General features: G+C 37.7%; 1 protein-coding gene and 1 long non-coding RNA gene across 2 annotated transcripts; one reads left to right on the top strand and one right to left on the bottom strand.

Moving 5' to 3' along the window:
• Window positions 1-38,615: 38,615 nt before the first annotated feature.
• LOC134472539 (cyclin-Y-like protein 1) lies at window positions 38,616-42,601 on the bottom strand. The gene is made up of 3 exons (XM_063234385.1): window positions 42,337-42,601; window positions 40,404-40,566; window positions 38,616-39,016 (listed from the first exon to the last, which is right to left on the bottom strand). Exons 1-3 carry the CDS (start codon window positions 42,483-42,485, stop codon window positions 38,906-38,908), a joined length of 423 nt encoding a protein of 140 aa, XP_063090455.1. The 5' UTR covers window positions 42,486-42,601; the 3' UTR covers window positions 38,616-38,905.
• A 12,597-nt stretch (window positions 42,602-55,198) lies between these two features.
• Window positions 55,199-126,248, top strand: LOC106026689 (uncharacterized). The gene is made up of 7 exons (XR_010042418.1): window positions 55,199-56,898; window positions 58,210-58,369; window positions 103,781-103,823; window positions 109,233-109,333; window positions 110,802-110,930; window positions 113,462-113,617; window positions 120,240-126,248. It is a non-coding gene; the product is annotated as an uncharacterized LOC106026689 (long non-coding RNA).
• The last annotated feature ends 8,971 nt before the right edge of the window (window positions 126,249-135,219 follow it).

Here is a 135,219-nt window from a genome sequence, read left to right as displayed (position 1 = left end):
ACACACCCGCCCAACTGTCACCCAGAACTTGAATCAAAACACACTGCCCCACCTGGGATGCTCAGTCTTTCACACACAGGGTTTAGGATGCCTGTTCCCATTTTTAGGACATGGCTTTTCTAACTTTACTGGTGCTCCAGTGTATAAGACTTTATAGAAGGCACCAGTTAGTAAGTGACTAGTTCCATAGGCAACTCAGCCTCCCTGAGTGGTACAGCTTTTATTTTCTCATGGAACTTAGTTGTATTCAAATTTTTGACTGTTTCTGCACAGAAATGCTTTTCTAACCTCTTTCAAGCAAATGTTCATTTTTGCCTGTAACTTGAAGCTTTGATATAACTCTCAATAAATATTTCTGGCTATGTATCTTGAATGACACTCAGGATTCCTCAAATCTACATTTCAAATAGGGAATGAACTGTCCCCTCCTCTCTGTCCAACTTTTTATTTCTTCCCTCTGTTTGTCCCTTTCACATCAGCAGTTCTTGGTATTTCTTTTCTTTTATAACTCATAAGGCATAAGTTTATCCTACAAAATTGAAGAATCATAAAATGGGGCTCCAAGGTCCTGGTTTGATAAGAAGGGTAGCAGTTAACATTTATCAAGTGCTATGTCCATGGTGCTGTTCTAATTAAGATTCTCACGTAAGCCTAAAGAGCAATTACATCTAACGTTTTATAAATTTTTTAGAAGAAAACTGAGATGCAGTATACTTTGCAGTGAAGTTCGCATGACTGTCTGGGTGGAGATAGAGTAGTCTGTGCCCTCAGGAGTATGGGTCAGCACAAGTGTATTAGCCATACTGTATGAAAGTAGGGTAGAAGTCAAAGTTATGTGGAGTGTCAGTGAGTATTAGGCTGTGCTTTACGGATGAGTACTTTTTTCACATAGATTTTAGACGTGTTCCCCTCATCAACATACAGTTCCTTCTCTATATGAGGCACTAGTGTATGAAATATTTCCAACTGTGAGTGAGTCTGGGCAGGAGAAAAAGCATAGTTTTTTAAAAAAATTTTATTTTAAAAAGGGTAAACTAATCATAACAAATCAGATCAGAGGAAAACAATGTATGTCACACTAATTTCAAAGCAAGACAACAGGATATTATCACTGTGTACCAAAAGGCCTCTTGTTTTCTTCTGAATAGTTGCCCATATTTTCACATATAATTAATTCATACACAAAAAAATAGTGGTTAGAACATAATGATGAAGGCATTGGCCTTGAAAACCAGACAATAGGGAAATCAACAATGGCTTCCATAATTTGTCTTGTTATCTCCAAAAGAGCTATGCATACCTTTTGTATTTTGAAATTAAACAGTACAAAACAGACTCAAGTCAGTCTGAATAAAGGATAATAGTACTGCTGGATTTCACATCATGATGCTATGGAATCAGCACTGGATACATAGTGTCTCTTTTGCTTCAAAGTAGCTGTTCATTCCATTATGCATTATAGAATCACTTCTCATAAACTATTTAGGAGAAGTTCTATTCATGTATGAGTGTCTACATGTATACCTATGTTTTCTATATCAAATAAAAAACAAAACAAAACAAAACAAAACAAATTTGTAGAAAAACCCAAAACAAAAAAAGACAAATAACAGTAGCAGAGTGCAAATAACTGATGATATAGGCCTTCCAAACAAGGTGGTAGGAGCATAACTAGGGCTGTTATTTTACACACTGATCTTCAAGAGTTTCTCAGATCACCATACAATAAGGTGCACAATTGTTCCAATCTAAAAATGCTAACTTTTTTCCAAGAACTTACAGAATTTGTAGTACAATCATTTTAGGTATCCTGTGTATTTATATAATTTTAGATACTTTTGATTTTTCCTTCCTTTTTCTTTTTCCTCACTTTCCCTGAGACATTATTTTTTCCCTGTATGCAGATTCTTATCCTTTCACTGTATTTTGTCTTATGTACTCTTACCATTTCTTACACTAGGGAGACTATACAGTATTTACACATGTGAGATTGATCCATTTCACTTATGAGTACGTTCTCAAGTTGTATCCAATTACTCATAATAAATATCTCCATGTGGTCATTCTTTATGGCTGAGTAGTACTCCATCATATAAAATACCACATTGTTTTATCCATTGCTCAGTTGATGGGCACTTGGGTTGTTTCCAAGACCTGGTGGTTAGAAATTGTGCTGCTATAAACAAGAGTGCACATATATCACAGTGGTATGATGTTTTCAGTTCTTCTGGGAATATGCCCAGAAGTGGAATAGATGGGTCAAATGGGATTTCCAATCCCAGATCTTTGAGGAACCCCCAGACTGACCTCCACAGTGGCTGCACCAGTCTGAACTCCCACCAACAGTGCAGGGATTTCCTCTCCCCTCCCCCAAGCCTCTATAGCATTTGTTCTTGGTAGTTTTCTTGATCCTGGCCATTCTTTCTACAGTGAGATGGATTCTCAGGGTGCTTTTAATTTGCATATTTCTCTAATGAGCAATGATGCTGAACATTTTTTCATGTATTTATTTTCCATTTGTTGCCTTTTTGTCATTTATTGCCATTTCTTCATCTGAGAACTGTGCATCCATCTCAGATGCCCATTTTTGGATTGGGCCTTTGAATTTTAGGAGTCTCATTTTTATAAAACTTTTTATATTTTCTAGACAAATGTTCTTTGTCTGAAGGAAAGTTCACTAAGATTTTCCCCCATTTCTGGCTTCTCTTATTTCTCTCTCAGTGAGTTTGTTGTCTGTGTATGGGAATGTATTGATTTTTGAGTGTTGGCATTGTATCCAGCTATGTTACTAAATTTATTTATTATACCTTGGAGTCTTTCAATGGAATTTTGGCGGCCTTCTATATAGTGTACCATGTCATCTACAAATAATGATTCTTTAACTTGTTCTTTTCCAATCCTTAGTCATTTTATTTCTCTCTCTTGTCTAACTCTCTGGCTAGTATTTCTAGCATTGTTTTGAATAGGAGAGGTGAGGATGTACATCCTTGTCTTTCACCTGATTTTAGAGTAAAGGCTTTCAATTTTTGGCCTTTTAGTATGACGCTGGATATTGGTTTGTCATAGATGGCTTTTATCATATTGAGGTAAGGACCATGTATTCCAATTTTGTGTAATATTGTTATCATGACTGAGTGTTGGATCTTATCAAAAGTTTCTGCAGCTATAGAAATGATCATATCATTTTTATTTTTGATTCTATTGATATGGTGGATTACATTTATTGATTTGTGTATGTTGAACCATCCCTGAATTCCTGGGATGAATCCCACTTTTTCGTGGTGTAAACTATTCTTGATGGTTTGCTGCATTCTGTTTGCCAATAATTGACTGAGAATTTTTGCATCTGTGTTCATTAGGGAGATTGGCATGTGGTTCTCTTTTTTGTTTGGTCTTTCTCTGATTTTGGTGTTAGTGTAATACTTCCTTCCAGGAATGAATTAGGAAGAATTGCTTCCCTTCAATTTTTTTTTTATTTAAGAGGAAAAAGAGAAAAACACAAAACAAACCAAAGCGGCGTAAGGGTACAGGCAATACAGAACTACAAACAAAACAAAACAAAACAAAACAAAACAAAACAAAACAAAAAAACATAACAGTAAGAAATCACCTGCTAGTAGATTACACACTATCTTCTTGAAAATAGTTCCTCAAATCACAGTATCAAAGAACACAAGGTGGACATTCAAACAGGGAGACTGCAAACAGCTGTGTTCAATGTTCCAAAAACATTGATAAAGTCAGGTATTTAACACCCCCAAACACACTTGTTGTTATATCCGTTAGAGCTATTTTTCTTTTTTTTTCCCTCTCTTTTTTACAACAAAATTTACACATCTTGGATTTTATTACTCCTTAGTGCTTATTACTTTCTTTGGGGGGGGAGAATACAGTCAAATATGGCAAAACAAAGCTGTCAGTCAATACCAAGGATAGACATAGCACATGGTGTAGAACAGAGTACAAGTTTATCAACAATGGTTATCAATGTTGTCCCTTGTTTCCTTAAAAAGAATTGTATATCTCATTAGATATTATAAAGTTGGACAAAACAGTAGAGAACAAGACCAATAAAACTTAGGCATTGTAAACATTACAGGACTTCCAAAGAAGACAGTAGTCAAACCAGAATGGGTATCTTAGTGAATCTTATTGTCTTCAAAGTAGTTGCCTATGTCTTCAAACTTGATACTATCATATAGAATGGAACAGAGTCTAATCAGTCAAAACAAGATCGTGGGAGTACTACAGGACTTCAAAACAAGTTAATAGGAAATCAAAAAGAGTTACTATTTATATATCCTAATTTTTTTGAATTTTTTCTTTAATTAAGACAAACATAAGAAATGACTAAATAATTTTTTTTGAAACAATAAGGGGGAGATTGAGATAAAACAGGACATAACAATATAACAATAGAGGTCACAGCATGACTGTTTCAGCAACCTAGTACTTCACCACCTTATAACCTGACTTAATAGTAGTTACCATAGTGTCTTTTTCCTTGAAATATTTGGATAAAACTTCATATACTCTAGCTTCAAATATTTTCATATCAAGAAGCCCAGAATAACTTTCTAATTAATGAGTGAAAACTTTATAAGGCTTCAAGGCCACCTAATGGGGAATCATGATTACCACATATTTTTATATACTTGAATCATTATTTACATTAGGGAAACTATTCGGTATTCACACATGCGAGATTGATTTATTTCACTAATGAGTATGGTCTCAAGCTGCGCCCATTTATTGATAAATATCTCAATGTGATCCTTCTTTATAGCTGAATAATGCTCCATTGTATAGAAATACCACAACTTTTTTATCCATTCCTCAGTTGATGGGCACTTGGGTTGTTTCCAAGATCTGGCGATTACAAATTGTGCTGCTATAAACATAGGTGCACATATATCACTGTGGTATGATGCTTTCAGTTCTTCTGGGAAGATGCCTAGAAGTGGAATAGCTGGAATAAATGGGATTTCCAGTCCCAACTTTTTGAGAAATCTCCAGACAGATCTCCACAAAGGCTGTACCAGTCTACACTCCCACCAGCAGTGCAGGAGAGTTCCTTTTTCCCCACAGCCTCTCCAGCATTTGTTGTCGGTTTTCTTGATCCTGGCCATTCTTTCAGGAGTGAGATGGTATCTCAGTGTGGTTTTAATTTGCATTTCTCTAATGACCAATGATGATGAGCATTTTTTCATGTATTTATTTGCCATTTGCATTTCTTCATCTGAGAATTGCATATTCATCTCAGATGCCCATTTTTGGATTGGATCTTTGAATTTCGGAGGTCTGAGTTTCTTTAATTCTTTATATGTTTTAGACAAGAGGCCCTTGTCTGAGAGAGAGTTCACTAAAATCTTTTCCCAGTTTGTGGGTTTTCTTTTCACTATGCTGGAGATTTCTTTTGACATGCAGAAACTTTTTAATAAGAAGTGGTCCCAGTTATTGATTCTGGGAAGTATTTCCCATGCGGTTTGAGTCCTGTTCATGAATTCTTTACCTATTCCTATGTCTCCAAGGTTTCTACCTATTTTGTCTTCCAATAGATTTAGTGTTTCTGTTTTAATATTCAGGTCTTTGACCCATTTAGATTTTAATTTAGTACATGGTGATAGACATGGGTCTAGCTTTAGTTTTCGGCAAATGGAGAGCCAGTTTTTCCAGCACCATTTATTAAAGAGACTGTCATTCTTCCAGTGAACCTGCTTGGCTCCTTTATCAAAAATAAGGTGGTTGAGTGTGTTCGTAGTTGTGGTTGTATCTTCTAATCTATTCCACTGATCTTCAGCTCTGTTTTGATTCCAATACCATGTTGATTTTACTACTGTTGCTTTGTAGTATAACTTCAAGTCAGGGATTGTGATGCCTCCTGCTTTGTCTTTGCTGCTTAGAATTGCCTTTGCGATTCTAGGTGTCTTCTGGTTCCAGATGAAATTTAGGAGTGATTTCTCTAGATCTATAAGGTATGTTGATGGTATTTCTATTGGGATTGCATTGAATCTGTATAACAGTTTTGGGAGAATGGCCATTTTCACAATGTTTGTTCTTCCTATCCATGAGCAAGGGATGTCTTTCCATTTTCTGAGATCATCTTCAGTTTCCTTTTTCAGTGTATTATAATTTTCACTGTATAAGTCTTTCACTTCTTTCGTAAGAGTAATTCCTAAATATTTCATTTTTTTGCTTGCTAATGTGAATAGTCCAGTTTCTCTTATTTCCCTCTCTGTAATTTTGTTGTTCGTGTATAGGAATGCTATTGATTTCTGAGTATTGATTTTGTATCCAGCCACATTACTGAATTTATTTATTGTATCTAAGAGTATTTCAATGGAGTTTAGGGGGTCTTCTATGTAGAATATCATGTCATCTGCAAACAATGATAATTTAACTTCTTCTTTTCCTATCTTTACCCCTTTTATTTCTATTTCTTGCCTAATTGCTCTGGCTAGTACTTCCAGTACTATATTAAATAGGAGTGGTGATAAAGGACATCCTTGTGTTGTACCCGATTTTAAAGTAAAGGCTTTCAATTTTTGGCCATTTAGTATGATGCTGGCTGTTGGTTTGTCATAAATGGCCTTTATTATATTGAGGTAAAGACCATTTATTCCAATTTTCTGTAAAGTTCTTATCATGAATAAGTGTTGGACCTTATCGAAGGCTTTTTCTGCATCTATAGAGATGATCATGTGATTCTTATTTTTGGCTTTATTGATATGTTGGATTACATTTATTGATTTGCGTATGTTGAACCATCCTTGCATTCCTGGGATGAATCCCACTTGGTCATGGTGTATAATCTTCTTGATGATTTGCTGGATCCTATTTGCCAATATTTTATTGAGGATTTTTGCATCTGTGTTCATTAGGGAGATCGGTCTATAGTTCTCTTTTATAGTTGGGTCTTTCTCAGGTTTTGGTACTAGAGTAATATTTGCTTCCAGGAATGACTTAGGAAGGATTGCTTCCCTTTCAATTTCATTGAATAGTTTGAGGAGTGTCGGCATTAGGTCTTCTTTATATTTCTTGTAGAATTCTCCAGTGAATCCATCTGGGCCTGGGCTCTTCTTGGTGGGCAAGGACCCAATTACATTTTCAATTTCATTAGCAGAGATTGGGTTATTCAACAGTTTTATATCCTCTTGATCTAGCTTTGGTACTTCATATGCTTCTAAGAATCTGTCTATTTCTTCTGTGTTATCAAACTTTTGAGAGTAGAGGTTTTCGAAATAGGTGTTGATGATCCTCTGTATTTCTATTGGGTCTGTAGTGATTTCTCCTTTTTCATTTCTTATTGCATGAATTTGAGCTTTTTCTTTCCTTTTTAAAATAAGGTTGGCTAGGGGCTTATCGATTTTATTTATTCTTTCAAAGAACCAACTCTTTGAGTCATTGATTCTTTGGATTGTTTTCTTAGTCTCTATTGCATTGATTTCTGCTCTGATTTTTATAATTTCCTCACTTCTTTTGGCTTTGGGCTTGACTTGCTCTTCTTTTTCTAGCTGTTTGAGGTGTAGCATCAAGTTATTTATTTGTATTCGTTCTGCTTTCCTGATGTGGGAACTCAGTGCAATAAATTTTCCTCTCAGAACGGCTTTCATTGCATCCCACAGATTCCGGTAAGTTGTATCTGCATTTTCATTTTCTTTTAGGTATTGTTTAATTTCTTCTTTAATTTCTTCTGTGACCCACTGATTACTCAAGAGTGTGTTATTTAGTTTCCATGTGTTTGCGGAATTTTTGCAGTATCCTTTGTCATTAATTTCTAATTTCAGAGCGCTATGATCCGATAATATGCAAGGGATGATTTCAACTCTTTTGCATTTGCTTAAATATGTTCTGTGAGGTAATATATGGTCTATTTTAGAAAATGATCCATGTACTGCTGAGAAGAATGTGTATTCTGATGTTGTTGGGTGGAACATTCTGTATATGTCTATCAAACCCATTTGTTCACAGGTGTGATTCAGTTCTGTTATTTCTTTGCTCATTTTCTGTCTGGTTGATCTGTCCCTTGGTGTCAGTGGTGTATTAAGGTCTCCTGTTACAATTGTGTTACTGATAATTTGAGTTTTCATTTCTGTTAATAATTGTTTTATATAACTGGGTGCTCTGGAGTTTGGTGCGTATATATTTAAGATAGTTATCTCTACCTCTTGGAGTTTTCCCCTTACGAGTATGTAGTGATCTTCTTTGTCCTTTATGGTCATTGTTGGTTTAAAGTTCACGTTGTCTGCAAACAGAATGGCTACTCCTGCCTTTTTTTGGATTCCTGCTGCATGAAGAATTGTTTTCCATCCTTTGACTTTCAGTCTGGGAGTATCCTTCTGGGTTAGATGGGTTTCCTGTAAACAGCATATGGTTGGATTTTGTTTCTTGATCCATTCTACTAGTCTGTTTCTTTTGATTGGTGCATTGAGACCATTTACATTAATGGTTATTACTGTTAAATGCTGGTTAATTGTAGGCATGTTATCTCTCTGCTGTTGCATCTTTATCTTTCTGTTCTGTTTAATTATTTGCTTTGCTTAGTGGTTTTTTCCTTTGTGTATCTAAACTGTCTTTCAATATTTTTTGCAGGGTTGGTTTGGTGTTCATGAAGTTCTTCAGCTGTTCTTTGTCATGGAAGTATCGTATTGCACCATCTATTTTGAATGATAGTTTTGCAGGATATATCAGTGTAGGTTGGAAATCATTTTGCTTTAGGATCTGGAATACTTCACTCCATGCTCTTCTTGACTTTATCGTTTGTGCTGAGAAGTCTGCTGTGATTCTGATAGGTTTTCCTTTATAAGTGATCTGTCTTTTCTCTCTGACAGCTTTTAATAATCTATTCTTGTGTTGGATTTCTGGGATGGTGATTATTGTATGTCTGGGTGTAGTTTTATTTTGGTTATGACTGTTTGGAGTTCTATATGCTTCACTGATCCTGATGTCAGTTTCTGATCTCATGCTTGGGAAATTTTCAGCTATTACTTCTCTAAATATCCTCCTGACATCCTTCATGTTGTCTCCCTCTCTTTCATTAATCCCTATCATTCTTATGTTATTCTTCTTTGCATCGTCTTGCAGTTGTTGAATTGTTGTTTCCTGGTTCCTTGTTATTTTCAAAAGATCTTTCCTTTCCTGTTCACTAGCTGCAATCCTGTCTTCAAGGTCTGAAATTCTATCTTCACTTTCATTAAGGCGGTTTTTACAACTTTCAGTGGAGTTTTTTTTTCCTGTATATCTCTGTGCATCTGCATTATGTATTCTGTTTGTTTCTTATATTGCTCGTCTAGGGATTCTATCTTTTTGTTTAGTTCCTCCAATTTTTTATCTGTGTTTTCTTTAGATATATTCAGAATCTCTTTTATTTCTTTTATCATTTCTTGTTTTATCTGGGAGATTATTTTGTGTTTGAATTTCTTTAAAGCTTCCTGGAGTTGCTTGTCAATTTCAGTGGCTATTGTGTCCGATATATGAGGTGGATGGGATATATTTTCTTTTTTTTTTTCTTTTTTTTTTTTTTATTTAAGAGGAAAAAGAGAAAAACACAAAACAGAACAAAGCAGTGTAAGGTTACACATAATACATAACTACAAAAAAAAAACATAACAGTAAGAAATCACCTGTTAATAGATTACATAATATCATCTTGGAAATAGTTGCTCAAATCACAGTATCAAAGAATACAAAGTAGACATTCAAACGGAGAGACTGCAAACAGCTGTGTTCAATGATCCAAAAACATTAATATAGTCAGCTATTTAACATCCCTAAACACACTTGTTGTTATATCCGTTAGAGCTCTTTTTTTTCCCCCTCCCTCTCTTTTTTATAACAAAATTTATACATTTTGGATTTTATTACTCCTCAGTTCTCATTACTCTCTTGGGGGGGAGAGAATAAAGTCAAATATGGCAAAACAAAGCTGTAAGTCCAAACCAAGGATAGACATAGCACATGATGTAGAACAGAGTACAAGGTCATCAACAATGGTTATCAACATTGTCTCTTGTTTCCTTAAAAGGAATTGTCCATCTCATTAGATATTATAAAGCCGGACAAAACAGTGGAGAACAAGACCAATAAAACTTAGGCATTGTGAACATTACAGGACTTCCAAAGGAGACAATAGTCAAACCAGAATGGGCATCTTTGTGAATCTTATTGCCTTCAAATTAGTTGCCTATACCTTCAAACTTGCTACTATCGCACAGAATGGAACAGAGTCTAATCAGTCAAAACAAGATCTTGGGAGTATTACAGGACTTCAAAACAAGTTAATAGGAGATCAAAAAGAGTTACTACTATATATCCTAATTTTTTAAGATTTTCCCTTAATTAAAATAAACATAAGAAATAGCTAAATAATTTTTTTTAAAGAATAGTAGTTACCATAGTGTCTGTCTTTTTCCTTAAAATATTTGGATAAAACTTCATATACTATAGCTTCAAATATTTCCATATCAAAAAGCCCAGAGTAAAGCCTTTCTAATTAATAAGTGAAAATTTTATAAGGCTTCAAGGCCACATAATGGGGAATCATGATTATCACATATTTTTATATATTTGAATCATTACTTACATTAGGGAAACTATTCGGTATTCATACATGCGAGATTGATTTATTTCACTTATGAGTATGGTCTCAAGCTGCGCCCATTTATTGATAAATATCTCAATGCGATCCTTCTTTATAGCTGAATAATACTCCATTGTATAGAAATACCACAACTTTTTTATCCATTCCTCAGTTGATGGACACTTGGGTTGTTTCCAAGATCTGGCAATTACAAATTGTGCTGCTATAAACATAGGTGCACATATATCCCTGTGGTATGATGCTTTCAGTTCTTCTGGGAATATGCCTAGAAGTGGAATAGCTGGAATAAATGGGATTTCCAATCCCAACTTTTTGAGAAACCTCCAGACAGATCTCCACAAAGGCTGTACCAGTCTACACTCCCACCAACAGTGCAGGAGAGTTCCTTTTTCCCCACAGCCTCTCCAGCATTTGTTGTTGTTGGTTTTCTTGATCCTGGCCATTCTTTCAGGAGTGAGATGGTATCTCAGTGTGGTTTTAATTTGCATTTCTCTAATGACCAATGATGATGAGCATTTTTTCATGTATTTATTTGCCATTTGCATTTCTTCATCTGAGAATTGCGTATTCATCTCAGATGCCCATTTTTGGATTGGATCTTTGAATTTTGAAGGTCTGAGTTTTTTTAATTCTTTATATGTTTTAGACAAGAGTCCCTTGTCTGAGAGAGAGTTCACTAAAATCTTTTCCCAGTTTGTGGGTTTTCTTTTCACTATGCTGGAGATTTCTTTTGACATGCAAAAACTTTTTAATAAGAAGTGGTCCCAGTTATTAATTCTGGGAAGTATTTCCCGTGCAGTTTGAGTCCTATTCATGAATTCTTTACCTACTCCTATGTCTCCAAGGTTTCTACCTATTTTGTCTTCCAATAGATTTAGTGTTTCTGTTTTAATATTCAGATCTTTGACCCATTTAGATTTTAATTTAGTACATGGTGATAGACATGGGTCTAGCTTTAGTTTTCGGCAAATGGAGAGCCAGTTTTTCCAGCACCATTTATTAAAGAGACTGTCGTTCTTCCAGTGAACCTGCTTGACTCCTTTATCAAAAATAAGGTGGTTGAGTGTGTTCGTAGTTGTGGTTGTATCTTCTAATCTATTCCACTGATCTTCAGCTCTGTTTTGATTCCAATACCATGTTGATTTTACTACTGTTGCTTTGTAGTATAACTTCAAGTCAGGGATTGTGATGCCTCCTGCTTTGTCTTTGCTGCTTAGAATTGCCTTTGCGATTCTAGGTGTCTTCTGGTTCCAGATGAAATTTAGGAGTGATTTCTCTAGATCTATAAGGTATGTTGATGGTATTTCTATTGGGATTGCATTGAATCTGTATAACAGTTTTGGGAGAATGGCCATTTTCACAATGTTTGTTCTTCCTATCCATGAGCAAGGGATGTCTTTCCATTTTCTGAGATCATCTTCAATTTCCTTTTTCAGTGTATTATAATTTTCACTGTATAAGTCTTTCACTTCTTTCATAAGAGTAATTCCTAAATATTTCATTTTTTTGCTTGCTAATGTGAATAGTCCAGTTTCTCTTATTTCCCTCTCTGTAATTTTGTTGTTCGTGTATAGGAATGCTATTGATTTCTGAGTATTGATTTTGTATCCAGCCACATTACTGAATTTATTTATTGTATCTAAGAGTATTTTAATGGAGTTTAGGGGGTCTTCTATGTAGAGTATCATGTCATCTGCAAACAATGATAATTTAACTTCTTCTTTTCCTATCTTTACCCCTTTTATTTCTATTTCTTGCCTAATTGCTCTGACTAGTACTTCCAGTACTATATTAAATAGGAGTGGTGATAAAGGACATCCTTGTCTTGTACCCGATTTTAAAGTAAAGGCTTTCAATTTTTGGCCATTTAGTATGATGCTGGCTGTTGGTTTGTCATAAATGGCCTTTATTATATTGAGGTAAAGACCATCTATTCCAATTTTCTGTAAAGTTCTTATCATGAATAAGTGTTGGACCTTATCGAAGGCTTTTTCTGCATCTATAGAGATGATCATGTGATTCTTATTTTTGGCTTTATTGATATGTTGGATTACATTTATTGATTTGCGTATGTTGAACCATCCTTGCATTCCTGGGATGAATCCCACTTGGTCATGGTGTATAATCTTCTTGATGATTTGCTGGATCCTATTTGCCAATATTTTATTGAGGATTTTTGCATCTGTGTTCATTAGGGAGATCGGTCTATAGTTCTCTTTTATAGTTGGGTCTTTCTCAGGTTTTGGTACTAGAGTAATATTTGCTTCCAGGAATGACTTAGGAAGGATTGCTTCCCTTTCAATTTCATTGAATAGTTTGAGGAGTGTCGGCATTAGGTCTTCTTTATATTTCTTGTAGAATTCTCCAGTGAATCCATCTGGGCCTGGGCTCTTCTTGGTGGGCAAGGATCCAATTACATTCTCAATTTCATTAGCAGAGATTGGGTTATTCAACAGTTTTATATCCTCTTGATCTAGCTTTGGTACTTCATATGCTTCTAAGAATCTGTCTATTTCTTCTGTGTTATCAAACTTTTGAGAGTAGAGGTTTTCGAAATAGGTGTTGATGATCCTCTGTATTTGTATTGGGTCTGTAGTGATTTCTCCTTTTTCATTTCTTATTGCATGAATTTGAGCTTTTTCTTTCCTTTTTTTAATAAGGTTGGCTAGGGGCTTATCGATTTTATTTATTCTTTCAAAGAACCAACTCTTTGATTCGTTGATTCTTTGGATTGTTTTCTTAGTCTCTATTGCATTGATTTCTGCTCTGATTTTTATAATTTCCTCTCTTCTTTTGGCTTTGGGCTTGACTTGCTCTTCTTTTTCTAGCTGTTTGAGGTGTAGCATCAAGTTAGTTATTTGTATTCGTTCTGTTTTCCTGATGTGGGATCTCAGTGCAATAAATTTTCCTCTCAGAGCGGCTTTCATTGCATCCCACAGATTCCGGTAAGTTTTATCTGCATTTTCATTTTCTTTTAGGTATTGTTTAATTTCTTCTTTAATTTCTTCTGTGACCCACTGATTACTCAAGAGTGTGTTATTTAGTTTCCATGTGTTTGCGGAATTTTTGCAGTATCCTTTGTCATTAATTTCTAATTTCAGAGCGCTATGATCCGATAATATGCAAGGGATGATTTCAACTCTTTTGCATTTGCTTAAATATGTTCTGTGAGGTAATATATGGTCTATTTTAGAAAATGATCCATGTACTGCTGAGAAGAATGTGTATTCTGATGTTGTTGGGTGGAACATTCTGTATATGTCTATCAAACCCATTTGTTCACAGGTGTGATTCAGTTCTGTTATTTCTTTGCTCATTTTCTGTCTGGTTGATCTGTCCCTTGGTGTCAGTGGTGTATTAAGGTCTCCTGTTACAATTGTGTTACTGATAATTTGAGTTTTCATTTCTGTTAATAATTGTTTTATATAACTGGGTGCTCTGGAGTTTGGTGCGTATATATTTAAGATAGTTATCTCTTCCTCTTGGAGTTTTCCCCTTACGAGTATGTAGTGACCTTCTTTGTCCTTTATGGTCATTGATGGTTTAAAGTTCACGTTGTCTGCAAACAGAATGGCTACTCCTGCCTTTTTTTGGATTCCTGCTGCATGAAGAATTGTTTTCCATCCTTTGACTTTCAGTCTGTGAGTATCTTTCTGGGTTAGATGGGTTTCCTGTAAACAGCATATGGTTGGATTTTGTTTCTTGATCCATTCTGCTAGTCTGTTTCTTTTGATTGGTGCATTGAGACCATTTACATTAATGGTTATTACTGTTAAATGCTGGTTAATTGTAGGCATGTTATCTCTCTGCTGTTGCATCTTTATCTTTCTGTTCTGTTTAATTATTTGCTTTGCTTAGTGGTTTTTTCCTTTGTGTATCTAAACTGTCTTTCAATATTTTTTGCAGGGTTGGTTTGGTGTTCATGAAGTTCTTCAGCTGTTCTTTGTCATGGAAGTATCGTATTGCACCATCTATTTTGAATGATAGTTTTGCAGGATATATCAGTGTAGGTTGGAAATCATTTTGCTTTAGGATCTGGAATACTTCACTCCATGCTCTTCTTGACTTTATCGTTTGTGCTGAGAAGTCTGCTGTGATTCTGATAGGTTTTCCTTTATAAGTGATCTGTCTTTTCTCTCTGACAGCTTTTAATAATCTATTCTTGTGTTGGATTTCTGGGATGGTGATTATTGTATGTCTGGGTGTAGTTTTATTTTGGTTATGACTGTTTGGAGTTCTATATGCTTCACTGATCCTGATGTCAGTTTCTGATCTCATGCTTGGGAAATTTTCAGCTATTACTTCTCTAAATATCCTCCTGACATCCTTCATGTTGTCTCCCTCTCTTTCATTAATCCCTATCATTCTTATATTATTCTTCTTTGCATCGTCTTGCAGTTGTTGAATTGTTGTTTCCTGGTTCCTTGTTATTTTCAAAAGATCTTTCCTTTCCTGTTCACTAGCTGCAATCCTGTCTTCAAGGTCTGAAATTCTATCTTCACTTTCATTAAGGCGGTTTTTACAACTTTCAGTGGAGTTTTTTATTTCCTGTATATCTCTGTGCATCTGCATTATGTATTCTGTTTGTTTCTTATATTGCTCATCTAGGGATTCTATCTTTTTGTTTAGTTCCTCCAATTTTTTATCTGTGTTTTCTTTAGATATATTTAGAATCTCTTTCATTTCTTTTATCATTTCTTCTTTTATCTGGGAGATTATTTTGTGTTTGAATTTCTTTAAAGCTTCCTGGAGTTGCTTGTCAATTTCAGTGGCTATTGTGTCCGATATATGAGGTGGATGGGATATATTTTCTTCTATATACATCGCTCCTAGGGTTTCTTGAGATGGGCTGGAGGTTTGAGGTTGTAATTTGGTCTTTTGTTTTGTCATTTTCCTATATTTCTGTGTTTCAAGTGTTATTTGAAAGCTTCCTCAGGATCTGTTGAAAATCCCCTTCTATGTTTGGAGCTACTGAGACTCTGGCGCCGCGCTACCCCAAGCCATTAGGTCTACAGAACCAGTGGCCCTCCTCTGCCTGCTCAGAACTCCGCAGTTCCAGACAAGCTGGGCCTCAGGGACACTGTGCGCCCACCTGCCCCTTGGAAGCTCCACAGTTCTTCAATCTCAGCCGGGTTAGGGTACTCACCACAGGCCGCAGTGCTTCAGGAACCTGTGGACCCTCCCTGGTTGCAGAGATATCCACAGTCCTCCAGAGACATGGAGAGGCCGATGCAGGCACCCCAAATCTGCCCAGCTCCTCCTCTGCAGACCAATGGCCAGGCGCGGCAGCTAAACAGGCTGGGCTAGGCTGGTAGTGTGGGCCAGCCCACCTATTGGGAGCTGAGCAGGTCTCCAAGTGAAGCCGGGAATGGGGAGGCTGATGTGGAAGCCTCAAACCCACCTCTCCCCTTCACTGCACCTGGAAGCCTGAGGGAACTCCAGCAGTCTGGGCGCAGATATCCAGAGTCCCTTCCCTTCAATTTCACTGACGTTGTGGAGTGTTGGCATTAATTCTTCTTCGAATGTGTGGTAAAATTCTGCAGTGAATCAATCTGGACACGGGCTTTTCTTTGTTGGTAAGGTTTTAATTACATTTTCAATTTCATTAAGTTATTTTGGCAGCTGTTTCAGAAGTTTTACATCTCCTTGTTCTAATTTGGTAATTTATATGTTTCCTAAAATCTGTCCATTTCTCCTGTGTCATCAAGCCTATGAGAGTAGAGAGAGAGAGAGTTCAAAATAGGTATCGGGGATCTTGTGTATTTCCACAGGGTTTGTGGTGATTTCACCCTTTTCATTCCTTATTGTATAAATTTGAATTTTTCCTTTCCTTGTTTTAATAAGGTTGGCCAGGGACTTACCAATTTTATTTCTTTTTTCAATGAACCAACTCTTTATTTCATTGCTTCTTTGTATCATTTTCTTACTCGCTATTGAATTGGTTTCTACTGTGATATTTATAATTTCCTCCCTTCTTTAGCTTTTGGCTTGACTAGTTTTTGTTTTTCAAGATGTTTGAGGTGTAGGATCAGGTTTTTTATTTGTGTTCATTCTGTTTTCCTTATGTGGGAATTCATCATAATAAATTTTCCTCTGAGGACTGCTTTCATTACATCCCACAAGTTCCAGTGAGATGAATTTGTATTTTTGTTTGCTTGTAGGTATTGTCTACTGTCTTTTAAAATTTCCTCTGTGATCCACTGATTGCTCAGGAATGTGTGATTCAATTTGCATGTGTTTGTGTGGTTTTTTGCAGTTTCTTTTGTGATTTTCTAATTTCTAATTTCATGGTGCCATGATCCAATAAAATGTGTGGAAGGATTTCAAGTCTTTTGCTTTACTCATCCATGTTATGTGGGTAGCATATGGCCTATTTTAGAGAATGTTCCATGTGTGCTGAAGAGAATGTATATTCTGGTGTTGCTGGGTGGGACAATGTATATGTCCACCAAGCGTATATATTCACAGGTGTGATTTAGTTCTGTTATTTTTTAGTGCTTTTCTGTCTAGTTGATCATATCAATGGCATGTGAATGTTTTCCTTTATAATTATGTTATTGGTTCTTATTTCTGTTAATATTTGTTTTTATTTGTGAGTTCACCCACATTTGTTTAATATACATTTAAGACTGTTATCTCTTCTTGAAATTTCCCCCAAGTAGTAGATAGTGACCTTCTTTATCTCTTTGGATCATTTTTGTTTTGAAGTTCACATTATCTGCTAACACAATAGCTAACCCTGCTTTTCTGGGGTATCCTGTTGCATGGAGAATTGTTTTTCATCCTTCAGTTTCAGTCTATGAGTTTCCTTGTGGCTTACATGGGGTTCTTATATACAGCATATGGTTGGATGTTGTTTCTTGATCTAGTGTGCCAGCATGTTTCTTTTAATTGGTGCCTTTATGCCATTTACATTAATGGTTATAGCTGTTATATATTGGTTTAGTTTTGACATGTTATCTTTCTGCTGTTGATTCTTTACCTTTCCCCTGTGTTTAATTGTTTGCCTTGCTTAGTGTTTTTTTTTTCATATGTCTATCTATAGTGTCTTTCAGTATTTTTGCAGGGTCGTTTTGGTGGTCATGAAGCTCTTCAGATGTTCTTTGTCATGGAATTATCCCATCTTTCCATCCATTTTGAGGGCAAGTGTTTCAGGGCACATCAGTCTGGGTTGGAAGTCATTTTCCTTTAGGATCTGAAATACTTCACTCCATGCTCTTCTTGACTTCATTGTTTGTGCTGAGAAGTCTGCTGTGATTCTGATGGGTTTTCCTTTTAGGTAATCTGCCTCTTCTCTCTATAAGGCTTTAATATTCTGTTCTTTCTTTGGGTTTCTGGATGCTGACTGTTATATGTGTGGGTGTTTTGTTTTGGTTATGGCTATTTGGAGTCTCTATGCTTCACTGATCTGTATGTCAGTTTCCATTCTCATGTTTGGGGAATTTTCAGCTGTTACTTCTGTAATTAGCCTCTTGATATCATTTGTGTTGTCACCTTTTTGTTTGTTTCTGTCAATATTATCTTCTATGTTTTGGCAACTGTATAGGCACATATCCACCTCCACATTCCCATAAAGAACCATCTCATCTCCAAAATATTGTCTCATGCTCCAGGTTTGTAGTTCTTCTCTGCCCCATCCTGAGACAACTGGTGATATTTTTTTTTGTCTTTTTCCTTTTTATCAGTACTGGGGATGGAACTCACGACTGCCTGCTTTCAAGGCAGGTGCTTATGCCTCTGAGCTAAACCCCCAGCCCCAACCTGTGATATTTGTAAATGCCCAAATTTTCACTTGCTGCACATTGTAAGTAGAATCACATAATATCACATGTTTTGGGATCTGATTTCCTCTATGTAGGTAAATGTATTGAAGGCTCATTTACACTGCAGTGTGAATCCCTAGCATGTTTATTATTTTTAACAAGTTGTATTTTGGAGGTTTCATGCACTGTAGTATATTCTCTTACCTGTTTGTAGGCCTTCTGGTTGGTTTCTCACATGGTTAATTATGAAATAAGTGACTGTACATTTTCCTCATCAGGTTGCATTGAATATTATTTTGCCTTTCTTAGTATATGTTGCAGTATATGATTATGTTAACTGTAGGAAATCGGTACATAAACATCACATATTTCAGTTCCCTTTTTTATCCCTTGTCCCTCCATCCCTATTTAAATATTAATATTCACTATTTTACAGGAAACACCTACCTCTAAAGTGTTTGAGTCATATGATAAATGTATAAATGTATATGTAACTTTATAACAGCTAATCTGCTTGAAAAGTCAGTTCAGGGAAAATTTTGTGATTTCAGTTCCAAGTTTTTGAGATCCTCAGCAGTAGTTGTCATTTGAAGTTTTAGTGTTCACTTCTGCCATTCTTGTATGTAATTAGTGCCTCATTGTGATTTTGACTTCATTGTTGAAAGAGCACTCTGGTTAAAAGAAAATCTTGTTTTGTCATTGATATTCTCACCCTCCACATGGTATATACAGCCTCAATGTTGGTTTCTCTCTATATTTAATCTCTTCTTGCTATCTGAAGTTCATATCACGATTCCTTATATGTAACATGTTGTTTCTCCCTGCCTACCTTTAAGCCTCTGTGTTTGAATTTTAGCATTTTAACTATCATATGCCTGTGTATTTTCTTTTGAGGTTTGAAAGTATTTTGGATTTCAACAAGGAAGCTTTCTGACAGTTTGAGACCATTTAGGTATTGCTTCTTCATTTACTTCTGTATCACTCTTCGTTTTTCAGTGGAAAAACAAGGGCAGGAAAAGAAAAAGTCCTTTATTGCAGGAACAGGCGGGCTAAGAGAAGTGCAAGATTCCTCTGAAGCAGACAAAGAAGCCATCAGGTTTTTATTTGGTTTGAAGGAAGGTGGAGTTAGAAGGGTGCAGGCAGAATGACATATTCTAAGCTGATTGGGAGATACTGGCATGCACTTGAAAAGCGGAAAGTTCACTTGGGGCATGGAAGAACACAGAACTCAGTAGTGGAGGTACACACTGTTTTAGGGTCCAGCACCATGTTGGACAGGTACTACGCTGGGCATGACAGAATTTCATATGCATGGAACCCATCATTCTCTCTTTTGGTTGATAGAAGGTATTGACATTCTTAGACTGCTGCTGTTAATCAGGGATGTTATGATAGTTGTGGTAGGGGTTGGCATTGTTTACAGGATTATGTTTGATGACCATGTAGAGTCTGGCTGTCAGTCAGGATGAGATTATCTCTGGTGGTGAGAACCCATATTCTGGATTGAAGAAATCTTTCAAAAAGCTTAAAGACACAGGGTACTGCTAGTAACAAGAAAGGAAAGGTGATGAAGGGACCTAAAATGTGGAGGATGATGGGGGCCCAAGAGTGTAACATGGGCCCCCACGAATACCAGGAAGAGGAGCCATGAACTCCTTTTTGTATACTGGAAACAAGGTCTTGAAGTATTTTGACTCATTTATGAAGAAGCAGCATTTTTCCCCTAGTGTGGCACAAGTGCCACCTTTTTCAGCTGTCAGGACATGAAGGACTTGGTGGTTTTGGATGACTGCAGTGGCTAGTGACTTCATTTGATCTTGGAGACTAGCAGACTTTGAGATACTGTAAATGAATGATATTAGTTCAAAAGACAATTGAGTATAAAAGTGAGTTGCCATTCCAATACTTCTGGTGCCCAAGCCAGCAACCAAGAAAAGGCCATTCCATGTTACAACTGGAGTAACTGGTGTTCCCTTGCGAAAAATTTGATACTGTGTGAATGAAGATGGATTTTGTAAACTCCTCATAATTTGAGCTCTAGTGTGAAGTGTGACTTGTGGTGCTACAACTGCCTGAGTACAGGAGCTGTGCCATGTTGATGGGAGATAGGTGATTGCTCCCTTCCCACAGTCAAAAAACTGTCCACAGAGAGGGCACATGGGCACAGAAGTATCTAAAATTGGGTCAAGATGCGTGCAAGGGGTAAGGTTCCCACCTGGCAGGCAGACTTGGAGGGATTAAGGTGATAAATATAAGAAAGGATTTTTGGCCATAGTTGTCCTGGATCTAGACTCAAAGGCCCCACAGTGTTGGCTTTGGGGTTAGTTTGGAGTGCGGAGGTGTTTAGGGTGACAGAATTGACCATGTATAGAACTTGCTGGAAGGCAGACAGAACTAGCAATTGGAAAGTTTGTAGTGCTGAGTATCTGAGCAGTGGTTCTAAGGAACTGGAAGGTGTGATTAAGGAGCTGGGATATGGAGAGTATGACAGGAAAAGAGCGGTAAAGTAGGAGTTTGAGAGAGAGAAAAATCAAGTATTAGGAAGTACAATCTTGTGGAGGGTTAGCACGGGTCTGGAAACCCATGTTTGACTGTTAGGAAGGAGTGGAAAAGTTTCTGGGTGAAGAATGGCAAAATTCAGGGTTAAAAAATCCTTTAAGTTTTGGACCACATTATGGAACATGTTCACATAAATGTACTTATCTTGGTTTGTCCAAAAACTGGCCCCTGGATGTAATTCTATTGACTCATAGTCCCAAAGGGTAGAATGAAGGAATGTCATATCATAGCAAGGTGTATAATTGAGATTTTCTGGCCATAAATAGAATGATGAACTTCTGACTGGATGCTGAGCCTTGCCATTTGTGTCTATGATACAATATAGAGAGCACCAAATCAACATCAGGTGTAAGCACACTCAAGATCCAGTGATTTTGGGCCGCAGTGGTATGATGGTGACTGGCTAATCCTCCTTGGTTTGTAAGATAAAAGCTGTAAGTCAGAGGTGGATAGGGCTGTGACAGTGTTACAATGAGTAGTATGAGAACCCCGATTATCAGATCAACAAAACAGTTGAGGGTAGAGAAAATGAGGACTATTGTTCCATAGGAAAGTATGAAAGCAACTTTTTATGGGCCTTGAAAGTATTCTGAGAAGGTAACCTAGAAACCAACCACAAAGAAAACAAACAACTAGGAGGTAGAGGATCATAAACTAGATGGAATAGCAATACATGGCTAAATATAGAAGTTTTGCTAGGGTTTTCCTGGTGAGGCAAAGATGGGTGGTAAACAGGAGATGTGTTGACCATTCCGGGGATGCAACTCAAGACTGTACTCAAAAGTGAAATACATCAAAGTGAAATACATCACATGTGTAAATACCATTTAGTCTCACTAGTATAAGAAATGGTAAGAGTACATAAGATACTAAAAACTCAATAAATACAGTGAAAGGATAAGAATCTGCTTAAAGGGGAAAAATACTATCTCACGGAAATGAGGAAAAGGACAAAGGAATGGAAAAGATAAAATATCTAAAATTATATAAAAACACTTAAGATAGCTCAGATGATTGTGCTACAAATTGTACAAGTTCTTGGAAAAAAGTTAATATTCACAGGAGTGGAACAATTGTGTATATTATTGTGTGGTGATCTGGGGAACCTTTGAAGATGACGATGTAAAACAACATCCCTAGTTATGCTCGGACCACCTTGTTTGGAAGGCCTATATCATCAGGGTTTTGGGCTCTTTGTTATTGTTATTTGTCTCTTTTGTTTTGTGTTTCTCTATGAATTTGTTTTGTTTCTCTGTCTGATAGTTATACATGTAGAGACTCATACATGCATAGCACTTGTCCTAAACAGTTTATGAGAATCGAATATATAATGCATGATGAACTTTGCAGAAAAAGAGACACTGTGTGGCCAGTGCTGATTCCCTCGCATCATGATGTGAAATCGAGCAATACTATTATCTTATGTTCAGAGAGATTTGAGTCTGTTTTGCACTGTTTAATTTCAACGTACAAAAGTATGGACAGCTATTTTGAAGAGAATGAGAGACATTCTGGCAGCCATCGTTGATTTCCCTGTTGTCTGGTTTGAAGGCCGATAATGCCTTCATCATTTGGTTCTGATCACTTTAATACTATTTTGTTGTGTATGAATTAATTGTGTGTGAAGATACGGACAACTATTTAGAAGTAAACAGAAGACCATATGATAGCCAGTGATGATAACCTGTGGTCTTGCTTTGAAAACTGTGTTACTTACATTGCTTTCTTCTGTTCTGCTTTGTTCTGTTTTGTTATGTTTAGTTGTACTCTCTTTAAAAATAAAAAAAAAAAAGAATTTTGGAAACTCTTTTAAGCAGTCTCTTGGGCCATGGAAAAGACCTCTATCCATTCTGAGAAAGTGCAGACAAGGTAAGGAGATTGCTGAGGATTTTGTATTTTGGCATGTGGGTGAAGTCTATCTGCCAGTCTTCCCCCAGAGTGTGCAGCTGAAATTGATGGGTTGGGAAGGATGGGGGAAATAGGTTTACCTGAGCAGAGGTTTTGGTGCAAAGATAACAGAGGTCAGTGACCTGATGAATAATATTTTTAAGAGATGCACTAGTAATGCCTGGAGTTAGATGTTTGTATAAAGGGGCTGGGGATTTAGCTCAGTGGCATAAGCACCTGCTTTGCAAGCAGGCAGTCCTGAGTTCGATTCCTGGTACCGATAAAAATGAAAAAAAAAACACACAATAAAAGAAATTTGTATAAAGCTTGAATACCTACATGAAAGCATTTGTAGTAACTTAGTAATGATGCATATGGCCTAATGAATTTGGAGAAGTTTTGATCTCTGGAAAATCCATCTCTGAGTGTTTTGATGGTAGATAGTTTTGTGAATTAGTTGTTTTTCTGTGGGTGAATACTGTAGTTGGACAGGGCTCTTGGGATAAGTGGAAGACGGTGAGAGGGGTATAGATGTTTTGTAGCCAATTTGACCTGTATGTCAGGAAAGGGGTTATGGTGAGAAATAAGATTTGATGTTGTTTGGTGTCCCCTGCATTGAATGACTGTAAGGTGTTTTGGAAGCTGGGCTGATTCTGGTAGTTTGAGAAAGAGGGGTGCATAACTTATGGGGGCTCACTGAACATTTCTCAGATCCTTTTTCTGCCAAATGCTGGCATGGGAATGAAGGATGCTGAATGTGTATTTCAAGTCAGTTCAGATCGATAGTTATGATCCTGTCTTTGGCAAGGGCAAGTGCTTGTTTGAGGGCAGTAAATTCTGCCTTTTTTGAAGATGTCTGAGGTGCCAGTGGACTTGCCTGTATTACCTTGTAAACAGTAACTCTAGCATATCTTGCCCATTTTTGTGTATATGTGAAGGTTGAGTTGCCATCGTTGAAATTATGTATTGGAGGATGTAGAGAAAAAATGCTGTTAATGTGAGGTTAGGTGTAGAGATTATGTACAAGACCTTGACACAATCATGGTAAGGTATCGCATCAGAGTGGGGGTAAGATGATCAGATTGAGAGGGCTGGTGTCTCAGAGAGTGATTGAGGGGTCTTGTGTGAGAATTAATTGAACTTGTAAGCATGAAGGTTTCGATGAGGCAGGGTATGTTTTGTGTGAAATAATGTCATTGGGGAAACGGGGTGAATAGATTGTGATTGGTTAACTAAAATGAGCCTTTTGGCTTGTTGTGTTAATGTGGTTACTGAAGTGAGAACCCATGACAGGAAGGCCAGCCATGTACTGTGTTATCTAATTATTTTGAGAGGTATCCTACTGCTTGGAAGGAAGGTTCCTTTTGTTGTGCTAAAACTCTCATAGTATTATGATGTTGAGAAGTAATTTATAGAATAAAGCATTGGGTTGGGAGTGTGAGAGCTAGGGCTCTAACAAGGGCCACTTTCAGTTTACAAAAAGAGGAGTGTTTAAGAGTAGTGGAATCAAGAGGCTCTAGTAGGAAACCTTTGGATGACTTGTAAAGAGGTGGACTAGGGTAGAAAAGTTAGGGATTCAGAAGTGTGCTAAACCCAGAAAGGATAAAGCCTGTTGTTTGAAAACTGACACCTGGTGGTCACGCAATAAAACTTTGTGATAGGAAGTTATGGAGAGAGTAGTGGGAGTGAGGGTGAGTCCTAAGTATTTGACCTTTGGTAAGGCATTTGAACTTTGATGAGGGACTCCCTATATCCACAGTCTGAGAGAAAGTTAAGAAGCATCACTGTATATTGCATGACTAGCACATAAGCTGGGGAACAGAGAGGTCATCCACATATTGGAGGAGATTGCTGGGCTTGAGAGTGAGTGTCATGAGATCAGCAGCAAGGGCTTGGATGAAAAAGTGAGGACTGCCTCTGAAGCCTTGGGGTAGGAATCTTTTTATGAGCTATGTATACTGGCAGGCGTCTGGTCTGTCCGTGGGACAGTGAAGAGGTCTTGGCAATCAGGGTGTAGAGCGGTAGTGAAGAAAAGCATCTTTTAGATCTAGCCTAGAAAAGCATGAGGTCATTGGATGAATATAAGACAGTATGGTGTAAGCAATTGATACTACCAGGTGAATTGCCATGATCACATTATTAATGGCTCTGAGTTTTTGAACCAAGTGATAGGCCCCATTGGATTTGTGTACAGGGAGAATAGGAGTGTTGTGGGGTAAATACATAGACAAAATCATCCAAACTCTAGCATGTGCAGATTGAACCTTCCCGTTTGTCTCATGACATTTAAAATTGTTTTCTAGAAACTAGAAATGATAAATTCTTTAGATTGTTTTTCCTCTTGCTATTTTTAGCTAAGAAGTTCACCACAACCTCCAAGAGCATTTGAAAACTGTATAATCTTTTGAACAATTGAAACATTTTAAATTTCACTCAAAAATATGTCATGGTTTACTCAGAGTTGAAAGTAATGACTTTTTGTCCAGATTTTGGCATTGCTGCAGGAAAATGGAGCAAGTGAACCTGGGCTCTGTTACAAAACCTGCTCTGCATTGACAGGAAATCGTGGGGTTCCATGCCAGGAGGAAGTTACCAACATCTTGGGAGGGCTCCTTTTCCTGTTCTCTATCACCAGTCCATGGTTTGTAGGAATAGGGAACAAAATTTCCCCTTACTGCCTGGGTTGACATATTTCTGTGACCTGTGGGGCATTGAGGAATATTTCTATACTTTTACATTCCATGTGAAGATGAGGGCTCATAATCCAATTCCTACTTAATTGTTTTAACAAATAATAACTAAGTAGGAGGTCTCATCAGTGATGAGGTGTTTGGAGGCACACAGTTGACATTTCCTACTGCTAATGTCTTCTACTGATTCTCCCTTTATGTGCCCTCACAACAAGATATCTCAATACTGACCCCCTATGTTTGTGCAAAGCCATAAAATATTTTAGTTAGTATCTCCCAATCCAATTACCTGGGCAAGCTGAGTTTGCTTTTTATTTTCATTAGGTAGTACAACCTCGTTTGTAGAATGCCTACTTTTTATATATCAGAAAGTACATATCTCCATAAAAGCTTACTGCGAGCTGAAATTCACTTTCATTTTTTGACTTTTAATGGCTCTAAAGTGGGTGCCTGGGAGATGGCCTATCATTAATGATGTTTTTGTACCATTCTCTCAGTCTGTGCCATTCAATTGGTAAATTTATTCCATTTACAATGAGTAATAATGGGCAAACTTGCTTCTGATATTTTCTGTTTTTTAAACATCATATGCAATTTTTGTTGTTCCTCATTTTTTACACTGTTGGCTTCCTTTGTGATTATTAATTATGTAATGGACTACTTGGTTACTTTCTCATTTTTTTCTGTAGATTTTTAGATGAAGGATAAGGGTAGTGTTTGGTGTTTACATCCAGTACCTTTTCAGTTTCTTACAGAGATTGAGAAAATTCATAGGAGGAGATACAGGAATAGCATTTAGATGTGAGGACTGTGTGTTTGTGTGTGTGTGTGTGTGTGTGTGTGTGTGTGTGTGTGTGTGTGTGATCTTTATGGGTAAGGACTGGTACCTGTGCCTCTGTAGTTACAGACAGACAGGTGTTCTCAGGGCCCAAGGGATTTGACAAGGTTGTCCCTGTATGTCACCAGATGCTTCAGAATTAGAAGGCCAGGCTGGGCCACAAGCCAGAGAGAGTGTCTGAGTCCCTGTTGTTCTGGTCAGGAAAAGGCTCGAAAGTTGCTGGGATCAAGAACAGAGGGGCTGATGAGGACAAGATTGTGATGAGGACCTCCAAGGAGGTAAGGAAAAACCTCAGAAGAACATAGCAGAGGGTAGCACTTTATGAATGCACATGATCTAGAAGACAGAAGAGTGGTATGTACTTGTCAGAAAACTTCCACTATGACACTAGTATACAGTTGTATTTTGTCTGTCTTATGTATTTATCACTATTTTGGTAGCTGTGTGTACCATTTTAGGAATCTCAAGTTTGACAGTCACTCCAAATCTCTAAATCTATGTTCAGAGAAAAAAAATAACAATAAAATAGTTTAAAACAGAGCAGTAAGAGAGTTACAAAAATTACTACATTATATATTATTTTCATAGTAATCATTCAGAGTACAAGATATAGACATGACAACTTGTGCAAACCATATTAGTACAAACCAGTATTTTCAGTCAACTGATACAGTTAACTCTATAAACTCTCTTAATTATCTTATGTTTGAATATATTTTTCCTTTTTCCTTTTTCCTTCCTTCTTTCCCTTTTCCCCCATCACAGTTTTCATTTTCTTTTGAAAAGTTTTTTTCCCAATTCACAGTATCTATTGTACATTTTGGATCTTCTTTACTCATTCATCGTGAGTCTAACTTATGTCATGTATGAGTGTGATCTCGAGTTACATTCATTTAACTATAAAAGTCCCCAGGTTGTTCTTTATGGTGGAATAGAACTGCATTATATAAAAAATACATGTTTTTTATCCATTCCTTTTTATGGGCATTTGGATTGTTTCCACAATTTAGCTATTACAAATTTTATTGTGATAAATATGGGTGCAGATATGTCACTGTGCTATGACATTTTTCTTTCTGGAAAGATACCCAGAAGAAGAATCTCTGCATCAAATGGGACTTCTAATTCTAGATTTTAAAGGAATTTGTACTGAGTTGCACAGTGACTGCACGAATCTAGAGTCCTACCAGCGGTAAAGAAGGGTTCCTTTTTCCCCACATCCCTACCAGCATTGGTTATCAGTTGATATTTTGATGATAGCCGTTCTTTTGGGGGTGAGACGGAAACTCAGTGTTATTTTAAATTGCATGTGTTAAGTGACTAGTAACACTGAACATTTTTCATATATTTGTTTGCTGTTTGTATTTCTCCATCTGAGAATTGTGTACTCATCTCAGATACCCTTTTTATTTAAAAGGATAAAGAGAAAAAACAAAACAAAACAGTGTTAGGGTACATGTAATACAGAACGACAAAAAAAGTAAGAAATTACCAGTAAATACATTACATGTTATCATCCTAGAGATAGTTGTTCAAGTCACAGGATCAAAGCATACAAAATGGACATTCAAACAGTGAGAGTGCAAACAGTTGTGTTCAATGATCCAATCAAAAACATTAATGTGGTCATCTATTTAACACACCTAAACACACTTGCAGTTGTATACTTTAGAGCACACTTTTTCCTCTCTTTTTTACAACAAAATTTACACATTGTGGGTATTATTACTCCCATGGTTCTTACTTTTTTTTTTTTTTGCAGATGCCCATTTTTGGGTTGAGTCTTTGAATATGGGGAATCTGATTTTCTTCAGTTCTTTATATGTTCTAGATATAAGCCTTTTTTTCTGAGAGCGATTTGACTAATGTTTTCCCACTCTGTGAGTTGTCTTTTCACTCTGTTGATGATTTCTTTGGCTCTATAACAGCTTTTTAATGAGGTGAGATCCCATTTTTGGTGCTTTTAAGTATTCCCTTTACAATATGGTAAATCTCTAAACTTAAGACCACTCTTGACAGTTCTTCAAATTTTACAATGTAGACTTATCCAAGATCTTTTTTGCCCTACTGTGAACTATTGACACTTTTCTACCGGTTTCCTATCTTGTTTTTGGCATGTACTTGAACTCAAGGTGATGGGTGCTCTAGAGTATGTTGGAAAATAAATCTCTCAAGTATGTAATTAGATTTATAGACATGAATAACAATGATGTCATCATTAATGTCGTGACTCAAAAATTGCTGTTACTGATAAAGAATACAGATCTCTCCTAGAAATAGAGGAATAAAAATAATGGCCAAAGGCTTTAAACATAGCTTTATACTATGTGATAATTTGGAGGACTTGTTTCCTTTTTCTGGCCATTTTATGATCTTTTTGAAGAGGTTCATTGATTTCTTATTGCTCAAAAAGATTAGAAAAAGAAACCCTGAAGTGCCCTTAACTACTTTGCATTCTGTTATTCTCTTACTTCTGCTCTCCTTATGTCAAATAAGAATTTCACCTAATTGGCATGTATCAACTCCCATCTTACTAGTCTTAACCAATTTATTTCACACTGGGTCTTATATATTTGCTTGCTCAAGAACTTACAGACTGTGTACAATGCCACATATAAACTACTTTGTTATTTTGGATAGGACTCGTTCAATTAACAAATAACCTGGGTTTCCTCATTAAGTTCTTAGTGCCAGACATTGGACTCCAAACAATGCAGCATGTCAGTTGTCCTAACAGAGTATCTTCTATCAAACAACTAATATTCTTGCAAATGTGTGTGAAAAGAAAAGAATCTTAATGGAAGTGCTGTTATTTGATAGAAGTTTGTTATTGAGTAGAAGAGCTGTTCCGAGAATAAAAGGACACTTTAAAACTACAGAAAAGCTTATGAAAACAAGAGTATTGGAAGAACAAGCCAGCATGATTCCTCTAGTAGAAGTAAAGCAAATCTATTTAGTTCCTGCTTTCCTAAGTAGTGACATAAATGGTGAAGTAAACGATCCTTAGACGAACTGAGGCATCACACATACGAAAGAAGTGGAATCAGTGAAACACGTAATTCTGGGGACTGGGTGGGTTTCCAGTTGGGCAGACCACTGGCATATTTAAAGAGGAAAAGCAAAGGAAAATTAACATTTGTTTATGTATATACTGTGAATTGTTCAGTAAGCTAATTTCCTGCTCAAGTGTAGGAGGTAGCCTTTTCTGAAACTACTTGCTGTAGACAGTATGCTGTCAGAGTTCGTAGGCAGGCAGAGAAAACCAGGGGACTTAACAACATACTTCTGTCCCCACCTGCTGGTAATCTGAGGATTGTGGGTAATTGGTACAGATACATAACACATCGCAATTCTTTTTTTTCCCTCTATTCCCATTGACTCCCATCTTTACTAGCCTCAGATTCATTTTCCCATAAGTCCTTATAACGTTAGTTATCATACAAATTAAAGGCAAATAGGCCAAAAACAAATAACATACATGGCAGTCATAATAAATTAAATTACACTTTTTAATATTTTGCCCATGCTGCGTTGGACAAATTTTTCTTTCACTTTTAGCCTTTGCCTTTTCTTTTTCACTGTATTCATATGTTGAATTTCTCATATAAGAGAGACAAAAGATATTTAAGCTTGTGTGTCTGATTCACTTTACCTAACATTATTGTCTCAAGCTGTCTTGATTTTCCTGCAAATGACTTGAGTTTATCTTTCTTTATGGAAAGAATCCATTGTGTACAGATACCACATTTTCTTTTTTTAAATTTTATTTAAAGAGACAAAAAGCAAAACAGAAAAATGGGTAGTAATAATACAGAACTTCAAAAAAGTCAGTAAGAAGTCACTAGTTAATAAATTGCATATTTTCCTCTTGGAAATAGTTATTCGAGTTACAAAATTAAGGCATACAAAGTGGCCATCCAAACAGTGAGACTGAAAACAGTTCTGCTCAACAATTCAACAAAAACTTAGTAATAAGTAATCAACCCTACACACTTAAACGTACAGGCAGTTACATGCTTTAGAGCACTTTCTTTTCCTTTTTTACAATAGCAAGTACACATTTTGGGTTTTATTACCCTACAATGCCTATTTCTTTTTACACTAGAGACTCAATGTGATATTTATAAATATGAGTCTTATTTATTTCACTTATGAGGATAGTCTCAAGTTGTCTCCATTTACCTGTGAAGGTCTCAAAATCATACTTTTTTATAGTTGACTAATATGCCATTGTATAAAAATATCACATCTTTTTCATCCACTCTGTGAATTATGGGCATCTTGGATATTTCTAAGATTTAAGCATTAGAAATTGTGCTGCTAGGACCATGGGTGTACATATATCACTGTGACATGACCTTTTTAATTTTTCTGGGAAAATGCCCAGCAGGGGAATAGCTGGATTGAATGGAACTTCCACTGCTAGTATTTGAGGAACCTGCATACTGGTTTCCACAGTGGTTGCACCAGACTTCACTCCCACCAACAGTGGAGAAATGTTCCTTTTTCCCTGCATCCTCGCCAACATTTCTTACCAGTTGTTTTCTTGATGGCAGCCATTCTTTACAGGGTGAGATGAAATCTCAAGGCTGTTTTAATCTGCATTTCTCGAATGACCAGTGATGAGAAACACTTCATATATTTATGTGCCTTTTGCATATCTTTATCTGAGAACTGTGTGTTCATCTCTGGTGCCCATTTATGGAGAGGGTCTTTGAGTTTGGGGCTCAAAGTTTTTCAGTTTTTTGTATGTTCTGGATATAAGTCCTTTGAGGAATTGGTGGCTAAAGTTCTTTGCCATTCTGTGGGTTTTCTTTTCACCTTGTTGGTGATTTCTTTTAAAATGCAAACACTTTTTAGTAATATGAGATGCCAGTTCTTGCTTCTTTGAAGTATTGCGTGTGTGGTTTGCATTTCATTCAGGATTCTCTCCCAACCCCTATGTCTAAAAGATTTATACGAACCTAGTCCTCCAGTAGATTTAGTGTTTCTGTTTTAATATTTAGATCCTTGATCCATTTTCACTTTAGTGTATGGTGATTGGCATGGGTCTATTTTTAGTCTTTGTCATGTGGGAAGCCAGTTTTTATACACCATTTATTAAAAAGGCTATCTTTTTTTCCCAGTGAATATGTTTAGCCCCTATATCGAGGATAAGATGGCTGAGTGTTCTAGTAGTTGTGTTTGTATTTTCTAATATGTTCCATTGATCCTCAGGTCTATTTCTTTGTCAGTACCATGCTGATTTTATCACTGTGGCTTTGTTGTACAGCTTCAAGTCAGGAATTGAGGTGCCTCCTGTCTAATCTTTGTTGCCCAGAATTGCCTTTGCTATTCTAGGTTTCTTCTGTTTCCAGATGAATTTTAGGAATATTTTCTCTAGATAAGATATGTTAATGCTATTTTGATTGGGATTGCCTTAAATGTGTATAACAGTTTTGGGAGCATGACCATTTTTCACAATGTTGATTCTTCCTAACCAAAGCAAGGAATATCCTTCCATTTCCTAATACCTTCTTCAATTGCCTTTTATAGCATAGCATAATTTTCAGAATGTATGTCTTTTACATTCTTCATTAGGTTGATTCCTACATATTTCATTTTTTAGATGCTATTGTGAATGGGGATATTTCCATAATTTCTCTCTCATGGAGTTTTTGTTTGTGCACAGGAATGCTATTGATTTTTGAGTGTTGACTTTGTATCTAGCTATGCCGCTGAAATTTTTTATTAACTCTAGCAGTCTTTTAATCAAGTGTTTGGGGTCTTCTATGTAGAGTATCATGCCATCTGAAATAATGATAACTTTACTTCTTTATTTCCTATTTTTATTCCTTTTGTTTCTTCCTCTTGTCTAATTACTCTGGCTAATATTTCGAGCACTGTATTGAATAGGAGTGGTGGTAGTGGACATCCTTGTCTTGTTCCTGATTTTAGAGCGATGTCTTTCAGGTTTTGTTCATTTAGTCTAATATTGGCTGTTGGTTTGTCATAGATAGCCTTTATGAGATTGAGGTACATACTGTGTATTCCAAATTTCTGTAGGGATTTTATCATGAAAAGGTGTTAGACTTTATTGAAAGCTGTTTATGGATCTATTGAGATGATCATATGATTTTTAATTTGGGCTCTGTTGATGTGGTGTATTACATGTATTGTCCTCAAATCTTCTCTAATTTGTTAAAAATTCAGCAGTGAATCCATCAGAGCCTTTTCTTTGTTGAGGAAGTTAGTAAGTTTTTAATCGCATTTTTAATTTCATTAGCCAATATTGGGTTGTTCAAAATTGGCACATCTTGTTTATTGAGCTTTGTTAGTTCATATGTTCCTAGAAATCTGTCTGTTTCTTTTTGTTTTCTACCCTATGTGAGTAAGGATTTTCCAAATAGGTGTTCATGATCTTTTGAATTTCCATGGGATGTGTAATGACTTCCTTCTTTTCACTCCATATTGTGTGGATCTGAGATGTTTCTTTCTTTTTCTTGATAAAGTTGGCCAAGGGTTTATCAATTTTGTTTATTCTCTCAAAAAGCAGCTCTTTGATTCATTAAATCTCTGTATATTTTTAGTTTCAATTGCAATAATTTCTGCTCTAATTTCTGTTCTGTGAACATTTTGTTTGTCTTGTTCTTTGTTTCTAGAAGCTGAGATGTAGCATGAGGTTATTTATTTGTGTTTGTTTAATTTTCTTTATATGACTATTTATTGCTGTATATTTCCCTCTTAGGACTGCTTTCATTGTGTCCCATAGGTTACAGTATGTTGTACATTGTAGGTGTTGTTTTGTTTCTACTTTAATTTCTTCGGTAAGCCACTGGTTATTCAGAAGTTTGTCCTTTAATTTCCATGTATTTATGCAGGAGTTGCAGGGGCTTTTTGCCATCAATTTCCCATTTTAGTGCACTATGATCAGATATTATGCATGAATTAATTTCACTTCCTTTGCACTTAGTTAAGAATGTTTTATGGTTTACTATTTGGTCTGTTTTGGAGAATTTCCCATGTGCACCTGAGAAGAATATATACTCTTGATGTGGTTGGGTGGAAGACTCTAACATCCACTAAGTCCATTTGCTCACAGGTATGATTCAGTTCTGTTGTTTCTTTGGTGACTTTTTGTCTAGTTGCACTATCTCTTTGTGACAGTGGAGTGTTAAGATCTCCTTTTACAATTGTGTTCTTGTGCATTTGGATTTTCATGTCCGTTAGTGTTTGTCTTATATAGTTGGGTCCTCCTGTATTTGGTGTGTATATTTTAATATTTGTTAGTTTTAGTCTTGTTGTTTTCCACTTACAATTAATGTGGTGGCATATTACTAAGTTTTTGTTGGATTGTTGAACAGAACTGTTTGCAGTCTTGCTGTTTGAATTCCCACTTTATATGTTCCACTTTTGTATCTTGAACAACTATTTGTAAGAGGATAGTATGTAAAAATCAACTAGTGATATCTTACTGTTTATTTTTTCCTTAAACATATGTATTATTTCTACCCATTTGCTGTTTAGTCTTACTTTACATAAAATAAAAAAAGCAAGTATGTGGTGGCTTCTTTATCTCTTTTAATGATTTTTGATTTGAAGTTCACTTTGTTTGCAAACACAATAGCTACCCTTGCCTTTTTCTGGCTTCCTGTTTCATGGAATACTGTTTTCCACCCTTTGATGTTTAACCTATGAGTTTCTTTTTGAGTCAGATGTGTTTCTCGTGTACAGCATATTGTGGGATCCTGTTTCTTGATCCATTCTGTCATTATGTTTCTTGTGACTGGTGAATTGAGCCCATTTATATTTATGGATATCACTAATACGTGCTGGCTTGACTTTGCCGTGTTGTGTTCCTATTGTTGGTTTTCTGCTTTTCTTCCTTGTTTAATTTCTTGTCCAGTCTGGTGGATTCTTGTTGTTGTTGTTTGTAGATTTTGGTCATTTTTATCTCTATCTAGTATGTCTTTCAGTACTCTTTCTAGGGTTGGTTTTGTGGACATGAATTTAGTCAGTTGTTTTTTGTCTTGGAAGTATCTTGTTTCTGCAGTAGGTTTGACGGACAGTTTTTCAGGAACATCAGTCTGGGTTGAAAGTTGTTTTCTTTTAGTGCTTGAACTACTTCACTCCAAGGTCTTCTTAAATTGGAGGTTTGCGCTGAAAAGTCTGCTCTGATTCTAATAGGCTTCCCTTGATAGATGAGTTGTGTCTTTTCTCTAACAGCTATCAGTATTCATTTTTTATGCTGTGTGTCTTGGATCTTAATTATTACATGTCTGGGGGTAAATTGTGTTGCTTGTGACTGTTGGCGTTCTGTATACCTCACTTTTGTGTATATCAGATTTTTTCCCTTTGTGTGGGAAATATCCTGCCATTACTTCTGTGAATATTTTAGTTATTTCATTTGCATTGACTCCTGCAACTTCACTGATGCCTATTAGCTTATGTTGTTTCTGTTGGCATCATGATGAAGCTCCTGGATTGCCATTTCGTGCTGCTTTTTGTTTTCATAAGTTCTAACGTTTCGGATCACTATCTGTGATCCACTCATCAAGGTCTGAAATTGTATCCTCATCTTCATTTAAATGGTTTTGTTAACTTTCAATAGAATTTTTTTTTATTACTTGGATGACTCTTAGAATTTGTTTTATGGATTTTGCTTTTTACATTGTTCATTCAAAGTTTCGATCAATTTTCCATGCTCCTGTATTTTTTAATCTATTTTTTCTTTAGCTATGATGAGCAACGTATTTACCAAGGTTCTCATTTTGTGTTTATATAAGACATCATTTCTGATTTTATTGTTTCTATAGCCTCATGGATTTTTTTTCTTTACTTCATTTGCTCTCTTTTCAGAGATTCCCGGTGTGTGACTTTTAAAGTCCTCTATTTCATTGTCACATGTACTTGCTCCTGATGGACTAGATGTTGGAGATAGAATTTTTCCTCTTCATTTTGTCATTTTCACATTTTGGGTAAATATTTGGTCTTTTAATCCCAACAGTCTGAACCATAGGTAGTGGTAATTTTAGCGTCCTACTGTGTGGTTGATGTTTGACCAGTTTCTGGGTATCACAGTGAAGAGGAGAGTCAGTCACCTGAATTTCTCCTTCAGGGTCCGTTGGGTGAGTCCTATATTCTTTCTGGACTAACCAACCTAAAAGTATAGATGTAGGTTAACTCTGAGTTCCTGCTGTTGCTAAGTCTTCAGGTTGTTGTAGGTCAGCAGCTCTCCCTGTCCATAGTGTTTGTGTCAGCTGAGGCCCCTAATGTGTCAGTGGGGTCTCATGAGCTCTTTTAATTTTCTCCAAGATGGGGAGGCCTTAGTGGCACACTCCTCAATCTGTCTGATGTTCTCTGTGTGGAGGAGGGGATTACCCACTGTCTTGCCAGGTTCATCAAGGTCTTACCAATTGGAAGGAGTTTCACTTCTGCTCCTATTTACCCACGGCAGACCTGTATTTTAGGGGCAAAATTACCACACTGACTAGAGCCTGCTGAGGTCTTCTGTTTCGGGGAGGGGTTCCATAGTCTCCCACCCAGCCAGCACGGCAATTCACTATAGTACAAGTTCTGGAAGAAGGGGTTGAATCCAAAGACCAAATGAAGTACTAGCTAGGTCCAGGTGTTGGGTGGATTCCCCAAAGAACAGCCCACTGTGGCTGTCCTAGGTGATCAGTCATACCACTGGTGTCCCAGATGTTCTGTGTAGAGGCAGGCCCAGTGGCAGCAGTCCCAAGCAACCCAGGAGTGCTGGGGTGTCCCTTGGTGGCAGTATGAGGTGGATCATTTTCCAGGGTGTCCCAGATGTACCCAATGAGTGGTGGGCCCAATGGTGGCAGTCCTAGGTGGCCCAGGACTGCCTGGGCAACCCAGGCAGGGGTTCTTGTAGAAGGGTTGTCCCAGCAGTTGCCTAGGTCATCCTGGGGCTTCCCAGTTGTGCCTAGCATCCCAGATGTCCCTTGGGGGAATGTTGGGTGTTAAGCATGGTGCAGAAGCTGTGTTCCATGGTGGTGTGGTGTGGTTCTCTGTCTTTGTGCTTTTAAAAACTAACTTGCAAGTTGGGAAGAATTAATTAAATCTTCTACTTAATTAAATCTTTTGTGTGTGTGTGATTTTGAGACAAAGTCTTGCTGTGTAGTTCCGGTTAGTTTTGAGTTCATTTTGTAGCCCAGGTGGTCTGAAACTTGCACCAATGCATCTAATTCAGCCTCCTGAGTTCTGGGATTACAGGAGTGCACCACCACTGCAGCATTTTTAAAATCTTTCTTTTCATAGACAAAACCTATTGTTCCATTTCATTCCAAGTAATATACTTTGTATTTTTTAAATTAAATTAAAAAAATTTTTTTGGTACCAGGGAGCAAACTCAAGACTTTGCGTTTGCGTAGCAGGCACTTACACTGCTGAGCTAAACACCCGGCCCTCAACTAATATACTTCAATCAGTGGTTTCTCAAGTATATTCTTATTTGCTTTCATCTCTGAGATACACTATCTATCTGCATTATGCTCAGATGAATGAGTGAAATACATTAATTAAGTATCCAGTGGCCTGGATTACATCAGTTTTAAAGTTTCTTCGAGAATTCTTTCAAGCCCAACAAGAATGACACAAATTCTTAAATGATTTTAAATTCTGGAGAACTATACTGTTATGTGAACAGAGAAGTAACAAGAAACATAACAGCTATGTTGTAAACAAAGTAGTTTATTACTTTTTAAAAACATAGACAAGGAAATGAAAAATAAATATAAAATTTAGGATTCCCTCACAAAACAACTGCAAGTAACATTCAAATCTTTAAGATTGAAATTATGTAAATAATTTACTTTCAAGTTGGTAGGTTGTGTTATTTGAGAAGGAAAGAAATGTATTTCATGAGGCAAAACACTAACTTTTTTCTTTTAATTGGTACTGGGTATCAAACTCACGACTGCCTGCTTGCAAGGCAGGTTCTTATGCCACTGAGCTAAATCCCCAGCCCCAAAACACTAATTTTTAATACTGAGGTAACATTGTTTTAAGTTGTCTAAAATTACTTAATTTCTGTCCTGTAAAACCTATATTATCTTCCTAAGGTTTGTGTAATTTCTGTCTTAAATAATCGGGCTCCCAATGGGGCACGTGATGCCAGGGTAGGATGTAAGATAGGTTTCAAAATAAACTTTCATATCAAGTGCTGCTGTTGGGGTCCAATTCCTTTATGAAACATGCCAATTAATATTGCTCTTAATACTCTCCTTCAGCAAATCAAGAACCAAGAAATTTAGGTACTCACAATAGAGATAGTGCACGGTTCTTAAATAACTACTCACAAACAAGAGGGAAACTCTTTGCAATATAAAACATCCCAAAAATCTTAGTGTCATTTTAAGCTTTGGTACCGTGTATAAGTACAGAAGTTAAAACATTATCATATATTATCTGGAAGTATTAACTTGAGAAATGTGAAAATTAAGCTTTTAACTTTTGTACCAGTTCTGCTTTCTATCCTTTTTTAAGAGACTAGAAAAAGTTTAGAATAAATGAATAATATTCTAAACTCACCAAACTGAAATGTTGGTATAATGATTTGTAAGTTTGCAGCTCTTCTACCTGCTCCAGTGCCCTTAAAGGCACAAACATAGTAGCCAAAGGCTTAAAACTACTCTGAAACTTTTGGGATGCCTTGTACTTTACTATCTGTAGTGATTATTGAACCATAATATTGGTTTGCATTATAGAAATATCTTCGGACATGTTTACTTAATAAAGGGAAATCATCAAAAAATTATCAGCACCATTTTTAACTCATAAGATTCTGTATGAACCCGGTAAAAGTAGATAGCCAATAGCAGATGATTTTTCTTTATGGCCACAGACATGGTATGGCATGAGGCTGCTAAGTAGTGCTTGTAAAGAACCTGAGTGGCAAGTGCGCTCTGGCTGATTTTTTGTGTAAAATTGCTGACATGACTGCCTAGGAACTCAGTGATACCACAGGAAGGAAGAACCTCCAATACTGATGAAGTGGTAGTGTACTCCTAAATGATTTCATGAGTGTGAATACTCCTATTTTGAGGCTGGTTGAATGGCTCAGTAATAGACATACTACCTGAGACATGGGTAGGAATGTGGATTTTTCTCTCAGCACCATGTAATACAAAAGATTCCCCATTTTTTAACAGTAATACTATGATAATCCTAAAAGTCTACATAGTGGCAGGGGACATGAAAAGTATACAGATACTATTTTTAAAAATCTACCTTAAAAATTTATTACAACTTTAAACTAGCTTAAATGTATACTCTTAATCCAAAAACCTTGCAGAGTTCACAGGCATTGGCCTGTGAAGTAAACGAATGGTTGTGTCATCCAGGAGCTTCTGCTTTATACTACTACTAACTCTGCTCACATCAATGAAGAAAGGAAGTGTGTTGCTGCTTTCACAAGGTCTCTTCCCATATAATACAACTATAACTGTCCAACAGTTTCTGAAATTCAAGGTCTTTCCTTTTGGCAAAATGTTCACTTTGGATTTTTTTTTACAAGACAGGTGGTCCATCTTGTGCAAACGAGGGTCTAAGATGTCATCTCTCTCTTTTAAGACAGGATGGCTTTTGACAGTCGAATTCCAGTGAAGCTGTCATCACTGGAATATTTTCTGATCTCACCTCTGTTCAAGCCTCCATCCTCACAGTATCTTGACATCGCCTAGGAAAGTTCATCAAAAGGAATACAGGTAAAAATTTTTAAAAGACAGAAACCTTAAAGAAAAATAATCTAATCACAGAAGTTTAGTCATACAAACTTACTTTAGCTACTTCATGGTCACTGATGCTTTGGGTGTTGGAGACCTGCATTTCCAGGTTAACAGGCTGCTACTTCCTGCCAATTCACTAACATTCTTTAATGGTGATTCAATTACCAAGTAAGGGGAAGTTTGTTCAGTTACAGTCCTTACAAATGGAGTTTCCAAAGCCGACAAAATTTGGTAATACGATAAGCTACTAACAGCATGTTTTATCGTGTAACTATATTAAAAATGATAAAGCTACATATGTGCAAAAACAATCAGTAAATACTGACTGAGATATTCCAATGCTATCTGACCATTATTAGTTTCCAAACTCTAAGGTATTTCCTTGGAAGGTGGTATGAATTTAATGTAGAGCAGGACAGTTCTGTAGCACCAAAGGATGCTTCTTCAAATTAACATGAGTTGTAGGAGCAAAATACATATTCCAAAATGGATAAGTCCTCAGTTTAGAATGAGTTCTGTTCTGGGAGAACATTCCTGAGTCAGATTTATTTGTGAGTCCAACAAAATGAATCTTATAGTCATTGGACACAAATATACAATGTAAAGCACTGAGAAGGCAATCACCAGTGAAATAATCTTCATAATCTGTGAAAACCTGGAAATTAAATGTTTGTAACTTGGGGACTTACTGTGCCACTGACGCACTACAGAAAATACCATTTGAATGTAAGCATCTTTTTCAGGTATCAATTGTTTTGGTGGAGGATCACCAAAAGTCACCAACCATGTGCATTATTTTGCCTATGTAAGCTGCCACTTCTCTTTAAAACTCATGTACTTCCAATTTCCACATGCACATCACATATCTTACATATAGGCTGTCATGTTAGCCACTAAGAATCTGTCTACTGAATCCTTGGTCTTGAAGTGGGACAGCTGATTTTTGATACGAATTTTAAAATTGAGTAAAAAATAAGCACAAGTAATTAAGTGAACAGTATTTGTATACATGATAAAGAAAACAAGCCCAGGTACTTAATCATGTGTGGCTATGGAGAAAGGTAGCGGTTCAAAAGGAAAACCATTTTGATCAGAATAATGCTGATTAAAATATTCTGAATTATGATCAAAGAAATTAGGACTGCTTTTAAATAATAATGTGGATCTCTATCTGAACCATTAAGAACTAAAATATATGACACACTAAAGGTTTAATAAAGTCTTGAAAGTGTTAATTTCAAAAGTTGCCATTTTCCTTAACTACTTTATATGATATAGCCACAGATGCTGGCATTAGTGGCTCACAGAACATCCTACTTAGTGAAGGCACAGCCTTACTTCTAGTTTCTGTGCTCTTTCTTTGGTGAGAGGTGCAGACACAAAGTACATGTTGCTGTGATCTGCTAAAGAGCGAAGATCAAAGTAGTATTTGGCATAAGTGCTGGCAGACACATTAACATTAAACTCAAGCAGACACAAGTAATGCCTTTCCAGTTGATTTCTGTGGAGGAAGAACACAGAAAAATGAACATCAGACAATTGTGATCAAGTAGACTATCTTCGAAAATGTCATTTTGCGCTTCTAAGGACTGCTGTAAATTCTATTAAAAAATTTTTATTTAAAGAAAAACAAAACAGTAAAAGGGTACAAGTAATACAGAATTTCAAAAAAATAAACAGTAAGAAATCACTAGTTAATAGATTACATAAAGTCATATTAGAAATAGTTGTTCAAGTTTTAAAATTAAAGCATACAAAGTGGACATTCAAACAGTGAGACTGCAAACAGTTGTGTTCAGTGATCCAACAAAACTTTATCTTACACTCCTAAACACACTTTCAGTTGTATCCTTTAGAGCACTTTCTTTCCCTCGCTTTTTTCCAATTACAATTACACATTTTGGGTTTCATTACTCCCACAGTTCTTAATACTGACTGCTGTAAATTCTGAGATGTAGGGAGGCTACTTAACTGGGAAGAAAAAATACTCATGTACCAACAGGCTGTTTTGAATTGTTTCTGTATCCCAGCACTTTTGCATTTGGGTGGACAAGAATAGTTATAGCCTATTCATTACTGCCTATTGCTGGCTCATGATTCTTTCTTCAACCTCCAGCAGTGCATCTGTGTGACTCATGCCTCACACACATTCATCACTACATTGAGCAGAGAAAAAATAAATGTATGCTAATGTTAGCTCTCAAAAGCTTGCAGACATATTGAGGGGGAAGTAGAGGGGCACCAGGGAAATATGCCCCATTCTGCTCTCTGAGGAGGCATACTCTTCAAGCAAGCGTTCTCCTAAATTTACAAGGAAGGAAAAAAAAAAACTACACTATATGAGAAAGGCAATCCTTTCCCCTGTCTCAGCATATGAGACTATGATGAACGGCATCTTATTACGGGTAACAAATTGTGACCATGACAAGATACCCATTTTAAACTTTGGAAGATGGAAAGGTCAAAGACAGGAGTCTTAGGTGGACTAAATCCCTTGTAGGACAAGAACATTGTCAGAGCCCTCACACTCATATTTCTGTGCTGGGGAAATCCAAGTTGATCAGTATCTGCTGCCCCTCACCAGAAGAGAATGTACATGTGTGGGCATACACACACATGCACAAGCACATGCACATGCACGCACACGGGTGAGTTCAGTGCAGTGGAAAGAGAAATGACTGGAAACAGCCCTGTGCTATGTTGACAAGTCAGCTGCCTTTGCACCTTTTATACACATAAAATCAGAGCCCATCAGACTGATTTCTACCCACATACAACACTCCTAATGAGGGGTAGGCAGGCACAGGAGTCTGGAATAAATTCTGTTGTAAAGACCAGCTAAAGCAAAGGTACAACTTGTGACTCAGACTAAACCCATAGCCCCAAGGATATAACAGTGATCAAACATTTATTTCAAAAGTCAGACATGGTAGCTCTTAAAGAAGGGAATGGCGCTGAAAGCTGTTAAAAAGCCATGAAGATAAACCCAGTAATATGTTATACTGCTGGTAAGGTTATAAAATACTTGTCTGCAACCTCCAGAAAAAATTACACCTTATGAAGCATACCATTACAATAATAATCCATTAAAACAAATTAATGATGGAAAATATGAATTTCTATACTGTAGATTGACAGGGTATAATAGTTTTAAGCTCATTTTTATTTTCTATATAATGTGATATTTAAAATATTTCTTAAAATGCATGCCTTAAGGGAACAAGTGAACTGGAACATGGATAGAAAAGTCACCAAAACCTTTTAAACTCACATGTCTTGGAGTGCAAGGTTCTTGAGGATCTGGCAGAAGTGTATGTTCCACACAGCCTTATCATGCCAAACCTTGAAGGCAAGGAGAATGGCTCCCAAGACAATCCTTTTCCAGTTGGTAGGACAGAGGTCAATCTTAGCATATGACATCAACCTTTCTAAGTAAACCTGCAAAGAGTAGAGTAGAGCACCGCTTTTTCATTTTAGCTCTGTTTAAGTGCTTTGCTAAGAACTGTTGTACATGATGTTTATTCTGTGATGAGAAAGGGAAGTGCGACTGAGAGATTGTGCTCAGCTAAAGCAAGATGTCAGGTCACAGCTGTAAATCAGACACGTCTACTGCCCATGTAAATTTCCTACACAGCTTTTTGATTGGAATGCCTGGACATTGCAACAAAAGTCATCCAGCAGGTAGTATTGCTATCACCTCCACATTCGTGAAGGGCACAGGTGTAAATTTGTTCAGTAAATACCAAGTGCCACCAACATGCAATATAACATACAGGTGGTAGATATAAAATGGATTTAGACATGTTGTAGTCAGCTGTGATACCTAACCCACAGTGAGCACATTTCATCTTTTCATAGTATTAAGACTTTTGTGGCAATAACTGATCGACAAAAGCACCTACCCATGGCTGATGAACAGAACAGCATGAGAGGTGCAAGATTTACAGCTATGAAGTTTTTCTGAAATGCAGTACCTTTATAATGAAGCCACAAGTAAAACAAGATGGTCCTTCTTAGAGCCCTTTTTCATATTTCCACTATTCATGAATATCCATTTTCCTTCCTACATAATTAGCAACTTATTCAATGCTTTGGCTTTATGATGAGAAGAACAGCTGCCAGCCTGTAACGCTGAGACCCCTAAAGTTCCCGGAAGTTCATGACATGACCTCAGGCACTGTTTACATATATCAAACATCTGTTCTACAAAGAACTAGGTGAGCAAATTGCTGAGTAAGGATTACAGAGGAAGCTGTTTACTGTTACTTAAATCTGATCAATACAAAGGTTTCCTGATGCTCAAGTCTCCTAGATAGAAAGCTTAAGATTTGCACATGTACCTATGCACATCCTTGTATACTTGAAATCATTTCTAGGGTATTACACTAAAAAAATTCAAGGCAAATTCCAAGTAAAGATAGATACACTATACATTTAAGCATTAAGGACAAGGAAAAAGAAGGCCATAAAATTTCCCCAAATGGTGATATTTTAGAAGCAGAGCTCATGGACTGGATATGCTATTTTAACTCTTTCTATCATAACTAAAAGGAAAAAGGCTCACTTTTAAGAATATAGTTACAATCTGTAAGCTGTCAGGCTAGCAGTCCATATTAGACAATATTCTTAAACCTTGACTGTATTCATTCTCCAATACCTGCTCCCTTAGCTATTCTAAATATGATACTGTGTTCCAGGATGCAACTCTTCTGTATATAAATGATGTGAGATAATGAAACAATGCTGGTCATCCTCAACCCCTGTTCATCTTTTCCATGGCTTTGTTGTGGGTTAGTATTCATTTGTACCACTTGCCTGTTATGTGAATGGACCACTGTTCTTTACTTTCAAAAAGGCAAACTCTTCCATCAGTATTGGTGCCCCACCCCACTTCTGCTGGACACTAACTACCTCTCTCTGAAGACTTTCCATGTCAAATGTCCCCGCCCCTCCCCAACAGGTGGTTTACATTGCTCTCATCTCCCTTGCTGAATCTCCAGAACTGCTACCTATTCCCTGGCTCACTGTATTATGCCTATGCATATCCCTCGTTTCCACTTTTTTCCTTTAACCATTTTTCCTGTATCACTGCACTCTTCTGGAACAGTCTTGCCAATCCGATTGTGGCATGCAAACTTAAACTCCAGTTATGCATCCTAACACTCCACTCTCCAACCCTCCCTAATATGTAAGCAGCACTGCTCCTTGTCTAGTACTATGAATAAAATTTATACTTTGACATATTCCACACCAATCTATGCATACTTTCTGTTATCTCTACTTCCATTGGTAACATGAAAGCTTTCTGTCCTGAGCTTCCATTTGTCTGTGGTCATCTGCATCACCACGTTGCTTCCTAACCCTCCTTCTCTGCCTCTAATCCAAACCCCACCTGCAGTTTACGTTCCCCAAGACAGTCTGGAAAGCCCTGACATGTAAGGGGCAATTCACGGGTAGATCAATATCTGCCAAATGATACCAATCAAACTCCCATGCTTTGCAAATGATGTGTGACCCTGAGAGGGTGATCCTTACCCACAGCATGCTAGTCACCCTGTTCTTGCTTGAGCACATGAAACATGTTCCTGAACTGGGGGCCTGCATCTTACCCTCTTGAATGTAATGCAGGAGCACCTTGCCTTCACTGCTCCAGTCAGATTGTACTTCAAGTGTCATCACTCTGAAGCAAGCTCTTCCTGGCCACTCTGCCTAAAACTGAGAGCCCTGAAAGCACTCTTCAGCCTCTTACAGTGCTCTGTCTTCTTGACATTTACTGCAATGTGAGATATTCATAAACCTGAAAAATATCCCATGACTTTTTCACTAGATCATGAGCTCACAAACAGCAAGAATTTTGCTCTATCTCTTTGTTCTTCCCCAGCATAAGTATCAGTGAGTATCAGTGAGTGTCAGTGCAACTTCTTGGCCTCATTTTTCACTCTGACCACACCATCTCTCGCCTTGAGTTTTCCTTTCCCCTTTCTCCCATTGCTCTGGCTACTCCTTTGGAAACTTTTCCTTTAACTGCTAAGGACTCCTGCCCACGTTTCAATGAATTCATTCTGTATATTTGGACAGCCACATTTCTTTCCTTCTTAGGCACATTTCTGTGCCTGTACCCATACATCCAAAAGATATGAAGATATGCCCCAGTTATTTCAAGGAGCATCAAGCTTACCTTGTTTACATGGACACTTCAACCTCCAACCCAGCTCTGCTTGCTGTGCTATCTATCTCTACAAATGGAAATGTCCCTGATGGGTTTCTGTTTCAACACAGGGCATGACTAAATGCCATCAGAGCAGCTGCTGTCTTGAGTGATTTTTGTCTTCAGGCTATGTATATGACTTTCCACTATGCATTTGGTAGAGGAAGGACTAGAACATCTCAACAATTTCACCACTATTGTAGATGATAAAATCCCACCTTCCAACTTCTGTGTGGATAACACAAATATGAGGACACAGCTACAGTGTATCATGACAACAATGCTTTTTAAAGAACTACTGGTACTGTCATCCTGGGCAACTTCATGAATAGACAGAAGCTGTCAACAGGGATGTGTTGATACCCATACCCCAAAGACTAGAGATCTGAAGGCAGTGAATTGCCTGAAACACAGCCTGGGTCCTGTATGATCAGCCTCAAATCAGTGTCTGTGTCTCCTATGATCCTGTTAATGCTCTCCTTCCCACCCCACAGCATGTGTAAGTGTTCACGTGTCAACTCTGTGTGTACTGATGTGTGTGGGGAAAACTCTTCAGCTTCCTTTAATTGCAATTGTTTTGTGATGAGAAAATTAAAGACACCATTTTAAATGATAATGCCTAGGGAACCCAAGTACATTTACTTTCTTTTGATAGGCTTTTTTATGGTTTGTGTCTAGATGTCCACCCAAAGCCATGGGCACTCAGAGGACCTTTTTAGAGAAGGGCAAATCTAGATTATGCAATGCTGGGATTAAGGGTGTTTGATTGCTGGGTCAGATTATTGGTTGGATTGGCACTGCCCTAATTCCAGTAGACTCTATAAAATGTAAGGAACAGAAAGAAGCTTGTCTCTCCCTATTTCTCTTATTACTTTTGCTTTCTTCCACTGACATGGGCTATTGCTCTTATGCTATGTTCCACTGAACTTTGGAGCCAGTACATTATGGACTAAATCACTACAAATTGTGAGCTAAATGAACTTTTCCCCTTTATACTTTGGGTGCCCTTTATTTTGTCTCAGCAGTGAAAGAAATGTAACAAAGGCTGGTCTCAGTAAAGTTACCATGATAATTTAAGGAATCTAACTTGAACAAAGTGACCTTTTATGTGTACAAGACCATTTTCTAAGCATGTTTCATGAAGAAGAAACATCTTACCAAAGTCATTATTGCGCATTCAGTTGGTATCCATATGGCATTAAAAATAATAGCAACAAATCTGTAAATACATTCATGTTCAGGGTCATGCTGAAAGTAGTCCTCTGGAAGCTTCTCTTCCTGAAAGGAGAAATGATGCAATGCAAGTATGAACTGAAGAAAGCTTTAAGTATTCTTAAGACAGCAACCTTCACCGTATGTTCACATGTTCCTTAAAATAATTTCCCCTGGCTTGTATGTCATTTTATCTTCTCCTAGAGACACTGGGATCTTTTACTTTGCCCAGTGATGCTTTGGTCAGTGAGGATCAGATATTCAACAGCAGCCCCATAATGACCACATGGTGCACCAGAGTCATCTTTGTTGTGTAAGCACACTCTACATTTGCACAAGATTGGAATCACTCATCAATACATCTCTCAAAATGTACTCCATTAGTAAGAAGAAGAGAAGTGTGCAAGGTCAGAAAAATCAATATTTCTTTCTACTGTGATTAACAGCATTCTAAGATGCATTTATAGCCTTAAAGTCTTATAAATTCTATGTTGTATTACTTTGTACAGGGCCTGAAGTCTAAAATATATAATGATTGTCCTGCAGCCACAACCTCTTCTGCAAGTCAGCAGCCAGATGACGGTTGAGCAGTGAAAAGTGATAATATGCCTGAGGAACTGACTTTAAATTTTACATCATTCAAACCTAACACTTTCCTCAGAGCTATCACCTATCCAGTAATGTGTATATCAGATAGTATTGAAAATTATTATTATTATTTTATTAAAAGAGAAAACAAAACAAAACAAATCAAAGCAGTAAAGGGTACAAGTAATACAGAATTTCTGGACAAATATATGCAGTATGAAATCACTAGTGAATAGATTACATATTTTCATCTTAGAAACAGTTGTTCAAGTTACAAAATTAAAGGATACAAAGTGTAAATTCATACAGTGAGATTGCAGATAGTTCTCTTCAATGGTCCAACAAAAACTCAGTAATAAGGTTTTCTATCCTACACACTTAAATATACATGCAGTTATATCCTTTAGATCACTTTCTTTTCCTCTCTTTTTTACAACAACAATTACACTTTTTGAGTTTTATTATTCCCACAGATCTTACAACTATTTTTTGAAGCAAAAAAAAAAAAAGAACAAATGTGACAAAACAGAACAGAGTCAGTTAGAACAGAAGGATGGACTTAGTACGTGATGCAAAAACAGAATACCAGGTGATCAACAATGGTTACCATTATGCCTCTTGGTATCTTATAAAGAGTTGTGTATATCACCAGGTATAATAAAATTGAGCAAAACAGTACATAACAAGACCAATAAAACCTACACTGGAGACCTTACAGGACTTCAAAAGTAGTTAATAGTGAATCCATAATGGCCATCATAGTAAATCTTATTGTCTTCAAAGTGGTGGCATATACCCTCAAACTTGATACTATCAAGCAAAACAGAACAGAGTAAAATAAGTCAGACCAGAATGGGAGAGCAATACAGGTGCTCAAGAGAGGTTAATAGGAAAACAAAAATGTTACTATAATATATCCCATTATTTTTAAATTTAGTTTTAACTAACTCTTTCCTCAGAGATTTCACCTATTCATTTATGTGTATATCAGATTGTACTGAAAACTGTTTTTGAAAACCTACATTTTCTGAAGTTGGATTAGTACATTTATTCACTTTAGTTCAATAATAGAGCTTTAAGCCACTTTTGCCCGTATTGTAGCCCTAAAGAACAGTTCTTTTCATAGAAGATGTCATACAACATGAGGTTGAAAAGCACATGATTTAAATTCAAATAGAAGTGTGTGATTTATTTCTGCACTTAATATCAAAAGAAAAAGCATCAAAGAAATGATTAGGTTAAAAAATGATGATCTTGTAATACTGACACTTACTGTGAGTGGATGCAGTCTCTCATCAAAAATATCCAGGGATCTATTTGCATCTCTGCAAAGAAAAGATCATCTAAGTCATTTATATCTTAGTTAAGTACCTGGTAAGGGTAGGGGACCCTGGAGGAAGAGGCCTAACCTTCAACATATCAAACAGCTTTACAAATTCTTCTCCTTGATTTTGACCTTAAGACATCTCTTTGTTTAGTGCATCAAGTACTGTGAAGACTTTTCTAAGATAACCAGGCTAAGTTGCCTATAAGTAATGACACTTCCTTACAGGCAATGCTAGTAAACCAGCAGTGCTAGGTATTGAAACCTAGAAGTGTAGTAAATGCGAATGAGATTTAGATCTCCAAAGTTTTCTTTTCTTCAGTCCTCTATATTTTCATCATACATTGGTGTTTCTGTTGTGTTAAAAATGTAGCAGCTTTTGTATAGGAGACCAGTATTTTCATTAAAGTATTATACTGTGTTCCTATAAATCAGTGGTTTGCTGTGATCTCTGGACCTCTGGAGATTCCTCAGTCTCATTTTCAGGAGGCTCAAGAGCTCAAACTGCTCTTACAATCATGAAGAAATTACTTATTTTTTGACTGTTGGCCACTTGTTATACTCGTATAAAGGCAAAAGCAAAACTTGCAATTTCTTAATGTGAACCAAGCCTGTGGCACCAAGTTACATCAGAGGTCATTGTATTTTTCATTGTCCGTTGCAGTTTTGTTTAAAAACTTTTTATAATTGCCCATGATGAAACAGCAAAGAATAATGTTGGTAAATCTTGGATCATCTTTTTGGTATTATGAATAAAGGAAAAGTTCACATAAAGCATTTCTGCATACTGAAGTATATTCTCAGAACTTCACTTCTGATTTAGTTGTGATTTTGACAGTCTTTTTATCATAGAACTTTACTTTTACATGAAACTAGATATATCAATAGAGAACATAGTGGGCCTTCAAGGAAAGTGAAGAAATAGTTGTTGTCAATGTCAAATTCAAGCAGTGAATCTGAAACTTTGAGATTTGTGGAAAATGTATACCTTCAAATCTGCCTATGACAGACTCTCAGTATCTCCAAGACTTTTTGCTTACACTGGTGATGATAATAACAAAAGTGTTCTGGATGTTGTAAAAAATCTGAACAGGTAATTTCAAAGCTCACTGATGTATATTATGAATCATGTACTGATAAAAGAATTGCTCACTGTGAAAGACACACCATTAAGTGTTATTTTGTAGCAATTTCAGAGACACCATGTAAAATTCCATTATACCTAACTTAAGAAACTAATGGTTTCAGTGTTTGATGTAAAGTAAAAGACTATCCATAATGATCTGTATTTTAAAAACATATTTATGTCCAAAGATATACAACTATGTGATTGGTTATTCTTCTGATTGTTTCTTACAAAAGAACTGCCAATGAATCAAGAAAAAGGTGAATTTAATTGTGTTCTATTCAGTCAAATGAGGACTTGTACATCAGTGTAAATAGAGATACATTTTTCACCCAATGTAGAAAGGGAACAGAAATGTAAAAGAGTTATAAAAGATAGTTATTTTTGTTATGTGTGTTAACAATGTGGTTTTTAATGGGAGTGATCTTGTCCAACAGTGTAGACAAGATGAGGGAGAAGGTGACTGGCATCTACTAGGCAGAGGACAACAGTCCTGTAACACATCCTGCACTGCATAGGACAGCCCCCACAACAAACAGTACGTGGCTTAAAATGTCAGTAGATCCACGATCAAGAAATGCTGTTAACACCTCCTGCCTGCGCGCACACAGGCACACACAAACACATATGCATTTAACTCTGTTTTAGTTTCTAAACAGAACACATCAAAATAATCTATGGAAGCAAATATCCTTTGTGACCTTTAAGAGAATATTTTTCAACAGACCTAATTACAATAACAAGAAACCTGAAATGACTTGCTTCCATCTATTACTAAAAACACAGTACAACCTCTGATGTTTGCAGCCAGCCCTGATAATATATAGGTATTCTGTAAATTAAGTTGAAGTATAAGGCAAGTTTTTAAGAGCTCACCTGTATTTTATGTGGTAATATACTGCCAACGTCATACTGTGGGAAGGAAAAAAATATATGTAATAACCAAGTTTATTGGTGAAATTGAAGACAAATTTGCAAGGGAAACTTCCCATAGACTTGTCTTCCAGTTTCAGAACAGTATCATATGGGCACTTGCCCCTGTTTCATTAAACTTGCTTATAGTAGACAGATGTCAAATGTTATGCAATGTGACATCAGGACATCTTCTTTTTAACTATCCATTATTACGTTTTTCTCTGTCATTTGTGTTTCTACCCATGTAACCTCTTTCCCTGGACAAATTCTACATATCTGCCCATATACTTAAAACTAAACCACATAATATAGTTTTAAAACTTTGAAGCCCGTGCATTTATTTCAGTTGACTTATTCATTATTCACCTGCCCATAATTTTCATTATTTCTCTGAAAGTAAATTATAAAAGTGCTGTATAGCAAAATGAAAATCATTCCTCCAGTGCAAGAAAAAATTTTGTAGTAAATACAAGTGGCCACCAAAGTGATAATACTTCTTTTATGCTGAAAAATCAGTGATAGTAATGCAGCCTACATCTGTACAGTAAAATATTCATGGGAAATATTTCCAAATTAGTTTAAATAAAGTATTAATATGCAGACACAACCCTTCAGATAATATGTTACTGTATCGGTAAATTAAGCATAGGTGCTGTTTATTAGGGTACAAAGGGATTCCCTTGAGTGAGTTATATGCTTTGATTTGCTCTCATTGTTTAAAAGGAAGCTTAACATCATCAAGGGAAGACAAACTGAATTTTAAAAGAAGTCCAGAATGTGTTTAAAATTTAAAGTCTCACATCATATGCATCAGGGATGCACATTTTTATAGTATTTCAAACAGGTTATCTCCAAATTGAGTTTAATCACAGACTGACCATCATACATTGAAAAGGTTCACCAAAACTTATTAGAAATTTTATCTAACAACCAACTGTTACAGATAAGGGAGCCAAAGTTTGTCCAAAATCCCACCAAATAGTCAGAAGCAATTCTTTTCCTATATAGTATTCTCTGGATCAGTAGTTCCCAAACTTTCCTGCACACTGGAATCTCCCAAGGAGCTTTACAATGATCCTTAATTCCAACTTGAGACATTATGATTCAGTGGCACAGGGAAGAGTTTGGTACAAAGAGTGTTTGAGAAGTTCCCCCAGGTGATTCCACTATGCAACCATGTTTGTGAATGACTTAACAGTTCAATGTCACAATCATTGGGCATGCATTATGTACATTATGACAGGTAAACTTCATCCTTGATTTCCTAAAGTGCTGTGAGGACCCACGAATCAAAGCGAAAATGAAAGTGGGGAAAATGCATCTGTTTCCAGACATATATTTTGATAAAGTTACATAAGTGATTCTAACAAAGTTTATACATTTTATTAAGAACAATTGGGGTAGAGCTAAGTGGCACAATGACTGCCTGGCAAGCACAACATCCTGAGCTTGATTCCCAGTACAAAAAGAAAAAAAGAAAGAAGAATGCACTATTACCCTATGATAAACATCTCAAAGCCTTTAGAGATGCCTAATGGGCCAATGCACTCTAAAAACAAAACCTGAAAACCAAAGGGACATTAGCAATGTTCTATAAACCACCTCAATTCAGAATAGAAATTTTGAACCTGAATTTTGATGTTGGTATTTTAATAAGCTTGAAAGATTCCTATCAGGGTGTTTTCCTCCTGCATCTATGATTATGACCCCATAGGTATGGAAAGGGTACTGTAGGTAAGGAAAGAATAAAATAGGGGACTCCTTAGGTTTTCTGGCTAATCCTAAATAGAAGGAGTTAAAACTCTCCTGGAAAAATTTCCCTTGGCAATAATGTGAAGGAAAAGGGTAGTGAAAAAACAAAACAAAAAGGCACCAAATGGCTTAGGGGCTTGCACCCAAAACAGAGAAAGAGCTGACAAGCAGAGTACAAAGAAAGTCTTGTGCACAAAACCAAGGTAACCTTCCTTTTGTACTTCCAATAGAATTCAGGGAAGCAGACTGGGAAGGAGGAGTGACTAACTCTGGGGGAAAACTTGTGTGTGTTCACACCTATGCACTAGCACACACACATACACATATGTGTTCACTCTAGGGTCAGCATGTTGTCCACTCTAGGAGCACTATATCACTACAATAGACACACACACACACACACACACACACACACACACACACACATCTTGTTACTAACTCAAATGTAACGATGAATGAGGCACCTCTTAGTCAACCAGCTGTCCACCTTGGAGAAAAGGCCCTCTCAAGGAGAAATAGAAGTTACACAAAGCCCTCCAAAGCAATGACATAGGCAAGTGGACCTGGTCCAATACAAATAAATCCCTCGGAACCAAGAGGACTATGGTAAGATCTAGGCAGTGCATAGGGTCCTTGGTACACAGTAAAGGTATCCAGGAACAAAGGCCTATGGATCTTCCATCTTGTGCGGGCTCCCTGCCCTAACTCTTGTCAGGGTGGCTATTTTCTCCCTTTCCATTGAAACATGCTTTCAAAACTTTGTATCTTTAATTTGTTTTGGTATTGAGTTTATAATCCAGGTGAGCCGCTCACCCCAGTGCAGTGGTGCTCACACAGCACATGAGGTGACACTGCACATGTATTATGGCAAACATTCAAATGCTGGTAACTGGAGTGTCAACGGAGGAAAAGCGATTCTTTTTTCCAAGGGTCATTTCTAAATTGTTAAAAACTGTAACTCATAGAGAACTATCTTTTCTAGAAATATCCAAATAGAAAGCACTTGTTCTCTTTACATTTAACGGTGTCTTGCATCATACATGTATACTCTAAAGAGGCACACTTTTCATGGGATTCTTTAGTTGCTAACTCGTGTTCCCTTCTACCACGAGTAGATTAAAATAAAACTGGGAAATTCACAGTTAGGCCTTTAAAATCAATATAGATGTTTTGCTCCAATATTTGAAAGTGGTCAAGGAAGAGAATAATCATATGGCTGAATTTACCCTACATGGCTGTAATGTTTTAGCAGTAGGGGACCTGTCACTCAGGCCTCTGCAGCATCCCTGTACTCACCATTGTACTATGTTTCTATGATTAGGCTTGCTGAGTGTGCTTTCATCCATCCATATTGAGGAACAGGAGCTGTACTTCCTCATAAGCTGACAGTAGAAGAAATTGTCACAGTAAGTTAGACTCACAAATGTTGGGGCTGTTTCCTTGATTAAAATGTCAAGCGACAAACCATGAAGGTATTTCTTACAGTGCATGAAAGGTCTGAGAGCAGTGTCATGCATACGGGTCTGCAAATGTTACTGCAGGAGGCTGTTTATTTTCAGGGGTGTTGGAGGAGTAGGTTGTAAAATATAGCCCTTATTATGCTACCTATTTTCAAATCTGACAAGCATTTAGTATACATCATTTTATAAATATTATAAAAAGTTTAAAATAAGATTTTGGACTTTTAGCAAGAAAAACAGCTAAGATTTTCTATTTCTACTGTTAGTAACTAGAATAAAATGTAATGCCTTGCATAATATTGACACAGTATTAACAGTATAGTACAACAAGCAAAAGCTTAACACTTAATTGATTAACAGACACTAAGTGTGTTAATCTGATGAGACAAATACTTCACAGTCAAAGCACTGTGCCAGGGATGCTCAGTCACTAACAAGCCAGGGCCATAGGTCACCTGGGCCTGTACCCTTACCAAGGATATACAAGTACTATTTGAAGATTCCCTCACATCTAAAATACAGGACAAGAACAACTTTGAGAACTGAACATTCAGTTATTTTCTGGGTGGATTTCCATTACATCACTTTGTGGAAAGCCTCAGACACTCAAGATTACATGTAATTCTCTAAAGCTATCTGACACTTATCAGGACACATTGCTGCCTCATTCATGCTGTTTGCTGCCTGAGAAGCATTTTTCGGTGTTCATGTCCTACAGATTTGATCCCTTCTACATTCTGGAACAAGTCTGCCAACAGCTGCATCATAAAACATTTCTCTGAAAGTGTTCCAGTGACAGTGTAAGAGATTGAGCATATTTAATTTTTTCTTCAGCATGGGAAAGACCTTAAAGCATGACCCATTTTGTATACCTATATGACCATTCTGAGATGGTCATATAACTATATGATCATTCTGAGATGGTTAGACAACCTGTCTGGTGATATCAACAACACACAGCACATCTGGGTGAGTACAACTGGTCAACAGGTGAATTCAGGTCAAGAATTTAAGAATGAAACTATCCATGCCCCATTTTCCCATTTTTAAAGATAACTAGAATAGCAAAAATATTCAGAAACATTTTTAAGTGATGCTTAATCATAAAATTTAAAAAAAAAATTTTACCACACTAAATGTCTATCATTCTGGCTTATGTATACCTATAGTATGCACAATATATACTGTAACAGACATTATTTTTTGACATACACTTATCTAATATGCAGTAATGTCAATCACTTAACCTTGGATACAACTTCACTCATGAAATGGAAAGCAATTATTCTTTGCTGTAAATGAGTAGGAGTAGTCCATTACCATAAAGTTTCAAACAGATTCATGAATTCACACTTAACAACAAAGTTAGGAAGACAAAAATACTTATACTACCAAAGCTGATCTTTTTGGTAATTACAGAGCCTGCTGAACATCTGAGAAAAAAAGACCAAAGTGATACCTCTTTTGTCAAAAACTAAAAATGCGGAAGTCTGGAAACAATGAGGTATTCCCATTTAAAAACTGCAATAATAAAAATAAATCGTATTTTAAAAATTAATGTGACATTTACAAAGTATATTCATGCTTCATTTTTCTTCCTCTTTAGTTCACTTTGTCCAGCTCAGACTGTCCCAATTTTCTTCCTGTGCTGCCACACTAAAATATATTAATATGTTGAATTATGTAGGTTTCCCCTGACAAATCTCAACCATTAGAGCTACATCCACATGCTCCACCAACCTACCTCGTAAGAATTTCAAGAACTTTCATCTATTTTTAGTTTTATAAAAAGCCTATCCAGATGAGATGTCATGGCACATGTGTGTGTCTGTGTGTATTTTGTGTGCACAAGTCAGCCAGAACCATGTAACAGTGTGCAACCAGAGAGACAGAAGACATGCAAATGAACTTACACAGTAGTCCAAGTAACCCTAAATGTCTTAGATATCCAGACACTGAATTATCCTCTCAAAATAATCTCACCGCTGAGCAATGAGATAATGAGGGGATCTGTCACCACACTAACAATCAGTGACAGTTTTGGCAAATGAACACTAAAGCAGAATGTTGTGACACTACCACTACAGTGATAATGGAAGACACAGAGTGGAAATAGGCACTGATCAAGGAACTGTGGGTTGGAATCCCTGTGACCTTAGAATCTTTCTAGAGGGCATTTGCATTGGCAGTGGAGTGTTGCTGGTTCTTGTGAAACCTTCAGACCATCTTTTCTATTATACTCCTCCACAATGTTTGGCTTTTTAGTGGTAATCTTTCAGCAAGCAAATTGTCTTTCCATGTTTGCAAGACACGGCTTTACTGGCGCTTTCTTTCTGGACAAACTCAAAACATTTTAAATATTCTTTTGGGCCATTTGCTCTCAACATAGATCTGGATGAAAGCCCTCAACAGTAACCATGCCACTACCTTAACATTGAACTGCCGTGAAATTTCTTCAACCAGGTTAATTTAATTTCAGCCTTTGACAAAGCCTTTGGATATGAGCAAAATGCAAACTAATTTTCTGCAAATGTAACACACACACACACAAACATACATTTTACATTTCCTATTACTCTCCCACTAGCCAGTTTTGAAACTTTTTTTTCACTTTTAATAAAAAATACACAGCTGGTATCTCTAGCCCTTTCCAAATGATCTTACATGCCATTTATAAAGGCTTCTGAACCATATGGTCAGGTAGCAGCAGCACAGCAATAACCCCACCACCAGCACCAAACTCTGTGTTAGCTACTTTCTCTTCACTGGGAGAAATCACCTGACATCTACAAGTTAAAGGAATCCTTAATCTATTGGAGATACATACTTTTAAGTGTCCAAATTAATAGCATTATATGTATTTAATTTAAATACATTTGGTTATTGCTTACACTAGACGTTTCTTCAAACCCTCTAGTGCTTATCGTCTAGAGACTTCTGAGGAGGTCACTGAATCATGGGTGTGTGATATTGAATTAGTTCACTGAATGGTTTAGCATAGTTCTGTGTGGATAATTAGCATAGTTCTGGGTGTGAATGCTGGGCTTAGTGGAGAGAGAAGATGCACCTGGGTTTGGGTGGCACCAACCGAGAGGCTTATAGCCTGAATGAAATAAAAACTGAAAGGAGGAAGAAGTCTTGCTGCTTCTTACCTGCCATTCCATGCAGTGTATGTCCGCTCTCAGGTTCCTCTGCCATGACTTCTTGCTTTGGGGCCAGATGACTGTGGACTCAAACTTCTACAAAATGTGAGCTAAAAGACACCTTACCTCCTTTAACTTGTGGGTGTTGAGTATTTTGTCCCAGCAATAAATAGGTAACTAAGACACACTTACACTTGAACTGCAAGTTTTAATTAAGTTTAAAATGGTGGATTGATTGAACATGCAGCTAGTTCAACTTGCTCCTGAAATATTATTTGAATTAAAGGATAAAATAAATGTTACACATGAGACCTGGAGCCCAAAAGGACATAGTTTTTGATGTGTGAAAACTGTAAGGTAAATACTGTTAACTCACATGGCAAAATATTAGGACACTCAGAGGCACAGAGCACTTTGGCATAAAATGTGAAGCAGAGGCCATGAAAAACCATAGGAAATGAATGTAGAGCCATTGTACACCTGTCCTCCATCTCTGCAGGTGCTATGCAGATATTATATTCTATAGACATTAAACCTTAGAGATATCAAGTACATCATGGCTGAGACCTAGACATTAGTGGAGGAAACACTGTATGATGAACAGTTTCTGGAAAGCAGGCAGCTTTGATTGTATTCCTCAGGTAGAGGGTGAGGAGGTTTTCTCTGATATCAGGCTGTCCAAGAGATTTGGCCCCTAGTCGTTGCCCAAAGCCCTGTGAAGGAAAACCTGATTTCACTGCCAAATTCTCACAGTGGTGCCCAGTAGTTAAATGAAAGTTTTGCTCACATACAATATTTCACTCCAGGGAATGCCAGGGTCACCGATGTATTTCAGGGAATTCTCTGACAAGAGAGATCATTGTAACAGGAACAAAGGAATTTGTGGTAGTGCTAGAAATTCAGGAGCAAATTAGAAGTTTAAAAGTATTTCAATACCAGGTTGAAAAAGTTCAATTCAAGGAATAACTAATATTTAATCAGAGCCAAAGGAAAAAGTAGAAAATGGAAAGAGGATGGAAATTTGACATTAGTGAAGAAGTACGAGTCTGAAAAACACAATATTTGAATAAACAAAGTATAAGAAAAACTAGAGAAAATATCAAGGACTTTAAAAGAAGAGGGAGTTTTCAGACTTTAAAGACCACTCCAATGAGATGAAAAAGTCAATAACAAAGCCTTGTGTTCTTTCAGCATCCCTAAGATAGAGAAGCCTTTAAAAGCTTCCAGAGAAGGAGGAGTGGCTATAGCTGGTTATTTATGAGGTATATAATATGGGGACAACGGAGCTAAGAGCAACGCTAGAAATGAGAAGAGCTTTGTGAAACCTGGCATCAACCTGCAAATCTAGGTTTTATTAGCAACTATATTTTCCTTTACAGGCTGACTTCTTAAAATTACCCACATGCCCTTTCACAGGAGAAAGTTTTCCAGTAGAACAGGGGAGCACAAGACAGAGGAAACAAAAGCATCTCGGACAGTGAGGACACACGCACAGAGCCCTGTGGAAGACAGACTTCAAGGAGCTGTTCCAGGGAAACTGAAGCAGCAGGCCTAAGGACAAGCCTGTCCCTCTAAGGTAGGAAAGCCTGTGAGGGCGGCCTCTGGGAGAAAACGGAAGCAAGGCTGTGTTAGAATGTGAACAATGTCCTGGCAGGCATGTGACTAATGTTACAGCATTGCGGGATTGTTGTTAAGAGAACTGTCCCATTAAGAATGGAAAATTGACCTCCCTCCAAGAGGAAGAACGTGAAAACAGAAAGAGCCCTGGGTTACTTATCTGACTTGCTTTTGTGAACTAATGCTCCTTAGGGATCATCCAGCAGCAGTGCAGAGCTGTGTACATTTCAGAAATACTTTAGACAAAGAATTAAATTGTACAAAGAGGCAGAACAGTGTGACTGTTATTACATAACCTAGCAGTAAACAGTAGTCATAAATGATAATTAGTTATTTAGTTTAAAATATATGATCTAAATAAATGTAAAACATAAAAATAAAACTGTATGATGCATCTGAAGGAAATTGGGGAGAATAAAGTCAAGGCAGAAAGAGGAAGCTAAGCATTCACCTGTTATGATGGAAAAACAACGGACAGTGCTAAAGACTGATGTGTTAAATAGTTTATTTTGATTTTTAAAAAGATTAACAATTAAAGCCAAATATTTCATACAAACCTTTAACACTGTGCCCATATTACCACAATGGAACTTAAATATCAGAAACCCTTAAAAATGGAAATTACTAACTCAAAGTTTTTGTGAAGTAAATTTAAAACATCTCAGGAAAATACAAGATACCTTAAAAATGCAGAAAAGGAAGTCTATGGTAACAGACTGGCTCCTCATTGTATTTGTTTAGAAATCATGGCAGAAACAATTAGATTTACGCAATTTCTTATCAACGATTTACTTACATGCTTGAGATGGGTGTTGTTCCTCTGGTCATGCACTAAGAATAAGAAAAACAAATAAACCTAGTTAAACTATTGTAATACAAATGCCTTAGAAAAGTACATTGAACTGGCTACAAAATACCTGATGGATTATAAATATACAGAATATACAAAATGAATATTTTACTTTTAAAAGTAAATCATCTAATGCTGGGGATATAGCTCAGTGGCACAGTGCCTGCCTGGCAAGCACAAGGTAGTGAGTCAGAACTGGGTACCAAAATGAGGCAATTATCTGCCAAGACAAGTTTGATAAAGAACCAAATATTTATTTATACCTTCTGTTTACCCTAAGAAATGACAGACTGTCCTTACATGAAAGAAAATTGTAAAACTAGATCCTAGATGAACGTTAGCTAATAGAAAAAAGTTAACTTATTTCATGTCTCTCCTTTTACCAGACTTTCCTGAGTAAATACAATACACAGTACTTTGTAATTGTATATTGCTTTACAGCTTAATTACAAATATCTAATAGCAGACGGCTCTATGAACAAGTTTCTGGTTAGGCACTCACTATTCTCTTTCTGCTCTAGAATTCATAACCTACTAAGTTAATGCAGACGTTACTAAAAATATTAGTGATTCTTTAGACAACTGTAAATTAATCCACCTGAAATATCGACCTTGAAATGAATGTGCTAACCTAACTGAACACCCTCTCAATAGCACACAATTCATTCTGGCCTAATGAAATACATAAAGCAAACACTCCAGAGTTACATGGGCCACCGCAGCATTTCCCATACTGTTTCCTCTAAAGCTGGACACCTGCATATTCCTTTCCCCTGAAGAGAGGAGTGCAGATCTGTTTGTATTTTATCCCACACTCTACATGTGAGAGGCACATATATCTCCTGAAGAAATGGAAAAACATAGCAATGCTAACCAGAAATGACCAGCTCAAAAAGAAAATTGTACAGAAGTGGAAATATAGAAAAGAATCCCCATTTTTCATTGTGCTGCATTTTTCCAAGTATTACAGGGGTTTCGTTCCTTAAATTCTTACTCTTGTAATCAACTGGAAAATTTTTTCATATATCAGACCTTTAACAACACAATAAAATGACAGCAACAACAACGACAAAGGCAATTTATCCAAACATGAAGAAGAGAAGTTAGGTTTCACAAAGTCCGGCAAATCTGATCCTCACTCTGGAGTAAGCAGGACACAATGATTTACAGTAGTTGCACACATTGCCTTGTCCCTTAGGAAATGTCAGAGTATGTTTACACAGATTCTCTTCATAGGATCAAAACATTTTTGCTAACTCAAAATTTCTGAGAATACCATAAATCCTAAATCTGGTGTGAGGTAGGCTCACTGGATTATAGCACTGTAACAGTGAGATCGAAGGGATGACTCAGTATGACTCGTTGGCTATATCCACATATATACCTATCTGCATATCTGGATCTATGATTTTTAAAATATGATGACAAGATAATCTAAGTGTAATCTAAGTTTTATTATTTCTCCTTAAAACATTTCCTGGGAGCAAGGGGAAAGAACAAAATAATACAGAAAAATAAGTTTAAATCCATGACCCCTTCCTTAATCATGTGGTCTGCTGTAGTGATACAGAGGCAGCAAAATGTTTTAACAGAGAGTAGACAAGCTCTCCAGTTTAGAGTGACATTAAAAGAAAGTGTATAATCAGATATTAAAAGTAAAATGCACATTTAAAAAATTGAAAAACTGAATCCAATACGTAAGTTCTTGTAAATATTTGTATAATGTATGAACCATGTAAAATGACAATAGTTTTCAGCCTGATCATTGATGGGGAAACGTAGTCTTACCATATGTTTGAGATTTGCTCAGGAAAATTGTGCTGATTTTTGGATCATCAGAAGGGTTTAATTTTGAAGCTCCTTCTACAGAGAAAAAGAAAAAAATGTCATGACTTCATTCCATAGAAATGTAGATAGTTTTGAAAACAGCTTCCCAATACCTTTAAATCATGTTAACAGCATTGTAAAATGTTTTTAGTTATGAATGTGAATGAAATAAAATGAAGGGAACAATATAAGGATTCTCCCAGAGAACTGTAAAGCTGTAGAATCCCTTTTCAAATACAGAATCAAACAGGCTGTATCTTAGACTTATTATTCTAAAATTTTACCTAAATAATGTAATGTAGCTTTTCCATGAACCAAGTGCACTTTAAGATGAATATATGGCCTACGATGGCCTTCTCTGCTGGTATTACTGGCACATTTCAGGAACGCTTTTGAGTAACAAACACTTGCTCTCACATCCTGGATGCACTGTTAGATACCAGTTCAATGTGACAAATATTTAAATACATCAAACATTCTTTAGACCATGAATCACATGGCTATTTCTAGCTGCATTCAACAAAACAACTAATTTTGATAGCTGTGCTTTTAGGAGACTATAAATGATGGAAGATCTAGGATTAAAATCCAATGTGCTAATCTGTAATCACCTTCCTGAGAAAAACTGTTTTTTAAGAAACTTGTCCATGTACATAGATTTTTTATTCTTCTTTCTGCCCAGATGTCCACCTTAGAACTAGATTGGGAAAGTCTTCTCTTTACAAGATACTAGAAAACAGAGTCTTCAACTTCAATAATACATAATTTGCTATTATAAGAAATAATAAACTTCATTATGGGGTATGCTGTGACTGTCCTCAAAAATCTCAGGCTACTTAAACAGTTTTGTAACAAACTGTACCAATATTCAAATAAACTAGTGGTTAAGCAATATTTCCTTAAGCACACATTATTAATTATTCTACTTTAGAGTGTTTAGTGGTCCAGTCACACTCTTCTCTATATCCTTGGCCTTGCAAAATTCAAAATGGGCACTGATATATTAAAAAAATAATCAGTCTATTAGTGACTACTGTCTAACTCAGCACTTCACAAATTTACCTTCTTTTGAATACTACTTTTACCCCTTCTGAGTACTATGGTTAGAATTTTGGATATAAATATAATATTGGTATTTCAGATTTAACAATAATTTGAATAATTGATTTTAAAGGTACAATGACATCACTAGCAACTTACTAAAACCTTTCTTTATTCTTCATGGTAATTCCTCAATCAAGTTTAGTAAAATAATTCTTATATAAGAACTTCTAAAGAATACATGAATTTTTGCATGTCATTTAGAAGATGTGACAATCTTAGTTATGTGGAAAAATAAAATCACTTTATGCACAAGGTGACAGGTACAGACTTACATGGCCATCTGTATTCTAAAGCTTCTGAGAACTTTAGGACCACGTCCTACTAAAAACCAATAGGTGCACATTTGAATTTCTAAATATAATTCGTAGAAATTTTTACTATTAAAAATAAGTAATAGAAAGAGCTATATTAGGTATTGGCATCTTTGTAATGACTGGTTTTGAATGTAGTCCAGAAAAACTAAGTATCAAAATCAGATGAATCATTTTAAACCCCCCCCCACACACACTCTGTCTCTCTCTATCTGTCTTTCTCTATTTCTCTGCCTCTGTCTTTGTCTCCAAGACTATGTATCTGAAGACAAAATTCAAGAAGTTTGGTATTTAAAATAAAGAGAATGTGCAAAAATAAAAGAAACCAGCCCAAGGGAAAGGCTTGCACCCTCTCTAGAGCAATAGAATAGGCATATGATGCAGGGTTGGTCAGTGCATCACAACTCTCTTGAGTCCTCCCAACAATCAGAGGAGAAAGACACTAGGACTATTATCTAGCTAACTGGCAGCTGCTAGTGGTGACCTCTGCCATCAGGAATAGTAAATGTTTGGCAGAAGAGATGGACAGAGGGAAGGAGAACTGACATGGGCTTTTGAGAAGGGTTACTTCCTGGGTCTAGTTGTACATGATCAACCTGTATGAACTACCTGGTTATGCAAGTCTATTTTTGGAATAGATTTTCTTTAATTTGTAATTTTTAAGGGTGCTTGTTAATCAGCTCTATTGATGATCACACTCAAGGTGGGGACCTACAAGAGTCATTGACTCATTTAACAGATATTATGAACAGCAATTTGTAAATGCCAAACTACTGTGTTTAAAAATTATCAACATACCCCCATTTGTTTTAGTTGCTTTGATTATGCATGTTTTACAAATAGCTCTTGGGCTCAGAAACATAACTCAGTTGTGAAAAACATACCTTGCAAGCCCAGAGGTCTGGATTTGATCTCCAGAACAATTAAAAGACAAAAAATAACATCAATATACAATTCATTGCATATTTTATTACCACAAAATGATCAGCCCTTTGAGAATATTTTCTCTTTTGATACCATAACAATGCAGCAAGGTATTGTGTACTTTATGTAGCCAATCTCTTATTGGTTGAAGATTTAGTCACTCATAAAATTTGAATTTATTATGAGAAAAATATTCATGTACATAGTATTTTCTTTTTTTCTAGATAGTATTTTTAAAGAAATCATCTTTTTCTAATTAGGAAAGATTTTAAAAGATGCAGGGAATACACAAAAAGGAGTGGATTTCTTAGTTGAATGTACAGAGCTAATTGCTTTTGAAAAGGCATAAGGGCACTTTAGGGTCCGGTAGTACCAATGATATGGTTTGAACTCCAAGCCCAGATTTGTTTTGTTAAAATCCTGTGAATGTGTACGAGAAACATTACTGTGCCTTTAATTTACAAATATCTGATGACAGTTTGACTACTGTCCCATGCTTAGTATTGGAATTTTCACACTGGTTATTTTCACATCAGTTTTATGTATGTTAGGCACTGTATCCATTACTTTGAACATTGTCATTGCACAGTTTTCAGGAAGTACTAGTTTATCGTGTGCCCACCACAGTTTTCGATAGTATACTGCTTGCTCTTTCTGCTAATAGTAAACATCATGTGTTGCCATTTTATCCAATAGACATTTATGTTACTAGAGAGTAAACAGATAAGAACTGTATTAACACTCTACTGTCTATTAACAATTTCCAAGAGCCAAAAGGGACACTAACCATATCACATTGCTCTTCTTTCATTATCATGATTGTGTAACTACCAGAGATAAAGCAAATCATTCGGGACCGTAAACACACATACAGAGACACACACAGACACACACACCTGCGTACATACAACTTAAAACAGATGTCAAGAAAATGCAAACTTTGAGTACCGTGAAACTTATACAAATGCTTTAAAGATTTTTAGAAATATATACAAATATTTCAAACTATAACTAGAGATTATGATTAAAACTCTTTTCGAATATCCACCAATTTTATATTACGAGTTTCAAATTTAAACTTCACAGCACAGTGGTTTGTTATAGGTGAAATACAGTTTTAAAAATTTAACTCAAGTCTACATGTGAACATCTGTGAGAGAAATAAATCTATAAAACATAACTGATATGTAATATTGCTTTTGTTAATGTCTGAGATACTATCAATGGAGACATCCATCTCAATTGAAGAACTATTAAAAACAGAAAGTCGCACATGTGACTTGGAATATATGAAATGCACTACTAAAATATTAAAATTATGCACCATTGTCTTGCCATATTTGACTTTATCCTCTTCCAAAAATTAAAAGTAATAAGAGCTAAGGAGTAATAAAACTGGAAACTGTCAAGAATTAATGTTTCTCATCCAAATAATAAAGAGAAAAAACAATGATCAACAGTGCAGGAATAAAGCAGAACTAGAAAAAGACACGGATTTCAATAAATACCATTTAAATAGAAGATATTCACAGTTTCTGTGCCAATTGCTGTGTACTTGCTGATTTGAAGGTTGCAGCATTTACCCAGTTGATCTATTAATCTTTTATTTTTTTCTTTTGGTACCCAGGAACCAAACCATGAACTCATGACCATGTGCTTGCAAGGCAGGTGCTTATACCACTGAGATAAATCACTGGCCAGTCCTATATTCTTTTGCTATGAATTATATTCATTTTAAGATCCAAAACACAACAATTGTAGATTCATAATTTCTATGCAGCATGTTGGTTTTGTTGGCATCCACATTCCACTGCCTGGAGCTGGTTGTGCTGATCAGAGGGTACATCACAGGAAGCAGGGCTCCTGCATACTGTTGCTCAGTGCTCACTCCCACCTGACTTCTCTGTTGTAGTTTCTGCTGATCTGCACTCTGAATCAGCTTCTCCATCCATTTTCAGTCCTTCCCTAACTGTTTAATCCTCAGTCCGTGTTTTACTGATTGGGACTGAGATGTGACATTCGTATATTGTATTAATCCTCTTTCTACTTATGTATTACTTAGGAATGCTTTGCTGAATTTCTTTGAATTGTTGTAAATGATCACTTCTTTATTATTACATGACTAGCTTAAATATTTTAATACTCTGGGAGTTGGATGAGAAAACAAGGTAGCTATAAGGCAACACGTATGTCATATTTTAAAGTCCATTTCTACACATCTTATATCTGAATTTACAGGTAGTTTGCTATTTTTCTTTAAAAGAGAGCTTCCTCTATAGTATATAAAGTTATAATATTTCAAGGAAAAAGACACACTATGGTAACTACTATTAAGTCGGGTTATTGGATGGTGAAGCAGTAGGTTGCTGAAACAGTTATGATTTGACCTGTATTATTATGTTGTTATGTCCCCTTTTATCTCAATCTCTCCCTTATTCATTGAAAAATTATTTAGTTATTTTGTATGATTTTTTAAATTATGAGGATAAGTTAAAATTAGCAGGATATATAATAGTAACTTTATTGATTTTCTATTAACTGGATTTGAAGTCCTGTAATACTGCCACTATCTTGTTTTGACTGATTAGACTCTGCTCCGTTCTGTATGATAGTATAGTTTGAGGGTATAGGCAACTACTTTGAAGGGAATAAGATTCACTAAGATGCCGATTCTGTTCTCACTACTATCTCCTTTGGAAGTCCTGTAAAGTTTAGAATGTTAAGTTTTATTGTTCTTGTTCTGTACTGCTTTGTTCAACTTTATAATACCTAAGGAGATAGACAATTTTTTAAGAAGCATTATGGTAACCGTTGTTGATAACCTTGTACTCTGTTTTTACATCATGTACTATGTCTATCCTTGGTTTTGACTGACAGCTTTGTCTTGCCATATTTGACTTTATTCTCTTCCAAAAAACAAAAGTAATAAGAGCTAAGGAGTAATAAAACCCAAAACATTAAATTTTGTTGTAAAAAGAGAGGGGAAAAAAGTGCTCTAAAGTATACAACTGCAAGTGTGTTTAGGAGTGTTAAATAGTTGACCATATTAATGTTTTTGGTTGAATCATTGAACACAACTGTTTGCAGTCTCTCTCTTTGAATGTCCACTTTGAGGGCCTTGACTGTGACTTGAGCAACTATCTCTAACATGATAATGTGTAATCTGCTAACTGGTGATTTCGTATTTTGATTTGTAGTTCTGTATTACTTGTAAACTTATACCACTTTTTTGTTTGTTTTTTCTCTTTTCCTTTTAAATAAACAAAATAATTATTTGTATAACAACAACAACAACAGAAAAGAGAGCTTCCTATGCCAATAATCTTCCTGTGGTTTCCTGTGACAACTAAAGTCCATAATAGTCTTTGTCAAACCCCATTAGGCATACAAAGACTTTGACCCACAAGTTCTTCTTGTGATGTTGTTTGCTGTCCTGAAGCTGCCTTCATGTTTTATGTCTTGGTCTACTGAATTTGTTCCCATTTAAGGATATCAAAAAAGAGGGGGCTATCCCTCTCCATGGAAGCATTGCCCAACTCAGGTCATTCTCACACTTAGGGCTGCTTAGACATCATTTAAATAAAACAGGCATCTTCCATTGCCCTGGTAAAAGTGGCCTCCCACCACAACTACTATCCAATTTCACTTTGTCTCCTCACCTTGCCACCTGACTTTTAAATTATACAAATACTGTCTATCATTGTCCCCTCTAGACTATAAGGATCAGGGTTAGGATGGGGTTGTCTGTACAGCACTATCTGCTCTGTACTGAACACTGATAGGTTCTTCAATAGACATTTGTTTCAGTGTCCTCAAAACTAGATATTTTTTCCAAGCTTTACCATTTCTTCTAAGATTTCTTCTAACGCTGTTTCTTGCTTTGTCACTTAAGATCATTAAGTTGTAGGTGTCTTAGAATATAGCTATTCAGATGTAGGTGTGAAATAGGCCATAAAGAATGACAAGTGTCCAGAAGAGTGATTCTAATGCTGATGAAAATGAAAGTTAAATTTATTTTGTCATGGGAATATTTAATACTGAAATGCTTTCCCTAGAAAACAATTCATCCTATAGACTCAAATTATAAGACAAAATATACCATTTGAATTTTATAATAAGACAGTATAAGTCATGATTAACCAAAATATTTTTATCTGTGTCCCCAGAAACTAACATTTAATGGAATTGTATGTGATTACATTTTAAAGGTTTGCCAAATCATAAGGTATCTGTGAATATGTGATAGGTCAACTTAACTTGCTAATTGTAAAGTAATACAAAGATCATTTTGCGTATATCTGAGATCTACACTAGGTTCTTAAATGACTTGAAAAAATGTTATTCTCAAATAATTGACAAGCGAACAAAAAAAAAACCCATCCATAAAACTGTTCAATTTAATTAAAAAAAATTTAGTCGGCATTTTGAACTTTAACAGGGAAATTGATATGAAATTACCTGAAATAAAGATAAAAAGCAGATTTCCAATGTACCTATCTTTTACATTTGTTGTTGGATCTGGTGCTGTTCCTATCTATGCAAACTGAAGTCAAATAACCAGTATTTTGGTCACTGTACTCAGTGCCAAAACACTACCCTTCTTGCACTTCTGAGGATCCAGCTGTGCTCTCTGCATGCTACAGAAGTGCCTTAGTGAGCCATTTCCCTGACCCTAAGCATTCAATTATAAAACACAAATAGAAAGGAAATTTTAATAAATACCATACAACAGGCTTTATGCTCAAAGTATTTTTCAGTATTTCAGACTCAGTGCTGCTTATCATTCTCCTGCTCTCCCCTGCCCTCTTGCCAGCTTCCCCTAATATTCACAGCATTCTCACCTTCAACTGAGTTCCTAGAACAAGCACTTTGACTTCAGAAGAAAATTTAGGCTATTGTTTTAAACTTTACTTTTGTTCTTATCCATTAAGATGAATGTACACAAATGACACAGAAATGTAACTGTTGTCTCTGAGTTTTGCAAAACGTAAATGAATCTAAGTACGATGAGAGTAATGTCTAAGAGACAGGTCTACATTATGAATACAATGTAAGATGCATTCTGAAAAGTTTTCTTTCCCCTGCAAAGATTGAATTTGGCATATGTACCGTATCCATGTCAATCTGAAGTAGGAGGTAGCTAGAAGCACTCAGTCATTTCCTAACTTTGTTTCTTAATCTACAATACAGAGAATGTAGTACAGAGTTTTCTTTGTATTAGGAAGGGTCAAGTGCGATGTATAACACAGGAGAACATGTAAATCATGAAGAACTATACAAAGGTCCTCTTTATGCTCTTCCTTTTTTTATTCGTACATATTTGCAATACATTACATTTTAATTTTTTTGGTAAAATCAGTCATAGTGTTACTTTATACCATCAAGTCCAGTGTAAGTTTTCATAAATACTTATGTGCTTTGCATTTAAAGGTGTAACTTGTACATGTATTCATCCTTTAATGAGTGTTATAGTTCCAAAATGTTACAAAGGCATGTATATTGGGCTTACTTAGTCTTCTGTTTTTTCTTTTGTGTTGTTTGAGACAGGGTCTCATGCTATACAGTTCAAGCTGTCCTTGAGTTCACTTTGTAGCCCAGGCTGTTCTGGAACTTGCATGGATCCTCCTGCCTCAGCCTCCCGAGTATTGGGATTGCAGGCATGAGCCACCATGCCTGGCTTTGGGCATACTTAGTCTTAACAAAGTGACTAAGTGTCCAACTAAAGTTAAAATGAAGAACAAACTATGAGACATTTCCTATATAATAATGAAATAAACTCTGCCATTTGGGACTCATATCTTTCTGACACAATTTTTTCCACTTCAAAGACTTAGTGTTACCCTCTAAGTAGAGCTGTCTTTGATGAGCATGTAGGATGATTCTAAGGTGAAGTCCAGCCTGGGGAACTTAGTGATATAGAGAGATCTTGTCCCAAAATACACTTGTTTTAAAACAATACAGGGTTAGGGATAGAGCAAGTTACAAATGCTTTGGTTTAAATTCCTAGCACTTGAAAAAGGAAAAATAAACAAGGACAGTCTTCATTAGGGAACCAACTTGTAACTCACAATTATTTTCACCAACATTGATCATTTTAAAATTCTTGGGGGTAAAAATCAAAGATTTCATCTGTTTCCTCTAGCAGAATCCTTTCAGTTCGACAGTCTTAGCAGTTGTGAAGTATTGTACTGGCAGGTGGGGCAGGATAGGAGAAGGGATAAGGAGTAACTGACATTCCAGAGCTGGCAGGGTGTGATACATTAATTCCTATGGCTTTACTTTCTTAACTAAACCCCAAGTTCATGTTTTGTCTCAAAATTTTGGAGCAACATCTCATGATCTCATGAGTGTTAGTTATTTAAAGTTCCCTTACATCAATTTTTTTTCTGAACTCAAATTTCAGTTGGAAGGATGAAACAGCCTCTATAGACCTAATGTCAGCTTATCATGTAAACCCCTATAACAACTTCTACTTGAATTTCCACAGGAAACCCTCAAGTGTTGGGATCTGAACTGCGAGCGTATCCTTGCCTTCACTGGTGTAAGCAAAGTAAGAATCAGGTCTTACTTGTCTCATTAACTTTGGCAGCAATCTAGGTAAGGATAGGTAAATATAAACGTATCTGAACTCTAAGAAAAGGGAATGAATATACTAAAAAGTCCTAATAAAGTTCCACAGGACAAGAGAAAGTGATACTAACAGAAAGGGTCCATAGTAGGATTGAGGAGTGAGTAGGGCCAAGAACTTGGTTGATAGGGGATGGAAAGACAGTGGCCTCGCAGGACAGAACAGAAATAAGTGTAGGACAGCAAGGCACAGTTGGAGTGAAATCCTTGCCATCAGTGCCCAACCCCAATAAAGCCAACTCTTGAAAGAAAGTGTTCAAAGCCACCAAGGGTGTGAAGCTTCACCTAAGGCCAGACAGTGTCCCCACATCTGCCCCGGCCTACCTTTTGGCATCTTCCAGTAATGGATATATTCCCCGTGGTGGCCATCCCTGGCTCCCTTTGTAAACTTCTTGGTCTTCCGGGGAGCAGTTACTTGTGCCCCCGCATCTCCATAGACCTCAGAGTCGCAGTCTGACTCCACTGACCCTTTGCGTTTGTGCTGGCCACAATTGGGGGCCACGCAACAGGTCAGAATGTTCCCCATAGGGTGTCACTGCACCTTTACTCAGCCCCCAATTGACCAGCTCAACAATGCAGAGAAGGGCTCTCCTGCTGTCCCTTCACTTTCGTCTCTGTCCAGCAGGCAGGCCCCACCCTTGACCACCTTTTCCCAACACCGCTAAGATGATTCGTCCTCCGTCATCCAGAAAGGGTAGAGATCCCAAAAGTGCTGAGAAGCAAAGCCACTGCCAGAGTTTAGGTCAGTGCTTTCCTTCCTTCAGCCACCTCCTACTAACTGAAAGCACCTGGCTGGCATCAGCCAACTGGAATGCATCCTGTGGTTACCTGGTTACCAGCAGCCAATCACAACTTGGGTTCCACCCACACACCCGCCCAACTGTCACCCAGAACTTGAATCAAAACACACTGCCCCACCTGGGATGCTCAGTCTTTCACACACAGGGTTTAGGATGCCTGTTCCCATTTTTAGGACATGGCTTTTCTAACTTTACTGGTGCTCCAGGGTAAAAGACTTTATAGAAGGCACCAGTTAGTGACTAGTTCCATAGCCAACTCAGCCTCCCTGAGTGGTACAGCTTTTATTTTCTCATGGAACTTAGTTGTATTCAAATTTTTGACTGTTTCTGCACAGAAATGCTTTTCTAACATCTTTCAAGCAAATGTTCATTTTTGCCTGTAACTTGAAGCTTTGATACAACTCTGAATAAATATTTCTGGCTATGTATCTTGAATGACACTCAGGATTCCTCAAATCTACACTTCAAATAGGGAATGAACTGTCCCCTCCTCTCTGTCCAACTTTTTATTTCTTCCCTCTGTTTGTCCCTTTCACATCAGCAGTTCTTGGTATTTCTTTTCTTTTATAACTTGTAAGGCATAAGTTTCTCCTACAAAATTGAAGAATCATAAAATGGGGCTCCAAGGTCCTGGTTTGATAAGAAGGGTAGCAGTTAACATTTATCAAGTGCTATGTGCCTGGTGCTGTTCTAATTAAGATTCTCACGTAACCCTAAAGTGCAATTATATCTAACATTTTTTAAATATTTTAGAAGACATCTGAGATGCAGTATTACTTTGCAGTCAAGTTCACATGACTGTCTGGGTGGAGATAGAGTAGTCTGTGCCCTCAGGAGTATGGGTCAGCACAAGTGTATTAGCCATACTGTATGAAAGTAGGGTAGACGTCAAAGTTATGTGAAGTGTCAGTGAGTATTAGGCTGTGCTTTAAGGATGAGTACTTTTTTCACATAGATTTTAGACGTGTTCCCCTCATCAACATACAGTTCCTTCTCTATATGAGGCACTATAGTATGAAATATTTCCAACTGTGAGTCTGGGCAGGAGAAAAAGCATAGTTTTAAAAAAAATTTATTTTAAACGGGGTAAACTAATCATAATAAAGCAGATCAGAGGAAAACAATGTATGTCACACTAATTTCAAAGCAAGACAACAGGATATTATCACTGTCTACCAAAAGGTCTCTTGTTTTCTTCTGAATAGTTGCCCATATTTTCACATATAATTAATTCATACACAAAAAATTAGTGGTTAGAACATAATGATGAAGGCATTGGCCTTGAAAACCAGACAACAGGGAAATCAACAATGGCTTCCATAATTTGTCTTATCTCCAAAAGAGCTATGCATACCTTTTGTATTTTGAAATTAAACAGTACAAAACAGACTCAAGTCAGTCTGAATAAAGGATAATAGTACTGCTGGATTTCACATCATGATGCTATGGAATCAGCACTGGATACATAGTGTCTCTTTTGCTTCAAAGTAGCTGTTCATTCCATTATGCATTATACAATCAATTCTCATAAACTATTTAGAAGTTCTATGCATGTATGAGTGTCTACATTTATACCTATGTTTTCTATATCAGACAGAAAAACAAAACAAAACAAAATTGTAGAAAAACTAAAAACAAAAAAAGACAAATAACAGTAGCAGAGTGCTAATAACTGATGATATAGGCCTTCCAAACAAGGTGGTAGGAGCATAACTAGGGCTGTTATTTTACACACTGATCTTCAAGAGTTTCTCAGATCACCATACAATAAGTTGCACAATTGTTCCAATCTATGAATGCTAACCATTTTCCAAGAACTTACAGAATTTGTAGTACAGTCATTTTAGATATCCTGTGTATTTATATAATTTTAGATACTTTTTATTTTTCCTTCCTTTTTCTTTTTCCTCACTTTCCCTGAGACATTATTTTTTCCCTGTATGCAGATTCTTATACTTTCACCGTATTTTATCTTATGTACTCTTACCAGTTCTTACACTAGGGAGACTATACAGTATTTACACATGTGAGATTGATCCATTTCACTTATGAGTATGTTCTCAAGTTGCATCCAATTACTTATAATAAATATCTCCATGTGATCATTCTTTATGGCTGAGTAGTACTCTGTCACATAAAGTACCACATTGTTTTATCCATTCCTCAGTTGATGGGCACTTACGTTGTTTCCAAGACCTGGTGGTTAGAAATTGTGCTGCTATAAACAAGAGTGCACATATATCACAGTGGTATGATGTTTTCAGTTCTTCTGGGAATATGCCCAGAAGTGGAATAGATGGGTCAAATGGGATTTCCAATCCCAGATCTTTGAGGAACCCCCAGACTGACCTCCACAGTGGCTGCACCAGTCTGAACTCCCACTAACAGTGCAGGGATTTCCCCCCCCCAGCCTCTATAGCATTTGTTCTTGGTAGTTTTCTTGATCCTGGCCATTCTTTCTACAGTGAGATGGATTCTCAGTGTGCTTTTAATTTGCATATTTCTCTAATGAGCAATGATGCTGAACATTTTTTCATGTATTTATTTTCCATTTGTTGCCTTTTTGTCATTTATTGCCATTTCTTCATCTGAGAACTGTGCATGCATCTCAGATGCCCATTTTTGGATTGGGCCTTTGAATTTTGGGAGTCTCATTTTTATAAATTTTTTTTTATATTTTCTAGACAAATGTCCCTTGTCTGAAGGAAAGTTCACTAAGATTTTCCCCCATTTGTGGCTTCTCTTATTTCTCTCTCAGTGAGTTTGTTGTCTGTGTATGGGAATGCTGTTGATTTTTGAGTGTTGGCATTGTATCCAGCTTTGTTACTAAATTTATTTATTATATCTTGGAGTCTTTCAATGGAATTTCGGGGGCCTTCTATATAGAGTACCATGTCATCTGCAAATAATGATTTTTTAACTTCCTATTTTCCAATCCTTACTCATTTTATTTCTCTCTCTTGTCTAATTCCTCTGGCTAGTATTTCTAGCATTATTTTGAATAGGAGAGGTGAGAATGTACATCCTTATCTTGCTCCTGATTTTAGAGTAAAGGCTTTCAATTTTTGGCCATTTAGTATGACGCTGGATGTTGTTTTGTCATAGATGGCTGTTATCATATTGAGGTAAAGACCATGTATTACAATTTTGTGTAATATTGTTATCATGACTGAGTGTTGGATCTTATCAAAAGTTTCTACAGCTATAGAAATGATCATATCATTTTTATTTTTGTTTCTATTGATATGGTGGATTACATTTATTGATTTGTGTATGTTTAACCATCCCTGCATTCCTGGGATGAATCCCACTTGTTCGTGGTGTAAACTATTCTTGATGGTTTGCTGCATTCTCTTTGCCAGTAATTGAGAATTTTTGCATCTGTGTTCATTAGGGAGATTGGCCTGTGGTTCTCTTTTTTGCTTGGTCTTTCTCTGATTTTGGTGTTAGTGTAATACTTCCTTCCAGGAATGAATTAGGAAGAATTGCTTCCCTTCAATTTCATTGACATTTGTGGAGTGTTGGCATTAATTCTTCTTCGAATGTCTTGTAAAATTCTGCAGTGAATCAATCTGGACATGGGCTTTTCTTTGTTGGTAAGGTTTTAATTGCATTTTCAGTGTCCTTAGGTTATTTTGGCGGCTGTTTCAGAAGTTTTACATCTCCTTGTTCTAATTTGGTAATTCATATGTTTCCTAAAATCTGTCCATTTCTCCTGTGTCATCAAGCCTATGAGAGTAGAGAGAGAGAGAGAGTTCAAAATAGGTATCGGGGATGTTGTGTATTTCCACAGGGTCTGTGGTGATTTCACCGTTTTCATTCCTTATTGTATAAATTTGAGTTTTCTCTTTCCTTGTTTTAATAAGGTTGTCCAGGGGCTTACCAATTTTATTTATTCTTTCAATGAACCAACTCTTTATTTCATTGCTTCTTTGTATCATTTCCTTACTCTATTGCATTGATTTCTACTGTGATATTTATAATTTCCTCCCTTCTTTAACTTTTGGCTTGATTAGTTTTTGTTTTTCAAGATGTTTGAGGTGTAGGATCAGGTTTTTTATTTGTGTTCATTCTGTTTTCCTGATGTGGGGATTCATCATAATAAATTTTCCTCTGAGGACTGCTTTCATTACATCCCACAGGTTCCAGTGAGATGAATTTGTATTTTTGTTTGCTTATAGGTATTGTTGAATGTTTTTTTTAAATTTCCTCTGTGATCCACTGATTGCTCAGGAATGTGTGATTCAATTTCCATGTGTTTGTGTCATTTTTGCAGTTTCTTTTGTGATTTTCTAATTTCTAATTTCATGGTGCCATGACCCAATAAAATGCGTGGAAGAATTTCAAGTCTTTTGCTTTACTCAGCCATGTTATGTGGGTAGCATATGGTCTATTTTAGAGAATGTTCCATGTGTTCTGAAGAGAACGTATATTCTGGTGTTGCTGGGTGGGACAATGTATATGTCCACCAAATGCATATATTCACAGGTGTGATTTAGTTCTGTTATTTTTTAGTGCTTTTCTGTCTAGTTGATCATATCAATGGCATGTGAATGTCTTCTGTTATAATTATGTTATTGGTTCTTATTTCTGTTAATATTTGTTTTTCTTTGTGAGTTCACCCACATTTGTTTAATATATATTTAAGATTGTTATCTCTTCTTGAAATTTCCCCCAAGTAGTAGATAGTGACCTTCTTTATCTCTTTGGATCATTTTTGTTTTGAAGTTCACATTATCTGCAAACACAATAGCTAGCCCTGCTTTTCTGGGGTTTCCTGTTGCATGGAGAATTGTTTTTCATCCTTCAGTTTCAGTCTATGAGTTTCCTTTAGGCTTAGATGAGGTTCTTATATACAGCATATGGTCGGATGTTGTTTCTTGATCTAGTGTGCCAGCATGTTTCTTTTAATTGGTGCCTTTATGCCATTTACATTAATGTTTATAGCTGTTATATATTGGTTTAGTTTTGACATGTTATCTTTCTGCTGTTGATTCTTTACCTTTCCCCCTGGGTTTAATTGTTTGCCTTGCTTACTTGTTTTTTCATATGTCTATCTATAGCGTCTTTCAGTATCTTTGCAGGGTTGTTTTGGTGGTCATGAAGCTCTTCAGATGTTCTTTGTCATGGAATTATCTTATCTCTCCATCCATTTTGAGGGCAAGTGTTTCAGGGCACATCAGTCTGGGTTGGAAGTCATTTTCCTTTAGGATCTGAAATACTTCACTCCATGCTCTTCTTGACTTCATTGTTTGTGCTGAGAAGTCTGCTGTGATTCTGATGGGTTTTCCTTTATAGGTAACCTGCCTCTTCTCTCTATAAGGCTTTAACATTCTGTTCTTTCATTGGGTTTCTGGATGCTGACTGTTATATGTGTGGGTGTTTTGTTTTGGTTATGGCTATTTGGAGTCTCTATGCTTCACTGATCTGTATGTCAGTTTCCATTCTCATGTTTGGGGAATTTTCAGCTGTTACTTCTGTAATTAGCCTCTTGATATCATTTTTGTTGTCACCTTTTTGTTTGTTTCTGTCAATATTATCTTCTGTGTTTTGGCAACTGTATAGCCACAAATCCACCTCCACATTCCCATAAAGAACTATTTCATCTCCAAAATATTGTCTCGTGCTCCAGGTTTGTAGTTCTTCTCTGCCCCATCCTGAGACAACTAGTGATATTTTTTTTTTTTGGTCTTTTTTTATCGGTACTGGGGATCAAACTCACGACCGCCTGCTTTCAAGGGAGGTGCTTATGCCACTGAGCTAAACCTCCAGCCCCAACCTGTGATATTTGTAAACGCCCAAATTTTCACTTGCTACACACTGTAAGTAGAATCACATAATATCACATGTTTTGGGATCTGATTTCCTCTATGTAGGTAAATGTATTGAAGGCTCATTTACACTGCAGTGTGAATCCCTAGCATGTTTATTATTTTTAACAAGTTGTATTTTGGAGGTTTCATGCACTGTAGTATATTCTCTTACCTGTTTGTAGGCCTTCTGGTTGGTTTCTCACATGGTTAATTATGAAATAAGTGACTGTATATTTTCCTCATCAGGTTGCATTGAATAATATTTTGCCTTTGTTAGTATATGTTGCAGTATATGATTATGTTAACTATAGGAAATCTGTACATAAACATAACATATTTCAGTTCCGTTTTTTATCCCTTGTCCCTCCATCCCTATTTAAAAATTAATATTCACTATTTTACAGGAAACACCTACCTCTAGAGTGTTTGAGTCATATGATAAATGCATATGTAACTTTATAACAGCTAATCTTCTTGGAAAGTCAGTTCAGGGAAAATTTTGTGATTTCAGTTCCAAGTTTTTCAGATCCTCAGCAGTAGTTGTCATTTGAAGTTTTAGTGTTCACATCTGCCATTCTTGTATGTAATTAGTGCCTCATTGTGATTTTGACTTCATTGTTGAAAGAGCACTCTGGTTAATAGAAAATCTTATTTTGTCATTGATATTCTCTCCCTCCACATGGAAGATACAGCCTCAATGTTGATTTCTCTCTATATTTAATCTCTTCTTGCTATCTGAAGTTCATATCACGATTCCTTATATGTAACATGTTGTTTCTCCCTGCATACCTTTAAGCCTTTGTGTTTGAATTTTAGCATTTTAACTATCATATGCCTGTGTATTTTCTTTTGAGGTTTGAAAGTATTTTGGATTTCAACAAGGAAGCTTTCTGACAGTTGAGACCATTTATGTATTTCTTCTTCATTTACTTCTGTATCACTCTTCGTTTTTCAGTGGAAAAACAAGGGCAGGAAAAGAAAAAGTCCTTTATTCCAGGCACATGAGGGCTAAGAGAAGTGCAAGATTCCTCTGATGCAGACAAAGAAGCCGTCAAGTTTGTATTTGGTTTGAAGGAGGGTGGAGTTAGAAGGGTGCAGGCAGAATGACATATTCTTTTTTTTTTTATTTAAGAGGAAAAAGAGAAAAACACAAAACAAAACAAAGCAGTGTAAGGTTACACATAATTCAGAACTACAAAAAAAAACATAACAGTAAGAAATCACCTGTTAATAGATTACATATTATCATCTTGGAAATAGTTGCTCAAATCACAGTATCAAAGAATACAAAGTAGACATTCAAACAGAGAGACTGCAAACAGCTGTGTTCAATGATCCAAAAACATTAATATAGTTAGCTATTTAACACCCCTAAACACACTTGCTGTTATATCCCTTAGAGCTCTTTTTTTTTCCTCCCTCTCTTTTTTACAACAAAATTTACACATTTTGGATTTTATTACTCCTTAGTTCTTATTACTTTTTTGGGGGGGGAGAGAATAAAGTCAAATATGGCAAAACAAAGCTGTCAGTCAAAATCAAGGATAGACATAGCACATGATGTAGAACAGAGTACAAGGTTATTAACAATGGTTATCAACGTTGTCTCTTGTTTCCTTAAAAAGAATTGTCTATCTCATTAGATATTATAAAGTTGGACAAAACAGTAGAGAACAAGACCAATAAAACTTAGGCATTGTAAACATTACAGGACTTCCAAAGGAGACAATAGTCAAACCAGAATGGGCATCTTTGTGAATCTTATTGCCTTCAAATTAGTTGCCTATACCCTCAGACTTGCTACTATCGCACAGAATGGAACAGAGTCTAATCAGTCAAAACAAGATCGTGTGAGTATTACAGGACTTCAAAGTTAATAGGAAATTGAAAAGAGTTACTATTATATATCCTAATTTTTTAAATTTTTCCCTTAATTAAAATAAACATAAGAAATAACTAAATAATTTTTTTAAAGAATAGTAGTTACCATAGTGTCTGTCTTTTTCCTTAAAATATTTGGATAAAACTTCATATACTATAGCTTCAAATATTTCCATATCAAGAAGCCCAGAATAAAGCCTTTCTAATTAATAAGTGAAAATTTTATAAGGCTTCAATGCCAGATAATGGGGAATCATGATTACCACATATTTTTATATATTTGAATCATTACTTACATTAGGGAAACTATTCGGTATTCATACATGCAAGATTTATTTATTTCACTTATGAGTATGGTCTCAAGCTGCGCCCATTTATTGATAAATATCTCAATGTGATCCTTCTTTATAGCTGAATAATACTCCATTGTATAGAAATACCACAACTTTTTTATCCATTCCTCAGTTGATGGACACTTGGGTTGTTTCCAAGATCTGGCGATTACAAATTGTGCTGCTATAAACATAGGTGCACATATATCCCTGTGGTATGATGCTTTCAGTTCTTCTGGGAATATGCCTAGAAGTGGAATAGCTGGAATAAATGGGATTTCCAGTCCCAACTTTTTGAGAAACCTCCAGACAGACCTCCACAAAGGCTGTACCAGTCTACACTCCCACCAACAGTGCAGGAGAGTTCCTTTTTCCCCACAGCCTCTCCAGCATTTGTTGTTGTTGCTTTTCTTGATCCTGGGCATTCTTTCAGGAGTGAGATGGTATCTCAGTGTGGTTTTACTTTGCATTTCTCTAATGACCAATGATGATGAGCATTTTTTCATGTATTTATTTGCCATTTGCATTTCTTCATCTGAGAATTGCGTATTCATCTCAGATGCCCATTTTTGGATTGGATCTTTGAATTTTGGAGGTCTGAGTTTTTTTAATTCTTTATATGTTTTAGACAAGAGTCCCTTGTCTGAGAGAGAGTTCACTAAAATCTTTTCCCAGTTTTTGGGTTTTCTTTTCACTATGCTGGAGATTTCATTTGACATGCAGAAACTTTTTAATAAGAAGTGGTCCCAGTTATTGATTCTGGGAAGTATTTCCCGTACGGTTTGAGTCCTGTTCATGAATTCTCTACCTACTCCTATGTCTCCAAGGTTTCTACCCAATTTGTCTTGCAATAGATTTAGTGCTTCTGTTTTAATATTCAGATCTTTGACCCATGTAGATTTTAATTTAGTACATGGTGATAGACATGGGTCTAGTTTTAGTTTTCGGCAAATGGAGAGCCAGTTTTTCCAGCACCATTTATTAAAGAGACTGTCATTCTTCCAGTGAACCTGCTTGGCTCCTTTATCAAAAATAAGGTGGTTGAGTGTGTTCGTAGTTGTGGTTGTATCTTCTAATCTATTCCACTGATCTTCAGCTCTGTTTTGATTCCAATACCATGTTGATTTTACTACTGTTGCTTTGTAGTATAATTTCAAGTCAGGGATTGTGATGCCTCCTGCTTTGTCTTTGCTGCTTAGAATTGTGTTTGCGATTCTAGGTCTCTTCTGGTTCCAGATGAAATTTGGAGTGATTTCTCTAGATCTATAAGGTATGTTGATGGTATTTCTACTGGGATTGCATTGAATCTGTATAAGAGTTTTGGGAGACTGGCCGTCTTCAAAATGTTTGTTCTTCCTATCCATGAGCAAAGGATGTCTTTCCATTTTCTGAGATCATCCTCAATTTCCTTTTTCAGTGTATTATAATTTTCACTGTATAAGTCTTTCACTTCTTTTGTAAGAGTAATTCCTAAATATTTCATTTTTTTGCTTGCTAATGTGAATAGTCCAGTTTCACTTATTTCCCTCTCTGTGATTTTGTTGTTTGTGTATAGGAATGCTATTGATTTCTGAGTATTGATTTTGTATCCAGCCACATTACTGAATTCATTTATTGTATCTAAGAGTCTTTCAATGGGGTTTAGGGGGTCTTCTATGTAGAGTATCATGTCATCTGCAAACAATGACAACTTAACTTCTTCTTTTCCTATCTTTACCCCTTTTATTTCTCTTTCTTGCCTAATTGCTCTGGCTAGTACTTCCAGTACTATATTAAATAGGAGTGGTGATAAAGGACATCCTTGTCTTGTGCCTGATTTTAAAGTAAAGGCTTTCAATTTTTGGCCATTTAGTATGATGCTGGTGTTGTTTTGTCATAAATGGCCTTTATTATATTGAGGTAAAGACCATCTATTCCAATTTTCTGTAGAGTTTTTATCATGAATAAATGTTGGACCTTATCGAAGGCTTTTTCTGCATCTGTAGAAATGATCATGTGATTCTTATTTTTGGCTTTATTGATATGGTGGATTACATTTATTGATTTGCGTATGTTGAACCATCCTTGCATTCCTGGGATGAATCCCACTTGGTCATGGTGTATAATCTTCTTGATGATTTGCTGGATCCTATTTGCCAATATTTTATTGAGGATTTTTGCATCTGTGTTCATTAGGGAGATCGGTCTATAGTTCTCTTTTTTAGTTGGGTCTTTTTCAGGTTTTGGTACTAGAGTAATATTTGCTTCCAGGAATGACTTAGGAAGGATTGCTTCCCTTTCAATTTCATTGAATAGTTTGAGGAGTGTCGGCATTAGGTTTTCTTTGTATTTCTTGTAGAATTCTGCAGTGAATCCATCTGGGCCTGGGCTCTTCTTGGTGGGTAAGGACTTAATTACATTTTCAATTTCAGTAACAGAGATTGGGTTATTGAACAGTTTTACATCCTCTTGATCTAGCTTTGGCACTTCATATGCTTCTAAGAATCTGTCTATTTCTTCTGTGTTATCAAACTTTTGAGAGTAGAGGTTTTCGAAATAGGTGTTGATGATCTTCTGTATTTCTATGGGGTCTGTGGTGATTTCTCCTTTTTCATTTCTTATTGCATGAATTTGAGCTTTTTCTTCCCTTTTTAAAATAAGGTTGGCTAGGGGCTTATCGATTTTATTTATTCTTTCAAAGAACCAACTCTTTGATTTATTGATTCTTTGGATTGTTTTCTTAGTCTCTATTGCATTGATTTCTGCTCTGATTTTTATAATTTCCTCTCTTCTTTTGGCTTTGGGCTTCACTTGCTCTTCTTTTTCTAGCTGTTTGAGGTGTAGCATCAAGTTAGTTATTTGTATTCGTTCTGTTTTCCTGATGTGGGAACTCAGTGCAATAAATTTTCCTCTCAGGACGGCTTTCATTGCATCCCACAGATTCCGGTAAGTTGTATCTGCATTTTCATTTTCTTTTAGGTATTGTTTGATTTCTTCTTTAATTTCTTCTGTGACCCACTGATTACTCAAGAGTGTGTTATTCAGTTTCCATGTGTTTGTGGGATTTTTGCAGTATCTTTTATCATTAATTTCTAATTTCAGAGCGCTATGATCCGATAACATGCAAGGGATGATTTCAGCTCTTTTGCACTTGTTTAAATATGTTCTGTGAGGTAATATATGGTCTATTTTAGAAAATGATCCATGTACTACTGAGAAGAATGTGTATTCTGATGTTGTTGGGTGGAACATTCTGTATATGTCTATCAAACCCATTTGTTCACAGGTATGATTCAGTTCTGTTATTTCTTTGCTCATTTTCTGTCTGGTTGATCTGTCCCTTGGGGTCAGTGGTGTATTAAGGTCTCCTGTTACAATTGTGTTACTGATAATTTGAGTTTTCATTTCTGTTAATAATTGTTTTATATAACTGGGTGCTCTGGAGTTTGGTGCGTATATATTTAAGATAGTTATCTCTTCCTCTTGGAGTTTTCCCCTTACGAGTATGTAGTGACCTTCTTTGTCCTTTATGGTCATTGTTGGTTTAAAGTTCACGTTGTCTGCAAACAGAATGGCTACTCCTGCCTTTTTTTGGATTCCTGCTGCATGAAGAATTGTTTTCCATCCTTTGACTTTTGGTCTGTGAGTATCCTTCTGGGTTAGATGGGTTTCCTGTAAACAGCATATGGTTGGATTTTGTTTCTTGATCCATTCTGCTAGTCTGTTTCTTTTGGTTGGTGCATTGAGACCATTTACATTAATGGTTATTACTGTTAAATGTTGGTTAATTGTAGGAATCTTATCTCTCTGCTGTTGCATCTTTATCTTTCTGTTCTGTTTAATTATTTGCTTTGCTTAGTGGTTTTTTCCTTTGTGTCTCTAAACTGTCTTTCAATACTTTTTGCAGGGTTGGTTTGGTGTTCATGAAGTTCTTCAGCTGTTCTTTGTCATGGAAGTATCGTATTGCACCATCTATTTTGAATGATAGTTTTGCAGGATATATCAGTCTAGGTTGGAAATCATTTTGCTTTAGGATCTGGAATACTTCACTCCATGCTCTTCTTGACTTTATTGTTTGTGCTGAGAAGTCTGCTGTGATTCTGATAGTTTTTCCTTTATAAGTGATCTGTCTTTTCACTCTGACAGCTTTTAATAATCTATTCTTGTGTTGGGTTTCTGGGATGGTGATTATTATATGTCTGGGTGTAGTTTTATTTTGGTTATGACTATTTGGATTTCTATATGCTTCACTGATCCTGATGTCAGTTTCTGATCTCATGCTTGGGAAATTTTCAGCTATTTCTTCTCTAAATATCCTCTTGATATCCTTTATGTTGTCTCCTTCTTTTTCACTAATCCCTATCATTCTTATGTTATTCTTCTTTGCATCGTCTTGCAGTTGTTGAATTGTTGTTTCCTGATTCCTTGTTATTTTCAAAAGATCTTTCCTTTCCTCTTCACTACCTGCGATCCTGTCTTCAAGGTCTGAAATGCTATCTTCACTTTCATTAAGGCGGTTTTTACAACTTTCAGTGGAGTTTTTTATTTCCTGTATATCTCTGTGCATCTGCATTACGTATTCTGTTTATTTCTTATATTGCTCGTCTAGGGATTCTATCTTTTTGTTTAGTTCCTCCAATTTTTTATCTGTGTTTTCTTTAGATATATTTAGAATCTCTTTCATTTCTTTTATCATTTCTTCTTTTATCTGGGATATTATTTCGAGTTTGAATTTCTTTAAAGCTTCCTGGAGTTGCTTGTCAACTTCAGTAGCTATTGTGTCTGATATATGAGGTGGATGGGATATATTTTCTTCTAAATACATTCCTCCTAGGGTTTCCTGAGATGGGCTGGAGGTTTGAGGTTGTAATTTGGTCTTTCGTTTTGTCATTTTCCTATATTTCTGTATTTCAAGTGTTATTTGAAAGCTTCCTCAGGATCTGTTGATAATCCCCTTCTATGTTTGCAGCTACTGAGACTCTGGCACCGCGCTACCCCAAGCCATTGGGCCTGCAGAACCAATGGCCCTCCTCTGCTTGTTCAGAACTCCACAGTTCCAGACAAGCTGGGCCTCAGGGACACTGTGCGCCCACCTTCCCCTTGGAAGATCCACAGCTCTTCAATCGCAGCCGGGTTAGGGTACTCACAACAGGCCACAGTGCCTCAGGAGCCTGTGATCCTTCCCTGCTTGCAGAGATATCCACAGTCCTCCAGACAAAGGAAGGGGCTTCTGCAGGCACTCCGGATCCGCCCAGCTCCTCCTCTGCACTCTGATGGCTAGGCGTGGCTGGGCTTGGGGGAGAGTGTAGGCCCACCCACCCGTCGGGAGCTCAGCAGACCTCCAAGTGTAGCCGGGATGGGGAGGTGGCTGTAGTGGCCTCTAACCCACTGCTCCACTTCACTGCACCCAGAAGCCTGGGGGGTCCGGAACAGTCTGAGATTTGGGCAGACTGTGCTGGGCACTCACCACAGGCCGAGGTGCCTCAGGAACCTGCAATCCCTCCCTGCTTGCAGAAATATTCAGTCCTCCAGACAAAGGAAGGGGCTTTTGCAGGCACTCCGGATCAGCCCAGCTCCTTCTCTGCACTCAGAATGACATATTCTAAGCTGATTGGGAGATACTGGCATGCACTTGAAAAGCAGAAAGTTCACTTGGGACATGGAAGAACACAGAACTCAGTAGTGGAGGTAAACACTGTTTTAGGGTCCAGCACCATGTTGGACAGGTACTACGCTGGGCATGACAGAATTTCATATGCATGGAACCCATCATTCTCTCTTTTGGTTTATGGAAGGTATTGACGTTCTTAGACTGCTGCTGCTGATCAGGGATGCTGTGGTAGTTGTGGTAGGGGCTGGCATTGTTTTCAGGATTATGTTTGATGAACATGTAGAGTCTGCTTTCAGCCATGGTGAAATAATTTCTGGTGGTGAGGACCCATATTCTGGATTGAACAAATCTAACTTGGCCCACCATGAACAAATCTAACTTGGGCCACCACAAATACCAGGAAGAGGAGACATCAACTCCTTTTTGTATATTGGCAACAAGGTCTTGAAGTATTTTTTTTACCTCATTTTGGCAATACGTGACTCATTTATGAAGTAACAGCATTTTTCCTCCAGCGTGGCACAAGTGCCACCTTTTTCAGCTGTCAGGACATGAAGGACTTCGTGGTTTTGGAGGACTGCAGTGGCTAGTGATTTCATTTGATCTTGGAGACTAGCAGAGTTTGCGACACTGTAAATGCATGATATTGGTTCAAAGACAATAGAGTAAAAAATTGAGTTGCCATCCCAATACTTCTGGTGCCCAAACCAGCAGCCAAGAAAAGACCATTCCATGTTAGAACTGGAGTAACTTGTGTTGCCATGTGAAACATTTGATAGTGTGTGAATGAAGACGGAGTTTGTAAACTCCTCATAATTTGAGCTCTAGTGTGATGTGTGACTTGTGGTGCTACAACTGCCTGAGTACAGGAGCTGTGCCATGTTGATGGGAGACAGGTGATTGCTCCCTTCCCACAGTCAAAAAACTGTCCATAGAGAGGGCACATGGGCACAGAAGTATCTAAAATTGGGTCAAGATGCGTGCAAGGGGTGAGGGTTCCCACCTGGGGGGCAGACTTGGCGGGATTAAGGTGATAAATATAAGAAAGGATTTTTGGCCATAGTTGTCCTGGATCTAGACTCAAAAGCCACACAGTGTTGGCTTTGGGGTTAGTTTGGAGTGCGGAGGTGCTTAGGGTGACAGAATTGACCATGTATAGATCTTGCTGGCAGGCAGACAGAAATAGCAATTGGAAAGTTTGCAGTGCTGAGTGTCTAAGCCGTGGTTTTTAGGAACTGAAAGGTGTGATTAAGGAGCTGGGATATGGAGAGTATGACAGGAAAGTGAGGAGTAAAGTAGGAGATCGAGAGAGAGAGAAATCGAGTATTAGGAAGTAAAGTCTTGTGGAGGGTTAGCACGGGTCTGGAAACCCATGTTTGACTGTTACGAAGGAGTGGAACTGTTTCTGGGTGAAGAATGGTGAAATTCAGGGTGAAAAAATCCTTTAATTTATGGACCACATTATGGAACATGTTCACATAAATGTAGTTATCTTGGTTCATTCAAAAACTGGCCCCGGGATGTAATCCTATTGACTCATAGTCCCAAAGGGGAGGATGAAAGAATGTCATATCATAGCAACGTGGAAAATTGAGATTTTATGGGCACAAATAGAATGATGAACTTCTTACTGGATGCTGAGCCTTGCAATTAGGGTCTATGTTTCAATATAGAGAGCAGCAAGTCAGCATCAGGTGTAAGCACACTCAGGATCCAGTGATTTTGGGCCACTGTGGTATGATGGTGACTGGCTAATCCTCCTTGGTTTGTAAGATAAAAGCTTTAAGTCAGAGGTGGATGGGGCTGTGACAGTGTTATGATGAGTGGTATGAGAGCCGCAATTATCAGATTAACAAAACAGTTGAGGGTAGAGAAAATGAGGACTATTGTTCCATAGGAAAGTATGAAAGCAACTTTTTATGGGCCTTGAAAGTATTCTGAGAAGGTAGCCTAGAATCCAACCACAAAGAAAACAAACTACTAGGAGGTAGAGGATCATAAACTAGATGGAATAGCAATACATGGCTAAATATCAAAGTTTTGCTAGGGTTTTCCTGGTGAGGCAAAGATGGGTGGGAAACAGGAGATGTGATGACCATTCTGGGGATGCAACTCAAGACTGTACTCATAAGTGAAATACATCAAACTCACATGTGTAAATACCATGTAGTATCCTTAGTGTAAGAAATGGTAAGAGTACATAGGATACAAAAAACTCACTAAATACAGTGAAAGGATAAGAATCTGCTTAGGGGGGAAAATACTATCTCACAGAGATGAGGAAAAAGACAAAGGAATGGAAAAGATAAAATACCTAAAATTATATAAAAACACTTAAGATAGCTAAGATGATTGTGCTACAAATTGTATAAGTTCTTGGAAAAGAAGTTAATATTCACAGGATTGGAACAATTGTATATATTATTGTGTGGTGATCTGGGGAACCTTTGAAGATGACGATGTAAAATAACAACCCTAGTTATGCTCCGACCACCTTATTTGGAAGGCCTATATCGTCAGTGTTTTGGGCTCTTTGTTATTGTTATTCGTCTTTTTTCTTTTGTGTTTCTCTATGAATGTGTTTTGTTTTTCTGTCTGATACAGAAAGCATAGTTATACATGTAGAGACTCATAGACACATAGCACTTGTCCTAAACAGTTTATGAGAATCGAATATATAATGCATGATGAACTTTGAAGAAAAAGAGACACTGTGTAGCCAGTGCTGATTTCCTAGCATCATGACGTGAAATCCAGCAATACTATTATCCTTTGTTCAGAGAGATTTGAGGCTGTTTTGCACTGTTTAATGTCAACGTACAAAAGGTATGGACAGCTATTTTGAAGAGAACTAGAGACATTCTGGCAGCCATTCTTGATTTCCGTGTTGTCTGGTTTGAAGGCCGATAATGCCTTCATCATTTGGTTCTGATCACTTTAATACTATTTTGTTGTGTATGAATTAATTGTGAAGATATGGACAACTGTTTAGAAGAAAACAGGAGACCATATGATAGCCATTGATGATAACCTGTGGTCTTGCTTTGAAATCTGTGTTACTTACATTGCTTTCTTCTGTTCTGCTTTGTTCTGTTTTGTTATGTTTAGTTGTACGCTCTTTAAAAATAAAAAATAAAAAAAAGAATTTTGGAAACTTTTATGCAGTCTCTTGGGCCATGGAAAAGACCTCTGTCCATTCTGAGAAAGTGCAGACTAGGTAAGGTGATTGCTAAGGATTTTGTAGTTTGGCATGTGGGTGAAGTCTATCTGCCAGTCTTCCCCCAGAGTGTGCCCCTGAAATTGATGGGTTGGGAAGGAAGGGTTTACCTGAGCAAAGGTTTTGGTGCAAAGATAACAGAAGTCAGTGACCTGATGAATAATAGTTTTTAGAGAGGTACTAGTAATGCCTGGAGTTAGAAGTTTGTATAATGCTTGAGTACCTACATCAAAGCATTGGTACTAACTTAGCAATGATGCTTATGGCCTAATGAATTTGGAGGTTTTGATCTCTGGAAAATCCATCTCTGAGTGTTTTGATGATAGATAGTTTTGTGAATTACTTGTTGTTTTGTGGGAGGATACTGAGCTGGGGACAGGGCTCTTGGGATAGGTGGAAGAAGGTGAGAGGGGTATAGATGTTTTGTAGCTAATTTGACATGTATGACAGCAAAGGGGTTACTGTGAGAAATAAGATTTGATGTTGTTTGGTGTCCCCTGCATTGAATGACTTCTACGTGTTTTGGAAGCTGTGCTGATTCTGGTAGTTTGAGAAGGAGGGGTGCATTACGGATGGGGGCTTACTGAACATTTCTCAGACCCTGTTTCTGCCAAATGGTGGCATGGGAATGAAGGATGCTGAATGTGTATTTCAAGTCAGTTCAGATAGATAGTTATGATCTTGTCTTTGGCCAGGGTAAGGGCTTGTGTGAGGGCAGTAAATTCTGCCTTTTGTGAAGGTGTCTTTTGTGAGGTGGCAGTGGTCTTGCCTGTATTACCTTGTAACCAGTAACTATAGCATATCTTGGCCCTTTTTGTGTACATGTGGTGGTTGAGCTGCCATCGACGAAACTATGTATTGGAGGATGTAGAGAATAAAATGCTGTTAATGTGAGGTTAGGTATAGGGATCATGTACAAGACCTTGACACAATCATGGTAAGGGATCACATCAGAGTGGGGGTAAGTTGGCCAGATTGAGAGGGCTTGTATCTCAGAGAGTGATTGAGGGGTCTTGTGTGAGAATTAAGTGAACTTGTAGGCATGAAGGTGTCAATGAGGCAGGGAATGTTTCGTGTGAAAAAACTGTCATTGGGGCAACAGGGTGAATAGATTGTGATTGATTTACCTAAAATGAGCCTTTTGGCTTGTTGTGTTAATGTGGTTACTGAGGTGAGAACCCACAGATAGGATGGCCAGCCATGTACTGTGTTATCTAATTATTTTGAGAGGTATCCTACTTCTTGGAAGGAAGGTTCCTTTTTTGTGCTGAAACTCTCATAGTATTATGATGTTGAGAAGTAATTCATAGAATGAAGCATTGGGTTGGGGAGTGAGAGCTAGGGCTTTTAAAAAGGCCACTTTCAGTTTATAAAAAAGAGGAGTGTTTAAGAGTAGTGGAATTAAGAGGCCCTGGTAATAAACCTTTGGGTGCCTTGCAAAGAGGTTGGACTAGGGTAGCAAAGTTAGGGATTCAAAGTTGAAAGAAGTTTGCTAAACCCAGAAAGGATAAAGCCTGTTGTTTGGAAACTGACACCAGGTGGTTATGCAATAGGGCTTTGTGATAGGAAGTTATGGAGTGAGTAGTGGGAGTGAGGGTGAGTCCTAAGTATTTGACCTTTGGTAAGGCATTTGAACTTTGGTGAGGGACTCCCTATATCCACAGTCTGAGAGAAAGTTAAGAAGCATAACTGTATATTGGATGACTAGAGCATAAGCTGGGAACAGAGAGGTCATCCACATATTGGAGGAGATTGCTGGGCTTGAGAGTGAGTGTCATGAGATCAGCAGCAAGGGCTTAGATGAAAAGGTGAGGACTGCCTCTGAAGCCTTGGGGTAGGATTCTTTTTATGAGCTATGTAGACTGGCAGGTGTCTGGTCTGTCCATGGGACAGTGAAGAGGTCTTGGCAATCAGGTTGTATAGCGAGAGTGAAGAAAAGCATCTTTTAGATCTAGCCTAGAAAAGCATGAGGTCATTGGAGGAATATAAGACAGTATGGTGTAAGCAATTGATACTACCAGGTGAATTGCCATGATCACATTATTAATGGCTCTGAGATTTTGAACCAAGTGATAGGCCCCATTGGATTTGTGTACAGGGAGAATAGGAGTGTTGTGGGGTGAATACATAGACAAAATCATCCAAACTCTAGCATGTGCAGATTGTACTTTCCAGTTTGTCTCATGACATTTAAAATTTTTTATAGATACTAGAAATGATAAAGTCTTTAGATCGACTTTCCTCTTGCTCTTTTTACCTAAGAAGTTCACCACAACCTCCAAGTGCATTTGAAAACTGTATAATCTTTTGAACAATTGAAACATTTTAAATTTCACTCAACAATATGTCATGGTTTACTCAGATTTAAAAGTAATGACTTTTTGTGCAGATTTTGGCATTGCTGCAAGAAAATGGAGCAAGTGAACCTGGGCTCTGTTACAAAACCTGCTCTGCATTGAGAGGAAATCATGGGGTTCCATGCCAGGAGAAAGTTACCAACATCTTTGGAGGGCCCCCTTTCCTGTTCTCTATCACCAGTCCATGGTTTGTAGGAATAGGGAACAAAATTTCCCCTTACTGCATGGGTTCACATATTTCTGTGACCTGTGGGGCATTGAGGAATATTTCTATACTTTTACATTCCATATGAAGGTGAGGCTCATAATCCAGTTCCTACTTAATTGTTTTAACAAATAATAACTAAATAGGAGGTCCCACCAGTGAGGAGGTGTTTGGAGGCACACAGTTGGCATTTCCTATTTCTAATGTCTTCCACTGATTCTCCCTTTATGTGCTCTCACAACAAGATAACTCAATACTGACCCCCTATATATGTGCAAAACCATAGAATATTTTAGTTAGTATCTCCCAATCCAATTACCTGGGTAAGCTGAGTTTGCTTTTTAATTTCCTTAAGTAGCACACCCTTGTTTGTAGAATGCCTACTTTTTACCTATCAGAAAGTACATATCTCCATAAAAGCTTACTGGGAGCTGAAATTCACTTTCCCCTTTGACTTTCAATAGCTCTAAACTGGGTGCCTGGGAGATGGCCTATCATTAATGATGCTTTTGTACCATTCTCTCAGTCTGTGCCTTTTAATTGGTAAATTTATTCCATTTACAATGAGTAATAATGGGCAAACTTACTTCTGATTTTTTCTGTTTCTTAAACATCATATGCAATATTTGTTGTTCCTCATTTTTTACACTGTTGGCTTCCTTCGTGATTATTAATTATGTAATGGACTACTTGGTTACTTTCTCATTTTTTCTGTAGATTTTTAGATGGAAGTTAAGGGTAGTGTTTGGTGTTTACATCCAGTACCTTTTCAGTTTCTTGTAGAGTGAGAAAATTCATAGGAGGAGATACAGGAATAGCACTTAGATGTGAGGGCTAAATGTGTGTGTATGTGTGTGTCTGTGTGATCTTTATGGGTAAGGACATGTACCTGTGCCTCTGTAGTTACAGACAGACAGGTGCTCTCAAGGCCCACGGGATTTGACAAGGTTGTCCCTGTATGTCACTAGATGCTTCAGAATTAGAAGGCCAGGCTGGGCCAGAAGCCAGAGAGAGTGTCTGAGTCCCTGTTCTTCTGGTCAGGAAAAGGCCCAAAAGTTGCTGGGATCAAGAACACAGGGGCTGATGGGGGCAAGATTGTGATGAGGACCTCAAAGGAAGTAAGGAAAAACCTCAGAAGAACATAGCAGAGGGTAGCACCTTATGAATGCACATGATCTAGAAGACAGAATATAGATCTCTCCTAGAAATGGAGGAATCAAAATAATGGCCAAAATCCTTAAACATATCTTTATACTATGTGATGATTTGGAGGACTTGTTTCCTTTTTCTGGCCATTTTATGATCTTTTTGAAGAGGTTCATTGATTTCTTATTGCTCAAAAAGATTAGAAAAAGAAACCTTAAGTGCCCTTGACTACTTTGCATTCTGTTATTCTCTTACTTCTGCTCTCCTTATGTCAAACAAGAATTTCACCAAATTGGCATGTATCAATTCCTATCTCAGAGGTCTTAACCAATTTACACTGGGTCTTATATATTGGCTTACTCAAAAACTTACAGACTGTGTACAATGCCACATATAAACTACTTTGTTATTCAGGATAGAACTCATTCAATTAACTAATAACCTGGGCTTCTTCATTAAGTTCTTAGTGTCAGACATTGGACTCCAAACAATGCAGCATGTCAGTAGTCCTAACAGAGTATCTTCTGTCAAACAACTAATATTCTTGCAAATGTGTGTGAAAAGAAAAGAATCTTAATGGAAGTGCTGTTATTTGATAGAAGTTATGTTATTTAATAGACGTGCTGTTCCGAGAATAAAAGGACATTTTTAAACTACAGAAAAGCTTCTGAAAGCAAGAGTATTGGCAGAACAAGCCAGCATGATTCTTCTAGTAAAAGTAAAGCAAATCTTGTATTCAGCTCCTGCTTTCCTAAGTAGTGACATAAATGGTGAAATAAACAAGCCTTAGAAGAAGTGAGGCATCACACATAGGAAAGAAGTGGAATCAGTGAAACACGTAATGCTGGGGACTGGGTGGGTTTCCGGTTGGGCAGACCACTGGCGTATTTAAAGAGGAAAAGCAAAGGAAAATTAACATTTGTTTATGTTTATACTGTGAATTGTTCAGTAAGCTGATTTCCTGCACAAGTGTAGGAGGTAGCCTTTTCTGAAACTATTTGCTGTAGACAGCATGCTGTCAGAGTTCTTAGGCAGGCAGAGAAAACCAGGGGACTTAACAACACACTTCTGTCCCCACCTGTTGGTAATCTGAGGATTGTGGGTAATTGGTACGTATACATAACACATCTCAATTCTTTCTTTTCCTCTATTCCCATTGACTCCCATATTTGCTAGCCTCAGATTCATTTTCCCATAAGTCCTTATAAACTTAGTTATCATACAAATTAAAGGCAAATAGGCCAAAAACATAAAATGGGGCATGGCAGTCATAATAAATAAAATTACACTTTTTAATATTTTGCCCATGCTGCATTGGACAAGTTTTTCTTTCACTTTTAGCTTTTGCCTTTCTTTTTCACTGTATTCAAATGTTGAATTTCTGATATAAGAGAGACAAAAGATATTTAAGCTTGTGTGTCTGATTCACTTTACCTAACATTATTGTCTCAAGCTGTCTTGATTTTCCTGCAAATGACTTGAGTTTATCTTTCTTTATGGAAAGAATCCATTGTGTACAGATACCACATTTTCTTTTTTAAAATTTTATTTAAAGAGACAGAAAGCAAAATAGGAAAAAGGGTAGTAATAATACAGAATTTCAAAAAAGTCAGTAAGAAGTCATTGGTTAATAAATTACGTATTTTCCTCTTGGAAATAGTTATTCAAGTTACAAAATTAAGGCATACAAAGTGGCCATTTAAACAGTGAGACTGAAAACAGTTCTGCTCAACAATTCAACAAAAACTTAGTAATAAGGTTATCAACCCTACAAACTTAAACATACCTGCAGTTATATGCTTTAGAGCACTTTCTTTTCCTTTCTTTTTTACAATAGCAATTATACATTTTTGGTTTTATTGCCCTACAGTTCCTATTTCTTTTTACACTAGAGACTCAATGTGACATTTATAAATATGAGTCTTATTTATTTCACTTATGAGGATAGTCTCAAGTTGTCTCCATTTACCTGTGAAGGTCTCAAAATCATACTTTTATATAGTTGAGTAATAATCCATTATATAAAAATATCACATCTTTTTCATCCACTCTGTGGATTATGGGCATCTTGGATATTTCTAAGATTTAGCTATTACAAATTGGGCTGCTAGGACCATGGGTGTACATATATCACTGTGACATGACCTTTTTAATTTTTCTGGGAAAATGCCCAGCAGGGGAATAGCTGGATTGAATGGAACTTCCACTGCTAGAATTTGAGGAAGCTGCATACTGATTTCCACAGTGGTTGCACCAGACTTCACTCCCACCAACAGTGGAGAAATGTTCCTTTTTCCCTGCATCCTCGCCAACATTTCTTACCAGTTGTTTTCTTGATGGCAGCCATTCTTTACAGGGTGAGATGAAATCTCAAGGCTGTTTTAATTTGCATTTCTCGAATGACCAGTGATGTGGAACATTTCTTCATATATTTATGTGCCTTTTGTATATCTTTATCTGAGAACTGTGTGTTCATCTCTGATGCCCATTTATGGAGAGGGTCTTTGAATTTGGGGCTTGCAGTTTTTCAGTTTTTTGTATGTTCTGGATATAAGTCCTTTGAGGAATTGTTGGCTAAAGTTCTTTGCCATTCTGTGGGTTTTCTTTTCACCTTGTTGGTGATTTCTTTTAAAATGCAAACACTTTTTAGTAACATGAGATGCCAGTTCTTGCTTCTTTGAAGTAATGCATGTGTGGTTTGCATTTTGTTCATGATTCTCTCCCAACCCCTATGTCTTCAAGGTTTATACCAACGTAGTCCTCCAGTAGATTTAGTGTTTCTGTTTTAATATTTAGATCCTTGATCCATTTTCACTTTGGTGTATGGTGATTGGCATGGGTCTATTTTTAGTCTTTGTCATGTGGGAAGCCAGTTTTTATATACCATTTATTAAAAAGGCTATCTTTTTTTCCCAGTGAATTTAGCCCCTTTATCAAGTATAAGATGGCTGAGTGTTTTAGTAGTTGTGTTTGTATTTTCTAATATGTTCCATTGATGCTCAGGTCTATTTCTTTGTCAGTACCATGCTGATTTTATCACTGTGGCTTTGTTGTACAGCTTCAAGTCAGGAATTGAGGTGCCTCCTGTCTAATCTTTGTTGCCCAGAATTGCCTTTGCTATTTTAGGTTTCTTCTGTTTCCAGATGAATTTTAGGAATATTTTCTCTAGATCTGTAAGATATGTTAATGGTATTTTGATTGGGATTGCCTTAAATGTGTATAACAGTTTTGGGAGCATGGCCATTTTTCACAATGTTGATTCTTCCTAACCAAAGCAAGGAATATCCTTCCATTTCCTAATATCTTCTTCAATCTCCTTTTTTAGCATAGCATAATTTTCAGCATGTATGTCTTTTACATTCTTCATTAGGTTGATTCGTAGGTGTTTCATTTTTTAGATGCTATTGTGAAAGGGGATATTTCCATAATTTCTCTCTCACGGAGTTTTTTGTTTGTGCACAGGAATGCTATTGATTTTTGAGTGTTGACTTTGTATCTAGCTATGACGCTGAATTTTTTTATTACCTCTAGCAGTCTTTTAATCGAGTGTTTGGGGTCTTCTATGTAGAGTATCATGCCATCTGAAATAATGATAACTTTACTTCTTTATTTCCTATTTTTATTCTTTTTGTTTCTTCCTCTTGTCTAATTACTCTGGCTAATATTTCGAGCACTATATTGAATATAAGTGGTGGTAGTGGACATCCTTGTCTTGTTCCTGATTTTAGAGTGATGGCTTTCAGGTTTTGTTCATTTAGTGTAATATTGGCTGTTGGTTTGTCATAGATGGCCTTTATGAGATTGAGGTACATACTGTGTATTCCAAATTTCTGTAGGGTTTTTATCATGAAAAGGTGTTGGACTTTATTGAAAGCTGTTTCTGGATCTATTCAGATGATTATGTGATTTTTATTTTTGGCTCTGTTGATGTGGTGTATTACATGTATTGTCCTTAAATCTTCTCTAAATTTGTTAAAGAATTCAGCTGTGAATCCATCAGAGCCTTTTCTTTGTTGACCTTTTCTTTGTTAGTAAGTTTTTAATCGCATTTTTAATTTCATTAGCCGATATTGGGTTGTTCAAAATTGGCACATCTTGTTTATTGAGCTTTGTTAGTTCATATGTTCCTAGAAATCTGTCCATTTCTTTTTGTTTTCTACCCTATGCGAGTAAAGATTTTCCAAATAGGTGTTCGTGATCTTTTGAATTTCCATGGGATGTGTAATGACTTCCTTCTTTTCAGTCCTTATTGTGTGGATTTGAGATGTTTCTTTCTTTTTCTTGATAAAGTTGGTCAAGGGTTTATCAACTTTGTTTATTCTCTCAAAAACCAGCTCTTTGATTCATTAAATCTCTGTATATTTTTAGTTTCAATTGCATTAATTTCTGCTCTAATTTTTACAAGTTCCTCTGTTCTGTGAACATGGTGTTTGTCTTGCTCTTGTGTTTCTAGAAGCTGAGATGTAGCATGAGGTTTTTTATTTGTGTGTGTTCCATTTTCTTTATATGACTATTTATTGCTGTATATTTCCCTCTTAGGACCACTTTCATTGTGTCCCATAGGTTACACTATGTTGTGTCTGCATTTTCATTGTATTGTAGGTTTTGTTTTATTTCTTTTTTAATTTCATCTGTAAGCCACTGGTTATTCAGAAGTTTGTCATTTAATTTCCATTTATTTATGCAGGTGTTGCAGGTTTTTTTTTTTCATCGAGTTCCTATTTTAGTGCGCTACGATCAGATATTATGCATGTGTTAATTTCACTTACTTTGCATTTAGTTAAGAATGCTTTATGAGTTAATATTTGGTCTGTTTTGGAGAATTTCCCATGTGCAGCTGAGAAGAATGTATACTCTTGATGTGGTTGGCTGGAAGACTCTGTAACATCCACTAAGTCCATTTGCTCACAGGTATGATTCAGTTCTGTTGTTTCTTTGGTGACTTTTTGTCTAGTTGAGCTATCTCTTTGTGACAGTGGGGTGTTAAGATCTCCTTTTACAATTGTGTTCTTGTGCATTTGGTTTTTCATGTCCGCTAGTGTTTGTCTTATATAGTTGGGTCCTCCTGTATTTGGTGTGTATATTTTAATATTTGTTAGTTTTAGACTTGTTGTTTTCCACTTACAATTATGTGGTGGCATATTACTAAGATTTTGTTGGATTGTTGAACAGAACTGTTTGCTGCAGTCTCGTTTGAATTCCCACTTCATATGTTCCACTTTTGTATCTTGAACAACTATTTGTAAGAAGATAGTATGTAAAAATCAACTTGTGATTTCTTGTTGTTTCTGTTTATCTTTAAACGTATGTATTATTTCTACCCATTTGCTGTTTAGTTTAGGCTTACTTTAAATAAAATATAAAAACAATTATGTCGTGGATTTCTTTATTTCTTTTAACGATTTTTGATTTGAAGTTCACTTTGTCTGCAAACACAATAGCTACCCTTGCCTTTTTCTGGCTTCCTGTTTCATGGAATACTGTTTTCCATCCTTTGATGTTTAACCTATGAGTTTCTTTTTGAGTCAGTTGTGTTTTCTTGTACAGCATATTGTGGGATCCTGTTTCTTGATTCATTCTGTCGTTATGTTTGTTTTGACTGGTGAATTGAGCCCAATTATATTTATGGATATCACTAATATATCAAGACCAGTCTAAGCTAGCCACATGGGAGACCCTGTCCCAAACAAAAAGCAAACAAAACTTGGCTTATGATTCCCTTTAAATTCCCTTTAAAATTTCAGCTCCTTCTGAGTGACATAGGTAGGTTAAAAATAAAGAACTAGATGCTAAGTATAGTAGATTGAAACTTGGCCACTATTTTGCTTCAATTTTTGAGTAATACTTTAATATATTAAAATTTTCTAGTGAAACATTTGCTTTTCTTGGTGAGTAATCACCTACACAAGGTATGATTTTTTTCAATGGCTACCACAGCAAATTAGCCATAAACTGGATGCCTAAAAAGAAAAATTTTATTCTCCTGCAATCAGCAGGCCAGAGTCCTTTGTGCACCAAGGGACAATTCCTTGCAGGCCTGTCCTAGCATTCGCTGGTGTCCTCGGCTCATGGGCACATCACTCCAAGCTTTGCCCCCCATTCACATGACAGTCTCGGTTCTGAGGACACTTGTCACCATGCTCAGAGCAGGCTGCTCCTCTGTGCTCCCCTTCTTTTCTGGCCTCTCTCCCCTCTGAGGTGCAGTCTCACAGCTATAACCGCCCTCCTCTTCTCAAACTTCTGACTGCTTTCACCTCTGCGTCTCTGATCTGAACTTGAACAGTGGGTCCCAGTTTCTTGTGGCTGCAGCCTGTCTCTTTCAAAGGAAGCTTAGCCTCCCCAGGGGCCACTTCTGTCTCCATTGTGCTTGCAACAGAAATTTCCTTGTTCTGAGCCTTGCTGGCTTTCTTAAATCCTCCTGAGTCATTTCACAGCACATGCCAATTCTCCTCCTAGTGCGGGGCATCCTGACTTACAAAGATAGGTCAGGATTATCCAGGTCGTATACTTTTCAAAGTCTCCCTGATATTTTGGCTGAGTCCAAACTAGTGAGATCATCATGCTGTGTTTCTGTCCGTGGAAACTGAGTCTGACTGGACTTCCTAACTGCCACTTCCTATTTTTGTAGTCACAATTTGCAAGAGAAACAATGCAGCACACATAATTTATAGGACTGCCTTATAATATTCACCCTGAGTCAACTGCAACAGAGTACAGGAAATCTGTTCACATACTAGCAACCCAGAGAACAGAGCTGAGGGCCTAAATGTGCAGGTGCCTTGGGGACCTGATGCACACTTTCAGATTTGGTACTGGAAACTGTGTGTCAAGAGAAAGGGACACGTGTGTTGAGTTGCAAGGGAGTCCACAGCATGGCCACTGCCACTGAGGTTCCACGGATGTGTACAGTTGATTTCTGGCCTAGAGCTAGAGGTCCTGATAAGTCCTACAGCTGTCAAAATTTTGCCCACCCCACTGAGGGCAGGGGCAGACTGAGGCGACAGAGAGCAGTCAGCTTGGCCTTGTTCCAGTGGGTCCTTGGCTCTTTTCAGCCTGTGCAACTCTTTTCACTCTGTCCTTGGCCTATCACTAAGATGACAGTGCCAGTCCCTGGGGTGGCCCTGCATGCTGCCATGGGCAGAGAGAGAGAAAGGATAATAGACTGCCCAAAAAGCCAACTGCATAGTTGTTTGAAGGAGCTGCTTGCTATGGAGACAAAACAAATGTGAGGCTGAAGAGTAAGGGTCCTCGAGCCACTGGGGTGGAGGTCTGGGGGGATCGGGGCAGAGGAGAGTCACTGGTGGAAGTACAGGGAGCACCAGACAGGGGCCTGGTAGGGGCAGTGCTGCTGTCCTGTGGTCTGAGCAGCTGTCTAGGGGAGGCTGGTGGTAGGCGGGCAGCACACTGTGGGATGATTTGCTGGCCAGGGTGAGGACAAGGGAAGAGGAGCAGTCATGGCCTGACCTAGCCCAAGTTGGCTGGCCTGAGACCTGGACCATGTCACAGTATGAACACTTTGGAGCAAGTGCCAGCAGAAACAGGCTCGAATGTAGGAAACCCAGAAAAAAACACAGAGTAGTGTGGGGGACAGCAGTGGTCAGCAGCGAGCAGCCCAATGTGGGGATCTGCAAAGCAGGAACAACAGCCTGCCCTGCCCACTTAAACACAGAGGACAGCCAGGGATCTAGCTCAATGGCATAAGCACCTGCCTGGCATGTGCTAGTTTATGTGTTCGATCCCCATACCAGAAAAATGAGGACAGTCAGAAGATTGAATCAGAGCCTATAGGCCTGACCTCAGCTCTCACCGGGTCTCAGGTCACTATAGCTTGGAACATCCCTGAGTGAAGGACAGGCCATGAGGACTGCAGGGAAAAGCATAGCCATGGCCCGTGCCCTCCACCCTCCAGGTAGACAGTAGCAGGAGGTGGAGGATGCCTTGCAGCCCAGGAAAGCACAGAGGGCGGGGGTTGCAACTTTAGGGAGGGTGGTCAGTGGGACACCTCACAGGGAGGGGCCAATGGCAGCAGCATCTGCTCACCTGGGCCTGGTCCCTGAGGCAGGAGCAGCCACCGGCTGTGGCCCGAGGTGACCTGGATGCATCTTCCTGCCTCATGCCTTCCTCTGAGTGCAGTTCTACTTTTTAATTTTTTTTATTTTAAAGAGATTAAGAAAAAAGAGGACATAACAAAGCAGATCAGAACAGAACAATGTAAGCAACACAGTATTTCACCACAAGCCACCCATAATTAACAGTATGTACCATAATGTCTCTTTTCTTGAAATAGTTGAGCATAAATTCATATACAATAGTATCAAACAACAAAATATTATAAAACCATTCAAGAGAATCATAGTATTACAAGGCATTTAGAATCAAATAACAGAGAATGAACAATGGATATACTATGTTATCTCATTTTCCATAGAAAATTTGTTTATACTATCACACGTAATAAAATCCAATAAGAGACAGTATGATAGAACCAATGGAAACAGAAGAACAAAAGCATGGTAGGACTTCAGAGTAAGATAATATTAAATCAGCACTAGTCTTGTTTTCTTCAAAATGTCTTATTTTCTTCAAAATAGCTGTTCATATCATATCAGATAATAAAATCAAACAAACCAGGATAAACCATTCCAGCTAATGAATGCAAACATTATAAGGAATGTTATACGTAAACTCTTATGTACTCTTTACCATTTCTTATACTAGGGAGACTATACGGTATCTATACATGTGAGTTTGATTTAGTTCGCTGATGAGTATGGTCTCAAGTTATGTCCATTTATTTATAAATGTCTCAATGTGGTCATTCTTTATAGCTGAGTAGTAATCCATTGTATAAAAATACCACAACTTTTTAATTCATTCCACAGTTGTTGGACACTTAGGTTGTTTCCAACATATAGCTATTACAAATTGTGCTGCTATTAAACATGGGTGCACATATAGCACTGTGGTAGTATGTTTTCAGTTCTTCTGGGAATATGCCTAGAAGTGGAATCGCTGGAATAAAGGGGACTTCCAATCATAGCTTTTAGAGAAATCTCCAGACTGGCCTCCACAACGGTTGCACCAGTCTACACTCCCACCAACAGTGCAGGAGAGTTCCTTTTTCCCCACAGACTCTCCAGCATTTGTTGTTGGTAATTTTCTTGATCCTGGCCATTCTTTCTCGAGTGAGATAGAATCTCAGTGTTGTTTTAATTTGCATTTCTCTAATGGCCAATAATGATGAACATTTTTTTCATGTATTTGTGATTTGTATTTCTGCATCTGATAACTGTGTATTCATCTCAGATGCCCATTTTTGAATTGGGTCTTTGTATTTTTGGCGTCTTAATGCTTTATGTTTTAGACAGAAGTCCTTTGTCTGATGGACAGTTCACTAAGATTTTTTCCCAGTTTGTGGGTTTTCTTTTTACTATGTTGAAGATTTCTTTTGACATGCAGAAACCTTTTAATACAATATGATCCCAGTTATTGATTCTGGGAAGTATTTCCCATGTGGTTTGGTTCCTGTTCATGAATTCTCTACCTACCCCTATGTCTTCAAGATTTTTACCTAATTTGTCTTCCAATTGATTTAGTGTTTCTGTTTTTAATATTCAGATCTTTGATCTATTTAGGTTTTAGTTTAGTATATGGTGATAGGCAGGGGTCTAGTTTTATTTTTTCACGTATGGAGAGCCAGTTTTTCCAACACCATTTCTTAAAGAGACTCGTTCTTCCAGTGAACAGGTTGAGTCCTTTATCAAAGGTAAGGGGGTTGAGTGTGTTTGTAGTTGTAGTTGTATCTTCTAATTATTCCATTGATCTTTAGATCTGTTTTTATTCCAGTATCATCTTGATTTTGTTAAAATGGCTTTGTAGTATAACTTTAAGTCAGAGATTGTGATGCCTCCTGCCTTGCCTTTGCTGCTTAGAATTACCTTTGCTATTCTAGGTCTCTTTCCATTCCAGATGAATTTTAGGAGTGATTTCTCTAGATCTATGAGGTATGTTGTTGGTATTTTCACTGAGATTGAATATGTATAACAGTTTTGGACGAATGGCTATTTTCACAATATTTATTCTTCTTATCCATGAACAAGTGATATCTTTCTATATTCTGAGATCCTCTTCAATTTCTTTTTCAGGGTATTATAATTTTCCCTGTATAGATGTTTACTTCTTTGGTGAGATTATTTCCTAAGCATTTCAGTTTTTTGGTTGCTATTGTGAAGGGAGTGGCTTCACTTATCTCAGTGATTTTGTTGTTAGTGTATAGTGTATATGCTATTGATTTTGAGTATTCACTTTGTTTCCAGCTACATTGCTAAATTTATTTATTATATCTAGGCGTCTTTCAATGGATTTAGGGGGTCTTCTATGTAGAGTATCATGTCATCTGCATATAATGGTAATTTCACTTCCTCTTTTCCTATCTTTACCCCTTTTATTACTCTCTCTCTTGTCTAATTGCTCTGGCCCATATTTCTAGTACTATGCTGAATAGGAGCAGTGATGACAGACATCCTTGCCTTGTGCCTGATTTTACGGGAAAGGCCTTCAATTTTTGGCTATTTAATATGATGCCAGCTGTTGGTTTTTCATATATGGCCTTTATCATATTGAGGTAAAGACCATCTTTTCCAGTTTACTGTAAGGTTCTTATCATGAGTGAGTGTTGGACCTTATCAAAAGCTTTTTCTGCATCTATAGAAATGATCATGTGATTCTTACTTTTGACTTTATTGATATGGTGGATTACATTTATTGATTTATGTATGTTGAACCATCCCTGCATGTCTTGAATGAATCCCACTTGATCATGGTGTATAATCTTCTTGATGATTTGCTGAATCCTGTTTGCCAATATTTTATTGAGGATTTTTGCATCTGTGTTCATTAGGGAAATTGGCCTGTAGTTTTGTTAGTTGGGTCTTTGTCATTTTTGGTACTAGAGTAATATTCGCTTCCAGGAATGACTCAGGCAGGATTGCTGCCCTTTCAGTTTCATTGAAGAGTTTGAGGAGTGTCGGCATTAAGTCTTCTTTGTAATTCTTGTAGAATTCTGCAGTGAATTCATCTGGGCCTTGGCTCTTCTTTGTAGGTAATGATGTGTGGGAATATTATGCAGTTGTCAAGAGAGACATTTTTCATTTCTTCCTTTTTTTAAAGACAGTTTCTTGCTGTGTCACCCATCACATGCTGAGTGTTTTTTATACACCCCTCTTTTGAGAAAGTGCTGACTGTACATGAGAGGGAGAGCAGTTTGTTATATGAGATCCTGGTGTTGCCCAATAGATGGGGAGATGATCTCTCCAATGAAAGGGGAACCTTCTGTGATAGACAGGGCGATACATTTGTTTCCTACTTTCCCATACACTCTAGGTTTTCTACAGTGGTCCATATTGTTAATTTAAAATACAAACAGAAAAAGTAGCCATGTGATAGCAGCATCCTCAAAATAGAGTTTGAAAATACTGTTTCTTTTCTTTAGTTGGGTCTTTCTCAGGTTTTGGTCCTAGAGTAATATTTGCTTCCAGGAATGACTTAGGAAGAATTGCTTCCCTTTCTTTTTTTAAATCCTATTTAAAAGGAAAAAGAGAAAAAACAAAGCAGTGTAAGGGCACAAGTAATACAGAACTACAAAAAAAGTAAGAAATCACCAGTTAAAAGATTACACATTATCGTCTTAGAGATAGTTGCTCAAAGTCACAGTATCAAAGCATACAAAGTGAACATTCAAACAGAGAGACTGCAAACAGTTGTGTTCAATGATCCAACCAAAAACATTAATATGGTCAGCTATTTAACACCCCTAAACACACTTGCAGTTGCATCCTTTAGTGCACTTTTTTTCCCTCTCTTTTTTACAACAAAATTTACACATTTTGGGTTTTATTACTCCTTAGTTCTTATTACCTTTTTTGGAAGAGAATAAAGTCAAATATGGCAAAACAAAGCTGTCAGTCATAACCAAGGATAGACATAGTACATGATGTAAGAACAGAGTACAAGGTTATCAACAATGGTTACCATAATGTCTCTTGTTTCCTTAAAAAGAATTGTCTATCTCATTAGGTATTATAAAGTTGAACTAAACAGTAGAGAACAAGACCAATAAAACTTAAACATTGTAAACATTACAGGACTTCCAAAGGAGACAATAGTCAAACCAGAATGGGCATCTTAGTGAATCTTACTGCCTTCAAAGTAGTTGCCTATACCCCCAAACTTGATACTATCATACAGAATGGAACAGAGTCTAATCAGTCAAAACAAGATAGTGGGAGTATTACAGGACTTCAAAACAAGTTAGAATTGCTTCCCTTTCAATTTCATTGAAGAGTTTGAGGAGTATTGGCACTAATTCTTCTTTGTATTTCTTGTAGAATTCTGCAATGAATCCATCTGGGCATAAGCTCTTCTTTGTAGGTAAGGACTTAATTACATTTTCAATTCCATTAATAGAGATTGGATTATTCAGCAGTTTTCCATCTTCTTGACCCAGCTTTGGTACGTCATATGTTTCTAGGAATGTGTCCATTTCTTCTGTGTTAGCAAACTTATGAGAATCGAGGTTTTTGAAATAGATGTTGATGACCTTCTGTATTTCCACTGAGTCTGTAGTGATTTCATCTTTTTCATTCCTTATTGCATGAATGTGAGCCTTTTCTTTCCTTTTAAAAATTTGGTTGGCTACCTGACTTGAACCCCAGTATTGCTCTCCCCATCTTGTTCTGTCTGATTATTATATATTCTATTTTGTTTGATAGTATCAAATTTGAGGGTATAGGCAATCACTTTGAAGGCAATAAGATATACTATGATGCCCAATATGGATTGACTATCATCCTTTTTTTTTTAAGTCCTGTAAGGTCCTCAGTGTAGATTTTATTGGTTTTGTTCTGTACTGTTTTGATCAATTCTATTATACCTGATGATATAGACAACTCAATATAAAATAGCAAGAGGCACAATGGTAACCACTTTTGATCACGTGGTATTCTATTTTTGCATCACCCTTCTGTTCTGACTCTTTTGCTTAGTCACATTTGTTTCTATTCTCTTCAAAAAAGTAATAAGAACCATGAGAATAATAAAACCCTAAAAGTCTAATTGTTACTGTAAAAAAGAGAGGAAAGTAAGGTGGACTAAGGGATATAACCGCAGGTATGTTTGAGAGTGTAGGATGGAAAACCATATAACTGAGCTTTTGTTGGATCATTGAATGGAACTGTCTCCAATTTCACTGTATGAATGTTCACTTTATATGCTTTAATTTAGTGATATGGACAACTGTTTATGGGAAGATAATGTGTAGCCTGTTAACTGGTGATTTCATACTGTACATATTTTTTTCTAGAAATACTGTATTATTTGTACCCTTTTACTGCATTGTTTTTTATGTCCCCCTTTTCTTCTCTCTTTAAATAAAAATAAAAAATAAAATAAAATAAAAGTTTTTTGTCTAGGGGCTTACAATTTTATTTATTGCTTCAAAGAACCAATTCATTCATTATTTGGATTGATTTCTTAGTCTCTATTGTATTAATTTCTGCTCTGATTTTTATAACTTTCTCATTTCTTCTGGCTTTGGACTTCACTTGCTCTTCTTTTGCTAGATGTTTGAGGTATAGCATCAGGTTGTTTATTTGTATTCATTCTGTTTTCTTGATGTGGGAACTCTGCAATAAATGTTCCTCTGAGGACTGTTTTCATTGTATCCCACAGGTTCCAGTAAGATGTATTTGTATTTTTGTTTGCTTGGAGATGTTGTTTAATTTCTTCTTTAATTTCCCCTGGGACCCACTGATTGCTTAAGAGTGTATTGTTCAAGTTCCATATGTTTGTGTGGGTTTTCCAGTTTCTTTTATCATTAATTTCTAGTTTCATGGCACTATGATCTGATAACATGCAGGGGACAATTTCAACTCTTTTGCATTTATTTAAATATGTTGTGAGGGTTACTATATGATCTATTTTAGAGAACATTCCATGTACTGCTGAGAAGAATGTGTATTCTGATGTTGTTGGATTGAACACTCTGTATGTCTATCAAGTCCATTTGTTCACAGGTGTGATTCAGTTCTGTTATTTCTTTGCTGATTTTCTGTCTGGTTGATATGTCCCTTCATGTCAATGGTGTGTTGATGTCTCCTGTTATAATTGTGTTGTTCCTAACTTGATTTTTCATTTCTATTAATACTTGCTTTGTATAACTGGGTGCTCTGGCATTTGGTACATATATATTTAAGATTGTTATCTCTTCCTCTTGAAGTTTTCCCCTAACCACTATGTAGCAACCTTCTTTATCTCTTAAGATCACTCTTTGTTTGAAGCTCACATTGTCTGCAAACAGAATAGTTACCACTGCTTTTTTTTCATTTCCTGTTGCATGAAGTATTGTTTTCTATCCTTTGACTTTCAGTCTGTGAGTTTCCTTTTGGGTTAGATGGGTTTCTTATAGACAGCATGTGGTTGGATGTTGTTTCTTGATCCATTCTGCCAATCTGTTTCTTTTAATTGGTGAATTGAGACCATTTACATTAATGGTTATAACTGTTATATACTGGTTTATTGTTAACATGTTATCTTTCTGCTGTTGCAACTTTATCTTTCTATTCTGTTTGTCTGCCTTGCTTAATGGTTTTTTCCTATGTGTATCTAAACTGTCTATCAGTATTCTTTGCAGGGTTGGTGTGTTGATCATGAAGTTCTTTATCTGCTCTTTGTCATGGAAGTATATTATTTCTCCATCCATTTTTCAGGACAGTTTTTCAGGGTACATCAGTCTAGGGTAGAAATCATTTTCCTTTAGGATCTAAAATACTTCACTCCATGCTCTTTTTTACTTCATTGTTTTTGTTGAGAAGTCTGCTGTGATTCTGATAGGTTTTCCTTTATAGGTGATCTGTCTTTTCTCTCTAACAGCCTTTAATATTCTGTTCTTATGTTGGATTTCTCGGATGGTGATTATGATATGTCTTGGTATGGCTGTATTTTGGTTATGGCTATTTGGGTTTCTATATGCTTCCTTAATCCATATGTCAGTTTCCATTCTCATGTTTGGGAAATTTTCAGGTATTACATCCATAAATAGCCTCTTGATATCATTTGTGTTATTCCCTTTTCATTTATCCCTATCAATCTTGTTGTTTTTATTTGCATCACCTTGCAGCTGTTGAATTGTTATTTCCTGATTCTGTGTTAGTTTTAAAAGATTTTTCTTTTCCTGTTCACTAGCTGCAATCTTGTCTTTAAGGTCTGAAATTCTATCTTCACTTTTGTTGAGGCAGTTTTGACAACTTTCAATGGAATTTTTGATTTCCTGTATATATCTTTGAATCTGCTTCATATATTCTGTTTGTTTCTTATATTGTTCATCCAGGGATTCTATCATTTTGTTTTGTTCCTCTATCTTTTTAACTGTGTCTTTTTTAGATGTGTTCAGCATCTCGTTCATTACTTTTATCATTTCTTCTTTTACCTGGGAGATTATTTCTAGTTTGAATTCCTTTAAAGCTTCCCAGAGTTGCTTCTTTATTTCAGTAGCTATTATTTCATGTATTTCAGGTGTATGGCATATGTTTTCTTCTATGTACATGGCTCCTAGTCTTTCTTGGGATGGGCTGGAGGTTTGAGATTGCATTTTGTTCTTTCATTATGGCATGTTCCTATATTTTCCTGTTTCAAATGTTGTTCCAAGGCTTCCCCTGGGCATATTGGAAAACATCTCCTATGCCCTCGGCTCCTGAGACTGAATGGAGGTTGCAGATCGTGGTCCACTCAGGCCCACAGGACCTCCCATGCCACCTCCAGAGTTCCAGGAGGCTGGGCAGACGCGTAACCACTGTGGATGATGGTCCAAAGTTTTCCCTGGGCAAGGACCAATGCACTGGTACTCACTTCATGTGCTCTCAACTCCCTTGATTGATGAAGGTCTCTGGGAGTAATCTAGTTGAGCCGCAAAACCTCCCAAGCCTAGTCTAATAAGGCTGGAAGCTGGGTGGGTTCTTGACCATTGGGATCTTAAATTCTCCTCAGACTCGAGATGGTGAGCAGGAACTCATCCCTGCTGGCAGCCCAGTTCCCTCTTTCTGCAGCCCAGTTGCTGGGATTGAAAGGTCACTTGGCATGGCCCAGGCAGGACTGAAACCTGCAGAGTAGAATCTACTGTGGCTGGAATCAGGGTGCATCGTTGATCACTGGAATTGATGATCTTAAACTCTCCCAGGGCTTGGGATGGTGATCAGGAACTTACCCCCACAAGCAGCCCAGTTCACTCCTCCCCCGAGTGCAGTTCTGAGAGGGTGATGTGGCCTCACATGTTCTATCAGGACTGTATGATTTCGGTGGGCTCCAGAAATCTGGTGGGATGTAGGAGATCATGCCACTGGGGACAAGAACTACTGAGATCCTGGCAAGGGTAGCAGGCCTTGCTGAAGGCTTGGCTGCAGTCATACAAAAGAAAAACAGTTGGTAAATCTGTCCTCTGAGTTATTGAGTGAAAGGAAACTAAGTCTCTTTGCTGGTTCTGAGGGCACCACTGTCCTCTGCCTTGTTGCATTAAGGAAAGGGCAGCCCCACCCCATGAGGACAGAAGGGTGAAGCTGTGGGACTCAGCTTCTGAGCCTCCTCATGGTGGCGATGTTGCTCCTCTTCCCTAGCAACTTCTTTTAAACCTTTTCTGCAGATGGGCAGTGCTCATTTGGGGCTTTTTTTTTTTTTTTTTTTTTTTTCAGTACTGGAAAACTATCCTGGGACACCCTCCTGGGGCATGTGGGCCTTTCTGTTGGAGGTGTTGACAGAAGTGAGCATTTGGTGCTGAATCTTTCTTTACAAATGGTTACCTGTGTACAGCTCTGCCAGATGGCTGCTCACCCAGGATCAGGCAGAAGGCCCTGCGGCTCAGTACCTCAAGTGACTCGCCCTATCAATAGCATTACATGGCATCATCTAGCTCCAGGATTTCTGTGACAGTATTAACACTGAAGGCATCTACTATTACGCTGTGTACCTGACTTCCACCAGGCCACCTAGAAGTATGGACAGCCTACCTTCAGTGAGTGGGCTGTGAGGCTCAGTTGTGCTCATCACTTCCCCCCTTGAGGGTCTGAACTCTGTCTTGAGTTATCTGTCCCAACTCTGGCCAGAAACCAAGCTTCCACCAGAGACAAAGGGTGGTAGGCAGTTCTGAGCAGTAACTTGGGCCCAGAGATGGCAGCTCCACAACCGGTACCACCACCCCGGATACCCTGCTGGGCCCCGAGTATCATTTGAGGTTTATTTGGCCTAATCCTAGATGCACGTGAGCCACCATATCTTCGGGGTCCTGAAACATTTCAAGTAGTTTAATGTGGCACCAAATGGACTCAAAAACTTTTATAGGTGAAGCAGCCTCTAATCCTTCATATATGCAGTGCCTGTTTTCAAGGTTACAAATGCAGACATCTACACAGATGCGCTCTGCTGCTATTATAGACCAAAGTCCAGTTTTCTTATTTTATTTTTTAGTTATCTTATTTTTTCCCAGAAAATCTCTATTTGCCAAAATATAGTTAATATATAAATAATATACATGGACTGATTTCTGGAGAGCTTCATATGCAATATATATACTGCATACCACTTGCATGAATACTCTCTTGATAGCAAAATATCTACTGATGTTTTTCTGCAAAGTGAATAGTGAAGGGTGTATGGCTGTTAAAATTTGCACTATTGACTTCACTAAATAAAAACCACGTGTTTTCAAAGCAAGGCTAAGACTTGCTTCCTTAAAATAGAGATGAGCTGGGTCCAGCACAACACTGCCTGATTCTCCATGATCCATCTCCCGAGGTCTGAAACACCCACTGAGATGCTGGCCAGAACTGTGGAGCTTTTAAGGAAAGTGAACACGAAGACCAGAAGACGCAGGGGGAAGCAAGTGAGAAAAACAGGTAACAAATGCCACAAAGTATCGAATCTGCTGCCGTTTACATACTATATCAATTCCACCTGCTGCATATTTACAGTGGAACAAGTGCTTTAAAGATGGGAACATCTTTAAAAGAACAAAGATCAAACTTTAGAAATCTCAGAACAGCACAAACTGTCTAAATCATGCAGATTATTCAGACAGACACTACTGAATACCATTCTCCCTACTCCAGCATGGTAGCATATCCCTATGAAAAATAAAATCACAGCATGATTTTGTCCATAAATAGAAACCTAGGGACCAGGTTGACAACTGACTCCAGGATCCTGAAGGTGACAAGACTCAGTATAAAAAAGTGTTATGTAATGATAATGTCCTGCATGCTTTCCAAGTATTTGGATTATACATTAATAGTGTGTATACTCAGCATAGCTGGCAAATTGATTGAAATAGCTACTCAGAGTTCAAAAACAAAACTTGTCTATAAAATACCTTTTCAAATTTCAATACAACTAAAATAGGAAGCAAATTAATTTCTAGTGTCAGACATCACAGAAAACAGACTGCCCTCAAAGGTTTAGCTGAGAGCTTTAAGTCTGTAAATGAAATCCCTGTGCTGTCAGTTTGTCCTTTTAATAATTCCATGGTTTCCCAGTTGGTCTTGCACCATCACATGTCTAACTTGGAGGAACACTACATGAAATATGCGTCCTCAGCCTGAGTGTGTAATTGTGCAGTTCAGCAGCACGTGAGATGCTATGTTCCTGGGTGTTATTTTCAATGTGATGTATATACACAGCATTTTACATAGATCTGCAGGTGTAGAAAGTCTTCATCCTTTTGGAATAGGAGCAAATGAGAAATGATAAAAACTTTTAAAAAACACAAAAACCATGGCAAAATATGTACAGCATTTACTAAAGAGGCACCACACAGATTTGAACAAATTTATGTTAATAATTTCAGCCGAGCTGGGATGACTGCTGTGGAACACGTTGAATCTAAAAGACAGAGGCACAGGCATTAGTCAAAGGTGGAGCTCCCCAGAAGGAAAGCCCCTCTTTCTGTTCCACCCTGTCCACAGGTCCCCTTGGTGTTCCAGAAGCTCTTTTCCCTTAAAGCCATGGCTGCCACCTGAAAGGCAGAAGAGGAACCCATGGAAGCCAGGCAGCTGCAGAGGAGCTTCCCTGGCCAGGGAGGCGCCACCTGCTGGGCCACACTGCACCTGCATAGCCTGGAACCCAGCTGTGGCCAGTCCTTCCCAATCCTTAGATCCTCTTTCACTCCAGAAGACTTTCAGTCCTCAGACTTAAGGCTTTCCCTTGAGGACACACAAGTAAGAGTGTTAATTAACTGCATACTGATCATCTTTTGATAGTTCACTTCCAAGTTCATTTAAAATCACACTTGCTGATTGACTATGAGACACATAAAGACAGTTTCCTTTCATGAGTTAAATGGCCCTCTGCTTCCTTTCCCGCCGCCAGTGCATAACATGGAACATGGGCCCCACCTGCACGGACCACAGAACACAAGAGATTCAGACACACCCGGGACATGATGAAGGCTCTGCTCTAAGTCACCTGGACCTCATCCCAACACAGTGGCAGTGTCAGGTGAGGGGTATGACCCAGCCTCAGCCTGACCACCAGACCTAGGTGCTGAGCTCTTGTGATGGGCTCTGCTGTCTGGGGAATGGACACGGGCTTCTCATCCCAGATGCTTATCCCATGACTGCTGATTCTGATGGGGGTTCCCTGTGGGCTGCTTCCATGGAGGGAGGAGGGAGGAATCCGAACCTCCCCTTCCTTAGCCAGGGAGAAGAGGTCCCCACCCTCCAGTGCTGGCTTGGAATTCAGAGGCCCCCCACCCCTGTTGCTGTTTCCACAGCTCATGATTCCATGACCTTTGGGTCTCCTCAGAATTTTGATGCCTTCTCTGTCCCTTCCCAGTGCTTCTATGAAGAAGAAAATGGGCAGGGAAAGCACTTAGCTTAACTAGTGATTTTTTTGTTTTGAGGCCAAGTTTTCAATCACCTGAAAGGCAGAGGTTAAGAAATATTTTAATGACAGTACAATTTCTAGTGTCTGTGCTCTCATTTTGAATGAAGTGGTTCTCATCAGACATAGTTTTGTTGAAGCTTAACACTGGCTGCCTGCCTTCAGTCCCAATCAGTCTGAGCAATGTCAAGCTGCACACAGCCCCTGTCACAAGAGTCCCCCTGAAAGTAAACTGAGTTCCCATGATGATGGATTGTCAGACAGCGGTCCCCAAACCTGTCCCCAGGAAACAGGCCATGCCAACACCATCACACTGCTGAGTTCCCACATGAGGCTGCAACAGACTTCGGGCCAAAGAAATTAACTGGATTTGAATGAAGCCAAAGGTCAGGAACTTGCAGGAGAAAGGTCAGCGGTCAATGTTAGGACACAGGAAGGCCAGCGCATGTAAGATGGCAGAGTACTTGGCACAGCCAAGGCCCATCTCAGGAGGCCCGGAGCCCAGGGAAACTGGTGTGTGCTCCCCGTTGAAGTGCTGGCTGCAAACCAGTCATCAGTGCACTGGGAGTGAGACATGACCTGATTGCAGCTCCTCAGTGGATGAGTGCACACAGCCCAAAATGCTGGTGGTCAACTTGCTGTCTCCACATTGCTAAGCCCTGAGGCTTCACCTGCCCAGCCAGGATGACAGATTCCAACACTGCTAGGACGCTGCCATCATGCAGACCAAATTCTTCTCACTACCAAATCCTCAAGTACTACACAGAGGTCAGAAAGCCCCACCCTTCCACAAATCACGAAACAGTAATGTGAAAACGCTCTACAAATGCACACAATTCCATAACACAAACAGCAAATGCCACACTGCTTCGCTCCAGTCCTGGCACAGAGATGACTCTGCCTGGACCCACTGTGGTGGCCTCAGGCTTCCTGAGGCCTGCTTCTCATCATACTTATGACAGCTGCATGCACTCAAGGGGACACAGTAGGCACAGGTCTGTCCCTGACTGGACCTCCCCAAGAAAACACATTTCATCTGAGCTTTCTTTTCTGTGAAGGGCCAGGGGATAAACACTTTGTGGTGGGCTGTGCGGTCTCAGCAGTGACCACCTTCCTCTGGCAGGAGCACCAGCCATGCACAGACACCAGCTGTGCTTCAGCTGAAGTCTGCAGACCATGACATTTGTATTTCACACAGTCTTCAGATGACACAAATTCCTACTCCTCCTTGGAGGCTTTGAAGACATGAAAGCCACCTTACCTCACAGCTGATGTGAGAGGCACAGGACCTGCTTTGGTCTTCTACTTGCAGCTTGGAAACTGGGTCCCAGGACCCATTCCTGTCACTTTCAATCTTAACAAGCTTCTCAGGGCTCCTCCTTGGGGAACCAGTTAGAAAGGGGGAGGGGCTGCCCCACTGCAATCAGAGCACAAAGAGCTGCTAACTCACAGGAAGACACAGTTGACACACAAGAATCCAAGATGCCCAGTATCCCAGAGTGAGATGCAGATGCCACCCCAAGGCGTCACCTTTAGAGTGGCAGTTGACTTCTGAGTGGCCTGGATTATCAAATTATGAGTTAGGATACTCTCTAAATGTGCAAAAGCATCACTGCCAAAATGCTTCCAAAACAGTAATTTCTCCCTTTAAATAAATACTTAGACACGCAGAGAGCCATGAATTTCAAGGGCCATAAATTCCATTTCCAAGAAACCATCCTTAGTGCTAATGGATCAGTGTCAAGCATCCAAACTGCACAAGGATAGCGAATCACACAGGGCCTGTGAGTCGAGGTCAGCGAGGCATGAGCCCTGCATTACTCACACAACCTTCCCAGCACTTGGGGTTACACCTCCGTGGGCCAGTCTCCATTTCAAAACAAGATTGTGAAAGAATTTTTTCTCTTAATTCCACAAACTGCCTCTTACCCTGGCCATACTGGCAACCATTCACCCTGCTCTCTACTGTTAATTGCTTGTTTTTCTTTGGGAAAAGACCGAGGCCCTTCGGGCAGGTGGTCAGCAAGCAGGAAGCTGATCTATCATCTCCAGAAATTGCCCACAGTCTCACGGCTTGAGGCCTTGGGTGAGTGCAGTCTAGTTCTTTTCCAAAGTTCTCTGAGTGCCTCTTCTTTTTGTATCTGCAGGGCTCAGTGTCTGACTGCACGACTGGGAGATCTGGGTCCAGCAGACACCTGCAGAAGCAGCAGCAAGATATTAGCAACACAAGCGCCAGCACCACCTCAGACAACACCTCGCATTGTACTGACCACTTACTGAAGGCTCTCATTGTAGAGCTACAGGTCAGTTCTTAGCTAGGTCAGAAGGGTTCTCCACTTTCAGCTGTAAATCATTTTAAAGCCCAGGGCCATAAACTCATCAACTTCAGCACACCTGACTCCCCCACCACAGGCTCCGTGCTCAGGAGCTGGGGCTGTCAGCTGGAAACATGGACGTATGTGACGTCTACTGAAATCAGTGATAGAAGGAAAAGGAAAAAGACAAACAGAGAGACAAGAGGAAAGAAAAAAAGAAAGAAAGAAAGAAAGAAAGAAAGAAAGAAAGAAAGAAAGAAAGAGAGAGAGAGAAAGAGAGAGAGAAAGAGAGAGAAAGAAAAAGGAAGAGGAAAAAGGAAGAAAGTAGAAGCAAAACCTTTTTCCAGTGTCTGAGACTTAGAGGAGGAAGGGGTTGGTAATTTGCTTTCATTTACCCCCTAAGTAACCGTTGCCTGTTTATATACAGCTTTTGGCCCTCCTTTGCTAGGATTTTAGGTTTTTAAAGGAAGTTAAATAGAATACACAGGAATTCCAGCCATCCTCACTCATCTTCTCATGAAGCAGTTGGTTTCAAGGCGGCGGCCAAGGCTGGGCCTGTGGCTCCCTGGCAGGTGCTGGCCTCATGAGCACAGCTGTGGGTCTCATCCCCAACACACACACACACACACACACACACACAATCAACAACCTATTTAGCATTTTAAAAATATGACTGTTTTTAGGTTTTGTATTGAGATTCTTGGACAAAGACCAAGACAATAGATGATGCCCCTCAGAATCCACTGTAGTCATACAGGGCAAATACCAACAGATCTGTGCCCTACCTTTGACTGCTTCCATTTAGTCACTCAATTTTTAAAAAACACAAAATTATGAAATGTAACTTACCTGACCATCAATTTTGAAGTCACCAAGTTACTTCTACAGAACTCACAATTATTCCTAGGATTTACAAAGCATTCACTGAGAATGGCGAAATGAGGCATTTTATGATACAGGAGGTAAAAGCTGCACCGTTTCAGAAATGCAGAGAAACAGTGAAGTTTCAAAACCCACAGAGCTGAGGGACTGGACCCTGCTGGCAGAGCCCACACTCACCGGTGCTCCCACTCATGGTGTTTGGCTTTAGATTTGTTAGGCTCCTCCAGGTCTCTCGGTAGGCTCCTGCGGGCTTTCTTTGGTGTGCTACCCCCGTTACAGATACTTTCTGCACTCTGGTACCTGCGCTTGCCTGATCTCACGGTTTCACGTCCACGAATCCGGTGCGACAGGCTGCGGCCACTGTGGTCAGCCCCGAAGGCAGCTTTCTCCTGAGGGTAGCACTCGGGGTGCAGAGGGAAAGGCGGTGAAGCACCAGTGTGTGGGCTGTGGAAGCCGGTCCACTCCCACAGCAGGGCAGGCAGCTCCTGACCCTTCCTGGCCTGGGAGGAATCCTTGTGTGACCGTTTCACACTGCGCTGCCTGCCTTCGTATGGAGTGTACCTGTTGAGGTTTCTGCACTGGTCCCACCACATTTTCTTGGGGTCAGACTTCTCTGGAAGCCTGCGATGCTCCCTGCCGGAGGGGCGGTATGGGCTCCAGTCCTGCTCAGCCCCACCCCAGGTTTGGGAGTGGTGGGAGCTGTATCTGCTCAGAACACAGGGCTCCCCAGGAGTGACTCTGTCTCCACAGCACAGAGGGTGCTGGTTGGCACTGCGGTGCTGCACAGCATGGCACTCCGGCTTGCTGTGCTTTCTCATGTGGCAGTGTCACTTTCTATCTCAATGACCTTCAGTCTGGCTCCTGCTCCTGCTCTGGATTCGGCTCTGGCTTCTACCCCTGCTTTTCTGTACATGTTCGCCAGCTGAGGAACAGTCATGACAGTTATGGTAACCTGCATGGTCACATTGCCTACGGCTGCTTATTTTTTGTGGAGTGTGATCTGGAACCTTCTGGACAGCCTGAACTTCATCGCACCCTTTGACATACCTGTGCCCAGGGTCCCCTTCAGGAGACCCCTTCTACTCTGTGGCTGAGTAGAAGGCAGTGCATTGGCACATTCTCCTGTATTCTGACTCTGAGCCCCTGTGTCACCACACTGGTCACCCCTGAGGGAAACCAAGGGCCCGGGCTCACGTCAGCCTTCTGACTGTGTGAAGGGAGCCAGGCTCAGCTGCTCCACTGTCCCGGCTGGACCAGAGTGCCACAGGCTCTCAGGTAACAACCCGTTCACCTTGCTGCAGTCCTGTGTTACCTTCCCAGCATCACAGGGCTCATAAAGTGGGTCTGCACCCATGCTTGTCTTGTTCTTGTTACAAAAATTTTTACAAGAGGCAAACACACATCAGTTCAGGCTGAACTCTTTTCTGAGGTAACAGTTCTCGTTGATTTGTGGCTGGGCTGGAGGTTTAGCTCAGCGGCATAAGTGCTTGCCTTGCAAGCAGGCAGTAGTGAGTTCGATCCCCAGTACTGATAAAAAAAGACAAAAAAAAAAAAAAAAAAAACCCCTCATTGATTTGTGGCTGGTGTCCAGGGCCAGCAAAGCCTTCATAAACATTTGGCACAGACTTGTGATCAGGTCCACTTTCTCATGCAAACAACCAACAGCACTGCAGCCTCAAGCTCCCCAGTGAGTTTGCCCAACAGACTTTGCTTTGTTCCACGTGGACTGCATCCCACCAAAAATAAGAGATAAGCCAATAGTTAGCATGACTGCTCTGTAGGTATGGTCATGGCTTACATTTGCTAAATGTTTTATCGATTTAAATATAGATGCCTAAGGGCCAATATCAGGCTACCATCTCTGGACACCAAATTTGCTCTTTTTTAAATAAAAACAAAATTTACATCAACCCTTCCTGTTTTTCCATAACAATAATTCTGCAGCTCTGCATTTTGCTTGTTTCCAGATATGCTTCTAATTCTCAAGAACTAAGTCATTAGTTGATGACTTTCCTGCCTCCTTTCTTTCTCTTGGAAGCTCAGAGGTGAGGTAGCTATTTCCAAACAGAGCCAACAACTCCTTAAATTAAGGAAAACTAAGGGACTCACTGAGGCTCTGGGAAAACTTTCTGTAGTAGTAAGTGAGGGCAGGAAAGCATCCAGCACACTCTCACAATGAGCTGACGGCTGTGGAAACAGTGCAACCCCCACCGTGATCTCCACTCTCCAGGAGGAGATCACTCCTACAGTACAGCCCGTGGGCAAGCTAGTAGCCCTGAGTGTAGCAGGGGATTTTTGAGGCTGCACATAAAAGCACATGTGCTTGGCCACAGTGCATGCATGGCCTGACTTAAGTGTATATGCACTAATTCTCTTGCACATTCATTTTGAGCACCAAAGTGAATTAGGAAAGAAACAAGGGGAAAGTCATTGTGCAAATAGCACCCAGCTATTCTATCTGAAGGCAAAGGGGGATGGAGTGTTCTCTGCCTCTCCATTCTTCTTTAACAAGGCCACATCCCTAACATAGGGTCTTGGGGGCCATCTGGGGTGCTCACAGTGCCATGGAGGAGGCTCTTCCCTGACATGTCTTCACATCTATGGGGGTGAAAACCTCAGTCATATTATTGTGATGATTTCCATAGATGTTACACTTCCCAGGAGGTAAAAGATTGTGTAAACTGAGAAATGGTCACACTGTGATGTGGCTGAAGCTTCTGCAAAGTGGCTCACAGCCCAGTGGTGCAGATGGCAACTCTGGATGCAGTGTTCATGCTGAATGATCACTGGGTGCACCTGCAGGTGCTCAGGTATCTGCCCACTGATACACTGTGTCCTACAGCAGTGGTTCATCTGCAGATTCCACATGAAGCAACCACAGCTTCACACCATATTCCTTTCCTCTTATTCCTGAGTTGTGTTACAGCTATGTCAATACACTGATTTGTTTTAAAAATTGAATGGAGGACAGCCTGCCGAGAACCATCTCAATAGGGAGTCAGCACCAGCCCTTGCCCCTGCACACTCCAGCAGCCCTTGAGATGCTCCCAACCCAGGGAGAAAGCATGACTGGGGAAAAGCAACAGCAGGACCTGTACCAGCACACCCTGTGGCCACAGAAGTCAGGAGAATCCAGGAGAATCAAACTTGCACACTTTGGAGAAATTGTAGCCAATGCAGGAAGGGTCTGGGACCCCACTACCCATTTGTTTGGAAGAACCCAAGAAAGTGTCAAGATGAAGAAGCAAAAGGCATCCCATGGACTCAAACCAAGCAGAGCAAGTCTAGAAGAGAAAAGCATGGGAGAGATCGGGAGTTGCGCGTCTGAAGTTTCTAAAGAGATGGCAACTGAATTAAAGAGACAACTTCAGGAGGCTCTAAAACAAATTAGTGCACAGAAATACTATCTCAGGTAAAAGATGAAATGAAATGCATGATAAAAGACTTGCTAAACATCTCTTAATAAGACAGATTTTTAAAAGGGAAAACCATAGGAAAATGAGAGAAACCTTGAATGAACAAAATAGGACAGCTTTAGAATGCATGAAGCAGATTGAAAGACACATTCAGGAAATTAAAACCTCCATTGAAAATTGGTAAAACTATTGGAAAGAAACTGAAAATAGAATTTCAGACCTTGAAGACAGGTGCGCAGCTTGCGATACAGAAAGGAAAGATTTCTTAAAAAGAGCAAGAAACCAGGAAACAACAATTCAATGACTGCATGATAATGGAAAGCAAAATAATTTAAGAATAATAGGTGTCAGTGAAAAAGCAGAGGAAAACACAAAATTCTATTTACGGAAATAGTAGTAGAAAATTTCCCAATAATGGAGAAAGAATGTGATATACAGGTAAGGCATATAGAACTCAAGCTAGCCATAACCAAATGAAATCTCCACTGAGACGTATAATGATCAAGGTTCCATAAATTCAACCCAAGAACAGAATATTAAAAGCTGTTAGAGAAAAGAAACAAATCACCTGCAAAGGAAAACCCATCAGAATCATGACAGACTTCTCAACACAAACTATCAAGTCAAGAAGAGCTTGGAGAGAAGCATTTCAAGTCCCGAACGAAAACAGTTTCCAACACAGATTGATACAGCCTGCAAAACATTTTTTTTAATTAGTGGAGAAACAACATACTTCATGACAAAGAACAACTGAAGCAATTCATGGCCAAAACCAACCCTGCAAAGAATACTGAAGGACATTTTAGAGAGATAAAACCACCACCATTCCAGAAAGAGCATCCGAAGGAGAACACAGAATGGGGAACGTAGTTGAATGGAGTGGAAAAGTAAGCAGCCAGTGGCAGGAAACTAGCCTGGCAGAGACCAGCCAGTGCATGGAGGCCATAACATTAATGTAAATGCCTCTATTCACCAATAAAAAGAAACACAGGCAGAGTGGAAGCGGGGACAAGATTCATTACTATGCTTTATTCTACAAACACATTAAACTCAAAAGGAAATGAATAGGCTAAACGTCTGAGGAGAGAAAAGAGCTCTATGAGACCAGGAATCAGAAAAACAGTAGGGTCTCGTGCCCATCAGCTGTAGAAAGGAGAGGAGAGAGGTGGCATTTCTACACAATGGAGAGCTACTCAGCTAGAAAAAAAGATAACCTCGAGGCTCTGGTGGGTAAACGGATACAACTTGAGATCATGTTCATGGCTGAATGGTTCAGAGCCACATGAGTGAACCTGGTGTTGTCTCCCTAGTAGGATCCTTTAGAACTCAAGGATTTAGTGGGATCCAACATGTACAGCAGATGTTGTGAAGGCGAAAGGGGAAGAGCTGTCGGGGGGAGGGCAATGGGCATGTTAATATAAATCGTTTTTTGAAACACTGTATTCTTCTCATTGTTGTGTTAGCTTGTTTTTAATGTTGGTTTTACTTCTTCATTTTGATTTTAGCCTACTTGATGGCATGAACAACTATTTCTGAAATAACAAAATGTATTAGTATGGTAGCCATTGTTGCTTTCCTATTATCTGGTTTGGAGTAATGTATTGGTTGACTTGTTTTCTTTTAATTGATTTTGTTCATTTTGTTTTGTTTGATTTTATTATGTCTGATGGTGTAAGCAGCTACTCTGAAGATATCAAGATGCTTTATGGTAGCCACTGTTTTATTCCAATTGTGTTGCCCTGAAGTCCTGTATGGCTTTCATTGTTTTGTTTTGATTGGTTTTATTTCACTGTTTTATTTGATTTTACTATGCTTGATGGTATGGCAGTTATTTTGAAGATAACAAGAGGCATTACGGTAGCTGTTCCCTTTTATCTTGTCTTGAAGACTTGATCATGTACACTGTTTTGTTTTGACACTTCTATTTTGTTTTGTTTGATTTCATTATGTCTGATAGTATAAACAACTACATTTGAGAAAAGAAGAAGCGTTATGGTAGCCACTGTTGTACTCCTGCAGTCTTGTTTTGTAGGCCTGTATTGCTTTCATTGTTTTTTTTTTTTTTTTGATTAGTTTTATTTTGTTGGATTTTATTGTGCCTGATGGAAGGCACAATAACTATAGGAAGTTATTTTGGAGATAGAAAGAAGTATCTTGGTAGCCAGTTGGTTTCCTTTTGCCTTGTTTTGAACTCTTATATCATGTTCATTGTTTTGTTTTGATTTTCTATTCTATTTCTTTCAGTTTTATTCTCTTCAAATTAAAAAAATTGAATGCGGGAACAATTTTATTCTCTATGAATTTAATTTCAGATTTCTACAGAGGCCCTCCTGGGGTGTTGTGGACTCTCAGAGGGTCTATAAACTCACTGGTTTGAAACAGAAGTAAAAGCTTGAGCAGGCCTAGGCCTGTTGACTCTGGGATTTCCACTCGGACTCCACGTGGAACTACTTGATGTGTTTTTTGGTGCCCGGATCCTGTTCCAGTGAGGCAAATTCTGCAAGGGAGAAGGCCAGAGCCAGGTCAGCACAGAAGGTTCCCCTTTGATTGGACAGGTCATCTGTCCATCTGTTGCTCAACACCAGGATCTCATATAACAAACTGTTTTCCCTCCTTGTATAGTCAGCACGTTCTCAAAGCATAAAAAAGAGAGGGGTGTATAAAAACACTCAGCAGGCAATGGGTGACACAGCAAGGAATTGTCTAAAAAAAAGGAAGAAAAGAAAATTTTCACTCTTGACAACTGCATACTATTTCCACACATCATTCTGCATTTGTTGAACACTTTAGGGTATTATTAACTTTAAGCCACCATATTTAAAAAAGGCACCTTGGGGGCTGTTGTGTGGCTCAGTTATAGATATGCTTAGCTTAAGGCTCTGGGTTCTGCTTTGACAGTGGTGGGGAGAAATGGGGAGGAAATACTGTGGAGGGCATAGCAGAAACTTTCTAAAATTGGAATTTGTAAGTTAGTTTACAGCCACAGCAGCATCAACCAACTTCTTATCCCAGCCCAGGCTGATACCTAACCAGCACTGTGCTCAGTGTTAGAGAGGTGCTGGGTGGGAACAGGCAGGGTGTTCAGAGCTCCCTTCCTGAGCCCTCTGGCCACTTCACATGTCCAGGTAGCTGCATAAGCTACCCCACCATCTCACTCATCACCTTTCTCTTTCTCTGCCTCTCTCAATTTTGAGTGCCAAGGGGCTCTGAGCTAACTCCTGCTCTTAACCCAAGCTCAGAAATGTCCTCCTGACTCTGGAGAGCATGCAAAACTGTAAAACCTAAACACTGGTTTTTAAAAAGTGGGTGAGATGAAAAAAAATGACAATACAGAAAATGTGGCATCTTGTTTCACTGACAGTACCTGATATAAAAGAGTATATAGGCTTGCTGGCTCAGCACAGATGAAATATCACTGGGCGATACCATGAAGTCATTCATCTGGTACCACAGGCCATTGCTTGCCTGCAAAAGACAGCCAGCAAGAGAGAAATGTTAGATTTTTGTCAGGTGGACAAAGACACAGTGAGAAGGAGGAGGAAAAGAAGCATTCACACATGACTTGTAAACCTGCCAGCTTTCCCCCCAGAGAATGCTAGTGCTTGCTGTCTTACAGAGTCTGTGTAAAAGCAAAAGCAAAATCCACATGGCTTACTTTTATGTAAGAGAAGTAGTGGCCCACACAGCACTTAGATCCGGTGTGGACCAGCACTGCATACAATGAGTATTGCATGGCTTCTCCACTGGGCTGAGACATGTAAGCTCTAATGTTTAGTTGTTCTGGGTATTTCACAATCTAAACAGAAATGGACAAAGGAGAAAGAATGTCCTTTCTAAAGGCACAGAATGCCATAGATGTTCAGGCACAAGGTATTTATGGTGCCCCAGGAGACCCGCACTACACAGCACAGTGATTTTCCAGCACAAACCCAGTGTGCTGAGTCACTTTTCAAAGGACAAGGTTAACCTGAAAGATACCAGGTCTAAGGATATCTAAGGTTCTCTCGCAGTCTTTATTTTCCTTAAACAAGTTAGGATCCACATAAATTAAGTGAATTCCCCAAAAACACCATAGGTGATAGTCACAAAATGACAACTCTGGGCATTCACCACCAATTATTTTAGTTTTAATTAATTAAATAAGTAAGTAGCTTTTCTGACACAAGATCTTAAATCTGTAGCTCACACTGGCCTCAAGTCACTACATAGCCTAGGCTGATCTTGAACTTGCAAAATTTTTCCTGCCTCGGCCTCCCTACTACTGGCAGGTGACTCTGTTCCAGACTCCTTCAAATAATTTAAGAATACAGTAGTTGTTTCTCTGCTATTTCATTGCAATTTCTGTTTGTTTTTTGAAATGGGACTTCACTCTGTAAGCCAGGATAGCTTTAAACTTGCTATATCATTCAATCTGGTCCCAAACTCCTAATCTTCCTGCTTTAACTTCCTGAGTGCACCATGGTCAGCCTTGTTTATGAATTTCTGACCACTTTCAATCTTTAGTAAGAGGAAAGAAAATAGGAAAATTGAGTGTAAGTAAAAAATCAGAAAATAAGAAAATAAACTTGGATGAAAGAGAGGGAAGATCTAGTGAGAAAGTCCTCTTTGGACTTTCAGATTATACAAACTCTACCTGTGTACTTTCATTACCATGGATATCAAAGTATTGACTACAGATCCAGAGTACAGATAAGAGTTGCCAATTTTCTCAGCAGGCTTGACCTCAAGAGTATAGTAAAGATGCATATAATCTTAAGCACACAGACCAAACTCTTCACTCAATTCTTTGATTTTTTTCCCCTGCTATTCAATGCAAGAAAACTGTAGAAAGTAAATCACCCAAAGTGTTCAGTTAGGTCATTTGTAACCCTGAAAAGCTACTGGCATTTAAATCTTGGCTCCACATAAACTGTTAATAACATTATCTACATACCTTGGCAATTTTTCTACCGGTACAATTGGAGAAGCGTTTGAGACAGTGTGAGAACATTAGATGGTCTGTGTATAGAAAGGCTCTTTGAAGCTGGAACCATACTGTTACACCTTGAAGTCAAGAGAAAAAAGGGATTAAGATGTCTAATGTATGGATGGTTTTTTTTTGTTGTTTTTTTTTGTTTTTTTTTTGTTTTTTTTTTTTTTTTGGTGTTCTAGAATTCTACTCATTATTTCTCTGAAATACTCTAATTTAAAGATTCAACTGGAGTGGCCAAATGAGGGACTGCCAGCCACACACCACCCCATCATACTTGCTACACTTGTAGCAGTTCTCTCCTTCTAGCTGTTCTGGCTCCACAAACTGAGCCAATGCCTCGTTAACACTGCGAACATCCTGGGAGGAAAAAGCATCAATGCCACATCTTCCCACACTGCCGGTGGCTTGTGTGAGAGACAGAGAGAGCAAGCAAGGAAGCAGAAGACACAGAAAATTAAAGCAGCATTTTAATGGGGAAAATACTGTTTCTATGGGCATGGTGTGGCTGTGTTGTCAGCTACTTTGGAGATTGAAGGCGGAGGAATGTAAGATTTGGTCCTGCTTGATCAATTCAGATTCAACCTCAAAATGATTTTTAAAATAGACTGGGAAACTGACTAAGGGCTAGCGGGCCTTGGGATTAACTTCCAAGGCCACAAAAAAAAAAAAAAAAAAAACTTTTCCCATTAGGATGATTACCCCCATCCCAATTAAGTTTTGCCATTGCAGCTATCAAAACACTTTTTATTAAGACTTACTAAGTGAAAATAAAGATTTACAACTTGACCACAACAAAAATTATGAAATTTATCTGTATCTCCAATGTAACATCAAGATACGGATCAAAAATGTCTGAAACACATGTGCAATTTAAACATTTGACTGAAATAAAAATAAAGTGAAAAATATAAAGTGTAATGAATATGGCAGTCTCAGCTGTTTCCATACAAACAGAATTTAAAAAGTTTAAAATTAAAGATAATTAAAACAGTATAACTTTTCTTCTGCTAGATTGGCAAACAAGATAATCTTACGCACACATATGAAAAAGCCTCAGAATTTGGACCTTAGTGTACTACTGGATGAAATATAAACTTGTATGACCTCTTAGAATGACAAAATGCCAATATTAAAATTTAAAATATAACTTATGACTCAAATTCTAATATTAAGAATTTATCACATACCCTTTTATTTATACATTGTAATGGTTGATACATTGGCTCAACTTGCAAAGTTTAGGAGCTTAACTAAGCAGCTCAGCAGATTTGCATCCCACAATGTAGAGAACATGCCCTAGTGCAGTTGCTTACACCCTAAGGTGCTATAATTGTCAATTCTTTGGATCAACTTGGGAAGTTTAAAAGACTAACTAATAATTTAGCAGGATCCAACATCCTCACTTTGTAAACATCCTCAGCCTGTGCAAGAAAAAAACACAGACATAGTATGAAGCTACCTACACTTGCCCTAAGGCAGGTAGTTTGCATACAATACAAAGAGAGAAAAGAAGCTTGCTCCCCCCAGTCTTTCTGCTCTTGCTTCTTTTGCCATCTTCTGCCACCATGAATTGTTGCCTCCCTGCTGTGCCACTCAGCTTTGTTGCCAGCTGATAATGGACTGAAACATCTACAAATTATGAGCTACATAAATCTCTTCTCCTTTAATTTTAGATCTCAGGTATTTTGCTCAGCAATGAGAAGACAGTAAGACAGACATAAAGCATGAGTGCTGTTCAGTAATGCACTAGTGATAACAGAATAGAAAGCTAAGTAACCATCCAAAGGAGAATAAAATAAATGACCACTATGGCAGGTATGAAGGAATCTGTTACTACTAAAGTTAAGACAAAAACAAAATATTCTATACTTCCCTCTCAGTTCCTCATGAATAAGGAACTACCAGAAGAACATAGTAGAAACTGACATAGGGGCAGCCACTGAAGAGGAAGAAGGAGTCTATTTTCCCTTATTTCAATTATTGGCATTCTAACACCACACGCATGTGTCACTTCATGGACTTGTGAACACAATCTTACCTCTTGATCTTAGATAGCCTCCAAATATCTGATAAATGAGGGTGGTGGCCTGAGTGTGTCTATCTAATCTGAAAAAGGCAAAACAGTGATTTAAGAATTCTGCAAAATTATAGATGCTATGACTAGATTTTAAAGGATGCATATTTATAATACAACAAGCATGCAGAAAAGAGAGCAATTTAAAACTTAGTCTACATGGTACCCAGAGATCAGCCCCGCCTGGTGGAACACAGTAAGTATCTGAAGAAGAGGATGGAAGGAACTAAACAATGAAGGGACTTTGAAATCAAGACAGAAATTAGATTCAGAAGCAAAGCAGCAAGAGGCAGGCAGTCCCAGCAGCCTCGTCACCCGGTGTGGGATGTGAAGCAGGGAGGGAAGCAGAGTCTGCCATCATCCAGACCACGCAGGCCTGGACAGTGAGTGGAATGCACAGGGAGGTACCGGTACCAGGGTGTGGGCAGGGGCAGGGGGAGTTAGGAACGTTACATAACTGTCTGGCCCATCTCTCTCTTGAGTCTGCATTTACATTTCAGGAAGAAGCTAGAGGAACTGGTAACTAACAGAGAGGGAGAAACAGAGACAAGAGGCAGGAAACATATTTATAAGGCTGTAGGTCAACAGAGAAAATGTCTGGCTCAATTAGAAAGAAGTACTTTTAGATTGCCAAAGCATGCTGGCACTTGGAAGTTAAGTAACAGCAAAAACAGTATTCATTTACTAACATCTAGAATTTAACAACTTCAAATTGTGATGGTAAGCACATCTTTTTAAATTTAAGACACTGTAAATTATGCAAATCAAGTGGGGAACAGGCAATGGAAAGCCAAATAGTAAAAAGTGTCCAACATAAAAGGCAAAATACGTGTGATAAGCCAGAGATGTAACCCGAAGAAATGACTTGCACTCACTCATAGCTGCCCTGTAAGCACGCTTCCTGCATAGCATCAAGAGTGTACTCATTACTTACATTAGGGCAACTACTTTGAAGGCAATAAGACTCACTAAGATGCCCATTCTGGTTTGACTATTGTTTCCTTTGGAAGTCCTGTAATGTTTACAATGCTTAAGTTTTATTGGTCTTGTTCTCTACTCTTTTGTTCAACTTTATAATATCTGATGAGATAGAAAATTCTTTTTAAGGAAACAAGAGACATTGTTGATAACCATTGTTGATAACCTTGTACTCTGTTTTACATCATGTGCTATGTCTATCCTTGGTTTTGACTGACAGCTTTGTTTTGCCATATTTGACTTTATTCTCTCCCCCCCAAAAAAGTAATAAGAACTAAGGAGTAGTAAAACCCAAAATGTGTAAATTTTGTTGTAAAAAAGAGAGGGAAAAGAAGAGCTCTAAATGATACAACAGCAAGTGTGCATAGGGGTGTTAAATAGCTGACCATATTAATGTTTTTGGTTGGATCATTGAACACAACTGTTTGCAGTCTCACTGTTTGAATGTCCACTTTGTATGCTTTGATACTGTGATTTGAGCAACTGTCTCTAAGATGATAATATGTAATCTATTAACTGGTGTTTTCTTACTGTTTTTTTTTTTTTTTTTGTATTTCTGTATTACTTGTACCCTTACACCGCTTTGTTTTGTTTTGTGTTTTTCTCTTTTTCCTTTTAAATAAAATAAAAAAAGAGTGTACTGAAGAAATTCGTGAGCATCTTCTTGGTTTCCAAATTGGAAGTGACTAGCTATACCTAGAAATATTAAGACAAGCTTTTATCATTACATATTAAATGCCTAGGCTTCAAAGTTACACTTTATGTTCCTTAGAAACTGCCAAACATTATACTGAATAAGAAAGCAGCACTCACACAAATACTATGCACTGTCACCTAGAGCCCACAGTATCAGCAGTTCCTGAGAGTCCAGGAGCAGCCACAGGGTGAGTCTCGTGTCTTTACCAAGTTGACATAATTCATTTGAATAAAGTCAACCTCAGTTCTGTTGACTCAAGTTCATTCAAAATGTGAGGTGAGTGCACCCACTGTGAATATGACACTCGAATCCAAAAGAGACCCGATGCAGGACACACATTTTCAACCTATATCCTGTACCAATGACCAAGAACAAGTTATATTCTCATTTCAATCCTTCTCGATAACTAAGCAGTTGCAAAAATAAATTATTTTTTCAAATTACAAACAAGACATCAGCACAAATGTATGAATAACAGAAAACCTATTATGCTTCTAGTTTTGCATATGTATGAAAATACAGAAATATGCTCTAACTGAAATCATGTAAAATTGCCACTCCTCCATCAACTTGACCTACAAAAATAGCAATTGCACGGTTCAACTATATTTGTACACATGTGCATACAGTCAGAACAATCACACTTTTCTAAAGATTAGAAGTGATTTCATAAACCTGCTAAAAATAAATGTATAAATAATCAATCAAAACCTGTCCTGACATTGCACATGCTAGACAAGTGCTCTATCACTGAGCTGTACCTGGAGCCTCAATATACTTTCTACCCTTTCAATGTTACAGGTGGAAGAGTATAGTGGGGCAAACTTCACAGAAAAGTTTGAGAGCAACTGGACAGAATTGTAAATATGGTGAAGGTACAGAATTGTCTTGGAAGTGAATGACATAGAAAAATAAGAGTAGTGGGCTTGGGATTTAGCTCAGTTGTAAAAAAAATTTGCGTGGGTGTACAAAAAGAAAGAGAAGGAAAAGGAGGAGGAGTAAGAGAAGGAAGAGGAGGACAAGGACAAAAACAAGGAGGAGCAGCAGGAGGAGAAGATATTCAACACAGCAATCCGTATTCTTTTTATGTTTTTACCTTAAAGATTGTCTTTTAAATTTTAGTGTTCATTGATAGCTTGTTAATTTATAAAAATATGTCCTCGCTAAAATTGTGCCAGACTCCAGTATGATTTAAAGATTTCTGTAGTGTTCAATCTGCTCCACCAATAATGCCAAAGCCCTATTTAATATTTAATCTTTAGCAACTTTTAAGGCAAATGATTACAGTTAACCACAGCATGGTTATGCATCCCTACAATTACCAACCTAGATGACAGATTAAGAGCCAAGAGCTTTTTTTATTTCTATGCATTATATTACAACTTAACTAACTACAAAGATAGAAAGGTTAGTTTATAAAGTACACAGAGCCTGGTGTGTTGGTATGAGCCTGTAATCCTAGGCTAATGAGCTAACTCCCTGGCCAAGTATGACTATCTTTATTTTGACAGTTCTTGTCACCTCGTATAAAACAGGGTTCATTTACCAAATTAAAATCAATTACAAACCATTTAAAGAAATTTGTGGGCAAGTAGCAGAGACTACTTAGCACAGAAATCCAACTGAGAAATGGCTTCTATAAATGATTTTATTAACAAACTGAGTTTTACCTCATTTAAAATTTGATATTAAACTATGGTCTTCATTGTATTTTCATAATTTAAAAAAATTTTAAATTGTTTATATAGTAAAAGTATTGCTAAATATGTGCTACTAATTAAAGAGATACCCATATACAATGAAACACATGTAGTTTGTTTTGTTATAAACTTTTGACTTTAAAAATCATCTAGGCCACTATTACTAACTAAAAGCCAGACATGACTGTGCATACCTGTAGTCCTGGCCACCTGGGAGGCTGATGTGTGGGGATCACTGGACTAGTGATATCAGCCCTCATCTCAGGAAAACACTAATTGCCAAGAAATACTTCCGCAATTGATACTTACCCTGCAGTTCACTGATCACAGAGATGGGCTTAATAGCATCCCCAAGATGACTGAGTGCCTGGATAATATGTGCCTGCATTATACACACCACACAAAATCCTCCTGCATGGCCTGAAAGATAGATAGCAATGCCTCATATTAGCAAAATGTGACTGGACAGTAAATCATATTTGAAGAGCACATTCCTGAGGTAAATTAAAAGTAGCAGCTGGTACGTGTGTGCATGACCTGTCTGCATTTATTTCCATTTAATTCTCTTTTTTATTTAAAAAAAGATTAAGATAAAAGAGGACATAACAAAACAGGTCAGAACAGAACAGCTTAAGCAACATAGTGTTTCACCACAAGATAATCCGACATACCAGTAGCTACCATAGTGTCTTTTTCCTTGAAATAATTGAGTATACCTTCATATACTATAGTATTAAACACAAAAAGACAGTGTAAAACCATTCAAGAGAATGAAAGTATTATAGGGTATTCAGAGTCAACTAACAGAAAAGGAACAAAGGTTACTATATTAACTCCTTGTCTATAAAATATTATGTTTATACTATCACATATAATAAAATCCAGTTAGATAAATCTGATAAAATCAAGGGAGACAGAAGAACAAAAGCTTGGTGTGACTTCAAAATAAGATGATATTAAATCACCACTATTATAATATCTTGTTTTCTTCAAAATAGCTGTTCATACCATCATAGACAATAAAATCAAACAACCCAGAATAAAACCATTCCAGTTAATGAATGAAAATGTTGTAAGGCTTCAAAGCAATATAATGGGGAATCATGATTACCACATACTTTTATGTATTCTTACCATTCCTTACACTAGGAAAACTATTCAGTATTTATACATGTAAATTGGATTTATTTTGCTTATGAGTATGGTCTCAAGCTGCATCCATTTATTTATAAATATCTCAATGTGATCATTCTTATAGCTGAGTAGTACTCCATTGTATAGAAATACCACAACTTTTTTATCCATTCCTCAGTTGATGGACACTTAGGTTGTTTCCAAGATCTGGCGATTACAAATTGTGCTGCTATAAACATGGGTGCACATATATCACTGTGTTATGATGTTTTCAGTTCTTCTGGGAAAATGCTAAGAAGTGGAATAGTTGGAACAAATGGGACTTCCAATCCCAGCTTTCTGAAAAATCTCCAGACTGACTTCCCCAATGGTTACACCAGTCTACACTCCTACCAACAGTGCAGGAGAGTTCCTTTTATCCCACATCTTCTCCATCATTTGTTGTTGGTAGTTTTCTTGATCCTGGCCAATCTTTCTGGAGTGAGATGGACTCTCACTGTGGTTATAATATGCATTTCTAATGAGTAATGATGATGAACATTTTTTCATGTATTTATTTGCCATTTGTATTTCTTCCTCTGAGAATTGTGCATTCATCTCAGATGCCCACTTTTGGATTGGATCCTTACATTTTGGGGGTCTGATTTCTTTTAATTCCTTATATGCTTTAGTCACAAGTACTTTGTCTGAGGGACAGTTCACTAAGATTGTTTCCCAGTTGGTAGGTTTTCTTTTCATTATGCTAGAGATTTCTTTTGACATGCAGAAACTTTTTAATAAGAGGTGACCCCAGTTATTGATTCTGGGAAGTATTTCCTGTGTGGTTTGATTCCTATTCATGAACTCTCCACCTACCCCCATGTCCACGAGGGTTTTATCCAACTTGTCTTCCAATTGATATAGGGTCTCTGTTTTAATATTAGATCTTTGATCCATTTAGATTTTAATTTAGTACATGGTGATAAGCATGGGGTCTAGTCTTAGTTTTCAGCATATGGAGAACCAGTTTTTCCAACACCATTTATTATTAACGAGACTGTTGTTCTTCCAGTGAACCTGTTTGGTCCCGTTATCCAAGATAAGGTGGATGAGTGTGTTTGTAGTTGTAGTTGTATCTTCTAATCTATTCCATTGATCTTCAGCTCTGTTTTGATTCCAGTGCCATGTTGATTTTACTACAGTCGCTTTGTAGTATAACTTCAAGTCAGGAATTGTGATGCCTTCTGCCTTGCCTTTGCTGCTTAGAACTGTCTTTGCTATTATAGGTCTCTTCTGGTTCCAGATGACTTTTAGGAGTGATTTATTTAGATCTATGAGGTATTTTGGTGATATTTTTATTGGGATTACATTGAATCTGTATAACAACTTTGGAAGGATGGCCATTTTCACAATATTTATTCTTCCTATCCAGGAGCAAGGGATGTCTTTCCACCTTCTTTTTTTTTCCCTTTTTTTCAACTTTATTTAAAAGGAAAAAGAGAAAAACCAAAACAAAACAAAGCAGTGTAAGGGTACAAGTAATACAGAACTACAAAAAAAAAAAAAAAAAACAGTAAGAAATCACCAGTTAATAGATTACATATTATCATCTTAGAGATAGTTGCTCAAATCACAGTATCAAAGCATACAAAGTGGACATTCAAACAGTGAGACTGCAAACAGTTGTGTTCAATGATCCAACCAAAAACATTAATATGGTCAGCTATTTAACACCCCTAAACACACTTGCTGTTGTATCATTTAGAGCTCTTCTTTTCCCTCTCTTTTTTACAACAAAACTTACACATTTTGGGTTTTATTACTCCTTAGTTCTTATTACTTTTTTGGGGGAGAGAGAATAAAGTCAAATATGGCAAAACAAAGCTGTCAGTCAAAACCAAGGATAGACATAGCACATGATGTAAAACAGAGTACAAGATTATCAACAATGGTTATCAACAATGTCTCTTGTTTCCTTAAAAAGAATTGTCTATCTCATCAGATATTATAAAGTTGAACAAAAGAGTAGAGAACAAGACCAATAAAACTTAAGCATTGTAAACATTACAGGACTTCCAAAGGAGACAATAGTCAAACCAGAATGGGCATCTTAGTGAATCTTATTGCCTTCAAAGTAGTTGCCTATACCCTCAAACTTGATACTATCAGACAGAATGGAACAGAGTCTAATCAGTCAAAACAAGATAGTGGGAGTATTACAGGACTTCAAAACACGTTAATAGGAAATCAAAAAAAGTTACTATTATATATCCTGCTATTTTTTAATCTTTCCCCTTAATTAAAAAAAACATAAGAAATAACTAAATAATTTTTTAATGAATAAGGGATAGATTGAGATAAAACAGGACATAACAATATAACAATACAGGTGAAAGCATGACTGTTTCAGCAATCTAGTGATTCACCACCAAATAACCCAACCTAGTAGTAGTTACCATAGTGTCTGTCTTTTTCCTTGAAATATTTGAATAAAACTTAATATACTATAGCTTCAAATATTTCTATATCAAGAAGCCCAGAATAAAGCCTTTCCAATTAATAAGTGAAAACTTTATAAGGCCTCAAGGCCACATAATGGGGAATCATGATTACCACATAGTTTTATATATTTGAATCATTATTTACATTAGGGAAACTATTCGCTATTCACACATGCGAGATTGATTTATTTCACTTATGAGTATGGTCTCAAGCTGCATCCATTTGTTGATAAATATCTCAATGTGATCCTTCTTTATAGCTGAATAATACTCCATTGTATAGAAATACCAAAACTTTTTTATCCATTCCTCAGTTGATAGACACTTGGGTTGTTTCCAAGATCTGGCGATTACAAATTGTGCTGCTATAAACATACGTGCACATATATCACTGTGGTATGATGCTTTCAGTTCTTCTGGGAATATGCCTAGAAGTGGAATAGCTGGAATAAATGGGACTTCCAATCCCAGCTTTCTGAGAAATCTCCAGACTGACCTCCACAAGGGCTGCACCAGTCTACACTCCCACCAACAGTGCAAGAGAGTTCCTTTTTCCCCACAGCCTCTCCAGCATTTGTTGTTGTTGGCTTTCTTCATCCTGGCCATACTTTCAGGAGTGAGATGGTATCTCAGTGTGGTTTTAATTTGCATTTCTCTAATGACCAATGATGATGAGCATTTTTTTCATGTATTTATTTGCCATTTGCATTTCTTCATCTGAGAAGTGCGTATTCATCTCAGATGCCCATTTTTGGATTGGATCTTTGAATTTTGGAGGTCTGAGTTTTTTTAATTCTTTATATGTTTTAGACAAGAGTCCCTTGTCTGAGAGAGAGTTCACTAAAATCTTTTCCCAGTTTGTGGGTTTTTTTTTTTACTCTGCTGGAGATTTCTTTTGACATGCAGAAACTTTTTAATAAGAAGTGGTCCCAGTTATTGACTCTGGGAAGTATTTCCTGTGCAGTTTGAGTCCTGTTCATGAATTCTCTACCTACTCCTATGTCTTCAAGGTTTCTACCCAATTTGTCTCCCAATAGATTTAGTGTTTCTGTTTTAATATTAAGATCTTTGACCCATTTAGATTTTAATTTAGTACATGGTAATAGACATGGGTCTAGTTTTAGTTTTCGGCAAATGGAGAGCCAGTTTTTCCAGCACCATTTTTTAAAGAGACTGTCATTCTTCCAGCGAACCTGCTTGGCTCCTTTATCAAAGATAAGGTGGTTGTGTTTGTAGTTGTGGTTGTATCTTCTAATCTATTCCATTGATCTTCAGCTCTGTTTTGATTCCAATACCATGTTGATTTTACTACTGTTGCTTTGTAGTATAACTTCAAGTCAGGGATTGTGATGCCTCCTGCTTTGTCTTTGCTGCTTAGAACTGCCTTTGCTATTCTAGGTCTCTTCTGGTTCCAGATGAAATTTAGGAGTGATATCTCTAGATCTATAAGGTATGTTGATGATATTTTTATTGGGATTGCATTGAATCTGTGTAACAGTTTTGGGATAATGTCCATTTTCACAATGTTTGTTCTTCCTATCCATGAGCAAGGGATGTCTTTCCATTTTCTGAGATCATCTTCAATTTCTTTTTTCAGTGTATTATAATTTTCACTGTATAAGTCTTTCACTTCTTTCGTAAGAGTAATTCCTAAATAATTCATTTTTTACTTGCTAATGTGAAGAGTGTAGTTTCTCTTATTTCCCTCTCTGTGATTTTGTTGTTTGTGTATAGGAATGCTATTGATTTCTGAGTATTGATTTTGTATCCAGCCACATTACTGAATTCATTTATTGTATCTAAGAGTCTTTCAATGGAGTTTAGGGGGTCTTCTATGTAGAGTATCATGTCATCTGCAAACAATGATAATTTAACTTCTTTTCCTATCTTTACCCCTTTTATTTCTCTCTCTTGCCTAATTACTCTGGCTAGTACTTCCAGTACTATATTAAATAGGAGTGGTGATAAAGGACATCCTTGTCTTGTGCCTGATTTTAAAGTAAAGGCTTTCAATTTTTGGCCATTTAGTATGATGCTGGCTGTTGTTTTGTCATAAATGGCCTTTATTATATTGAGGTAAAGACCATCTATTCCAATTTTCTGTAAAGTTCTTATCGTGAATAAAAGTTGGACCTTATCGAAGGCTTTTTCTGCATCTATAGAAATGATCATGTGATTCTTACTTTTGGCTTTATTGATATGGTGGATTACATTTATTGATTTACGTATGTTGAACGATCCTTGCATTCCTGGGATGAATCCCACTTGGTCATGGTGTATAATTTTCTTGATGACTTGCTGCATCCTATTTGCGAGTATTTTATTCAGGATTTTTGCATCTGTGTTCATTAGGGAGATCGGTCTATAGTTCTCTTTTTTAGTTGGGTCTTTCTCAGGTTTTGGTACTAGAGTAATATTTGCTTGCAGGAATGACTTAGGAAGGATTGCTTCCCTTTCAATTTCATTGAATAGTTTGAGGAGTGTCGGCATTAGGTCTTCTTTGTATTTCTTGTAGAATTCTGCAGTGAATCCATCTGGGCCTGGGCTCTTCTTTGTAGGTAAGGACTTAATTACATTTTCAATTTCATTAACAGAGATTGGGTTATTCAACAGTTTTACATCCTCCTGATCTAGCTTTGGTACTTCATATGTTTCTAAGAATCTGTCTATTTCTTCTGTGTTATCAAACTTTTGAGAGTAGAGGTTTTCGAAATAGGTGTTGATGATCTTCTGTATTTCTATTGGGTCCGTAGTGATTTCTCCTTTTTCATTCCTTATTGCATGAATTTGAGCTTTTTCATCCCTTTTTAAATAAGGGTGGCTAGGGGCTTATCAATTTTATCTATTCTTTCAAAGAACCAACTCTTTGATTCATTGATTTTTTGGATTGTTTTCTTAGTCTCTATTGCATTAATTTCTGCTCTGATTTTTATAATTTCCTCCCTTCTTTTGGCTTTTGGCTTTACTTGCTCTTCTTTTTCTAGATGTCTGAGGTGTAAAATCAGGTTATTTGTCTTCATTCTGTTTTCCTGAAGTGGGAACTCAGTGCAATAAATTTTCCTCTGAGGACATTTCATTGCATCCCACAGATTCCGATAAGTTGTATTTGTATTTTCCTTTGCTTTTAGGTATTGTTTAATTTCTTCTTTAATTTCCCCTGTGATCCACTGATTATTCAAGAGTGTGTCATTCAGTTTCCATGTATTTGAAGGAATTTTGCAGTATCTTTTATCATTAATTTCTAGTTTTATGGTGCT

This window comes from Cavia porcellus, unplaced genomic scaffold (genome assembly GCF_034190915.1).
Source record: "Cavia porcellus strain 051 isolate PalLab524CR breed Dunkin Hartley unplaced genomic scaffold, mCavPor4.1 scaffold_23, whole genome shotgun sequence".
Lineage (NCBI taxonomy): Eukaryota > Metazoa > Chordata > Mammalia > Rodentia > Caviidae > Cavia > Cavia porcellus.
Note: the sequence above shows the minus strand (reverse complement) of the source record. Positions and strands in the feature narration are given on the sequence as shown.

What these genes read in the sequence shown, in the direction of transcription:
- LOC134472539 (XM_063234385.1), bottom strand. Translation starts at nt 42,485, where the DNA reads ATGTCATATGCTAAGATTGACCTCTGTCCTACCAACTGGAAAAGGATT. An exon ending in AACCTTGCACTCCAAGACAT is followed by an intron (nt 40,567 to 42,336) that starts GTGAGTTTAAAA and finishes CTTCCTCCACAG; the next exon opens with AAATCAACTGGAAAGGCATT. An exon ending in AAAGAGCACAGAAACTAGAA is followed by an intron (nt 39,017 to 40,403) that starts GTAAGGCTGTGC and finishes GAACTTTCCTAG; the next exon opens with GCGATGTCAAGATACTGTGA.